The 103,420-nt window shown below is 39.1% G+C and overlaps 1 protein-coding gene across 1 annotated transcript; it reads right to left on the bottom strand.

Annotated features, from left to right (window-relative positions):
- Positions 1 to 26,757: 26,757 nt before the first annotated feature.
- LOC139732487 (sodium-dependent noradrenaline transporter-like) lies at positions 26,758 to 90,830 on the bottom strand. Its single transcript, XM_071643350.1, has 15 exons — positions 90,688 to 90,830; positions 85,497 to 85,627; positions 79,381 to 79,953; positions 58,863 to 58,994; positions 38,661 to 38,907; positions 37,406 to 37,544; positions 35,257 to 35,391; positions 34,160 to 34,263; positions 33,378 to 33,502; positions 32,195 to 32,307; positions 30,828 to 31,059; positions 29,945 to 30,045; positions 29,439 to 29,609; positions 28,156 to 28,230; positions 26,758 to 27,036 (listed from the first exon to the last, which is right to left on the bottom strand). The coding sequence occupies exons 1-15, from the start codon at positions 90,828 to 90,830 to the stop codon at positions 27,013 to 27,015; spliced, it is 2,445 nt and encodes an 814-aa protein (XP_071499451.1). The 3' UTR covers positions 26,758 to 27,012.
- Positions 90,831 to 103,420: the final 12,590 nt, after the last annotated feature.

Raw genomic sequence — 103,420 nt, 5'->3', positions numbered from 1 at the left:
GGCGTATCGGGGGGGGGGGGGGCAAGGGGGCTCGTGATAAAAAAAAAAGCGAGAAAAAAAAAAGAAGAAGAAGAAAAAAAGAAAAAAACCTCGCCCGGACGGGGGGAAGGAGAATGGGGGAGGGGCAGAAAACCAAATCAAACAAGATAAAAACAAAACATGAATTCCATGTTTTGTAACGCTGAAATATAAAAATTTTCGGCTCGCTCGCTGCGCCCGCTCGCCAAAATTTATCCAAAAAAAAAAAGATAAGAACAAAACGTAATGATGACGTGGAAATATAAAAATTTCGCCTCACTCACTCGTAGTAATTTAGAGTATTTTTCCAAGTCCTTAGTTTGTTGGCATTAATCGTTATCTATGAAGCCGTCACCATATCTTGATTAGAATTGTAAGATTTAATAACCAAAAAATGACAAGAATTCCATGTTTTGTAAGGTGAAATACAAAAATTGTCGGCTCGCTCGCTGCGCTCGCTCGCCAAAATTTATCAAAATTTATCAGATTTTATATCACCCTCAAAAAAAAACCTTTTAAGTGCTCGAAAAAGCATATCAAGTGGACTTTTTTAAAGTCCCTACCGGGATGGGATTGGGGTTGAACACTGTTGGTATAATCGTTATCTATAAGACCGTCACTATTTTTGATTAGAATTGTCATTCGAAGATTTAATAATCAAAAATGACAAGAATTCCATGTTTTGTAAGCTGAAATACAAAAATTTTCGGCTCGCTCGCTGCACTCGCTCGCCAAAATTCTTCAATATCTATTACATTTAAATCACCCTCAAAAGACCCCTTCTAAGTGCTTGAAAAAGCATATCATGTGGACTTTTTTAAAGTCCCTACCGGGATGGGGTTGGACACTGTTGGTATAAATCGTTATCTATAAGGCCGTCACTATGATTAGAATTGTAATTCGAAGATTTAATAACCAAAAATGACAAAAATTCCATATTATGTATAAAGCTGAAATATAAAAATTTTCGGCTCGCTTGCTGCGCTCGCTCGCCAAAATATATCAACATTTAGGGTTGCCTATTACATTTAAATCACCCTCAAAAAGACTCCTCTTAAGTGCTTCAAAAAGCATATCATGAGGACTTTTTTAAAGTCCCTACCGGGATGGGGTTGGGGTTGAACTCTTTTTCAGAAATTAGGGGCGCAATTTTCGCGCTTGCCACGGCGCCGTTTTCCCTAGATACGCCACTGACTACCAAGTACAATCAGTATAGTAGCCTACTGGAAGCAGCAAGCTCTGGAAGCTCTGGGAGTAGCAAGTTACTTGCTACTCAATGTAATTAGTAATAGGACATGGACTTGGTAATCTTTAGTAATAGTAGATATGCATTTTTTCAATGACTGAAAGTTAAAACTGTGTGAGTGTGAGTCTACAAATTGTGGTTGGATGACTTTATTGCGCCTAAAATTCACTAGATATCTAGGTCTAGGAACAGTGGCGTAACTACGGGGGCATGGGGGGGGGGGCACGTGCCCCACCCCCCAATCCGCTGGTAAAAAAAAAAACAAAAGAAAAAAAAACCTACGAAAATGGAAATTCAAGGGTTAGTAAACTGCTTTTGAAATCGACATGAAAGGATGATCAAGAAAAAAAGATATTTTTCTAAGATTTCTTTTAACCATAATAATTAAAGAGGTATAACATTGTTCAAAAAGCCCGGAGACGACAAAAGATTCTGATTCAGCGTGATTCCTGGTTGGCATTTTGAATACAAGCAGGATGTGCGCAGTGTACTCAGAATATCGGAATGGCAAAAAGAGTCGCTGCAATGTTGCGCAATGTTTGATAGGTTGTACACATTTGCTATCAAAGCTTGATCATTGATTTTGCAGTGTTGCTTTACATACTAGTCTATATTAAAATGCCTTGCATTGCCAATATAAGACTTGACCTTGGCTATTTCCTAACTTTTCCATCTATATGAAACACACACACACACAAACACAAACAAATTAGGGGATGCTCTATATAAAGTGCAGATTTTGGACATCCTTCTCCCGCTTGGTCACTTCGACGCCCCCTCGCTGGTCATACCTCCCCCAATCATGAACATAAACCGACACCCTTGACTACCAGTGGCGGATCCAGGGGGCGCACCGGGTGCCCCCTCCTTCCAATGCGAAAAAAAATATACATGTAGCTACAAACGACAGTTTTTGGACGGTAAAATGTCAAAATTTTCAGCAGTTGCGCCCGGTGCGCCCCCCCCCCCCCCCCCGAATTTCCAAAGCGAAAAGATATAGCTACAAACGGCAGTTTTGGGACTGTAAAATGTCAAAATTTTCAAGCTCGCTCGCTTCGCTCGCTCGCATTTAACCGTTTATGCCATTCTCCTGATGTTACTGCCAGTAATTGCCAGCAGTTGCGCCCGGTGCGCCCCCCCCCCCCCCCGAATTTCCAAAGCGAAAAAATATAGCTATAAACGGCAGATGTGGGACTGTAAAATGTCACAATTTTCAAGCTCGCTCGCTTCGCTCGCTCGCATTTAATCGTTATGCAATTCTCCTGATGTTGCTGTCAGTAATTGCCAGCAGTTGCGCCCGGTGCGCCCCCTCCCCTTAATTTCTAAAGCGAAAAAAATATAGCTACAAACGGCAGTTTTGGGACTGTAAAATGTCAAAATTTTCAAGCTCGCTCGCTTCGCTCGCTCGCATTTAACCGTTTATGCCATTCTCCTGATGTTACTGCCAGTAATTGCCAGCAGTTGCGCCCGGTGCGCCCCCCCCCCCCCCCGAATTTCCAAAGCGAAAAAATATAAACGGCAGTTTTGGGACTGTAAAATGTCACAATTTTCAGCAGTTGCGCCCGGTGCGCCCCCCCCCCCCCCCGAATTTCCAAAGCGAAAAGATATAGCTACAAACGGCAGTTTTGGGACTGTAAAATGTCAAAATTTTCAAGCTCGCTCGCTTCGCTCGCTCGCATTTAACCGTTTATGCCATTCTCCTGATGTTACTGCCAGTAATTGCCAGCAGTTGCGCCCGGTGCGCCCCCCCCCCCCCCCGAATTTCCAAAGCGAAAAAATATAGCTATAAACGGCAGATGTGGGACTGTAAAATGTCACAATTTTCAAGCTCGCTCGCTTCGCTCGCTCGCATTTAATCGTTATGCAATTCTCCTGATGTTGCTGTCAGTAATTGCCAGCAGTTGCGCCCGGTGCGCCCCCTCCCCTTAATTTCTAAAGCGAAAAAAATATAGCTACAAACGGCAGTTTTGGGACTGTAAAATGTCACAATTTTCAAGCTCGCTCGCTTCGCTCGCTCGCATTTAACCGTTTATGCCATTCTCCTGATGTTACTGCCAGTAATTGCCAGCAGTTGCGCCCGGTGCGCCCCCCCCCCCCGAATTTCCAAAGCGAAAAAATATAAACGGCAGTTTTGGGACTGTAAAATGTCACAATTTTCAAGCTCGCTCGCTTCGCTCGATCACATTTAATCGTTATGCAATTCTCCTGATGTTGCTGTCAGTAATTGCCAGCAGTTGCGCCCGGTGCGCCCCCTCCCCTTAATTTCTAAAGCGAAAAAATATAGCTACAAACGGCAGTTTGGGGACTGCAAAATGTCAAAATTTTCAAGCTCGCTCGCTTCGCTCGCTCGCATTTAATCGTTATGCAATTCTCCTGATGTTGCTGTCAGTAATTACCAGCAGTTGCGCCCGGTGCGCCCCCTCCCCTTAATTTCTAAAGCGAAAAAATATAGCTACAAACGGCAGTTTGGGGACTGCAAAATGTCAAAATTTTCAAGCTCGCTCGCTTCGCTCGCTCGCATTTAATCGTTTATGCCATTCTCCTGATGTTACTGCCAGTAATTGCCAGCAGTTGCGCCCGGTGCGCCCCCCCCCCCCCCTCGAAATCCAAAGCGAAAAAATATAGCTATAAACGGCAGTTTTGGGACTGTAAAATGTCACAATTTTCAAGCTCGCTCGCTCGCATTTACTCGTTATGCAATTCTGCTGATGTTGCTGTCAGTAATTGCCAGCAGTTGCGCCCGGTGCGCCCCCTCCCCTTAATTTCTAAAGCGAAAAAATATAGCTACAAACGGCAGTTTGGGGACTGCAAAATGTCAGAATTTTCAAGCTCGCTCGCTTCGCTCGCTCGCATTTAATCGTTATGCAATTCTCCTGATGTTGCTGTCAGTAATTACCAGCAGTTGCGCCCGTTGCGCCCCCTCCCCTTAATTTCTAAAGCGAAAAAATATAGCTACAAACGGTAGTTTTGGGACTGTAAAATGTCAAAATTTTCAAGCTCGCTCTCTTCGCTCGCTTGCATTTAATCGTTATGCAATTATCCTGATGTTGCTGTCAGTAATTACCAGCAGTTGCGCCCGGTGCGCCCCCTCCCCTTAATTTCTAAAGCGAAAAAATATAGCTGCAAACGGCAGTTTTGGGACTGTAAAATGTCAAAATTTTCAAGCTCGCTCGCTTCGCTCGCTCGCATTTAATCGTTATGCCATTCTCCTGATGTTACTGCCAGCAACTGCCAGCAGTAGCACCCGGTGCAATCCCCTTAATTTGCAAAGGAAATATATGTGTATATATATATATATATATATATATATTATCATATATAGCTTCAAACGGCAGTTTTGGGACTTATAATGTCAAAATTTTCAAGCTCGCTCGCTCCGCTCGCTCGCATGTAATTGTACAGTTATGCAATTCTGATGTTGCTTCCATGAGGTGCGCTTCCCCCCCCCTAATGTCTTGACCCACGGTACGCCACTGAACACCCCCCTCTAAAAAATCCTGGGTACGCCTATGGCTGTACATGCTACTTTTTGTGTTTTACTGAACATAACCTTGTAGTAGTTTTAATGCAACAGCAGTTTATGATGTATACCAAAGCAGGCTTTATAAACAAATCATGTTCTACTCCGGAAACAAATGATAGCTCGTTCACAATAATGATTCACATTCTAGTATTTTTTTTCTTCTTCTTTTTTTTTAATCACATAGGCATATCCAGCTTTTCTTATTTGGTACCATTAACTCGCCTGGTCTTATCTTCTATCCGTTCACCGTTTCTTTATCACAAACACTGATTTCTCGGGGCTTACAGCCAAACAAGCTTGCTTTCATGTAGGTCCCGTCATTCTTCTCTTTGTTCTACCCCATCTCGATTTCGACCAGTCATCATTACAATTGATGTGTTATTGCCATCATTGTTTGTTTTTGCACATTGTTTACAAGGTAAAAAATAACCTGTATAATTATTTCTGATGTAATATTCATATACGAGAAGTATAAAAAAATAATTGAATTGAATTGAATTGAATTGAGTTGAATTGAATTAAATTAAATTAAATTAAATTGAATTGAATTGAATTGAATTGAATTGAATTGAATTGAATTGAATTGAATTGAATTGAATTGAATTGAATTGAATTGAAATGAATTGAATTGAATTGAACTGAATTGAATTGAATTGAATATACTCTGCCAAATTTACAGTAATACTGTAACCTGCAAATTTTGGAAGTGTACGTTCAAAGCAATTTCAGCCTTGCAAGTGAATGATTTTAAGTTACGATTACTTCTTCTCATTTGCATTATGTGATTGAATAACTGTTTCTTGGAAATATGAGAGACTTTGCCAAAAAAAAAAATCATATTTTTATGCAATTTGTCTGTGAAACTTCATCTCTTCTTTTTACTCGTGTTTACTCTGTATGAAAGTAAGATTCACCCTAGAGTAGTGTTGCCCTTTAAGATTTAGATAATATCTATATCTATGGGTATAGTGTTCATTTTATGCATACTACGCATCATGCATATGACCGCCTCCATGGGCGGATGTGTCCAGCAGTTATGGCTGCTGCTCTCAATCATATCTAGTAAACTTCTTGCAGACGAGAACGAAACAAGATGAATCATGACCGAGAATGCAGTGATAGGATGTTTGGGAAACGAGCGACGAATTAACACCACTCCAGATAACTGCGTGATGACGAGATGGAGGAAACGGTTACTATGGCAACGAATTGCCTTTGACCAGGTGCACAGTGGGTGGGCCCACTCCTCTGCCTTATTCCTACAATGGTGACTGGACAAAATCTAATAATTGAGAAACAAATGTGACCTATGTATACATTAATACGATCTATAATTGCTTTATGTCATGCTGATTTCTGCATGTTTAATTTTCTTGTAATTCATTTTCTTTATTATTATTTTGCAACAGAATATACAAGTTAATGTATGAAATTAGACACGCATTTTATAGAATGATACACAGGAAGGAAAGAATAACAGCATGTTCATGTCTATATGATCAGTACAAGAAGAGGCATTAACAGGACATACCTATACAGTGTACATATTCTGCGGGGAAAAAATAGGTATTATACCCACTCAAAAGAAAAAGGACTGTCGACGAATGCTCTAAAAGCCAATGGACAAAGAAGGGATGTGAATGCCACCGTGCAGGATATAATAGGGAGCTTTAGATTTTAGACGCGCGGACGTTCAGAGGGAAAAAACATGATCTGAGCGTGCGCAGAAGCGTGCGTCAACTTGACCCGCGCGACTGCGCACACTCAGATCATGTTTCTTTCCCTTTGAACGTCCGCGCGTCTAAAATTTAAAGCTCCCTAATATGCCGAGAAAGAGACGAGACAGTGCAACACGTACATCGTATGAGGCTGTAGTAAACTGGCGCTGAAAGAGTACAAAGGCCTTAAGGCGACATGACAAACTGGCACAAATGATTTACTGGGAGCTTTGCAAAAGAAAACATGAAATATCATGTGGGAGCAAATGACATACTATGTGCACGATCTACAGAAAGTTACCGAAAATGACCCAAGTGAAAATTCATGTGGGATTTAGATGTTTAAACTCACAATATCATAATTATACATGTAGCATATGCGTCATCGTAGAAAAGTAGAAAAGGTTTGGAAGATGTGCACAATCGTCGATGTCGCTGCACTGGGAGAGACAGCCAAGTAGCCGATAAGGAGAAGCAAAAGATGGAATCAAAGTACCAGGACCTGGCCAGAGATTTTCGCCGCCTGTGGAGAAGGTGGTCCACTCGGAACAATTCCAAAGCAGCTACGACGTTACTTGGATAACGTGGCCCGTATGCTCGACCGAGTGCAGACACTCCAAAAGGCAACATTGCTTGGCACGGCGGGAATCCTCAGAAAAGTAGCAGAAGTCTAAGGTTCTAGGATAGAACTTGGCTTGAAATTGATCTTCGAGATAGATCTTGTGATGATAGAGATAACAATGATAAAAATGACAGTACTGATAATAAGAATAATAATGATGATAATAATGATAACACTAACAATAATAGCAACAGCAACAACAACAAGAACAACGATAATAACAGAGAAGAAGAATAGAAATTCGAGACCCTTTATGATCAGATGAACGCTCCGATAATTCAGAATTATAACACATTTATTCAGACGCTAATTCCAAGTCTCAGTACACGGGGAGGGGGAGGGGGTGCGAAGACATAGACATAGCTTGCTAAATGCAAGGAGCTTCAGAAGCTCCTTGCTAAGTGCGAGCATGTTGGATGATGTAACACTACGTCGATATCGACAACAATGCAATGGACTGTTGCAGACGACTGTTGCAGACGATCGAACACAGAGCTCATGCGTTATCTGGTCAACAAGCATCATTTTGTTTGCTGCCATCTTGTGGTGAATGAGTATTGAATCGAGATCATGCACCACCTACGTATAATTTATACTTCAGTATCATACCGTAAGGCTGGTATCTCACTGAGCGGCGAACGTTTGCGAACGTAGCGAATTTGAGATTCGCCAACTTTTCTGACGAATGTTTGCGAAAAAAATCAAGGTTCGCTTCTGCCATTAGCGACAGTTAGCGACTCTTAGCGACGTTTAGCGACAATTAGCAACACTTGAGCGAATGTTTGCGAAAGTGTTTGCGAAATACAGGTGGCGACTATTAGCGACTGTTAGCAAATGTTAGCGACAATTTTGCAAATGTTAGCGACAGTTTTGCAAATATTAGCAACTGTTTGCAAATCCTTTGCGAAAATTTGCGAATGTTCTGGGACCTAGAAAAGTACCACGCGATTATGTATAGTCAGACCCATAAAACGAATATACAACCTTCCACTGAATTCAGATCTCTTTTGACAACCGTTTAAGATGGATTTCCAGTATATGGAAATAAATTTCTGCAGGCTCAACGTGCTGCTATCCTTGAAGAGCTGCTTTGCCAGGCTGCTGCTACCGCTCGAGGGGGTATCCCACTGAGCGGTGAACGTTTGCGAACGTAGCGAATTTGGGATTTCGCCAGGGTTCGTAAAGGGTTGCAAAAGGTTCGTTAACAGTTGCAAGAAAGTTCGCAAACGGTTTTTATTGTCGCAAACAGTTTTTCTTGTCGTAAAGAAAATTTGAACTTGTTCAAAACTGCGAAATGTGATGCTAAGTTCAACATACATAGAACACACAAAATACAGAAACACATATAGTACAATCCATGCACAAACTCATACTCACATTCACATATACATAATTAGACACACATAGGGCCTACATACATACATACATACATTTACACATGATAATATATTTGTAGGACAATGCTATTCATTCATATTCATACTGTTTACACTCGACACCGTGGGTGCATGGTTTCAGGGGCGGATCCAGGAATTCCGTAAAGGGGTGGTGGGGGGGGGGGGGGGGGGCACAAAGCGAGGTTCCACTTCCGGATTGCTCTTGTGCATACTTTTATTTATAAAAGAATAAAAAAATAAATAAAAAAGGGGGTGGGGCACCAGAAGCGCCCCTTCAATTTTTTTAATTTTTTTTTTTTTAATAAAAAAAGAAAAGAAATTAAAGGGGCGCCTGGCGCCCCCTCCCTCCCCGGATCCGCCACTGGATTCAATATAGGTGTAATACATGATTGTACTTACCTTGGTTGACGACACCCTCCTCAAGACGCTCCATTTTGTGTCGGATGGGATATCCAACGATGTCACGTGGGTGTCACATCCAGCAGATTTGTGTGGGAGAGTAGAACAGCCTCTGTGAAGGTCCAGGACCAGAAGTGGGAGAGACTCACAATAGGAGTTCTTCCATACGGTCTGTAGAGATGGCATAGCCTCCATATCAACTGTAGGTTATCGGCTCAAGTCTGTAATATGTAATTATGATGAGAACGGAATATGCTGGTTTACTGTAACGGGTCCAAATTTGTGAATACTATTGTCTCTAAAAACCTAGGACATGATCTTTTTGAAGTCTAAACGCGCTGAATAAATTTCATTAGTAGTTGAAACCATCTGGGGACATTAGTTGTGGTATTCTGGACAAGTTTCGGTCTAGCGTTCTGATTATCAGGAACAATTAGGGGAAAGTGGGGTAAGAAGAGCACAGCGGGTAAGACGGATCACCCCCTCTAACTGCTTAATCACTTACACTTGCGGCTGATCAATGATATGCCGTGATTGCCCATGGTTAGCAAGGATGCTTGTAAAAATTTCACGAAAAAACCTTGAAGTCTAAGAAAATCACATGACACAATATGTTTCAATCACCCCCTGATGTAAGGAAAGTGCGTATACACCATAAGGGTTCATATTATAGACATTACTACAGCAAATTGTACCATTCGGTTAGGATGGATAATCTGAATATTGGTGATCGCACTGTGCGGGAAAAGAATCAGCTGTCTTGTAAACTTCAGTTGTATCGTGTCTTGATATGCGTGAAAGTCACTGTGGGGTAAGATGGCTCTCCCTTGAGTGTCCAAAAAGGACCACGAGCCTTCTTACCCCATGTAGTAATTGTACATTGATTTTGGTTACAAATTGCGTTGTTAAATAGATCATGGTATTCTTTTACCATTTCCTGACCTCTAAGGAAGTCATACGTCAAGGTGAAGTAAGAAAATCGACGAGGAATTCATGGAGATCACATGACATGATAGAGGCCATAAAGGCCACATAAGCATACATGACTATATAAATAACTATCATAGGGTTAATCATGAAGAGCCAGAATGCAGTTTGATGTTTGGTTAATTTCATAAGGCAACGAATAGAATAAAGAATAGGGGGAATGGTGAAAAGAAACAACACAACACTGACATGAAATTTAACCATGCAATTATGCATGGATGGTCTGGTCGAACAATGGGATATATTATAGCTGTACAACAAATATTGATAAAGGGATAGCAGCAAAATAAAACAGGATGTTAATTGATCTTTGACTTAGTCGGAAAAACAGGATTATTATTTTTTTAATAGTTCTACTCTGCATGGTCGTTTCAAATACAATAAGTTGTTGTGAGTTGTTTGCTGAGTTGATTTTTTGTTGTCATCAGCAGAGTGAGTATAGTATGCGCTCTTTAAGCCAGTTTTAACTAAGCATTAATTTTGTCTCCACGTTAACAGTTACTACACTGTATAGCTTGAGCATCGTTGAAAGTACGCTGTGTTAACTATAAATCACTGTGTTCAATTCGTTTCAGCCAATGTTCATTCATTTTGTGATTCAACTGATATTATTGTTTTGACACAAAAGATTTAGGGAGAAGGGAGAAAATAGCCATGAATTTGGTTATGTGGACTACTTGTGGAGTGGCAGGAATTACAAGTGTCAAATTCAGTGAATCTGTGTTTAAGATGATTTAACAGATGCGAAAATTGGTGTTCAAGATGTTTGCACATTGTCATGTTTCATGGAGTTTTGTTGTATTTATGTGTTCTCATGCTGTTAAAACTTGCTGAACAGTTGTTTGTTTGGTGATCTATTGATACCTTTGAAAGAACACAAAGAAACAAACGTTGCTTCTTTTTTCTTCTTCTTCGTAATTTGTTTTTGAACCGCTCGGGGCAAAACGGACCTAGTGATCTGTTTTGCCGCCCCCATATGGCCACTCTTACCCGAGGCCTCGGGTAAAACGGCCCATGGTGAAAAAAATATATATTGGGATTTTATTCAAATAATAAAGCATATTGCTCAGTTTCGTCGGCGTAGGTGGGTGATACGTGGCCACATCATATACACTAAAGAACAATATTCAAATCAATCTACGTTATAGAATGACAAGCCTCCAAAGTTAAGGGGTCCGTCTTACCCCACTCTCCCCTACCCTATCGATAGGTAGGTCCGATATGGACAAATGTGGTATCAAAATGTGCGCAAGACTTCAGGGGAAAAAGTCATGAAGCGAGATTCCGAAATTCCCAGCGATCGCGATGCAATGGCCAAAAGATGGAGGGGGGGGGGGGGGGGGGCCTCCCCGCCCCCCCCCCCCCCCCCAGTGCAGTTAGGGTTAAGGCAGATTAAAGTTAATTTTTTTTGATTGCTGTTTTTGTGTAAGTTTCGTTGCTGGTACAATTATAATAATACTCAATCAATATTTCTATAACACAACTAAAATTGTGTACCAATTTACTACCACACCCAGGCTCCCCAACAGATATTCGTTTAATATCCGCTCTATTTGCAACTTGATCTTAATAGAAAGGTCTACAAGTAAAATCTAGGTATACCAGATATATAACGGTGATGGTACATTATTAAGGAAGTTGTGGAACAATGACTGACACGTACACATTCCACAAAAACAGAAATATCGGTCAAAATCCATCATAAATGCAAAGTAGATTAGGTGGTGCCGTAGCCCCGTAAGTCTCTTATTCGCTTGCACATAAATCTTCACTAGGAATGTAATTTTTTACATTTGAATTCGTTGTAAAAAAAAAGCACCATAATTATTCTAAAGTTGTAATAAGTTTTAATAAGCGGCTGCTTTGTATAAGATATGGTCTTACAGGTAGCGTTTTTAATGAGAACGATTTTCTAGTACCTTTGTGCACCCCCCCCCCCCCCCCCCCCCCAAGTACAGTTTTAAGGCGATGACATTATCGCTTTGTATCATTATGCATAATGTGCCTGAGACTAAACAGCATAATTTCGCAGAAAGAGCGCAGACTTTCAAAGCTGAGGGCGCAATGGCAGCAGTAAAATAAAGTCGCGTGTAATATCTATGAACAGAATAAGAGGAGTTTGGGAGGTACTTCGAAAATGGAAGAAAAGCAAAAGGTTGATGAAATACTTGAAGATGGAGTGTATCTAGACAAAATTAAATGATTACGATCATTCCTAGCCTCTATAACTATATTTTCCATTAGTAGAGTCAATCAGAACTCTGTAGACCACCCTTGTGCCTCTACGTGTTGCATGCATGAACCTGACAACAACTTTTCTGCTATAGTGTACCCTGCGGTTCGCACGCTACAATCTGAGCAAGGGCAAACCGTGTTTTGAACTGTATATTTTGCAGTTATTTTTTTTCTACTTTCGTAAGCATGACTAAGAGAGGATTCGCTTAGAAATGGTATCATGAGGGTTGAGGACAGTGGTCGTTTTGTATTTTAGATATTTCCCTCCTCACTGATGTGTACATGTGTCTGGGTAACTGGCTAATCTTCTTTCAAGAACTTCCAATCTGTGTTCAGTTTGATAAATCAGTTAGCAATATTCTTTGAGAATCTAATATCTCACAACAACGGTTGCATATATTTACATTAATAATGTCAGCATTCTTCTTTTCTGTTCCTTGCTGTAACGTGTGCACTGTAAGAGTGTTGTCTGCACCTTTAAGTTGTTTCTATTCGTTCCGGATAAAAATGCATTATCCAGCAACGTGAAGAAGAACAGCTGAACTTGGGCTGTAAAAGATGAAATTGGGAACGGGGGCGGGGGGGGGGGGGGATGGGGGAATGATATTTTTGTACACGTTTCATCACGTTGATATGATTGACGCATCGAAGGTCTAGCCGCAGCGAACTCCGTAGGCGAGACTGCGTGACAGGGAAGGGAGTTGATGTCTCGAAATGCCTGTCACTCTAAAGCTCAATATAATGCATCATGTAACAGATTAGTAAGGTTTCTAAGGAATCGAGCTAATAAAATGACAGTGGGGGTGCGAGTAAGGAAACCACTCGCTTGCTCAGTACAATGCAGTGTCGTTCACGGTGTATGATACCTATATATAGATACATGATATACATACACCCTAAGGGTTAATGTGTCCTACATTTTGCTCTTAAGTGATTGAACACAAACTTCTTCCTTATACTGATGAAGAAACATCTCTTCCCTATTTTGATAGATATGCTATTGTTAAGACTGTTAGAGGAAATAGAGTCTATTACAAACCAGACCATTGATATGTTACATTGTGAACAATAACTTTTTTTTTTTAATTACCGAAAATGAGAATTTATAAAAGAACCGCCCAATCGACAGGTATATGCGTGAATTCATTGATAATTCCTAAACGCTGTTAAGGTTGTTTTATACGTTCCAGTCATTTTTTTTTTTATATTGTCGTTTATTCAAAGACACATTCATTAATCCAGCCATTCGCACGCATGTTTTAATTTCTACTAAATGTATACCTTCAAATCTGCTCTGTCTTCGCTACAAGCATATCTATCAAAAATTCAACGATGCCTGAAACTTCATCTGCTCCGAGATGATACAGTGCCTTGGAGGCAACAAGATTCTTTAAATTGAACTTTGACAACGTTACCCTGATGTCCCAGCCATAGTGTGAAGGTATTTTGGTGGTGATTGAGATGATTGGTTGAAGAGGACTACTAAATTCTGGACTATGTTTTCTGTTTTTAACAGGAGAAGAAGGCAGATATAATACATGTATGTTGCTTTAATCGACGAAAAACGCATCCGATACCACGACGTATTCCTCTCATTCATTTAGAAATCTATATGTAAAGACCAAACGTATTATGTTTCCTCCAGTTTTAACGTCAAACAATCAACAACAAAAAAATCACACGTCCCTGGCAAATGCAGCGATCACAGGTCTCTTGCATACCACCAGATTCATTTGATATAATTATTTCTGGTGTAATATTGACAAGCATTACATAAGATAAAAAAACTTACCAATTGGTTTCTGAAATGGTTGCCTCTGCTATTCCCAACCTTTCGCCGAAGTCGAACTCCTCCTCTAGACGCACTTCTTCAGTGCTCTCACTTTTCGTTCTCCAGTCGCTATGGAAACAATATGTATGTGGATGGAACACGGTCGCAAGTAAGGAGAATGAGAAGGGAGATGTCAATATTTGATAGCGTCCAGGGCATACGAATTACTTGCTCGGCGATTGCAGTGACATATCTTGCTATTAGCATTCGAAGAACGTCTTCTGCTGACGCTGGAAGCCAACATACGTTAGCATGATGCAAGCCCAACTTATATGTATAAAAAGAATAACAATGCCAAAACAAAGTTGAGAAGTGATAAAGAAAAGAATTAAGATCCCTCGGATATCGCCCTAGGTGCGCCAAGTTTCCATGAATTCCCCAAACTCGCCTTTTTCTTCAACGAAGATTCGTTCTTCCCATGAGGACATTTACCGAGTCAAACGATTCACAGCTGTGTTTGATCTGAGTTCTTTTCTCGACTATAAGTGGTGCATCGCAAGGTGCCAGCACGGATCCATGTCCCAGATAGCTGACATCCAAGTGCCAATATGTAGCGCTCTAAGATCACCCAAGGGCTCCTCACCCTCACTCAAACCTCTTTCGAGCTTCACACTGTCTTCGCCAACTTTCACTAGGAAGTACTACACCGTTTGATTCCACGAATATCGCGAATGCCGACCCTTTTGGACTTCACTCGATGAGTCCTTGTGAAACTCCATGGTCAGCATCAATTTTTTTCCCCGAAGATGTTTAATCGATTATTTATGATACAATCAGAAGGTGCAAAATTCGAGTGACAAGTTGGTATACAGGATTGCCACCTTTAAAACTGAAATAGGATTTGCTGAAAGGAATTGAACTTGTGAGCACTAGACTGACACAAGTCGGTGTTGTAACTGAGAACCTTCTTTGGCCTCTAAGCGCTCGGCGTGACAGCGAGTTGCAGAAAAAAAAATGTTCACAAGCAGTAATCCTCACTTAAAGGGGTCGTAATTATGATCTAATCATCTTTTATACGACGAACACAGAACGAGAGACATTAGACGTGTAGACGCACCTGCTTCAGACAAAAATAGTTCAGCGCATGGAGGACATTATAATATATCAGTGAAAAGAAGTTCATGTTGCTTCTAACTGATCAGTCAGTCAGTTTCTTCGTGATAGCTTGATCATTTGTAACTTTCACAAAAGCTTTTCAATGTGGATCGTGTTAAAATGGTGATTCCTGCGTTAGGTTATCAGGAAGTTCTCCTCTAAGAGATATCGTGAGTTGTATGTATATATCGCATACTTTTTTTATCTGCATAATGAATAGTCCCCCATGAGATGGTATTATTATGACCTGTGTTGATGACGAATGCTTGCCACCCAGATTCGACAAACGTGCGTAGACCAATCTCTGATTAAAGTGTGTATTTTCATTTCATGTGATAGAAATGAACCGTGTCAGAAAAGTGCACTCTTATCATAGGCATATATTATAGTCTCTCTCTTAAATTGGAATGCCTCGTCGGGGCCCGGACTGCTTTATAATGTAGACACATAATGTGTAAAAAAAAAGCAAAATAAAGACGATATAAAGACAAAGATTACACTCCTTATGTAACACTATAGGTGATATATCCAAAAAAAGAAAAAGAAAAGAAAAGATGAACACAACACCATTCATTAATTGGTATACAACATTTATCAAGCACTGATATGCACCGCAAGATTAAAAAAAGATTAAATGCCAGCAATTGTCATTTTCTTCGCCAAGTTCTGAGGTAGCTGGAGATGAAACTTGGCTCATTTGCATGTTCTGTTGCCCTGGGCTGTCTTGACAAAACCTTGGAGGCTTCTAGCACGGTCACTACCGTTTTGAAGCGAAGCTTACATGTTGGTTGACGTCAATGAAAGACGAACGGCAAATTAAAAAAAAAAAGAACAACCTATATGGTAATAAAAAAGCATACCCATAGAATCGGACAAAGTCCAAGAAAATTTTGGAACGGTAAAGCAGTACATATCTTTAAGAGGGAGGAATAGAAGCTCCCCATGGCAATTAAAATGCAAGGCAGATGAGGTAGTGATGCCATGGCCACAAAACTCTTGCATTTTGGCCTCATCATATCATACAAATACAATATAGATTTATTATCACTTTAGGGTCGATTTACCATTTTTTTTCAGTCACTGTTTAGTGAATACGTGAGGATTTCACTTTTTGCATATCTTTCGGATTTTTTTTATATTTTTTACTGAACTTTCCGTTATTGTATTTGCTTCACATCACTGCATTTAAGTAAACATTAATACAGAATTGAATGTTACTTTAATACAGAATTAAATGTTACTTTAAATTCCAGCTCAAAGGCCACTCATGTTTTTGTTGTTTGGGGCAGGAAATTACATTTCTCCTCATTACGTTGTGTTACTCAACTTGGTTACCGGTAAAAAACGTGGATGCATGGCGTTGAGCGCTTAAAGAAGTAGCCTTACACATGTAATACGGTTGTATTTTCACAGCTCTTCGGTGGATTAATCGCTCTACAGGCAAAATCCACCGGCAACAACAATTAACTAGAGTAGTTCTGGTCAAAGTGACAAATCAGGTGATATCAAAACAAAAAATTGTCAATTATGTAATATTAAAAAATGTCTGATACAGTCAAATATGATGACTTTGTGTGAATCTAAAAATGTATGACTGGCAACTGGCAACTGGCAACTGGCAACTGGCAACTGGCTTGACTAATATATTTTTTATCTGAATTCATTATTCTCAGTATCATTAGCACGTAAAGATATTAGCATATCCGTAATTTCAGCTTCTTCCGAAAAAGACTAAGTTCAGAACACTACTGCGGGCATCATTACCATCAGGCATGCACAATTCGTATTATCCAATGTATAATGATGAGCTTGTTAATCCCTGAAATCTGATTTTGTTCATATGTGTGTGTGTGTGTGTGTGTGTGTGTGTGTGTGTGTGTGTGTGTGTGTGTGTGTGTGTGTGTGTGTGTGTTGGCTTCATTTTTATCTTCTAACTGAAGAATTTTGACGTCATTGATGTGAAATAGTCACGAATGATAAACCAAAGATGTCCATGACAGACTATGCCAAGGTTCCATACGTAAAAATGTGCAAACACACCTTATCTAATAAAATATCAGACTTTTGTTGTTGTTGTTGTTGTTGTTTGCTATTTTCTTGATGCAAAAGCTCTTGCCTATAGGCGCTACTTTTCAAGTGTGTAATATCAGTCATTTTGATCCCCCTTGTCCTCGCTATTTACAGGCTTGCATTAAGCTTATCCCCCTCCATCTAATCTCACCCTTTCAAAGAAGTGGGATAATCTCACTGAAAGTTTCAAACATGTGATAGCGAACTAGCTTTGTGAGAGTTAACACTACGTGAAATTAAGCTGTACAAAGCTGTGCTGAGCACGCCGTTAGCAAACTAGTCCAAGAAACATACGGAGATGAGAAAGCCGTTGACGAAAAGTCCTATTATTATGCTAATGAAGTTTCTGTGTTACTGTTTGCTTGTTTTTGCTTTCATATTTTCGTTACAAAATAATGTACAAAAACTATGATATAATATCTACTTAGATTATCATTGATTGTATATTGTAATGTTGATTTATGAACTCGATTTCAGTAAAGTACGATGTGTTTGTGTTGGAAATGTAAAAAAAAAATAATGAATGAAAATTATATAAAAAATTATACTTCTCTAACAGTTGTTAAACATTATTCGCAATTTCATTATCGACCAATTGTCATAAAAACTATTGTATTACAATAAATGAATATATATATATATATATATATATATATATATATATATATATATACAATAATTTGTGCTCATATCTTTTTCAATGTAACCCGATAAGTATAAATTATTTGAATGCAATCATGAAGAGCGAAGAGGGATAGAGAGGGAGGGGATGGAATGAGAGGCTTCTCACTTACAGTTATCATGATATCTGTGTCATTTTAGATTGCGGACGACCTCGTTTTGATTCGTTGCTGTTGGTTTGGTACAACATTACATTTTTAATTTGAATTCTGCCATACCTCGGTCCTGAAGACTAGCTTAGGACCGTGAGCTGATTGATACTGTACCCAAATACAGACAGTATACTATTAGTAGCTGCAAAATTTCGCTTATATGTGTAATAACTGGCAACACGTGAGCTTGGCGTTCACCACAATATCATCTAAAAGAGCCATCTTCAGGTTCAGCTGTGAGAAACGAATATGGTGTATGCCAGCCACTGTATGTTGCCAACTCGTGTCATTATCGACATTCGTTCGATATATCAGATTGTTGCACGAAAATAACCGTAAATAGAAAGCTGACGTAAGCTTCCACGATGAGTAATCATTCATCATTGCATTGTGATTTATCAGGTACATATTATTATCACGTCATCCTGATACTCTTCTAAACAGAATGTGTGCTTTCCGAACACGAATTTACACCGACAAAGCATGCACACATAACAATATATTTTACAATGATTCACAAGTAAATAGATTTGGGACGATTGGATTTTATTATTCTTTTTTTTTCAAATATCATTGTACAACTGATTTCAATTCGTCAAAAATCTCAAGCAATTTCATACAAAATTGTACAAGTTATAATACAGCAGCTTTTCCGATAGGCACACAAGACAGTGATGTACAAAGGATTTAAGGAATGTTTATATAAATTAAGAATATAATGTATAGCTAAATATAAAAAAAGTATCTGTGATGCTGACATATAGTCATTACACAAACATAAAACATTAAACACCAAGAATCACGAAAAAATATCAATAAATTGATTTCTTTCACTCCACGTACCATGGTGCCATCGTGGGCAGAGAGTAACTTTGTTTCGAGAGAATCCACCAATGTCTGTTAATGACAATTTCCATATAATTAACGAGCATGTAGTCTTGACCACTGAAGAAGTTATGTGGCGCATGAGGCGTTTTACTTAATATCGCCCGATGTGGACTATAATCTGAAAAACCCTATAATATTCCCAAAAATTGTTATAGCTCATTGCATGATACCATCTTCATATAGTAACGAGATCATATAATTTTCTAAATTCAAGTACATATTTTAATAGCTCTATCTCAAACACAAAAACAACTACGTATGATACAAATTCTTAACGCCAGGGGCTTAAGAGATGTACATATTATCATTACATTTTGCATTCATTACATTTATCATTCATTTCATTTCATTCATTGACATCTCCACTGAGTAAAGAATAGACATGTATGCCTCTGCCATATTGGTATATTTTCTTTCAATCAGAAAACAAGATTTAGGTACGTGTACATGAATGCAAGGCACAAAGAGGAAAATCCTCATGATAATAATACATGAAATTATCAAAGAAAGTACTGTGATTTCAATTAGATAGCTGACTTGACGAATTACCAGGTAGAAAAGATGTCCACATAACAGAATATCAGCAGAGAGACAAATAGAGTATAGTTTTACAAACGCTTGTACATTGTTAGTGCAGTCTTAGGAAATTAGAGAGATAAAATTAGAATAATTTATACAACCACGATTCGAATAAAAAAATCAATACACATACAGTCAAAATGCATATTTAGCAACCATAACACATACAAACAACCTCATACATACATACATACATACATACATACATACACAAATTTGCAGATTTGAGGTGATATGGTGGAAGTGTAAATACCGTTGAAACAAATTAGTATGTTGAAGAATGGGCATAAAATTATGCGCACAAATGGGGTTGCTTTGGGTGCATTGTAATGTAGAACTCAAACGCCCCACTTAGTGGGGTGGCTTAGTGAAATTATCGTGACACGGCGGACAAAAGCATGATTTTTTCACCAAAGGTACTTCATGATGTACCTTCTCAAAAAATAGGGTGCTCCAAGAAAATTGATGCTGGGAAGGAGGTCAGAGGTCAAAGGTCAATGACCTTTATTTGTGAAATAGGTTTTTTGGCTATTTCTCAGGTCAGGAATATCCAATCTGGATAAAACTTGGCAGGAAGAATATTGAGAACAAGTAAAATATTTTGATTGAATTTGGAGTGACTTTTCCAAAGGTCAAAGGTCAAAGGTCAATGAACTTTTTCTAAAAATCATGTTTTTGTTTATTTCTCCAGGTAGGATGATTCAATTTTGACAAAATTTGATATGAACGTTGTATAGAAGGTAGCAAGAGTATAAACCAGGGGTCAAATATAATTGTTGATTTGTGCGTTGCCATGGCAACCCAAAACTAGGGTTTTTAATTGAAGATAGTAACAGGAGGCTATTTTCCAGTTTGGAAGAGATTCCATTTGAATAGGTACAACTGATCGACGGGATGTATAGAGGTTTGAAATACTTTTCATTAGTGTTAAGTGGTATGTTGCCATGGCAACTACATATATAGATTTTGGTTAAACTTAAAGGAGACTTCAGAACTTATGAATTTGAAGAGATTTCCATCAAGGTTGGTATAATTGATCAACAAAAAAGTCGGCAGACAAAGATTTGTCACCTTTATAGCATGTGGGTTGAGTGAATACAGCAACAGTAGTAGAACACATCAGTGAGAGTTTTAGGAAAATTGGACAGTCCGTTCTAAAGTTATGGATTTTTGAAGTTTCTGCTCATGCAGTCGAGGCTGGATGAGAAGACTACTATACCTTGTAATGTCACATGTGTACAACGATATAAAGAATGAATAAAGAAAATTCAACATAAATTATTTTCGCTTACAAAAGGATACTCGACTTCTCTTTCAGAAGGCAGGGGGAATAATATTACCCTTGACATACGTCAGTAGCAAGTCAAAGAAACTATGTGAACTTTATTCAAAAAGTATGGTTTTGTGAAATTCTCATTTTATTTTCCTTAGAATGTGCGCATGTGACATCATACACTGTGGTAGTCTTTTCATCCAGCCGCAACTGTGCAGATACCTTAAAAAATCATAACTTTTGAACGGATTGTACGATTTTTTCCAAGCTTTCTGTGATGTGTCCTACTAATATTGTTGTATTCACTGAATCCACGTGTGCATGAAGGTGGACTTGTCCTTTAAAGGACAAGTTCATCTTTATAAACATAAGGATTGAGAGAATGTAGCAATATTAGTAGAACACATCATTGAAAGTTTGAGGAAAATCGGACAATCCGTTCAAAAGTTATGAATTTTTGAAGTTTTTGTGCAGTAACCGCTGGATGAGAAGACTACTGCAGTGTGTGAATAACTTAGATGTCATATGCGTACAGCAATATAAGGAAAATATAAAGAGAATTTCACAAAATTTCATCCTTTGAAAAAAGTACACATTCCCCCGACTCGTTACCGACATATGTTATGGGTAATATTATTCCCCCTGCCTTTAGAAAGAGGCAAGTCAAGTGCTCTTTTATTATGCGAAAAAAGTGAAAATACGTTGAATTTTCTTTACATTTTCTTTATACTGTTGTACGCATATGACTCACAAGCTGTAGTAGTCTCCTCATCCAGCGGTTCCAACACAAAAAATTTAAAAATTCATAACTTTTGCATCGATTGTCCAATTTTCCTCAAACTTTCACTGATGTGTTCTACTAATATTGTTGCATTCTCTCAATCCTTATGTTTATGAAGGTGAACTTGTCCTTTAAGGACAGATTCTGAAAGAGCAGGCTGTAAGCTTTAAAATGATGTATCACACAATTCAAAGGGATTCCCCTAACCTATCTAAATAACAATACCGGTACTGGAAAGAAAGCACACACTCTGGATAAGCATGAACTGAGAAAAGAGGCTGCATTGTCTATTTTAGCGTTTAATCTTTACCAAGCTGTCTCATGTCATAATGTTCGTCTTTTCTTCCCCCCTCCAATTTTCATTTGAGTTTGTCATTATTAATTTTTGATGAAAAGAACGATGCCACAAGGCATTGTTTCTTAAAAATGCTTCAACTGCTCCTTCAGGTCCAAATCTACATCAATATATATAATTTTCCTGATCTCCTCAACATTTTCCAAAAATAAAGCATACACCTTTTATGCATTGAGTCCTCTTTTTGTGGATAATAAAAGGCAAAAACCCAAAATTAGTGCTTGAAAATTATTCTTAAGTGTGAGTTACGGATAGAAAGAACCTCTGTAAAAAAATGAATCTGTATAATCAATGTTAAGTATTGTTAATAACACAAAATGTGAACAATATTTCTATGATAACATGTTTCCAGACTAAACCGTCCGCATTTACGCTTTAATGAGAAAAATACTGATATCTCTTTATATGTTTGCTTTGATTGCAAAAACTGTATATGGTAGGATGTCTTGTGATACAACAGGGGGGCATTTCATGAAGCAGTTTGGTCAGATATTTTTTCTGACAAACTGTTACAAACTACAGAAATCCTTGCATCTGATTGGCAGAGAGCAAATTTGTCCGACAACTTGTCGGACAAAATGCTTCATGAAATGCCCCTAGACCTACACATATTATGCATAAAATGTGATATCCTGAACATTTTTTTCAAGTCACTCTCCCAAAAGTGTATATATAGGACCTTGGAGTTTTTCTTGTGTTTGTTCTTGGCAGATTACTAGTACACAAATGCTCCAATCCATGATGACCTAACGAAAATTAAGGAAATTAAAATGAATATACTGAAAACCAAAACTACAGATACTAATAACTTACTTCATTCTTCTCTCCCCACCCCACCCCACCCCTTCTTTTTGGTTTCTTGATATACTAGTAGATCTAGCTGACTTTGATAATTGTCATTATGTAACATCATTCTCAATTGACAAGGCGATAAAACTTAACAATCATTTCATTATGCTGCTGGACTAATGGGGTTAGTTGAACGATATTGTTTTTAATGTACTATACTTTTTCCTCCTATCAATCACATGTATTTTGGGTGGAATGTATTTTGACATAAAGCATCATAGAATCAACCGCCTTTGGGGTCGAGAATTTTGTCATATTATATTGTGATTTAGATTCTGCTCTAAGCCGATTTTGTTTTATTTCTATCAACTTTTTAAACTTCCCCATAGACTTTGTTCACCAGCCAACTACATCCCACCCTCTTTGGATAATGTGAACCAATCAAACATTGCTTTTACTTTTTAATAACATGTCTATACATAGCTATCAGACCAAAAATATTCAAACCGCTTTAAGTCTTTATGAGTGAAATTACAAATATCAATATATTTTTAAAAATATTCAAATTGTCTAAATTCAACTTCATCTATGAAAACAAACTTTTAACCTTTTTAAACATTTGAATACCCCCCATGAGAAATAAGAAACATATAGAGAGGGGAAGTGCAGACTATAAAAATTGCTTACGGGAACCAGGTAATCCCTGCGCTAAACCTATGGAATTCACACAATCTTGGAGGAAACGGGTTAAATTTGTTAGGAAATATGTAGGGCAATACCCAAAATCTTAAGTTCTCAATGGGATATGCAGCTCTTCTACTGGTAAAGTAGTAGTTCTGGGAGAAAAAAATGAGCTGTGACATAGTCCTACACCTTGCTCAGTCATTGCCCAAGATTTAAAGTATCTGAGCCAGAGTAACATGTCACTCTTTGCCATTTCTCTACAGGAGGTAGACAGTACTAAAAAAATCCTTTACCAGAAATTATATCTAATTATCTAATGAAAAGGTGCTTAAGAAAACTGGACTATTCCAACACACCTCCCTCAGGTCTGCAACACAGACTAACCACATGTTACCACAGGAAAACCAGTAAAAATGGTGTATTACTGTAAACATGCACATAATATGTCATATTATGGGTCTGAATTTTAAGACTAGCAACCGTGTACATTGCATTGCATTGTACAGAAACCTGGCGAATGCCCTGTGTATAGTCTTTGAATTCAGACATTATTGTTATGTACAAATTAAGGGCATTTTCTCATTTTTTCTGTTAGCGGATTTCTTGGAGCACCCCCTAATTTTGATCCACATATATATACAAATGTCTGAGGAAAAAATGACACTTTTGTCCGGCGTGTCACGATTATCAATATATTTGTCACTAAGCCACCCCACTAACTGTTGAAAGTCGCAGCAAAGACAAACAAAGTAACAAAAAGATCAAAAAATAAAGTAAACACGTCACAACTATCAAAGGTGATGAAAACGGCAGCATGAGAAAGGCTATTCCGTTCAGAAGTTATAACGTTTCTGATTTTGCTATAATATACCTCAGTTTGGAAGCAAGGCTACACCAGGGACGGTAGATAATGAGCATCATAATATAATGCAGTGCCCACATCACTATCATTCTCTCTCGTTACACACACACACACACACACACACACACACACGCACACACACGCACCCACGCACCCAAGCACACACAACCGCATACTCATACACGCGAAAAGAAACAAAATGATTTGGCAGTTGTTGTTGTTGTTTGTTCGCTTGTTTGTTTGTTTGTTTGTTTGTTTGTTTTTTTTTTTTTGGGGGGGGGGGATAAGTTTGGAATTGTGATATACATGAGACAATACAAAATTTACATATAATGCAAGGTGGACGACTGATATATCACAATGATATCTAAATGTCTTTGTTAATTGCATGAGACTCTTGAATTATAATTATTTGAGTAATCTTTTCTTTTTTTTCAGTAAAACCCGTTTTGATGATTATGTGCCCTACTCTAAAAAATTACGGGTCAGAACTGACCCGGAACTGGGTCCGTTGGGATCACACACCGTTCCGGGTCAAAAATGACTTGGAATTGGGTCATGAAGAATGGGGTCACCCTGACCCAATTCATGACTCTGGATGGGGTCATATCTGACCCCATTCCTTGTCATTTCTGACCCGGAACGGTGTGCGACCCCAACGGACCCAGTTCCAGGTCAGTTCTGACCCGGATTTTTTTTTTTCTGAGTGCCGTTTCTATGTGTGGAGGAGTCTTTAGTTGCAAATCGTCATTTGATCCTAACTTTATTTCTCACTCTCATGATATGCACAAGGTTACATTCAAAGGACCGTAAAAACAGTATTGAATTTCTATCAAAATGTCAAACACTGACAAAAAAATCAATTCGCACAATACTTAAACCATGTGATTAAAACGTTTTTGGAAACAAAATAAACCACACCTAAACTGATTTCCTGTAGTCTTGACTGTCGTGCCAATGAAGATATGAATTCAACATGAATGGCGGTAAGACTGAGAATAGCTACGAATAAAACCGAAATTTGAATGTTTTTCGTAGCCCCACCATCCTGCCACCTCTTGCTCATAAGAGCAAAAGAAAAAAAATAAAGAAAGAAAGAAATAAAAGGATATACTTCTGGTCATTAAAAGCCCAGGAAACTCGTTTAAAATGAAGATGTTTGAAGCACGTGGTCTGAAATTTCTGAAGCCTAAGTCTCTAAGAATTACGACGGTCGTTCATTTTTGCGGTTCCATATTTTATTGTACGCAATGAAATCATTTTGAAATTAAAACAAAACGAGGAACTTAGAATGCACATATCAGGTGGATTTATTGTTTTTGCTCACGCACCTCCCTACTAGAAAGAACACAGCGTCCAACATTGTGTTCACAGTGTGTTCACACAGTCGACTGTGTAAAAACGCTCGAATTTAACAGTGTGAAGACGATTTCACACTATGGTGTGGTTTTCACAGAGTGTTCACATAGTAATGCGTTGTTTCACACTGTGAATTAATCACTCACATTGTGTTTGCACTGTTAAAACGCTCGAATTTAACAGTGTGAAGAGATTTCACACTGTGTTCACAATGTGTTCACACTGTGTTTCTCACACTGTGGGATACTGTGTTCTTTTCAGCAGGGCTATTCAACAACTATTGAAAAACCAGCTCACGGAATCTTGGTCAGTGAGTCTTTCGTCATTACCTCCGTGAAGGAAGTTATGGTTCTATTTTTCTGGCGCTTGTTCGTTCTTTATTTGATTGCTTGCCTGCTTGACTGTTAGGAATGATGATCAATAACACTGTGGACTGATTGTGGTGGAAATTTGCTGGATATGTTCCATTGTCATGATAGGAAAAGTTAATTCGTGTTTTGATGGTGATTTAGATCATGATTCGGATCAATTATTATTATCCTGTTTTCAAAGATATATATACGAATACAGTTCTATATGGCATCAGTGACTTTTTTGGTGGAGGTTCACAGAGTATTTGTACTTTGCATATACTTTTATTTACGGCATGCGTCAACACAAGTACACACTGGTTGAGCTTTTAATGTATTCACAGAATCACAGTGACAATGATAACGATTCAACATAATTTTCTTGATTTTTTTTTTGGTAGCCTCTTCCGTATAACCACTGTTCTCCCAGAGAGTGTGCCACTTTAAGAATACTACATATGTATAGCCACCTGTACACCTTGGTCAGAGGGTGCATAAAGGGTAAGAGCATCTTGTCTAATGATGTGTGCGGCAGAAAGTATTCGAACCCATAGGATGCCCCGGTTTGTAGTCTATAGACATGTCCACTAAACCACAGTACTTTAATAGTGGTGTAGCGGATTGGAGATCTGTTCATGATATGTGTACATTGCGAACAGGGCTATATTTATATAATTGATAACTGCGCTCGAGGTATTTATTGCCATGCCATGTCCCCTACCCCTCCCCCTCTTGGATACTGAGTAGTCGTTTCTTGCTCATGAAAACGAGAAGATATGAAGGACGCCCTCGTATTCTGGAAGATATTCTTGACCTTGGCACAAAATGCAAAGTTACTATATTTACGTGTAATATAAATAGGAATATCCTTCCTTTACGCGAACATCACTTGGATCACAAATAAACTTTCGATATTCCAGATGATAATCTGTTCCCTTCTTTGACTGTTGGCATGATAATGATGCAGCTGCAGTATGTCACCCACGGACAGTCTGAAGGTCCCTCTCGATGTAGTTTGCTATCTGTGTACATAATTTGTGCTCCTCACGTGAGTTTGTACATCCAGTTTCACATCCGTATGCGCAAAGTTTGAAATCCACGCCATTCCCCATCTGTCCTTAGATTGTACGCCAGTGTTTCGCCTGGAAGGGGGGGGGGGGGAGGGAACGGAATCACATGAACAATATTAGATCTAGACTGACAAAAAATATACTTTTAACCAAAAAAAAAAAATCGTTGCTAAGAAGAACAAATCCGGTTGCGAGAGAACATTCTCTCTATTTTTGTGGTAAAACACTTCTACAATCAAATCGTGTGATTTTTTATTGAAAGTTGTAAACTAATTTTTCATCATGTTTGTGTTGATATATGAATGAATATGAGACACATGGGATCCTACTAATAGAAATCAGAATTTGCTGAATCTGTACTAATTGTAATAATGTTCCGCGTCTGTTTTAACACTTTTAATATTCAAATTGGGTGCACGTCACGAGTTCGACACCCACGAATCATACAGCCCATAAGTCATACAGCCCATGAGTTCGACACTAAGCAAATATTTCAAGACCCATGAGTCCGACACTAGGCAAAAAAGGCCCACGAGTTCGACTCATGAAACCCCGTGATGTAATGTTGAACTCGTGGGCCGTGTTTAAATTCAATTCAATTCAAAGGTTCTATTTTCACTTCTTTCAACAGAATGTACAAAAAGTATAATGTTTGCCTAATGTTGACTCATGTGCCTCGACTAATGCTCTGTATGACTCTTGGACCTTTGTTTTCTGTGTCGAACTCGTGGGCCATATGACTAGTGGGTATCTGTCTCGTGGGATGACCCCCTTAAATTGTATTTCCGCAATTCGTGTTTTTTGTGCCTATTGGAGTAAGGATATTTTACCTAATCTCGTTGTCTCCCACAGTTGATTTTTTAAAATTGTTTTCATATTTATTAACATCTTACATCACGACTGTTGGGTATCATTATTGAACGATGTGAAATCCGCTCACCACGAGACAACTAACCACTATAGCAGAATAACAATCACTTGAATCAGACTTAACATAATATGATCAAGAGTTTAAATATATTGTTTTTTATGTATGACGGAAGCTACCTTCAATACTAGTCTTGAAGAAGAAAATCATGGAGAGGTTTAAAGTTTTGCAAACAATTCGTCCTATAGTCCTTAAGAAAAAAATTGATTGGATTTATCTCTTATCGGTATGAAATGATGATAAATAATTGTCATAGACATTACCGTGTATCTAGAAATCTCTCTCTTCTCACTTATCAATTTATAGTCCGAACGGGGTGTTATTGCATAGGCGAATTTCTGCAGAGAGACAAAGCAAAGAAGAAATGACGAAAATATATTAATCGACATATTGACAGCGTGTTCGTATATTCAACGAAATTCACATGTAGTACTAGTAGGAGTGTCGATAAAAATGACGATTGTGACGATACGATCAACTTGGTGTACTTTAGATTTCTTTATGGCATTAATAAAAACAACATACACAAGACACTGAACACTTTGATAGCTAAATGTTGTTTGAAAGAGTACAGTATCATGCAAAACCATGTAAAACACAATCAATTAGCACGTTCGTCATGCAGATATACAATAATGTCGCCAACATTGAATTGAAATTGTTGAAGTTTTATAAGTGGCTGTACTTTTGTCATATGTATTCATCTTATTTAATTTGAACTGACTTAATTTCTACATCGTCTTCGAACATGTTAACAAAACAACAATTTTCTACATTTCATCTGCCATGATGAAATGATGATACAAACATTAGTAATGGTGATAACACAAATATATTTCATCACTTAGATTATTATCTAATTTCTTAACGACATTTACGTTTGTAACAACGTGATAAACAGCAATTAAACAAAATGTGAACATTGGGTCAAAGTAAGGGGAAATCGCCATCATTAGTGGAGCTTGACTCAGTAGGCAGCCGCAACAGGAAACGAAAGGAGATATTACATGATTATATGAAAATAAACGTTCTTAACACTTTTATCAAAATCACAACTCTGACATACGGTAGGCCTACGCTGTAAGAAAAATATGTATAATACAAACATAATTCTCACGTCGAGCTCTCTTGATGAGTTCTATCGTTTGTATAGTACAGGGCCGGCGGAGCCGGGGGCCTTACGGACTCGGCCCCCGTTTGTTTGTTTGTTTGTTTGTTTTTTGCACAATACATATGAATCCATAGGATGTAACCACTTTGGGGCCCCCCACTTTTTTTTTCACCCTGGAAGTGGCACCAGAAAAACAACAACAACAAAAACATAGAATGTGGTTAAGGTTTTGACGTTTGCTAGCTGATGAAACCCGGAAGTGGCAGTAGAAGTTGCGGCTGTACATGTAGGCCTTTAATTATTATTATTATTATTATTTTGCTTGTTAGCTGATGAAACCCGGAAGTGGCACCGAAAATATAAAGTGGGCCCCCACTTTTCAAAACGTGTCGTCGGCCATGCAGTATATCACTGTAGTTGCGATGTTTCACTAACCTCTTTGAATCCCGAGCCGGGGGCCTTGATCACTTGCCACACGGCCACTATGGGCACCAGCACCATGGAGGAGGCGGCCAGGAGCCATGCCAGAACATTGCCCCAATGAGGGTACACGTACTCCTCGTACACCAGCGGCTGCGTCAGGACCAGGCTCGCGAAAAACATGGCCTTTAAGAAAAAAAAAATGAAAGGAGAAATAAATTATTTAAGACAATGATGTTGAAATCACCTTAGAGGAAAAAAAAGAAGACCACACAAGCATGACTTGTACACGATTTGTATTGACAATTCAGCTCAGTTCATACAGTTCAATTTATTTTCATATTTCCATACTTTTTCTCAAGGAAATTACAAATTTATTGACATTAATACAACAGATAAGAATACAATAAGAATACAATCCAGCATAAAAAAATGAATACACTTTTCACAGTGCAGTTCTTAACGTCAATTAGAACTTCCATTCGTGCAATTTCTACATTCTGCATATTTTTCACACTCACCAGAATGAATGTTGGTGACACGAATTTCCAACATATCCGCCAAGCGTAGCTGGGCATGAAGCCAATCATCTCCTTGATTTCATGAGCAAATCGATTTACACCTGTGTATCAAATGACAAACAATAACGATGTATGGTTTAATCAGTAATGATAATGATAATAATAATGATAATAATAATAATAATAATAATAACAATAATAATAACAATAATGATAATAATAATAATGATAATACTACTACTACTACTACTACTACTACTACTAATAATAATAATAATAATGGCAATGATAATAATAGTAATAACAATAATAAAAACAATAATAACACCTAGTTTCTATAATCCTAGCGCATTACACACTGAACTTCCTTGAAAAAGTATATATCTCAATGCGCTTTACAGACTATCATTACCTCGGTCACTGGAGACATTATTTCCAACCAGAACTGACAGTGCTCACTCTTCACTCCCAGGGGAGCATTCCAGCAAATTGCCGCCACTTTACAGGCGCGCACATGTTGTGCGTTTTCGTTTCGTTCGTAGCGGCAATGACCTCATGGTTATAGTTTATTCAAGCCATGAGCAGTTCCTCTTCATCACTTCCTAATGGGCAATCAAACGCTCTATAGGATTACAACTTTATCTTTTCAATTGTGAAGTAAAATATGATGTAAAATAACAAAATACATGTGAAAATGAGTAACAGAATGAAGAAAGCACAACTGTAATCTTTTTTTGTTGAATATATACATATGCATAGTACAAATAAAATAAGGATGGAAATGGAAATGGAGGGTCCCACTAAAAAAACAAAGCTTGTACGATTCCAGATTACGCGAACAACGAAAATTTGTGATCCGCAAGCACCAAAAAAATGCGTTTACCATAGAACCAGGACACAGCTATCACTTCGATGGCGACGGCGAAGAGAATGGAGGCCGAGGCTGCGAACTCGCTCTCCAGGTGGAAGACGTAGATGCCGCCGTAGGTGACGTCGATGAGTCCGAAGAGGAAGAAACTGATGACGACGGCGAGGACGAGGAGCTCGCGCCGCTTCTTGAAGATGCGTGGGTACATGTCAACCAACCCGGTAATGATGGCTTCGGTGCCGCCGAACTACAGAGGGCGCACAATAAACAGAGGACGTAAAAGAAAGTCATAAATCGTTAAAATATCGTATCGTGCGGTATCGTGCTTTATATACCTCATATATAGATTCCTCTCATCTGATTGGTTGTAAGTGGAGTCATGAAAATAGCTGTGCCCCATTTTTGATCAAAATGACGTCATGATTTACTGTGCCCGGGGCATAGAATCAACTGTGCCCTGTAAATAGGTTTGGAGACAGTCGCAACCCCGAACACAGAGATCGCTCATATATACGCACCAATGATACGACCGCCGCGCTGTCGATCAGCGTTGATTACGAGTCCTTGTTTAATTCAGGTAACCTTTTAACCAATCAGATAAGAAGAATCGATATTTCCGGTATATAAAACAAATAATGACAGCTTGATATTCGGGGCACAGTTAAAATTACGTAGGCCCTCGGCGATGTGAAAACCATAACTATGCCCTCAGCTTCGCTTCGGGCGTAGTTATGGTTTTGACATCACCTTGGGCCCATAATTCTATCTGTGCCCCTCATAGCAGTCATTATGTGTATATTATGACCTCACGGGCCGTGAAGCGTGTCCAAGCCCAGATAAATCAAATCACATGATTTCAAGGAGCCCCATGATATACAGAGAAATAGATGTGAAAGAAAACGACAAGAAAATAATTCTCGGTAAGACAATCGTGACCCATGTGATGCGATTGTATATTATGTTACTGAAAATGTCATCTATTGTGCCTGAGGATATAGGAAATGGACTGCAGTATGACTTTTCCGTATAAATCAGTTTAGTGTCACCTTTTTTATTTGGTCGAAATAATCAAACCTATACTGCCAACCATACGAGGTCTGTTTTAAGTAAGGATTATTGTAAACACAGAACTAGGCACGATGTCTCAAAACCTTAAAAGGGATTTACAACCTTTAGACACTTCAACCAATATTTTTTTTTTCCAGATGACGTAACCTGAACTGACCACGCAAAATACAGAAATACAATTTCTATCCCTTGGTATTGAGCTTTAATACAAGGAATGAAAAGAACAATATTTCCAAGACGTAAAACCATTTTGAGTCGATGATCAATACATGAAATAAAAGAGATTCTTTACTTGCTAATGACAGGATACATACCGAGCTGTCGAGGCCGAGTGTGATGAGCATGATATAGAAAATAACGGACCAGAAGGGGGCTCCAGGGAGGGTGGCGATGGCTTCGGGATAGACCGTGAACACTAGGCCAGGACCTAATGGGACCAATATTAATTTTCAAAAGAATTATTGGCCAACTGCACTTCACAGGTCACTGAATACATCATGACTTATTGCTGTTCACCACTGGTATAATCTCCCTAATCACTTTAAAGCAATTTTATTTCACCGCTTGCATCCAGAAAATTTCAGATTTTTAAAAACTTTTATTCTGAGTGACTTTAAATCCTCAAGGATGCAAGAGTGAATTGAACCATTCAGACTAAGGAAATGAGCAAAACCCTCACTTTTCATTATTTATAGGGAAATTCACACAGTAATTTCAGATTTTGGCGGCCATTCTGGCAGCCATTATGGGGTCCGTCATGAATATCTTAAAGCCTTCAAGGGTGCAAAAGTTGCATCATCCAGGTTCGGATTCAGCACCCTCGAAATGGGGTTAAACCATGCATCAAAAACGATAAAACACAGTTAGACCAAAAATCTGACTTTGGCACCTATTGCAGACTACAGGGTAGTTTCAGGAAAAATATACAGTACGTTTCTTAGCACGGAAACAGTGACCAGCAAACTGTGTTCTCCGACAAGCTACAGTAGAATAAATGGGTGGAATATCTACATAGCCATAGGTTTCCTCTTTCGTTTCGTGCTCTTACCAGCTGATATGAATTCATATTCTGCACTCTCATTAAAAGTAAGGTGTACAATGTACGCGTCATCGTACCGGTCCTGCAGGGTCTTTTTCATGATCCATGTCTCGGATCCATTATCATAAGAGCGCACTTTAAACACAAGTTCTTAAGAAAGGCCAAGTTCTTAAGTCTTCGAAAATCTTGACAGCTTTGATACAGCCTGTTACATACATTTCAAGCTTCCGAGTCATGGAAGTCCTTTATTTTCGCGAAAGACTTCATTAAATTTTGTCAAAGTTGGTGTTATCTCATGTTTTCAACCTCACTACGACGATCGTATGAAAATTTCAGTGGAGGCAGTAAGTGTACTCGAATGAAATAAAATCTGATTGTACATATAAAAAAAAAAAAACTTGAAACATATCATAGTCAAGAAAGTGTACCGAGGTGGGATCATGTTTCAATATACTTGCCTTCCGTGGCAACTTCTGAAATGTCCTTTTGCGTCTTTTCGGCCAGGTAGCCCAAAATTGAAAATACTGCAAAGCCGGAGAAGAAACTCGTGAAGCAGTTTGTACAACTCGTAAAGATGGCGTCCCTGGACAGAGAGGAGCAACAAGAAAACGATCACTCGATTTTCAGTGAAGGGCATCACTCTTTACACTCATCATCTAGATTCTATATTCATGAACATGTCAAAGCGTACATAAGCTGCTGTTTTTGCGAGGTTTTCATGCACACTTTTACCTACTATTTAGATGAAAAATGAGGAAAACCAACTTATGAAAGAAAAATGAGTTACCAAAACGTTTCGAACACACTTCTAGTCTTAAACTTCATATCTGCGATTTAGATTTTAAAATTGTAACTTAATTGTCAGAAGCCACCATAACTTAGAGTCAGCCAAGTTGACCAAAAAGACATAGTTAACTACACGAACTTTTTTGCATCATTCTTTTCTCTTATAGTTGCCCAATTTGCTCATCCTGCAAAAGTTGTTTTGTTTTTTTCTTGTTGTTTGTTTCTTTCGATGGCGCTATTTTTCATCATGCCAATGACGTACTGGTCAAGTAGATCTGGACACCGTAAACACCATAAGTGATAATATAATCATTCGTTTGCAAATGTTGCGTCATTAATCGAGATAACGCATGACGTCATTAGAAAATGACCTCTATACAACCGCAACCGAAACCAGGATTGAAAAAAAGAAAGAGGCATTAGGTAATCTATCATGAACAAAACATGAACTTACCTATATACATTACTGTGGAATTTGTTGTAACTGGCGAACGCAATGTGTACGCCGAAACCAGCACCAATGGAATAAAATATTTGGACTGCAGCATCGATCCAGACCTGCGTTTGTGATCGGAAATACACCCAACATGTTTCGTAAATACTTTGTATTCCTTCATTCATTTCGTTATCCATTGCAATCAGAAACATGCAACTATGATTTCCGTTTTGCCAAAAAAATAAATTCATAAATTTGAATTTGATTGTACAATAAACGAAATTTTATATTACGTAACTAATAAGGAAAGAAACAACCACAACAACTAAAAAACTTAACCCTGGTGTGATTACAAACTGTTATCTGTCGAATTTCGCAAATCGGATCCACAAGTTTGTGTAATAACGGTATTATCCTGCATCTACCATGATAGCTCGCCTACTCTTTATTTGATTGAATTTTCTCACACACACAAATGTAGATATCATATTGTAGCGTTTGGAGTCTTGTGAGGCTGTTTTTGCGAGGTATACATTATACGACATTCTACGATTATTAGTATTTTTTGTCTGTTGCTCAATTGTTGACTTATAATCTCATTTATGATGATACAGTTGTTGTTCATTGATTTTGATGATTAACTTGAAATGCTTTACTTGAATCATTAAAAGCATTAGCCTGCGAAATGTCACTCTTTGTCTATAAGGCAAGATGAAGCGTTTGAGACACAGCTGAAAACAACATTCTGGTATTAAAGGTCAGTCAGAACAGAAGCAAGTACAGATGGTCCATAATCTGGATTCCTTAGTCATTGTTAGTTGAATCTCCCACATTACCTAAAGGACATCGATTTTTATAAAAGTAGGTGACAAAGTAGGCGAATTAGGAAAGTCGAAAATAAATCAATATGCGTTCCACTGACTTACACAATGTATATTTCTCACTATTACCAAGTCAAAAATGCACAAATGTGTCTGAAAAGTCTAGAGTCTCCAGTAAATTCAACCTGTCTACGTAAGAAACGAAGAAAAACGGACAGATAGCAACAAAAATGCACCTCATATTCAACAGGAATAATGCTTTAACGCTGGCATTAACCGAGGGTGCACCCTCACCTGTGCATTAGCAAGCTGGTTGAAGTCTGGCAGGAGGTAGAACTTGATGCCCGTACCGGCCCCGGGAAGGGTGGCGCCGCGAATGAGAAGGATGGTGAGAACAAAGTACGGCAGCGTGGCTGTCACCCACACCACCTGAAGACGTGAAAAATATCATGTATCCGTCAGGACAGAATCAATGAGGGCATTTAAAAGACCAGACACCTGTCCTCGGTAGTTTCAACTGTTTACCTGGTTTGTCCCATTCGGTTTCCTTACACTCAAACCCTCACTTACAACATTTGTTTAGGTGCACGTCAGGAATTCGACACCCACCGTACGAATCATACAGCCCACGAGTTATGCAGCCCATGGGTTCGATACTAAGCGAATAAGGCCCATTAGTCCGGCACCAGGCAAACAAGGCCCACGAGTTCGACACACTAAGGCCCCTGAAATATAATGTCGGTCTTGTGGGCTGTTTTCGCTTAGTGTCGAACTCGTGGGCCTATTTTGCTTTACTGGTGATCAATCTCGTGGGCCTTGTTTGCCTGGTGTCAAACTTGTGGGCCTTGTTTGCCTAGTGTCAAACTCATGGTCTGTTTGACTAGTAGGCTGTATGACTCGTTGGTGTCCTTCTCGTGGGATGACCCCGTCTATTTAGTCTTTGACGCAGACAGATGATTGGGTTTTTTTTTTTATACAAAGAACAATGACATCTAGTGCGATGTGGAAGAATGAACAATTCTTCTTCATCAATTTACGACTATTTTCCCGTCTTCTTATTATTCTCATTTTCATTATGATCATAGTGAACTTTATCATTCTAACACTGGATGAGTCATGTTGACTGCTATGCTCTTAAATTCTCTTACGGGATGACATTCCAACCTGAGATTTGTAACACTTGTATAGGACGGGTTTTTTTTAATTGCTTGAAAGCAACAACGTTTAGGCGTTTAGGTATCTTTTAAAATTAGATGAATGATTTAACTAAGGCGCAACACACATCGCCAACGTGAAAGAAGGTTGAGAGAACCGCAAAGCTGAAGATATTTAGTCGCGAAAAATGCTCAGCGAGCAAAGTGCAACTTCAAATTTGAAAGTAAACGTCGAACGGATATTTTAGGAAAATGTGCTTACACGTCATCTACACCATTGTCTCTCTTCCTCTCTCCCTCCTCCTCTCTATTCGTACATATAATATTTATATCAAATACGTAAAGTGTACAGTCATTCGTGAAGAGATGTAAACCCTACACTGTCAAGAGGTACTTAGCAAATATATATTACGGTCTCCGCGGCCTCTTTTTGTGATAACCTTACCAGCTCTCACAGACCAAGGCAAACAAACTTGTCTAGAGGAAACATTCGAATCTTAGTCAGACACCAGGCTGTACACCTTACCATTTACCATTCCCACACCCGGCAAAAGTTCCGATGTATTATTGTGAGGAACTGAATTGAAAGAGGTTTGGCCCTTGGGCACGAGTAGTGTGTGCTTGTGACTCAGCGTTCATGTGATATTCTGTATGTGTGTTTGTGTGTACTCTGAAGGGAAGGGTGACGTGTATGTATATGTTTGCACTCTGTGTGTGTGTGCGTGTGTGTGTGTGGTTGTGTTTGTTGTGATATATCTATGTTTGTGCTATGATATCATCACTGTCTATGATTTTAGCTGATCTTTCTCTGTAGCCCAGTTTTAAGAGCTTTTCAAAACCAGTTATCGCGAAAACGTCAGGGCATTTTTATAAACTTCCTGTCAAAAACGGTCCCCGAAAAAAATGTTGCTCAGACATTGTCGCGGTAACTTTTGCCAAATTCTACCCTAGCCATTTAGGGTAACTACCCCGACATTGCCCAGACGTTACCCCGAAAAACTTTTAATTTTTTTTTAAAGGCTTTCGTGGTAACATTCCTTTGATACATTCAACACGCATGCGCAACAGTCCAAACAGAATTCCATACCGCTCGGCGATCACAATATGCATGGATTGTAACCACATCAGTTAAAACAGAGCTTTAGATTTTGATATTAGTTCATCAGCAAAATTGTTTTGTTTGGGGGATCCCGTTGTCATTTCCTGATGTGCACTAAAATTACCACCATCATCATCGTCATCATCATAATCCTCATCCTTACCATCATCCTCTGTAGCGAGGTTCATACCTTTCCCGATGTCTTGACGCCTTTCCATATCGAGAAGTAGAGGATGATCATGACCAGGAGAAGACAAAGAGGCAGTTGCCATGACAACCCAGCCAAATCGAACAGACCGCTACTCTCGTGCCGCCTCAGCATCTCACGACTACAACGGAAAGGACAATTCGTTCCATACGTATTAAATGGTGGGAAAAATATTCATTATGTAACATTATGTGTTTGTGTGTATGTGTGTGTGTGTGTGTGTGTGTGTGTGTTTGTGTGTGTTGTGTGTGTTTGTGTGTGTTTGAGTGTGCGTGTGTACGTTAACACTGAGTGTGGAATATATTATTACTGTGCTTTGCACGTTTATACACGCTTTAACAAGGGCAAATGAACATTTCGGCTGTTGACTACATCTATTGTTTTCTTCTGTTTTCAGGTACATTTCATGTAATGCAGTATCCACCAACATCCATAATCTAAGAGATTATTTGGTTTGACCAGAAATACTTTACTAACACATGAGTGTCGATTGAAATCATCCTCAGAATCAGAATGTGACCGTAGCATCCATTGCTGCACGATTTTGATATAATATGATAATGATGTCAACCTGAACGATTTATATTTGTAATGATATTCTATGTTGTTATTGCTGCCCGAGAGTAGAGGAGGAAAAAAATCCCCCACCATTTTCGGTAATCTTTTTTGTTTTTTGTCTTGTCTTATTTTGCTTTCTTTGCTTTTGTTTTTGTTTTGTCATTTATCATGACCCACCAATCTGGGAATATGCTTGTCATAACAACCCGTTATGATTCCAGTCAAAGTGTGGTACGTTGGTTTGATCCGCTGCACACAAATGCTTGATTTCTTCTTTTCCCAATATCACGATCTATTCACACGCATGTAGCCCCTCAAGAATAACTTACACAGTAACTGTAGTACAAGACAACAACATTCTTTTAAAATTAGAATACTCGATGTTAGAACAAGAAGAGGTTCTACCGAGCTAATACTATTCCTTGTAAGGAAAGGAATAATTATACAACAAACAAACAACCGGTAATAGGAGTGTGATGGTGTGGCCGGTGACAATTACTCCGGTCTTATTTTCTCAAATGACTTAGGTTGGGGTTGGGGCTGTGATAGGGTTTTTGATTTACACGTAGTTCAATGTCAGGATTAAGATTAGGGTTAGAATTATATTTGTGGGTAGAATTTATGTTTGGCATATAGTGAAGAAATCGTTTGGTGTGAGGGTGTGCGAAGGAGATCTTACTCAAAGTATTCGGTGGCAGGGGTTGACCCCGTGGACGCGTTGTGCCACATCAGCTCGCCCTCGACCTCCTTCCAGGTGGCGTTCATGGTCTCGTCGAAGCACCACTCTGTATTCCACGTGTTGCCGCAGAACGTCCACGGGAGCAGCTTGGTGAAGCTGGCAAAGAGGTAGTAGAAAGACCAGGCGATGACCACGTTGTAGTAGAAGCCAACATACCACGCCATCAGTACCACGGCCCAGCCCACTCCTGATTAAATGAAGACAAAAAAATCGGAAGAAGAAAAAGACAAAGAAGTAGAAGACAAAGGAAAAAAAAAAACGTTGAAAACGTATTATGTCTTAATTGTCATCGCCAAAAGGTTGCTGTTGTAAATGACTGCAGAAATATAATTAACGTGGCAGTGAGTCATGTTGGAGTATATAGAAACTCATAAAAGTAATATCATTATCCGACTAGGCATCTTTCCGAATCCGTACGTGGCGACGTCACGGATCGAAATGAACCCAGTTGCTGTCGATGTATGGCACAATATGTGATATCGCCCCAAGTATTGAAACGAAATCATGTCGCTGCGCTCTTTTTTTTTGTTACTTCAGTCAGTGACACGGTGTGAATGACTTTATTCTCATATCCGCTTCAATAAGCTCTTCAATGATATGATATAATCACAGTTTAAACACTTATCAATGTATCCACTTCGGAGTACACACTCTTTATTTTACTACAAGCTGTTAACATTGATATTTGTATACACAACAATTTCCTTCTCGTATTCCAATTACCTTCTCATACGCAAGATATTCAAATTATAGTATTCATTCATATCCTACCCGTCACGCAACAGATTATCATTTGGAAAATCCTAAACCCATTACAAATCAAAATTCCATAAGACATCATGGTCCAGATGTATGGAACTCAATGAATGATGACCTTAAACGCAGTTCTTCTCTACAATGTTATAAATCATCTTATAAAAACGTTCTTCTCGCAATGTACCACTCGAATTAGAAATTACGCTTTTGTTTTAAAGTTCCCAACTCCCGAACACTGTATCGCATCGTTTTTCCCTCTCTTCTCCTCTCTTCTCTTTTCTCTCTACTCTTCCTATTCGGGTCCCTTATTCTCTTTTTTTTCTTCTCGTCTTCAGACATTCCACCTTATGTTGTCCTTTTTGGTCAAATGACATTTAAAATACTTTAAAGATTTACGTTAATTGTTTTACGTGTGTGTGCGTTCCGTTCCTTTAGTTTTAAAAAGAAAATGTTACAAGGCATATATGTTCAGAGGCCGTTGTCCAAGTCAAGCGATTTGCTTTTTGATATCTGTCTCCCCCACCTGTACACTTAAGATCTATAATGAATTCATGTATTATTAATTCACATGATTACATACTTGTAATGTGAAATCTTGTTTGTATTTTCATGACTTGTGAATAATATGTTTGATATTGTTATACTTATTTTCTGTTATGTACAAGTGGAGAAATAAAACTTACTGAAACTGAGACTGAAATGCTAAATCGTCTTGATTTTCAACACAAGTAAAATACAAACAACAATGTATGATTCTCCTCATTTAGTAGCCGCATGTTCTCCACTCACTTAAACTGTTTCTCTCTCCAATTTGCATGATCATCCATAGGATGGATATTACTGGCGGGTTCTTTAAAGTCGCATTAATCAACAAAGGATGGTTAGCTCTAGAGGAAGATTGTGATGACTTTAGTTAGTAGATATACTCGAGATGAAAATGTACAAAAATTCGAGAGTAAACCTATTCACTGATTCATTTAGCACCGTGACACATATAATAAAGAAGGCTTACACTATAGATTTCTTGGCACGAGTGTCAAACGAATGAAATAGATGTATCCTTTGCCAATACCAAGAACGTGGTTTCCATAGGTACACAGCTTAATTACGTCACAAGACGATTTACAACTGTTTTAGCGCTCCCGACTTCAATGCATCACCGCGAAAATTTAACGCGTTTCTCTCTCTTCCTCTCTCTCTCCCCCTTTCTCTTTATGTTATTTCATCTAGACGGGCAGTGGTATTGATCTGTTTATTTTGTCATGCCAGTTTTGAACAAGTGTTGGGGACACTCTCGACATGTAAGAAATCTATTTTTAGGGAAATAGACGGTTATATCTGCAAACCTAGTCGGAAGTGTTGTAAATCTAATCGTCATTTGGTTTACCTCGTACAAACATTGGAGGAGAAAAATGTCACAAGGGTAACTGTTCGTAGAATAAACTGCATTATTCCTACAAAGAAAGGAAAGCTATTTTCGTAGTGCGACAGTTTACGTGGGGGAGTATATAAATACAAATGTATATATAGATAGTATATATATATATATATATATATATATATATATATATATATAGGCACACAGACATATATATATGTATATATATATATATATATATATATATATATATATATATACTCATAATATGCATATACATATGTAAAGAGAATTTCACATAATAATTTTCTTTTTTTTTTCTCTTTTTTGTGCAGGATAATGAAAGACCATTTAACTAACCTCCTTCATCCAAGGCGGGGAAAAATATAAGACCTGAAGCATATTATGTTGGTGTAAAGTCGAAGTAATAGATACTTTTTATTTAAAAAAAAGGAAATTCTGTGCAATTTTCTTTACATTTTCTTAATATCGTTCAAATACTAGTACTATGACATCACCAACGCGATAACGGCTCGTGGATTTAACCAAAACAAGTTACCGTACTGAATACTGAGTATATTACATTTTTTACGGATTGTTCGATATTCTTGCCTTCAGTGATCTTATTATTTTTTTTTCTCATTAGGACCTACTAATAAATATTATACTGCATTCACTGAGTTTAAATCCATGTAAGTATATGAAGAGTTTGTTCGCAAAAACCGATAAGTCCATATTTGCCAAATGGAGATATTTGCGATTAAAGGTCAAGAAAAATAAAGAGAATGATAAGAAAATTTTTGCTTCTTTTGACCATAACTTCAAAATGTACCTGTATATGTAGTGACCAATATATCATTTAAAAGGTATTATTTTGTACTTTATGACAGAGACCGTACTTCAAAATCTTCAAAAATGGTCTTATCGGTTTTTGCAAACAAACTCTTCATATTTTGGGTGAATTTCCGAAGAACCTCTGACAGGATATTAAACGGAACATCGCCCTTAACCGTTTTAAACTTGACATATGTCACATGAAATTACAAACGTTACACTCTGAAGTTTTCGTTTAATTTCTTTTACATTTTTTTTTTCTATTCATACCCTTCACACATTTCCCTTTAGAAAATGCTTTCAGGAGTAGAAGGCTCGTTTTGCCCAGATACTAAAGAGAAGACAAAGCATGTGCAAGAAAATAAACGAAGGCTCATTAATGTGACAAACTACAAGTCTTCAATGTGTTACTTGGTAAAACCAAGCACCTCCCTGGTAAAACTATGACAGATGACCCTTCTAATGCCCTCGAGAACTGAGTTGACGTAGGCGCGTCATGTGAGGATGTTGCCTTTCCAATGATTCGGTAGTGCTTTATTCTGTCTCTCTTAGAAATATCAAATAATCTTTAAGTCAGTTGATTGAAGAAGAAAAATATTTTTCCATAGAAGCCAATTAGTATCAGCATTTCGTCGAAAACGTTGCTCTCTTCTCGTTCTTGATCAAAATGTTGCATATCTTTTACGGCATTCTGCAACTTTACGGCATCCTGCAACTTTTCGGCACTCGTGATTTTCACGCTATCCCGTGCCCCGCGCAGAGTGTTGGATATCAATCCTCATCGGCTTGACTCATCAAACAAAATTCGTCCACCACTTGCGCATGTGTGTTCAAGCCAACATTCCACGGGACAAGCTTTTAAAAAGAGAAACGTGCCTGAAAACAAAAGAAAGCGAGCTGTTCGTCTCTCGAGGTTCGCGCCCCGCTGCCGAGTTCGATTTGTCGTAGTAATTTGCTGCCATCATTCTTCTCAGCGCCCGATGCACACTTGCCATTTTGTCCCTTGCCCGTCATTAAAGCCATGTCAACAACATGGCCCCGAATTCTCAGCGGGGTCTTGGAGGAATGAGAAAGTTCCAAAGAGTTCCAGTCAGGGAAGAAGCATATTGGGATAAAGCTACCAGGTTTCTCTCCCCCCCCCCCCCCCCCCCGACAAACGCAAGACCCTAATAAGCATTGTGTTAGGTCATTACCATAACAATGGTTCTCCAGTTTGCTGGAGAACCATCAATCTGTCGCGTGTATAAACTTTGTGATACATTTCATGAGAGGAAATTGGGTGAATGACATATGGCCCTGTGAAAGGACCACCACACTCCGTAGAGTTTATTTCTCCGCCATGGTACTTTCCCGATAATTTGGAGTACCTCGATCGTCAAGCTTCTTCCCATCCAGTTTGACTTTTGTCTACCATTACAAGCAGGATCCGGGACTATTAAAAGGGAAATTCAGTCCAAATATAAGTTAATCTGATAAAAAAAAGAGTAACATCTTACGACTTAAACAGTAAAAATTTGACATGAAATTGGATGAAAGATAAGGAAATTATGACATTTTGAAAGTGTCGAACTCATGGGCTGTATGACTCGTGGGCGGTATAACTGGTAGGCTGTATGACTTGTGGTTATCGGTCTCGTGACGTGCACCCGTTTTAAACCAGTCAACCTCACTATGCCCGCGGTTATAGTTATGTTTTTGTTGTAATGTATAGTTGGATGAAAGGGACCTAATGGATATACTATAATTATTCACTTTTGTCATTAATCGTGCTTTATAATACACTTTTCCAGGTAGTAACCATTTGTCTTGGAATCGTTGAATAGAATCATGGAACAAAACGCATAAAAGTAATTGTAAAAGTGAATGTGGATTGTACATGTGTCTCGGTGTGAGGGGTGATTCTGTATCACTCCATCACTGCCAACGAGGCTGATGGTTTGCCTTCATCAAGTTAGTCAATCGAGTTCCTACGCGGGAAACGAGGTAATGTTGATAAATTGGTTCCTATGGAGAAACTGAGACGCACGTAGGCCTGCCGTTGCAAACTCTCTTGAAAAACTAACTTCAAACGAAAGAGTTTAGATTACAATGTGTATTAGTTTGTGCCTTCCATCAAAATCAAATTGCGTTTCCTACTTGATACTTAACAGCGTCCCTTTTCTCAGAAAAAAAAGCTATTATATTATTTCAATTGATACGAAACGCTGCAGATTAAGTGTAGACCCACCCCTCCTTAGGATCCCCAACCTATCATGATTGATTTTCTCTGAATTTACGGGCTTGTTAAAGGGGGTGATATCGTTCAATTTTCGGCAATACGCAAAAGAGTTCATCCAACAAACATCGACAGTAGCATGTATCATCAGCTGACTGCAGTTGTGAATGATTTCTATTTCGACCATAATTTAGCTTACATGCAATATATTTGATAGACAATTTAAACAAGATAAAGGAAAGTATATACGGGTACTGATTACATAGTGACGCCATGATCTTGAAGACTGAAAAGCTGTCAGTTGAAAATGGTGTATTTTACGAAGCACGTAGAAATGTAAGTACCGGTTACAGTTCGTTATTCCGAAGGTTCGTTATTCCGAAGATTCTTTTAGTCCCAAGGTTCGTTATTCCGAAGGTTCGTTAATCCGAAAATGTGATAAGGTTTGTTATTCTGAAGGTTTATTAATCCGAAATGAAATAAGGTTCGTTAATCCGAAAATGAAACAAAGCTCATTATTCCGAAGGTACGTTACGGACCCTATTTCATTTTCGGACTAACGAACCTTCGGAATAACGCCACAAATGTTCGGATTAACGAACCCTTTTTCATTTTCGGATTAACGAACCTCTAGGTATAGGGAATTTGTGTGTTTCAGATTAACGAACCTTCGGAAAAACGAACCTTCGGAATAACGAACCTTCGGAATAACGAACAGCACGCGTAAGTACCTACCGGCAATGATTTCATTTTGCTAGAGTCACACACGGCCGGATTTCGTAACGGGTCCATAAGGAATTAAAACCGTATCCACCCGGTTCGAGCCGTAGAGATCCGCATTGACCCGCATTGTAACCCGTGTCAATTCCTGATGGATTCCGGGGGATACGATACGGCGGTGAAAAATTTTTCGGTCATGTTAAAAATTTTCTCACGGATTTCAATTCCGTATTGATATCCGAATTGACCCGGTTCGAACCGCATTGACTCGCATCGACCCGCTGCATCAGCAGCGTAAAACCGTATGAACCCTTACCGTATACCGCATTGCCTTCAATGCAACGGATAATGACAAGTTTTACACCCGGGTCGGACTTGGTCGAAGCGGGTTGACACGGGTCGATAGGGGTCGAAAAGGATTCAGTTAAGGATTTAAAAAGCGGATTTTTAAACGGTTCGATACGGATCAATACGGGTCCCTACGGCTCGAACCGGGTCGATACGGTTATAATTCCTTATGGACCCGGTTCGAAATCTGGCTGTGTGTGACTGTAGCATAAATTACTCTCCATTCCGGGACTAATCCGGCTCATTTTCAACCGGATCAAATCCGTTTCATGACCCGGCCGTGCGTGACTCTAGCAAGTTTATTTCGTTTCCGTCTAAACTTTTTTAGATTTTTTTTTTATGAGTCCAGCCACGCCCCCTGGCTGAGGGATTTACGTCATAAAAGAAAACGAGGCAGAGTTTTTAGAAAAATTCGTCGTCACACTTTCTTGTCAAGTTGAGTTCACGCAGTTCAGCAAGTCGTTACAGCATGTTCAAGACTTCTGATATTTTCTGCGTAATGCAGGGACGGATCCAGGAATTCCGTAATTCTGACAACTGACAAGAAAAATAAAACGGCCTTTACAGGTATTTTCTCATGCCACTTCCGGGGTTAATGGGCTGACAAGGAAGAAAAAATAAAGGCTTTTACACGAAAACACAATTTTCTGGTAGCACTACAATCGGCTGGCGCAAGGATCATTGTACGATTTCATGCATACTTACAAGAAGTTAAAGGGAGCGCACTCAGTGCGCCCCTTTATTTTTTCTTTTTTATTTCTTTTATCAAAAAAAAAAAGGGGGGGGGAACGCGCCCGGTGCCCGCCCCCACCCCTACCCCCGATCTGCCACTGTTATGGTTGCACATAATTATATTCCAAGTGAACTGGGCGTTCTGTTTCATGTCAAGGGTATGCAGTCCTGAAAACGGAGCATGAGAGTCTTTATGCCTCTCATGCTATGTGTTGTCATTGTTGTGGTAATGCCAGACACGATTCATTTAATTTTGCAACGACTATTCGCTGTGCGGTTTGCGGCTGGAACAGGAAAGTTCAGCGATCTTTCATTTCGAGAGAAAATCAATGGCAAAGATGAATTATGGACCATAACGAAGTTTAGCAGTCCAATGTCGCCGTAATGAGTTCCTGCTTAACCCAAGCAGCTATCCGGCTGCTCTTGGCGCTCCCTCGTGGCGATGCTGGGCTCTCGTCGGGCCTTGCCCCGACGCTCCGGCCACTGTAGGGAAGCGTGGAGGAATGGTATTCACCGCGCCCCTGTCTAGCCAGCCAGAAAAATACAGACCATACTTCTGGGTAGTCGAGGGGCGAATTTTCGCAATTCGATTAGAGAATAATATGGACAAAATTACGCGAATGTGATTGGATTGGCATTCTGGGACTCACATTTCGGCGGGTATGGCTCCCCGTAGAAATGAGTGAGTGCACGCGTACAGCCTGGACGTGCTTTTACCAGGTAATTGTTGTGCCACATTGTGAAGAGATGAGCAGCCATCTTGCAAAATAGAAAAAAAAAATACATCGTGCACATTGATGAGAACTGACTGGAAACTAAAAGTATAAGTACGTGAGTAGAAAGATGGATTAAAAAAAATAAAGCTCTGAAAGATGTAATTAAATGATGTAAATCGGAAACACATCATGTCAATACGAGACGGTGAGGATGTCACGAACTCATATCCCAATGAACTTCCAAAAAAATCTTTAAGAATGAGATAATCTTTTTCAATCAATTATTGTAGTCTTGTTACAACCAAGCAACAATAATTGATGTTCTAGGAGAAGTAGGTTTTAGTTGCCAAAATATCGACCGACCACGTATAGGCCTACATAATATCTTATAAAATGGGTTCAAGAATGTAGCCAATAGGAAGCGCTGAAATGAGTGACGTGTGCCTTGGTTACTCAGTCCCATTGCACTGCGTGTTAAATCCTATTGCCGATCGTCTGTGCGCGCGGCGGCTCCTTTGAATTGCATGCATACGCGCTGTCAATCCTGTAAACAACTTCTAGTTCGGGCTGCCGGCCGGCCGGCCTTTCTTCCCTTGTGCATAACAATGTGTGGCACAGGTTTGGCGTACGTATACTCTACTTACAGTACAGTAGACCAAGCGTTGTGGGACCGGACGCGTACATGAAGTCACTTTGAAGGGCAAATCCAACGATTTAGCAGGTTAATTCTCACGCCGTTTTCAGAGTATGTTGTCTAGTAGACCTATATGAGGAGTCTATATCAAGTCTTTAAGGTAAAGGGTGCATATTCTATGTAAAATAAATAAGTTTTCATTCGGGAACTTAAGTGTCCGGAAACCCAACCCCCCCATCATAATGTATGTGCGGGATTTCCGAGTGCGACGTGCGTAAATGTTTGGGACGAACATCTTCGGACGTCTTGACCCACAAAGGTACGTGAAAAACGCTGAAAAATGCTGTTAGTTTTCGAATTTTCGACCCATTTTATAAAACAAATGATGCACAGGATTATTTCGTGGCGCTAGAGGAGGCGTAGCTCACTCTCGGGTATTTACAATGTAGTGCAACATGCACTCGGCTTCGCCTCGTGCATCTTTCACAATTGTAAATACCCTCGAGTGCACTACGCCTACATTAACGCACTCTATCCTGTGCATCATTTGTATAATAACGATCACGTACATCACTGTAATTGGAATTGTATGTTTTTGTGTGTAATCTTTCCATTTTCTGGGCGCATAGGGACATTATATGCACTATGTGTTATGCGCTATATAAGTACTATACAAATAAATTATTATCATTATTACTATATATTATGCAATATATGTATGTATTTATTTGTAACAATTGACATAATTCTTTATTCTCACAAACTAATGAGAGAGCTGTGAGATATGTCATCATCACCTTTTTCTTCGAATTATAATTCACTAAAAACAACATCAACTGAAACTTCAAATTTCGTCACCTTTTTTTCCTCTTCGTTTTTCTTTTTAATGAAACTTTTGCACTTGCTTCAATTTCGAAAGTCTGAAAAAAATCTATTCATCAACGTCAACGTGAACATATGGCAGAAAATTGCGATTTAACCCTTACACTACCAGGGACTTTGGACAGTGTGTACAATGCTATGGGGTTTTCTGTGCCAATCAACACTCCAAGCACACAAAGGGTTAAGGACCGTCGCGTCGCCACATTAAAATAGGGAGCTTTATAGATTTTAGACGCGCGGACGTTCAAAGGGAAAAAAAACATGGTCTGAGCGTGCGCAGAAGCGCACGTCAAGTTACTGCGCACGCTCAGACCATGTTTTTTTCTCTTTGAACGTCCGCGCGTCTAAAATCTAAAGCTTCCTAATGTTAGCAAAAATCCAGGCACGATACGAACCTTTAGGGATGGAGACATGCCTTCCGAACAAATGGGTCTGAGATGTTGTAATCTTCCGTAGGATTAACACATGCCACATCTGATCAGTGGAAGGACGGTGCGGGTTGAAGTGCAATTCTATACCTTGTTCAAGTTGGCTTGGATAAAATATCATAGAGTAACTAAACTAACAAAATGGTATAGAAGTTTCGCATATTCACAGAAGATCCACTTTCTATGCGCTATACAATAAGATTATCCACGGAGGGGACAATTACAGCTCATTGATTTGTTTATGGAAAAAAATGTGACGATCACTCTTTTTTTAACGATAATGTAGCAACTTCATCCCTTTCCTATACGTCCAAGTTATCATTCATTGCCAAGTTACTGCAAACGTCCCTCCAACCCCCCCCCCCCCCATAAAAAGAAAAAAAAAATAGCGATGATTTGTCTGTAGGCCTACGTTTGACATGAATACCTTCTTTTTAGGTTCAATTTTGAATTTTGACATTTTGCCGTTCATTTTACCTGAATTGTTTCTCTTCTTCTTAGAGTCATAAAGTAGAATGTTACCCTTAAACAGCGCGTCGACATTTTCACCTCGTAACCCTCATGGATAGTTGGATAGAAGAAAGTCATCTTCCTTCGCTTGACAGAAATATTGTTATGAACCCTGATGGCTTCATTTTAGTCTGCCACATCCCAATGATTGTTCGATAGTAAGCCTCAATCAGCGTGCTGTGAAGAAGAGTGCAATGGAATCATTTGACAGAAATAGTTGATTTTATCACTGCATGGGGAGAATAATTATGCATCAGCATTTCTTCGAATCTTGCCCCTACTTTTATCTAGTAATTCCGATCTAGACTATGGAACATCGATAGAGATAGGCTGGTGACTTTTCAAAGCAAAATCACTGACAACGACGCTATACGACCTGTGTATATGCTCCCAATTGATTTGTATGTGCATGTTCAGGCCCAATGTCACTTCTCGTTAACGGCAGAAAAGGATGGGGTTGGTGACCAGACGAGCCCGCGCAGGATCATGACTGTTCAACAGGATAGAGCGCAATCTAACATTTCTCAAATAAATCATTTCTAAAAAAAAATGGAACAGTTGATCTTGACGGAAACATAAATCCCACAATCTGCGAAGCAAGAACTCATACAGCCACACACACACACACACACACACGCGTGCGCGCACACACACAGGCACACACACACACACACACACACACACACACACACAAACATGAACAAACCCAAAACCATAAAAAAGACCATGATTATTTGAGCAGGCAATATGGGACGACGCGACGTAAAATGCGATGAATATTATCTTTGACACAGAGGAGTTGTCATGGACTTACGTCTTGAAAGGCATTTGGATACCTTCTTAACACGGTAAAAAAGATTAAAGGGAAATATGTAATTTGCAACGTTTCGCTTTTAAGGATTTGCGCCAATTCTTAAGGAGGTTTGCACATCCCCAAAATTTCAGTGACAGAAGACATCAAAAGAAAAAATTTAAATCAAGTCTTGTCTGGATGTCGCGCCGATCCAGATGGCGGCAACATTTTGTGCGTGATCGATACAAACAAGGACAACCAGTGACAGTTAGAACAGGGTGAAATCACAAAAGTGCATCTTGCTCGTGTACCCCGCAGACCCCTGGGGGATTCGGTCTGACCCAGTTGCACTACTAGTACTCCAATAATCATGGCGTTAAAAAAAAAGACAGCATTTGAACGGATGCCTACACAGAGCATGTGATGTGCAATGTTCAACCTGACGAGTACGTTAGGTTCACTTTTTGGCAAGAGAAAGACGCACAAAACATTTTACTGGTATGTTTCATTTATCTTCTCTCAAAGCATGTTGCTGTTAGAGACCTTTCTGCGTCAACACATATATTTACCTCACGTCCGACAGCAGTCGGAGACTTTACCAAAAAAAAGAAAAAGAAAAAGGAAAAGCCATATTGGGGAGCTGTGGCATAGAGAAGAAGACTCCCGACTCCCAAATGAAGGACCCGAGTTCGAATCTCGTCGAGTGTTTTTACCCGCCATGTCCCTGTCAACCCAAGAGTATGAATTAGTTCCTGGCAATGATAGGGTAATAATCGACCATGTGAGGAAGCAACCAAGAAAACATCCTATTTGTACCAGTTGAAGATTCTTTTTCTCATTATTTGCATGACGTCACGTTACCTTTTTATCAGCAGGGGTCTAAGCTCCAAAATAATTCGTACTTAGTTTGTAACCATGTCCCCGCAATCGGTATGTAATAAAAATGTCATCTTTGTCATTTCCTGAGAACAGTTTTATCAAATATCTGAATAAGTGCCATGCTGATTTTGCCACTTCCAAGCGGAATACGGTGGAAGTGAACGTGAAGACACAATCGATCAACAAGCAACATAACATAATTATACAGACATAGACCCTGCTCATCGATATGATATACATCCATTTTCCCCTGTCAACGCTCCGCTATTTCGTTGGCAATTTTCGCTGCCACCACCTCGACTCGAGTTTAGAAAAAATAGTACGCACTTGGACTCTTGCATGCCAGGTCCGCGATCGATTATCGCTGCATGCGTTGATTTGTAAACCAATGTTATAAATGTCGTAATGCTGAGATTAATTCACTTCCAGCGGAGACCAATTCCCGACGCCAGAGTCTGTCAGCATCAAATGTCTCCTAGGCAGGGAGAAGAAGCATGGATGTCAACCCAACACCCTGGCAAATCGAGGATTGGACGGTGAAAGGTCACTGTACTGAAGAGGAAGACGTCCGAAACTTGTTTCTTTGTGACATTCAATCCAAAGCACATGGAGACAATGTTCCTCGGTGTGCATGAGTGAGAGTTAATACGGTTACACATACATGGACCAAATTGAACTGTGTGTTCTATACTTTGATATTCTTTACCATAGATATGACTATTAATTTGTAGCAATTACGATTTCCCAATCACATTGTTAGTCTAAACAAATCAAAACCAGACACTTTAGGGGTCCAGGGGTGTTTTCTGTGAAGGCCCTGTGTAAGTTTCTCTGTCGTAAATTTCACGTCAGCAAAGTGATTAAGTTAACTGTTATGTCCTAAACAGCATATCCCAAGCTCGATTACTATAACCAGAGTGTGTGTGAGGACAATTTGCGATAGTTTGATGTCTTTCTCAATAAAGAAGGTGAGAAGAAAGCCTATACGGGGAAATGCTCAGAAAGGTCAGTATAATATGATTAATTGTAACATCATCATCATTGTATATCTTATTATAAAGACTTTTATCATTGCCGTTCTTATCATTCTCATGATTTGTTGAACTTTCTTCATCGTTATCATCTCATTTTACCATCATGTGGATCATAACATCTTGTAGGTATACCTGCAAAAATACCGACTACTGATTTCATACGCTAAAGGCTCTCACATTATACTCACACTCTCCTGGATATTATAGCACGTAAACTGATTCTGTATCTTAGTTTAACTCTCTTGAAAAAGTCCAAATGAAGCCAGACTCGACATGAGTCACATGCACTTCCCTGTTTCTTTGTGGCGTCATCCCTGTTGTGCTTCTCCTTTATTACATTTGCTTTCTACGTTCCATGGTATAACGTTACGCCGAAAGATAATGTTGGGTTTGGTATGTATACGTTACGGGGCAGCAGACGCCAACATCGACAAAAGGCACCCATTAATCTCTTGGCTTAACCTCTGACCACGTATGAACGGGGCTATTTTTGTCTCTAAAATTACTGTCTGAGGGATTTTCCGCAATGCAGAGAACGAACGTAGGAATATAGGAGTAAATGGACACATCAACTGTGATTTCCGTGGCACATATTGATACATTCTTGGGACTATGGTCTGGGCTAAAAATATCCCAAGACCAACGGGGCTCTCGAGAGAGACGTGAAGGTACTCTATAAAGATGCGAAATAGGACGACGCACGCAGAAATGGCCCGAATTCATGGTTTAGGATTTCATGTACATACTACATACGTTACCCAGTGTCAGAGCCAATGATATCAACATTCTTTACCAGTCCAATGAGTTTATTGACGTATATCATCACTGAGCCAAGCTTGGGAACTATTTTCTCTTGATTCAGTTGCTGTTGTTATCATAAAGTTTGGGCCAATGCCGCCGCCGCGATTTCTTCGTAATACGACAGTTTTCGATATTCGTGTTAACAGCCTGCATATCAGATGTTGTGTCATGTTTTAGTGCAGAGCGAAAGTGGAGTAGGAGAAGAAGACTACATGTATCATAATCATAGGAATATAAATTGTACCAGATATGGAAAGAATGAAAGAAGAAGAAAACAAGTAAGGAGGGCAAAGTAGGAGCATATTGTGTGCATTCACAAGGCTATGTCGATCTTCTGGACTATAGCCAGCAATGTAAGAAAAAGCTATCGTACGTGACCAGCCATGTTTTCGTGAACAGTGGCGGATCTAGAGGAGGGCGCAACCGGAGCACGACCCCTTTAAAAACAAAAGAAATGGAAATAAAAAAAGAAATGAAACCCGGAAGTGGCATATAAATATAAAGAAATATTAGTTGCGACCCCCCCCCCCCCTTTACAGAATTCCTGGATCCGCCCCTAGTGAAGCTCTTCACCAGTGCATAGCTGGTCTCGTATGATATCTTTTCTTAAAATTGGTGCCCACATTCATTTGGAAGATTCTCGTGTATTGTGACCTTCATTTATTCAAATGAAACCCATAATGAGAATGAGCTACCGTATGAAGAAACCTGGTTCCGCCAGCATAATCTGAACACTGCATGTCGAATCAGAAGAAAAGAGGAATATTGTATTCATTCATTTTCTATACGCACATTAAAGGTCAAAATACGAGATAACTCTGGTGAGAAAAAAAGAAGAAGATTTCACTTCAGAACATACAGCTTTGGTGCGAGGCCTGTCAACCATATTGCACCAAATGCCTGGCAATTTACTCTGGTTCCACGGGTGCAACTCCATAGCAGGAAACCTGCAATGGAACCATGACATTGAGCATATAAAGAACCACTAGATTTCTGATAAGAACCTACAATTTTGGAACAACAATAGGTGAGTATTGGTGGAACCAAACAATCTAAGGCGGAAGAACTGGTATAACCTCTTGTCAAAACTTGAAACTACATAATGGAATATGGAATATTTGCCGCTGAGGGAACCTTTAATGCTATAGGCACCATAATCACGACTGTAAATCTTTGGTGGAACAAATAATCTCCAGCCGCAAGGATGGTGTCATCTGAAGAACCCATGAATCATATGCACATGCAGGGATGTTCTAAATTATTACTGAATTAAGAATCTTAGGCGTTGAAGGTAATAATCTCTGATGTAACCATGAATCTCATGTTCAAGGATTTGAAGGCAGTGGTGGGCATCAAATCCTATAACTGCCCTTTTCCTGAAATCTTTGAAGGCTTCCATGTGAGAAGACAAGGGAATCGATGGTAGAAGGCTTAACGGTGCACCACGTATTCTTTCTTGGGTATGTATGTGACCCTGAAAAGGGCCTTCCCACTCCCGACGTTTCGACAAGCATGATCTAGCCGTTTTCAAGAGAATGTATGTGGCCCTTTTTCAGGGCCACATACATACCCAAGAAAGAGTACGCGGTCTACCACCCATTCCCTTTTCTTCTCACAGTTTTCGTTGCTCCTTAGAAACTAGCGTCAGATTAGTAACTTTGCCTATCGTAGTTTCATGGTTTTAAGATGGAGACGAGACAGGATGGACCGTGACGTTTCGTGAAGAATACTGCTACAACAACGACGACAACAACAACAACAACGACGACGACGAGGACAACAACAACAACAGCAACAACAACGACAAGAACAACAACAAGAAAACACTCCCGATAGAGGGAGTCGTTAGCTGGCTGGAACATGATTGCTGAACAGATGTGCCCTTTGTACGGCAAAGTACTCTCGGGCATCGAGCCAAATTACGTGGAAATGATAGCATTTGTGAAGTTGACTTTCTCTGAAGTTCAACGTTCACATTCAGGTGTTTGCGCTCGGAAACTTCGCTAGGGAGAAAGTGTCAGTCACGGGCGTGATGAAGCTTGTAGAGAATTGGTCTACATTTCGAAGGGAATAATATCACGGGGTACACTTGATGTCAATTGGGTCTAGCTCTGCCCTGTTAAAAATTAAGACCATTACGGCCCCAAACTGGTGAAAGAGAATTTGAAAAAAGAGGTTCGTTTTTACTCTATTAATAAAAAGAAGGTGTGCAGTAACGAACTTATAGAATGACGAACCATATTTCGTTTTCAGATTAACGACCCTTGGGAATAACGAAGCTTTTTTTTCATTTTCGGATTAAGGAGCATTCGGAAAAACCCGAACCTCATTTCATTTTCGAATTAATGAACCTTCGGAATAAGGAACCTTCGGCAACCTTTGGAATATCGAACTGTAACCGGATAAATGAGGAACAAACAATGCTGCGTTTCACTAGTGCTATGATCATATTAAAGATATTGTTTTAACTGGCAAATGTTTATCACACGACCTTATATCATGCTTTTTTGTATGTTATACCGTTAGCATACGACTGTGAAGACCTGAGTCAGAATGGACCTACATAATATTGGCCAGTTGCAGTCGAATATCGTTTGCGCTTTGAAAAAGTTTTGAACCAATAATTTTCCGTTCGGAGTCCAAGGGATATTCAAAAATGGTTTTAATGACACCATTTACGTGATTCAAAGAGACGAGACACAACTTATCTCTGGTTATCATGCCATAAAATGGACCACAAACCATCGCGTCAATATTCAAAATGATTGACCGAATTTCTGTTCTGCGCAGACAACAGCCTAGCCAGAGAAGTTTGTGACGCGGTGTTGTGGGATGGGAACACAACACAGGGGCGGATCCAGGAATTCCGTAAAGAGGGGGCGCCTTTACAAAATTAAATGGGGGGGGGGGGGGTGCAGAACTCTACACACATACGTACAGTTCTGTCTGTAGAGTTCTGTGGGGGGCGCACGCGCCCCCGCATTTTTCTCTTTTCCTTTCTTTTGTTTTAACAAAAAGTAACGGGGGCGCGCCCGGTGCGCCCCCGTCTCGATCCGCCACTGCAACAGGTTACTGTGCTTCTGAGATGGCTCCATGTGCATCCCCGGGGGCTCTGCGCTCGGCAAAACATACCTGCCACTCCGAGTCTGTAACGATGTACGTCATAATAATGATAGTCACGTGATCCCGGCATATCTTCGGTGGATGAACACTTGTAACCAATGGCCAATTCGCTTCGCTCTGGAAACTCGCCAACATGAAAATTTATTGTGTTGCCACTAGTGACTCTGTGTAAATGTGTCATTCATTTCCACTTGGAAGGAGGCAGACCACATGTCCGTCACTTTTTGTTTCTCGAACAGGTGTATTTACCAAGCGGGAGGATATCCTCTTCAAAAAGTGACAATATTCCTAGCGGAGGTCATTAGAAACATGATCATCGAACAATTATTATGATTGAAAATGAACAAGACACTAAAATGAAGCTTCTCAAAATTTCCGGAAGAAAGTGAAAACTATGATTATCAAAACTCATGCATACAACGGTTTGTTTGACGGTAAACCTCTGGAATCAATCGTCACTTCATTCGCTAAAAGATAACCTGTTTTTGAGAGCATATGAACAACAGACAACAACAACAACAACAACAACAACAACAACAACAACAACAACAACAACAACAACACCCACTTTTGTTTTTATCAGGAGGACCATACAGAGAAAATCCACGAGCCATTGTGAACCTCTTCAAAGAAAACATCTTCACTCAAAAAGCGCGGGGGGGGGGGGGGGAAGGGGGAGGGGTTATCCCTCACATGGAAAACCATTTTGAACACGTGCCAGTATCTAAACGGTTGCTATTTGGACCTGGAAAATCGACGCAATAAATTTTTGGTAAAGAGATGAGTTTAACATTTTCAGCTTCACAGAGAATCAGTAAATCAGAACGTTTCTATTGTGCTTTGGCAGCGTTGCCAATGGCAACATCTCATCACATGACATAAACATCTGGCGCCTCACCACCCTATATATCCCCCACACACATATACACACACAAACACAAAACATGTGTGACCAATTGTATCCTTACACTTTGCAATACTTGATGTTTAATATACCTTCACGTCATCTTACATAGTTTTCTGACCTGTCCCCCATTCAACATGTACATCAGCCTATTACCCAGCGACCGTATTTTAGACTTACAGTATATTTGTGGCCTTACGCTGCACAGAAAGAGACTTTCTCAAGTTATTGCCACTAGTGCATCCTGACTTGATGTCATTTGATGTCATCCTGTATTGAGTACCAAAGTATGATGTCATAGAGTCATCCATGCCATGTAAACTGATTCTGAACAACCTCACCTGGTCCGAGTGTTAATGCACGCACCTGGTTCCAACCCAAGCTATAACAAAAGACTGTGACATCATCACTTCGGTACCCTAGAGTTCCCTGACTTCCATTGACCCCCCCCCCCCCCCCCGTAAGTACATAATTTCATCCTTGGCGGCAGTAATGTATTCTGCCCGAAAAGTTATTTCTTTGTTGTTGTTTTCAGTTTACTTCACAGTTTCAGGTTAGTCTTTTCTTAAAACACCTAGATCAGAATTGCATCTTGAGAAAGTTTACACACAATCTCGTGCTACCCACAACGCCACGCTTCGTGCCTTCATTGATTATACAATCATGTAGTCCAATGCCAGTCTCCATATCAAATGAAGTACGGGGGTGTGAAGGGTTCTAGGTCTCATGGGTTTAGATAAACAGAGTTAACTTTCCTGAAGAAATAATAATGAAATAAATCGATTGAAAGTTTGTAGAAATCTACAGAAATTAAATCCTTCTTGTCATATCAAGAAGTTCAGCTAGACACGAAGAATGATACATATCAATCACATCCAATCTTTCAAATGTTTTAGATTTTCTTTTGTTTTGCTTTTTCAACTTTATAACACACGTCTCTGTGAAAAAGTATATGCTAGATTCGGGGCTAATATGACGAAGAAAAATGTCTTAGAAGAAACTCGCGTTACATCGCGAAGTCACATTCGGCTGATCGCTTGACGATAATTGTTTTCATGTGTCGGGGGCAACCACATGCATGACAACTATGATAAATCTGTTTTGCCATCAGACCAAGAACGTAAACAACCGAAAAGGTATGACGCAAAATATGTTCAGTGAAACTCGGTTATGACTTTGTTGGATGACAGAGTGCACTCATCATTAGCCACTTCGAGGTTGACTGCGGTGAAAATGATGACAATATTCTTTATGATATCATTTACACGATAACAGCGTCAATAAGTGCGTTAATAAGTGACCTGTCTCGTGACGACAGCCTGATAATGCCGCCAAACATCGATTCCTTTTATATTTTGGTGTTTTCACATTAAAGAGATACTATGTTTTCCAACGATAACGATTCATCTCCATTTACTTGCGAAAAACCTGTCCCAGAAAACAGACAGAAATCCCGTAACGAGATTACCACAATTGTTGTTTAGAAATATGGGCTTTGAAATAATTATGTAAGACGGTGGAGCTTCCGACAGATAAGGCATCGAAACACAGTCCGTCAATTCAAAACGACACTAGCATGTTTCGTGAAAAACCATTTGAAGATGAAAAAAAAAAGACCCAGCTTCAGTGCTTCAAAATAGTTATAAAATATTAGTTAGGGAATGAAATGTGAAAATGTTAATCAGTATAATCAATGTTAAGTACTGTCAGATATGCAAACTTGATGTGAGCAATAGTTTAAACATGTGAACAATCGTTTCTAGAATAAACCGTCTAGTATTAAACAGTTAAGGTTTATCGAGAAAATTAGTGATATCTTCTTGTATTTGTGGCTTTATTGCAAATTTTAGGAATGGTATATAGGATGTTTTGTGATACAGCTGAACTATTCAATGTACGTATGCATCAAATGTGATAACTCGAACACTTTTTTTTTAATCACTGCTCCTAATAGTATAAACAGTGGCTTTAAAGGGATCGTATAGTTTTGGTTGAGACCTAATTTCAGGTTTCTAACATTTTTTTGTGTGAGATAATGAGAAACCTCTTATGAAATATGAAAGAGCATGTAATTCTATGAGGAATTCAACGTTTATTTGATGAAAATTGGTTTTGAAATGGCTGAGATATCCAAAAAAGAGCGATTCTTATAAAGTGTGGGACCCACACTTTATTACGATCGCTTTGTTTTACTTTGTTTTTGGATGTTTCAGTCATTCTAAACCCAATTTTCATCAAATAAACTTTGAATTTATCTTAAAACGGTGTGCTCTGTACTATATCATAAGTGTTTTCTTGGTATCTCGCAAAAAGTTCAAAGCCCAATTCTCATTTCCACCAATACTGTACCATCCCTTTAAGTATGTCCAGAGACAAACACATAAATATGTATAAGTGACCTAGTGATTGGCTCATGGGATGAGTGCTGTCAAGACACGTTACCATAGTAACTTACCTTGAAAGAGCGGGCATATCTTCCAGACACTGATGGCACCAGCCCTGTGGTACTGTCCCAGCGAGAGCTCCATGTAGAGTAATGGGATACCACCGATGAACAGAAATATGACGTAGGGGATGAGAAACGCACCTTTTGAGAAGATGTCAAAGAGAGACACACTGATTAGATCATCAGACGCCTATTATATCAACATAGATAATCTCATTAAAAATTTTAATTTCTGTCATTTGGATCAACATAAAAACGAAAGTTTGTCGACACTTCCAAGTGTATGGGAGACTTCTGACTGTAAAATTTCATCATTATTGTCATATCAAGATAGATGTAGTATTCTGATAATACAATGTACTATTCACAATGTAGATACTGACTGACATCACTACTTGTATGCGAAACATTATGTTTCCATCAAGTTTTTTTTTTTCTTATAAGTTTCCATCCTTCGTAAACACGTCACTGTTTGCTGTTAGATATAAGAAATTCGCATTAAGGAGGGGATGGGATGTATTTTCTAGGTTTGTTACCCTGTTTGAAAACCTATGTATATGACATGTTATATCTCTTTTTTTTTCCGGGGGGGGGGGGGGGGTTACCATACTTCGGTTTGGACTGTGTCACAGCAATCATACACATGTTTATATTTGAGACGCAGCGCATGCTTTGGAATAGGATTTGAAATAGAAATTATGATTATTAAATTTCTACGCGCGACAGCCTACCGATCACAAGTCGTTTTGGGACACACCCAACACATACTGTAGTTGCTAGGTTATCAAACTCACTCGAAACACAGTCATCCCATGAGCGGGCGTCAAGCAGGGCTCACCCCATGAAGGTATCCCTCTAGCGATTCCCAGTTCGTGCACAGCGCAAAGTTCGGGGTAGAATTAGGTCAGTCGGGGACCCATGCTGTACTTTATCGTTTTGTAGTACTTCTGTGCGTTTATTTATTTATTTATTTATCATTCATTCATTTATTCATGTATTATGGAACATTCGTTTTTAATCAGTTCCTGGATAAAGTATGACATTTTGAGAAGGGAAAAAGAGAAGCACCCAATAACTATTTCGATTGACACGGTATGTAATTTTTACAACAGCAATCCCAGCGTGTCAAGTTGTAATCTTTAGAGTGAAATAAAATTATTTATTTTCATTCCACAGCTACAAGATTGACTTATAATCATTACTGGAAGAGATCTTTTACGGCTGGACATGGTACTAAGGCCAAGTAAAAAAAGAAACCAGTTTCTCGTCCTCGCGCGCATCGATTTTGGCCGCCGCATCGATTTTTTTACTATTTACTATTTTCAAAATGGCGCTGAAAATACCAAGAAATTCATAATTCTCTTCCCAGCCCGCTCCCCGCCCGCATCGATTTTCAGTTGCCGCATCGACTTTTTTGATATTTACTATTTTTTCGGCCGCCGAAAAGAAAAATCAGCAATTCACCTACCAATCGTGATGTCTTATTTCTAATTACGCCTTGCGTCCTATACTTAGCTGTAGTACAGCTGTAGCTTCTGTAGTGCGTATGTAATAACGCACGCATTTCACACTGCGAGCTCGGCAAGAAGGAATGACCCACAAAGCAGTTGAACTGTAGTTGGTGCATGGGCGGGCCTGGGCTGTGATGTACAGCGCACTCGGTACGTCGTGATGTAGACAGGACGTTGAGCACCTTCTGTACATTTCTCTCGTGCTGTTGCCTGCTTCATGTGCTGCTAGATTGATTGCGCAATGTAACCACAAACCCCGTTATAACGAGATCCGTGGGACCGGCGATATTACCTCGTTATAACCGGTACCTCGTTATAACCATACTCATTAAAAACAAAGAAAAACATAAGCATGACGTCATATACCCATCAATGAAACTTAAACATATCCTTTGCGTTGTTATTACACAATTATTGAGCGTTATTATTGAGAGAATAAAGGGAGATTTTGTGAATTAGACGAAGAAATAGAGGCTGAAATGATAAGTTAATTCTTTACTGTAATTCTTGTTTGTTAAGCTTTTTCTAAACACCAGCGCAAATATGGGGGCAAATATATACTGTAGAGTAACATACAGGCCTTGTTTACCGTAACTTGCTAGCAGGGGCGTCACCAGCTTTTTTTCAAGGGGGGTGCGTTTTGACACTAAATGTTTACGATATTTTTTGGACAGTCATTTGGAATATAGGAAGCTCTCAATCCCTAGACTTTTACTGTTTTTTGAGGGAAACCAAGCGGGGAAGGGGCACCGGCGTAGCTAGGATTTCATTTTTTTTTTTTTTTTTTTGGGGGGGGGGAGGGGGGGGGGGGTTAGTATGCGAGGGAGCGAGCAAGGGTGGGGGGAGCGTGTGGAAGTGCCGGAGGGGGTTGTACCCCCTATAAATGGATTATGGAATGACGGTAGTGAAACGACAAATTACTGGCAGCGATATCAGAAGAATGGCATAACGACTACATGCGAGCAAGGGGAGCGAGTGAGCTTGAAAATTTTGACATTTTACAGTCCAAAAACTGCCGTTATATAGCCATATTTTAGTGCTTTGTACATTAAGGGGGGGGGGGGGGGCGCACCGGGCGCAACTGCTGGCAGTTACTGGCAGCAACATCAGGAGAATTGCATAACAATTAAATGCGAGCGAGCGAGCGAGCGAGCTTGAAAATTTTGACATTTTACTGTCCAAAAACTGCCGTTTGTAGCCATATTTATTTGCTTTGGAAATTAAGGGGGGCACACCGGGTCCAACTGCTGGGAATTACTGGCAGCAACATCAGGTGAATGGCATAGCAATTATATATATAAATAATAATAATAATAATAATAATAATAATAATAATAATAATAATAATAATAATAATAATAATAATAATAATAATAAGTACAGCATTTGTAATGCGCCTTCGATCTAGTATCCTATTCTGAGGCGCAGAGGGACGTAATTATGAAAACAATAGCATACATCGTAGTCATAATTGTACATAAGAAGGTTGAAAAAGAAGAAAGAGATAGGTAGAGATATACACACCAATGAACAATTCGTTGAAAATTCAATCGAAACAAGATGCGAACATATGTGATTTCAAAAGCTTTTTAAATGTTTCAATGGTCTCTGCTGATCGGATCCTCAGTGGAAGAGCGTTCCAGAGAGATGGGGCTGCAGAAACAAAGGCTTTTTCTCCGAGAGTCGAGATTGTTCTTTTAACTGTTAATTGTTTACTATTACATGAACGGAGATTTCTGCCAGGGACGTATTCTGAAACAAGGTTTTGCAAATATTTTGGAGCTGAAGAATGTACTGCTTTCCATGTATGAAGAAGAATTTTAAACTCTATCCTCTTGGATACTGGTAGCCAGTGAAGATTTTTTAGAACTGGGGTAATGCTGGAGAAGCGAGATGTTCCACTGAGGACCCGAGCAGCAGAGTTCTGAGCACGCTGTAGTTTGGCCAGTTGGTAAGATGAAGCCTTGAACAATAATGCATTTCCATAATCAATAGGAGACAAAACATACGAATGAATAACAGAGGCTGCAACTTTGTTTGATAAGGATTTTCTGATACTGTGAATATTGCGTAGTTGCAAATATACAGATCGACATGTGTTTGTGACGTGTGTCGCCATTGACATTTCAGGGTCAAAATAAACTCCAAGATTCCTACAATTTGACACAGATTGTACATTGACACATCCAATTTGTAATGACTGACTACGGACCTTTGCTGCCAGATGTTTTGATGCAATTATCATAAATTCACTTTTGTCATCATTCAGTTTGAGTTTGTTCCGTATCGAGTTCCGTATATATTGTTCCGTATATATAAATGCGAGCAAGCGAAGAGAGCGAGCTTGAAAATTTTGACATTTTACAGTCCAAAAACCGCCATTTGGAGCCATATTTTTTCGCTTTGAAAATAAAGGAGGGGTGGGGGGCGCAACGGGCGCAACTGCCGGCAATTACTAGCAGCAACATCAGGAGAATTGCATAACAATTAAATGCGAGCGAGCGAGCGAGCGAGCTTGAAAATTTTGACATTTTACAGTAAAAAAACGAACAAACTGCCGTTTGTATAGCTATATTTCTTCGCTTTAGAATCTAAGGGGGCGCATCGGGCGCAACTGCTGGCAAATACTGGCAGCAATATCAGGAGAGCATAATGATTACATTCGAGCGAACGAGCGAGCGAGCTTGAAAATTTTGACATTTTACAGTCCCAAAACTGCCATTTGTAGCCATATTTTTTTGCTTTGGAAATTAAGGGGGGCGCACCGGGCGCAACTGCTGGCACTTACTGGCAGCAACATCAGGTGAATGGCATAACAATTAAATGCGAGCGAGCGAAGAGAGCGAGCTTGAAAATTTTGACATTTTACAGTCCCAAAACTGCCATTTGGAGCCATATTTTTTCGCTTTGGAAATAAAGGAGGGGGGGGGGGGGCGTACCGGGCGCAACTGCTGGCAATGACTGGCAGCAACATCAGGTGAATGGCATAACAATTAAATGAGAGCGAGCGAAGAGAGCGAGCTTGAAAATTTTTACATTTTACAGTCCCAAAACTGCCATTTGGAGCCATATTTTTCGCTTTCGAAATAAAGGGGGGGGGCGCACCGAGCTCAACTGCCGGCAATTACTGGCAGCAACATCAGGAGAATTGCGTAACAATTAAATGCGAGCGAGCGAGCGAGCGAGCTTGAAAATTTTGACATTTTACAGTAAAAAACAAACAAACTGCCGTTTGTATAGCTATATTTCTTCGCTTTAGAATCTAAGGGGGCGCATCGGGCGCAACTGCTGGCAAATACTGGCAGCAATATCAGGAGAGCATAATGATTGCATTCGAGCGAGCGGAACGAGCGAGCTTGAAAATTTTACATTTTACAGTCCAAAAACTGCCGTTCTTAGCCATATTTTTCGCTTTGGAAATTAAGGGGGAGGGGCACCGGGCGGAACTGCTGGCAATTACTGGCAGCAATATCAGGTGAATTGCATAACAACTAATGCGAGCGAGCGAAGAGAGCGAGCTTGAAAATTTTGCATTTTACAGTCCAAAAACTGCCGTTCTTAGCCATATTTTTTCGCTTTGGAAATTTGGGGCGGGGGGCGCACCGGGCGCAACTGCCGGCAATTACTGGCAGCAACTTCAGGAGAATGGCATTATGACTAAATGCGAGCGAGAGGAGCGAGCGAGCTTGAAAATTTTGACATTTTACTGTCCAAAAACTGCCGTTTGCAGCTATTTTATTATTTTTTTTTCGCTTTGGAAATTAAAGGGGGGGGGGGGGACGCCCGGTGCGCCCCTCCCCCTGGATCCGCCACTGGTAGTCCAGGGTGTGGGTTTATGTTCATGACTGGGGGAGGTATCATGACCAGCGAGGTGGCGTCGAAGTGACCAAGCGGGGAATGGTGTCCAAAGTCTGCACTTTAGAGCATCCCCTAAACTAATTGTGCGTGTTTGTTTGTGTGTGTGTATCATATACATGGAAAAATTAGCCCAGGTCAAGTCTTTTTATTGGCAATGCAAGACATCTTTACGTAGACTAGTATGTAAAGCAACACTGCAAAATGCAATGATCTAGCTTTGATATAACGAAGCGTAAGGTACAAAGGTGTACACTCTACATCACACTGCGCAACATTGTAGCGACTCTTCGTTCGGATGTACTGAGTACACTGCGCACATCCTGCTTGTATATGCAGAATGCCAACCAGGAATCACAATCTTTTGTCGGGTCCGGGCTTTTTGAACAATGTTTCACACTATATACCTATTTAATTATGGTTAAAAGAAATCATAGAAAAATATCTTATTTCTGGATCACCCTTTCATTCAAAAGCAGTTTACTAACACTTGAACTACTATTTCGGTAAATCTTTTTTTTTTTTTTTTTTTTACCAGCGGATTGGGAGTGGGGCGCACCCCCCCCCCCCCTCCGTAGTTACGCCACTGCTTTTGGGTGAAATAATTGGACAGATTCTAACAAAAAAGTAAGAAAATCTTTTCATCGCGGGAATTATGATTATGTGGGGTGGGGCAAATGGTGCGCTTGCCTTCCAATATTTTTATGGGGGCAACATTTTTGTTTTCTTTCAAAAGCAAGAAAATCTTCTCATTATAAAATCAGTGCTGCCAGAACCAGGGGTGCGAATTGTTTTTGCCGACGATTTTCTTTTGTGTGTGTGTGTGTATGTGTGTGTGTGTGTGTGTGTGTGTCCATGGTGCAAAATATAAAAAAAGATAGAAAAGAATAATTATTTAGCGTCCGGCGTTGAGGTCGCTCGCAGATTGTTTTTTTTTTTTTTTTTTTTTTTTTTTAGGATCTGAAGGGGGGTGCGTTCGCACCCAACGCACCCCCCCTGGTGACGCCCATGGCTAGGTATTTTTACGCTGTTGGTGCCCAGCGGGAATGCGATGATTTCATGAATCATTTCGTCTGTAATCTTGTACACATGTGTAATGTATGATCGTTGCGCCCAAATGGATTAAAAATGCGTTCTTTATTTTCTTCCGAAAATCTCCTCGCGTTTTGTACGACCGTTCTTGAAAATATGTGACAGGATTGAATGTGGGAGGTTGTCATCCTGTTTACGCAAATCTGTACCAGATCTATTCAAACTAATAAATGCGTTTGTTTCTTTTTCTGATTTAGGTTAACATGCGTCATTCAACTTTTTTTTTACGCTACTGTCACCTGGCGAGATCGCGATGATTTCAGAGTAACATACGTGCGTTGTTTACCGCTAACTTGCGAGGTATTTTACGCTGTTGGTGCCCAGCGGGAATTCGCTAATTTCATGAATCATTTGGGTGTAATTTTATATAATGTATGACCGTTGCGCTCGAAGGGATTAAAAATGCGTTCTTTATTTTCTTCCGAAAATCTCTTCGCGTTTTGTACATCCGTTCTTGAACTGTTGAATGTGTTTGAGTCTATTTCCGAGCACCGATTAAGTAGGTTAACATGCGTTATTCAACAATTTTTACGCTACTGTCACCCGGCGAGATCGCGATGATTTCATTCATTATTTCGGCTTTAATCATACTCACTCATATTTTAATTATCATTCGTTAAATGATAATGAACACATCCAGATCTATTCAAACTAATACATGCGTTTGTTTCTTTTTCCGAGCACCGATTAATATAGGTTAACATGCGTTATTCAACTATTTTTACTCTACTGTCACCTGGCAGGATCGCGATGATTTCACTAATTATTTCTGCTTTGATCATACACACTCATATTTTAATTATCATTTGTTAAATGATAATGAACAAATCCAGATCTGTTCAAACTAATAAATGCGTTTGCTTCTTTTTCTGAACACCGATTAAGTATATAGGTTAACATGCGTTACTCAACTATTTTAACGCTACTGTCACCCGGCGGGATCGGGGCGATGATTTTATTATTTCGCCTTTAATCATCCAAACTCATATTTGCTCAAAACCAGCAAAAGAACTGGAAGTCGGAACTAAAATTGGAAAGGATATAATGATGAGTTGCACACGCATTCCAATTGTCCGTTTTTGGTCAAATTTTATTGTCGCTACATGAAAAGTTTTTGAATGCGTTATCTATTTTTTTCTCGTTGCGCTGTGGTCTGACCTCATATCACGCACGCGTTTCTCGCGAAAAAGAAAACCGAATGATTATGTTTAATAATTAGTAGGAACATCGGAAGGTGTTACTGTGTCTTATCGCGTGATTAAGAAGAAAACATGGAAGGAACGGTTCTCTGCAAAACGGGAAAAGACGTGGATAGCGAGATTTCGGTTTCCAATGTTTCATTTGTCGCGTGTTTGAAAGCGGCAATTTGGTCAAGAAATGGAACCTCGTTGTATCCGATCAAATTGTTTATGTTTTTCTTTATCATGATTTACCGAAATTGTCCTCGTTATAACCGGAATCTCGTTATAACCGAACACGTCATAACCGATTCTTTCTGCCATTACACGCAAAGGAAAACGGGACCGACGCGATCACCTCGTTATAATTAAGCGGTTCCTCGTTTAACCGAACTCGTTATAACGGGGTTTCCCTGTAGTAGAGGAGACCAGCCAGCCAGCATAGCATGCGTTCTGGAGCTGGAAAAAAAAAATCGTGGAGTGATGGAGAGAACCGATCTCAAGCGCACGTGTGCACAGCGAACGGCTTTAAATAGTGAATAAAATACCCGGTAGTATTCAACTGGTTCGTATTCTGTCTTTCAGTAAAAAGGAAATCAGGTGGTTGTTTCACAGGGTTGACAATTGGCAGTATACTGTCTGCGGCATTTTAAATCCTTGAGCGAATAAGTTTTCATATGAGAAAAGATCTAACTCAGTAAGTTTGTGTTGTGTTGACAGGCAAAAATAATGCTATGCATTTCCAGAGATAATGGTTGGATTCATAGGTTCAACAAGTGATGCATAAATGTGTATATTTTATGTTAAAAAAACGTGTTTTTTTTCCATACCCTTGATATGACTGAATGAATACAGTCACAGTGTAGTTAAATTGGTATACTTGTCATGCATAAACAGCAATATACGCAGATTTGGTATTAATTGTGCATCACTCAAATGATAAGTGGTTTATATCACAATATTCACACATATTACTTTCATTTTGACAATCCTCGAAAAAATAGTAAGATATCAAATAGTAAGGACCTCCCTCATCGCCTTGCTCAAAAAACCCGGACGAGAAACTACTTTCTTTTTTTACTTGGCCTAAATCATCTTGAGGTCAAGACAGGCGTATTACAAATTTTTCATTTTCAACACCGGGTACTTGTAATTTCATTTTATAGCTCTCTCAGGGTGGGATATATTATGTTCACCATGAGAGTGGCGGATTCACTCTAAGAGTATAAAAAAACCCACAAAGCAGGTAAACAGAGGAATAACCACATTGGTAACATTAAGTTTTATGTCCTTTTTTACGTCGCCGTATATTATGTCACCTTAGACTTGACGAGCTATTTTGAGCTGGAAATCAAACAAGATCTGTGAACTTTCACTTACTCTCCCCCTCTCTCCATTTTTGTATGTCATCTCTATGTGTTTCTCGTCTCAGAAAAGGAAAAAAAAAATAAAAGTTCATCTACCTTAGCATGATCCCCTCACGCATCGTGTGTACCTCTTTGCAAATCATGAATCAAGCAAGACCAGGTTAAAACATATTTGGTCGTTAAAATGCAACTGAGAAATGTCATCTTTCCTCGGTTCCTTTGCTCGCTACTGTCAATCATTAAAGAGGGATGTACCATGTGTACGACGTGGAATAACAGCAGAAAAAACGGATGTGATAAAAAACAAACTAACAATAAGATAGTCTTTGGTTTGGGACGGTATTGGTAGATTTACTAAAAACACGTAAAATGTGAATCTTAATTAAAAAGAGGCTATTCCCCATTTTCAACGGGACGTAGACCACAAAAGCGAAGTCAAACAAGGAGAACTATTGGAAGTTACATTAGATTCCGACCAAAAGAAAACAATTAATGGCAAGCAATGATAATGAATTGATTGTTTTTCATTGTCTTTGAGTGTTTTCATTTCTACAATATTTTTGTCTTACTAACACATTTATCGTATTTGACTTGCGGTATGTGCCATTACAGTAATTACACAGTTTTGTTATGTTTGCATTTTTTAAGAATTCACTTCATCCACGTTGATTCCTGTATACTAGTCTCGTATCTTTTTAAAAGTGTATAATGTGTGTGGGTGAGTGTGTGTGTGGGTGTGTGTGTGTCTGGTTGTGTGTGTTTAAGGTGTGTGTGGTTGTGTGTGTGTGTGTTAAGGCGTGTGTGGGTGTGTGTGTTATATATTATATTTTTTTTATAATACAATAATTTTTATTTAGAAATATATCATTTTTAGATCTAGGTCGGAGGGAAAAATTCCTACTTTGGAGGAAATTTGTAAAAGAATAATAAGTTTTCGGGATGAAGAAAAAGAAATTGCTATAAAAAGAAATAAGTTGGGATTACATTTGCTGAAATGGGAAAATGTTTCTGAAACGAGAGCTTAAATATTGTTTTGTTTTCTTTTTCTTTTTATTAGTACAGTGTAGTTATCAATGGTGAAGGCAATATAATGTGTCATTGGCCGCGCGCGGGGAGGGATAAGTTTTTGGTGGTGTAAAAGTTATAGGATTTTGTCCGCAGCTAGGAGTTTGATGAGTTTTGTTTGGTGAATTTGAATGGGTATTTGGAGCGGTATTTGGGTGCGGGCGGACGATGCTTTTCTGCATACGGCCATTACACGCTTGTATGTTGTATGTATTAATCAACATTTGGAAGTCGTTTTCATTAGGAAGGAAGGTGGTATCGCTTCGGGTGTGTTTTGTGTGTGGGGTGTATGTGTGTATGTGCGTTGTTGGTGTTGGTGTGTATGTGTGTTGGTGTTTGGGGTGTATGTGTGTGGTGGTTGTGGATGTATGTGTTTGGGGTTGTGGTGGGGGTGTGGGATAGGTTTGAGTGCATCGGGGTTGGTGGGGGATGGGGATTTGATTTCAATGAAATGATTTCATTCTAGTTTTGTATAACGTATTTTTGTTGCTTTTTTATGTATATACCCTTGTATATATATACCCTTACATACTCGATTTATAATCGAGTTGTTATGTTGAAGAGAGATGATTGGCAGTATAAGTATACCATAGTCAAAGATATACATATATATATACATTTTTTTTTTGTACATGTCAATACTTTCTCGTGAAGAAATGGTCAGTAGGATTGATTTATAATCGAGTTGTTATGTTTGAAGGGAGATGATGGGCAGTATAAGTTGGTAATGGATTTGTCTTTTGAATGGCATTTGTACCGTTTTTATGTTCATGTTACACCCAGAATGGGTTGATTTATGATTGATTTTAATGAAATCAATAATTTTTTGAAAACAAAAAAGTTACACTTGTACGTGATTTTTATGAAGCCTATTGTTTTCCAGTGTTTATCATGTAATTATGCACAGGGTTCCCTGGAAAGCAGTTGAGAAACTGAGGAGACTACCCTGTTTGAATATGACGGAATAAATGTAAACGAATAAAATAGAATAAGTGTTGGCAATACAATGATCAAAGCAAAGAAAGAAACAAAGAAACAAACAAATAAACCAACCAAAACCTCGTAATTGCATTTTCCCTATATGAATTGAATTCAATCTAAGTTTGACAATATCAAAGCGTTCTGCCTAATACGGAGGTATAGATGGCGATGCATGTGAAAACAAAAACCCTCAACAGAAATCTTATCACAAGGGATTAAAAAAACATCAAAATCCAGCAAGTTCGACCCGTCTCCTTGTTGCTGTTCATCCAAAAGTCATGTAAGCACGGGTTATTCCAAACCCAATTTCAACTTCTAATCTAAACATCTACACGTTCATTTGCATACTACTTCACATAGTAGGGTTCGGCTGTTTCATCTTTGCTTCACTGATTCAGACAATGCCATAGTTTTTAGTTGAATTAAATCACAAATACTTCTTAACTTTGCCCCATTTCAATTCTTGAGTTTTACGATCGTAATTTCCTGTCATTTTATAACTGATCTCTTCTGTAAATACGTATCAATGCGTTAGATGACCACAGTAAAAACGTGGCAAAAAGCACCAATGAATGTCTCGATTAGCTCTGTTTGATGATAACGGACTTTGTGCCAGCCTTTAATAAGAGGAAAGAGCATCTCAATTCGATTTATATGAGCAAAACGTGATAAAATGTGCTCCGGGACTTTGACGTACGCTGCGCCGTTTTACGAAGTGATCGGATGACGGGCGGAATATAGTGACACTTGCTCTCGTATTACGCCTCACGACAGCTTCTTGACATTCTCAGTCCAAACAATTATTGTTTATCGCGACATAAAATGACGGGGGTTCCAGTCCACTTTCTGTCAAAAAACAAAGGGAAAAAAATGGCCGGGAGAATGTGACACCTTTAAATCTTTGACATTTACCGGATTCATCAATCATGCTGCTTCGTTGTTGACATAGGGGGTTGTGTTAAGGAAATACATGAACATATCGAACAAAGAAAATATACCCACGATCATGTTCTGATTTGTGAATATGTGTACTTGTGGCCTTAAGTCTCTTTACAATGTTTTGCATTAAGGAATACAACAATTTTGGAATCCCACAGCAATTAAATTTTTGTAAGGCCGCAAAGGAATAAGAACTGCTCGCTCAGGAAGAGTCAAAAAATAGATGAGAAAAGAGGAGGGGAAGAAGAAGAAGAAGATGAGGAGGAATGAGAGGAGAAGGAAGAAGAGGAGGAGGAGGAGGATGCAGAGGACGAGGAAAAAGGTAATAAGTTCGTTAAGCATGACACACAAACATATAACGCCTCTATAAAGTTGCTCATATCAATCTGGCTAATTATGATAAAAAAAGTCAGCATATTGTAATCTAAAGAATACTGTTTTCATGTACGTCAATGAATTGTTATGAGTGAATAGACATTGATAGAATTTATTCATCATGTATTTATTAGCAAATATTTATTCATTTATCTATACATCTAGAATTCTGTGTTTGCCTTTGGACATATCTTATCTCAAGTGGCTTGAATATCTGCCACGGGCATTCAGATGGGACCACGTTTCGAGAGGTGTCGCTATTCAATTCGCTATAAAGCAAAACTTCAAAGATCACGCCCGATCTGGAATCGTACCTATCAGGCCAGGTGAGAGGGAGGAGGAGGGGGGGGGGGGTGGTGGGTGTTAACACATTTATAGCAATGGCGGATAGGGGGGGGGGGTCTCGCTTATAGAATAAAAGAAATGAAAAGAAAAAAAGGCGGCGCGTGGGCAACCTTTATTTCTGCTTGCTTGTCAATCGATGAAACCCGGAAGCGGCACTAGAAATACTTTTTTGCCCCCTCCCCCTTTTACGGAATTTCTGGATCCGCCCCTGTTATAGCATCTTTAATTATGTAAAAACCAAAGAACAATCGGATCATGTATATGTGACGAAGGAAGCCTTTTCCAATTTCGAGGATTTTACTTTCCGAATGAATAAATAAAATGATGGATTAAATATATTTGCTTTTTTAATGATGTATGCTTCTTTGCTACTTTGAAAGATGAGAAACCTGAAACTTTCATTTCTTGAGTCGCACTCTAAATACTTCGCAATACTCAATAAACTTTCAATATATTCCTGGTAAATCGCACTCTCCCTGTTTTAAAGTCTCATGGCCGTAAGTGGGAACTTGTGATGCTTACTATACAAAAGTATTTATAGGAAATCTGTTGGCATTCTCTTGGGATCACAAACTTCTTAATTCTAAACAATCAATTGTACTCTGCCTGTATGCTGTTGGAAAGCTAGTCATCTGGTACAAAACAGCGTTGGGTGTAGAGTTTAAATAATATGCGACGTCTAACTTTCGTTCTTTGTGTGTTTGCCCTTATCGTGGAATGTGAAAGGAAAGCACACAAGTGTTTCCTTTGCTCAAAACTTATCCTAAGGAATAAGGCCAGTGTGGAAAACGGTGTAGGTAAATAAAACCTTAATATTTATTCCGGAGCTTATCAAATACTCGTTTGGGATTAGGCAAGAATTCAGGTTTTTGTGTGTAAGTGTTTTTTTTTCTATCTTCCTACTTTGCATTTTTTGGTCCGAGGTTTGAAGCGTATAGGAGTATACGTGAAGTATTTTGTGGGTAGAACCAAGGAGGTATGAGAGAACCACGAAAACAACTGTCGTCCGGTATCGCACATGTGCTCTCTAGCTTTGACAGCCAGTCGTATGGCAACTGTGACGCATTTGAAATGTAATGCAATCTGATATGTGTGTGTGTGTGTGTGTGTGTGTGTGTGCGCGTGTGTGTGTGTATGTGTGTGTGTGCGTGAGTGTGTGCGTATACGTGTGTGTGTGGGAGAGTTTGCTTGTGGCATGATGAATCACGAGCAAGAGTGTCTTGAAACATTCGCGCTACTGTCCAAAACAGGACAGATGACGGCACCTGTACAAGTGTACTTGCTTTCAAAGTCACATGTTGCCAGTTTGTGGCACAAGATTTCATTTGACACTGATCTTATATGAATTCCTATCACATTCCACATGTCAAAAAGTATTCTTGCCTCAGACACCTTAAAAATGTACCGAAGTGCAAAGTACACAAACCCTAAACTCGATAATAATGCAAAAAGAGAGAAAGCGAAAGCCAAAACGTATTTTAACTCATGGCATTGCATTACTTCATGCGTTTCTAGAAAGGGATTGCAAATGGACAATCATCCCAATTTCCACCTGTTTCGGTCTATGTGACGCTCGAGAATCACCGTTTACGTTACAAGGAGGGAACGTTTGTTAAGGTCTTAAAGTGTAACCCGGTCTTAAAGTGTAACTCGGTGCCTACGCTTCTGAAAATGTGTCTCGCATATAGAGCGCCACCTGTGGTTTTGGATAAGTTTGTAGGCCAGTTCTTTCTGTCGTCTGCTCACACACCATCCGTGGTTTTGAGTACGTTATCAGCCAGTTCTTTCCGTCTTCCGCTCGCTTGCTATAAGAATTGCACTTTGAAAGTTTCGAAAATGAATTGCAGAGTATTGTTATTGTGGTGTTTGTTCCTGTTTACATCGCTATTTGAGTGTCAGTGTCAACCACGTCCAGGCAGAAAATCAGATGATGATGGCGAAGAAAGGCTCGGCGAATGGCAAGAAGATGGACAGTCATTTGCGTGTCGAGGCAGTGGTGATGCTGGCATTCCAACTGCAGTATTTCAAATCCAACCTACTCGGCGTTAGCATTCCAGACTCATTTTTTTTTTTTGTACTTGTTGTAGTAGTGTGTGATGATATAAAAAGCAATGGATTGTACATAGGACTATAATCATATCGATGAATGTTCAACTTGAGTTGTTTTCAGTTGCCAAATAACCTCTGTGACTTGGAAGTCATTCTGACTGGGACTGTAGCAAGTCTCCCAATCTTGCCATTTCTGATGTATACATGCATGTATAATATGTTAATTACATTCCAGCTATTCCACTGCCAGTTGACCTATTCAGCATTCTGGTATTCCAAGCTGTAGTATTGTATTTGTTGTAGTAGTGTGTGACGGTATCTAAATAAACTAATAATCTGTTGCATTAAGTTACCAAAGCATCCTCCATGAAAAGTTTTCTATTTAAACATTTGTTAAATATCTACTTTGGAGAGTCATTGTACCTGGGAGTGTGACAAGGTTTCAATCTTGCCATTTCTATAGTCATTTATTTCACGATTTCACGGGTATTTCAGCTTTTTATCAGCAAGTATTTGTTTATTCATATAATTCCTTTTTTATTTGATGCATTAGTGTGCAAAAATATTGTATGTAAATGTTCACTGTTACCATTAGACACAAGCAAATTCGGAATTTGTAATAGGCTGGGTTTTTGCTCTTTTTGTTCTCAGTGTCTTAATAAATATTCGCTAAAGATATTTTCTCAGCTTTTGAGTAATCATAATGGAATCTTACACATTAGAGCCTTTGAGGGCAGATTTAGAAACATATAATATGCATTGCATTGTCGAAAAGGGCATTATCAGTGATGGCATATGACGCAATATACTGTCGATGTGTAATTCAAAAGAATAGTGTGGTAATCCTCCCCTCCCAAACAATGCTCAGGAGGGGACTGAAATGGGCTCCATAACATACGTGTGTGCAATGTTTCCCTTGAACTATCAAAGTAGATTATTGCACACTGTAAAACGTACATACACATGTATTGTCACTCTGAGGTGACCAACCTTATTTATGTATGATGCACGTCATGTCAAGATACATTTTTTATTGCTCGGAAAGGATTTGGTATACTGTGCAGTGTGCATAAGCGACTGTCAGCAGAATCACATTATATTTTGAAAGCTTACCAACTCATTTATATCAGAACTTTTATATTTGCCATGGTTTTAGAATAGAAAAATTACATTTATTTTGCATGCCTATATTTCAACATGTCATAAATAAAGAAATATTATAATTTTCTTCCCTACTTACGAGATTCCGTCATTATAATATGAAGTGCGCTTATTTCTTAAGAGGCGTTATATAGATGAAGAGGTGGATGACAGATGAGGAGATGACGGATTAAATAGCACTGAAAGGGGGGGGGGTGGAATGACAGGTATGTGTGCAAACCATCATACTGGCAACCTAAATTTAAGAAGTGAAAATTGCCATCTTTTCACAATTTGGTTTGGTAGCTAATCTATGTATAACCATGGAGCTACTAGTAGCTCCATGGTACAACTTGATATATGTGAGTGTCTCGTGTCAGTGTGTTGTTAACGCGTGATGTGCGAGTGTCTTGTATGACTTTAAGCAGCAATATGATACTTGTAGATGTTAAAACCTCTACAATAGTATTTGATATACCAAGCAACTTTTGCTTATCATAGTGACTTGTAAAATGTTTGTACACTTAATAATCACAATAGGGATGATCATTTCTGTATGCAGGATATTTTGTGGGGTGTTTTCGAGAACAATCATGTGCAATAAACCGCACATTACGTGGAGCAGATACCAATATGTAGGCCTACACGTCAGGTCCTATGTGAGCAGTTCTTTTCATATCATTTATTGTTGTTTCTGTTTCGTATAATGTATCAACAAACACCTTCGAAAACATACTTATTTGTTCACCATTAATCATGGCTAATTTTGCAAATGAGAAATAAGGAAATCATCAAGAAAGAAAGCAGAGATAAAATAAAAAGAAAAGTGAAAGCATGGGGAATGAAGTTTGCATTTCCAGATAAAATTGTGGATTTTACCATACAAGCAGTAGATACCTCACCGATCAGAAAAAAAAAAGAAAGACAATAAAAATGATGAAATCACTTTCCTTCGCTGCATCAGTGGCCACCATCTGGGGTTTCAAAGTGAAAAACCACAGAGGACCTTCCTCATTTTGGGATGTAAAACAGTCAGGAATGTGCTATAGGCAAAAATTGAGCAAATAAAAGTCCACAAAAAAAGAGTTACAAGCCAGCAAAACCGTTACATTGTTTATGTAACAATACAGTGTTAGGTGTTGAATTACTCTGGGGATGCTACCTGCCATGTAAAGTAAAAAATCTTTTCAAGAAGATGTCAAAAATATGAACATTACGCCGCCCTCCTCCTCCCCCGCCCCCATCCGACATAGCAAATAAAAAGAAATCAGTCATACATTCACCTTCTAATATAGCATTGCATCAGCTCTGTTACTTCTGGTTCTGGAGAAGATTTGGGTGTATTTTGTTCAAACAGTCCCGTATGTTGAGGTCTTTGGATTTGGTGCCCCTTCAAACAAAGTGGGATTCCTTTACCCAGGGATGCTATCTCCCAAATTTAAGTTTAGTTGAGATGTATATGTCATGATTATATTTTTCAAGAAGATGCTAGAAATGTGAAAATTCCACCTCCCCCTACCATGGACACACCTGGATACCGCCATAATCTAACATGAATCTTCTAACTCAACTATACTATTTGCCTAGCTCTATCATTTGGTTCTTATTACATTGTATTGAAGAAGGTATACAAAAAAAATCCATAATTTCTTATGTAATTATTTGCACATTAATTTTGGTAATGCAACATATTTTGATAATAGAATCATTGTGCACATTCATTCTTTTTTTCCCTTTAAATCATGTACATGGTAATCTGATATTTTCTGAGATTTCGCTGAACGCTGAAAATGATTTTGATTCACAATTTATAGCAAAATATGTTGAAGAAAAATTAATAAATCTTACAAACAAAATAAGAAATACATTATGAAAAAAAAAACGTAATTGTTCTACTTATCGTTGATTTTGCTCTTTTTTCTTCATTTTGTTCTTTTTCTTTTAATGTATCAAACCTATAGCTCATGTCTGCATTCCCCTTCCTATTATATTATGAAGTACAGGCATATTGTCCGTGCTCGTATGTCTCGAGATGTGGTGTGCTGCGTTGTATAGTAACTATTTTCATTCCTTAGTTCTTTGTGCAAAAAAAAAAGAAGTTTGTTTCCTTTCTTTTCCTCTCTCCAGTTGCCCTCTAATCTATTTCTTTAGAAAGGTTATACTCTGAGGAGTACATGTCAAGCTATTGCTTTCTAGTGAACTCCTACGTTCTTCATTACGTGTTATTAATCTGTAATAGTTTGACATGAATTTTATCATTTCGTTGGTGACAAGGTAAGGTCCTTTGCCTTTAAGTAGTTTGTATTCTTTAAAGATTTCATTTATATCATGTTGAAGAACAAGTTAATTCAATTGAATTGAATTGAAATGAACGTGCTTGATGATGACAAATGTATTATTTATCATGATATACCGCTAGTGTGCAGGCACACACCCTTGTTGGTCGTAAATGAGTCTGCACCACAGGACCACTGGCACTGAGCCTCTCTCCCATGGGAGATTGGCACAACGAAATATGTGCTCGACCGCTGCATACGCATCGCTCGACACATTTTCAGAAGCCTAGGCATCGAGTTACACTTTAAGACCGGGTTACACTTTAAGACCGTAACAAACGTTTACCTCTGAATACTCAAGTATCGCAGAATGTGTGTTATTTGTTGACAAAACTGCGATGGGTGAGCGTATCGTGCCTAGCACTATGTATAGGTTAAAGCATACATGATGAAACCAGTATGGGACTCCGAAGTAACTAGAGCAGATACAAGGATAACAACAGCGGCTCTAAAAGGTTGTCCTTTCTATTTCGAGACGTTGAAAAAGAGAAAATGTCTGGAAACGAGAAAGTAAACTGCGATCCTAGAGATCTTTGTTTCACAGTAAATACTCATGTTGGCCTTACGTAACATGACGCACATTGAAGTATGCGTAGGACATCTCGTCAACTATGCATCAGTGCCACTTGTTTGAAGTCCCACTTCAAACAAGCGTCTGCATGTTGTAACACAGACGTAAGGAGGTGGCAGAAAAATTCAGTCGGTGGCTGTGTGCTGATAGCCTTTTCTTTTTGTCAGACGACGTGAAGAAAGCTATAGGAGAGCTAAGAATAGTGTGTCGTCAAGATGAGTAACATATTTGGACAAATTATTACACCTGTGGTCCTGCTTTTATTAATGCAATTATAGTTTATGTATGCGCTTCACGACAAAGGTTATTTCCTCACAACCGAAAGCTTGGTTAAAGCTTGCTCGATATCACAATGAAGTTCTTGAATTGAAACTACTAATTGGTGGAACCTGGGAAAACTAGTGAGGTTGGTAAGGTGAACCTATTTCAAGTAAATACGGTCAAACCTGACTCAGAGACCACCTGCCATTAACAACAGTCCCCCGAGATAAAAGCCATTTTAAAGACCCTGTGTATGAATTCATATTTGATACCCGAACATTTATATTCATACTAGAATTGAGATATCCAACAGCGTGGGATTGACTTTAATATTTGAATTAGGACATTAATCTATTTCTTTACACTGTAATCATTCAGTTGCCATCATGATGTACATTGTCATCTAATTCTCGAATGTTTAGACCCCAGCTATTATTCAAATACACAATAGTCAGACCTGTCTATAGGCCATCCAAGGGAGACGAAAAAGTGGCCGCTAAAGACAGGGTCTTTAACATGACCTTGTTTTTAGTGGTCGTATACGGCAGGTAGCCGCTAAGACAGGTTTGACTTTATGGGTCATTTACTTGTTTTACAGACGTCCCATGCATCCCACTACGTCACTTTTTGCACTATAAGAGGTCTGCATCATTGGCCACAACAACCAATATTTCCTTCATGTCAGCTGGGAGACATTCCAACGATGAGAAAAAGCGGATTCAAGTAATATGAAGTTTCAACTTATGCTGTTCTTATGGCAAATGAGGTCAATCCGAATGATTATTTCATTCCGCTACGTTCTCAGAACTCTGGTCTTCTTGTCATATCCCCAGGTTTCACACAAAGTGTGTGTGTGTGTGTGTGTGTGTGTGTGCGCGCGCGCGCGTGTGTGTGTGTGTGTGTGTGTGTGTATGGTTTGTGGGGGTGACGAACTTTTGCTTACGCTGGGTCTTCTTTATGGAACTCATCACTCCCTCAATTCATTAAGAATAGTAATTCTGTTGAAGTATTTAAGAATAATCTCAAGAAGTATTTGTTTGATTTAGCTTATAATGATTGGTCAGCATTGTTTCATATACCGGATATGTCCTGTACTGTTTCACTTTGTCATTTTCTTTGTCTTATGTTCCTGTATGCATACCTGATTCATATCTTGCACATGGTTGTGCCTAGAGCATGTAGAGCATTTAATTATCATGACTATTAGATAGATTTGGCGCCTAGAAGTCCCATATATTAGTAATGATATTATAATCATTATTACTGTTATCATTATTTTTTTTCGTGTTTTCTTTTGTATGAGAAAAGAGAATGGACAAACACTTTATCTGCCTCAGTGAGACCATGACAACATTTGTAAATATCCATATAATTCAGTTTATGTTTACGTTTCATATGAAATTATTGATAATATTCATAGATATACGATATATATATGAAAAAGTATTTGCGTATATCTTACCTCCACCATTTCTGTAGCAAAAGTAAGGAAACCTCCAGACGTTCGCTAAGTCAACGGAAAACCCGATGACCGAGAGCAGGAAATCAATCTTCCTCCCCCAAGTCTCCCTTTCCTCCTCCTCCTCCTCCTCCGCCTTTTCAGGAAGTCCGTCGTCATCGTCCTTTTCGTTTCTGTAGATGATGCCGTCCTCCTCGGGACGATTTCGGTCCTCTAGCTCAACCTCGACCACCTTCTTGTTCTTCCTGTCGAGGAGCTTGGCTGAGGACGGATCGACGTGTATCGCATACCCGTCCTTTTTGATATTGTTATTGTGCATGACGAGGTCGTGGTTGACCACCGGAAGGGCGTCGGTGTCCTCAGGTTTGACAATGTGCACCGATATGGCTTTCTCGTCCTCCTCGAGGTCAACTGTCGGATTGTCGATGCCGACGTCGACCACCGCCGCCGGATTGTTGAGCGTAAGCGATGATTTCGGTGTCCTACTTCCATCGGCGAAGTCCTCCGTGAGAGGAACGCCGTTGGCAACCGGTGAGGCATCCATGGTTGGTGGCCGTCGGACCTGGAGAAATAGACCTTCCAAGGAGATGGATGGAACAGAGAGAAAAGGAGTAAGTGAGAGGTATCCACTGCGTGGCTAGGAGCTCTTGCAGAAATGTAATGAAAAAGACCTCCTTGCTCTTTTTATTCAAAGTGCCCCTCCCTCGGGCAACAACAGAAGTGAAAGTGGGTTCCTGATCGGGTGGACGCTGATGTAGTGTGCCGTGCGTGCGCCTGTGCTTATTTACGCTGATGTGTGGTGTGGCGTGCACGTGCGTCGCTCTGACTGAAGGTGCAAGCGAGAGTGCGTTTTCAGTCGTGCATCATGATGGTATTTCTAGTAGGCCTATACCTTACACTACCAAGGATTGAGATTTAGATTATAAATCTGAGATTTATAGATTATTACGTCTTTCTTGCAGAAGTTTCATAGCCACCTTTGAACCTTTGAGGATGTAGAATAATCTCCACCCATTTAGGTTATGTTTAATGTTTCCAAGTCGATAGGAGGACAACCAATACACTTTCTCAGAACTCGAAATCAAGAAAATACGCGATTCATTTTATTTTATTCAAATTTTCGATTCATTCGAGATCGTTCTGACAGTGTCACTCGAGGTATTCTGTCGTAAATTTGTTATTGTGTTGAGTTGTGTTTCAAGTTCTTTATCGATGAAGCAATGCCGAGTGCGAAACGAGAAGACAACGACCCCGTTGGGATCTATTCGCGAAAAATAAAATATGAGCATAATAATCGTTGTATGCAGCAGTTAGTTAATGCACTGTCGAGCAATCTTGAAAGAAGTTAATAACATAAGTTATGTTTGCTTTGGTCTTAATAGGGAGGTGTTTATCAATTTCCACCTCCCTGGTCTAAATACATGTGTTTTTATCATTTACAGACTCCTGTATGAATGATACTGATGTTATGATGAAAGTCGTGAGTAAAGGGAACATGGAAACGCCAGAGCATTTTTTTTTTCATTTTCGCTTCCCTCACTTCTTTTAAGTTGGTGTTTTCAGGAGACGACTAATAACTTTCAGAGCGTATCCTGGCATATTTCTTGAGCTGTTCGTATATATCGCCCAGTGTTTGAATACGTATGATAAATGGGTAGATACTCCTGTATGAATATTGTTTTCTGTATCAAATGTGGTAAATACCCCTTAAAGAGCAATAACTTTGATGTTAGCACTGGTTTGGGTTTAATTTGGGGGAATAACTATTAATCTAATGTCGAATGAACTTGAATGGTATAAAGGCTTTCAGATTTTGCGAGTAGTCATGCTGTGTCTCTCCTTGAGTATATCGGCGATGAGCATGGCCGGCGCAGCCGTGGGGGCCGTGGGGGCTCGGGCCCCCACACTTTTTGTGCACCATACAAAGGAATACATAAGGTGTCATCTCTTTGGGCCCCCACACTTTTTTTAACCCGGAAGTACGTAAGTGCATGCACTAAAATAGAAATAGATAGGGATCTTGAAGTATGGCGGCGGTAAGGTTATGTTTTTTCTCTGAAGACCTTTTCTTTTTGCCTGTCAGCTGAAGAAACCCGGAAGTGGACGGGTAGAGATGAGCTGAGGACCTTTTTTTTTTTGCTTGTCAGCTGAAGAAACCCGGAAGTGGACGGGGAGAAGAGATGAGCCTTTTTTTTTTTGCTTGTTAGCTCATGAAACCCGGAAGTGGGCCCCCACACTTTTGAAAACACTGCGCCGGCCCTGATGAGTTGCACACTCTCTTTAAACATTAAACGTTGAATAAACTGGATTTGTTTGTTTCTTTGTTTGTATTTAATAGGACTACACCTTCACGGGATTATGACGCATTCCCACGTAACGTTCATGATCGGGAAGACTAAACATGGATGCATTTGTTTCTGGTAGCTCGTAATTTCTTTCACAGCGATATCTACTTTAGAGGGTGTGTACAGTTCTGGTTGAGGTGAGGATCTAGCTTTTAACGTTTTGCGAGATATTCAGAAATCACTCTATGAGATGTCAAAGAGCATGCAATTCTAAGGGGTACCAAAAGTTTATTAATTGATAAAAATCGGTTTTGAAATGGCCGAGATATCCAAAAACAAGGTGAACACAGAGATCCTAATAAAAGGCGTGGCCTGTCGCCTTTTATAATTATCACTTTTTTGGATATCTCAGCCATTTGAAAACCAATTTTCATCAAATAAACGTTGAATCCTTCTTAAAATTACATGTTCTTTCATATTTCATAAGAGGTTTCTCATTATCTCACTTAGGAATGTTCAAAACGTGAATCCCCACCTCAACCAGTACTGTACAGTCCCTTTATTATTAACGTACAGACTTGTAGAACACTCTTTTGGAACCCACCAAAAGGGGAACAAATGTTTGTCGAAGTGAAACATATAGGTCCTACAGCCATCGCGCAAATTCGGCTCTGTTGGCTCTCGAACATTGACCACAGTATAATGTCAGCCGCAAAACTTCGATAGCTGGGTTTTACGCGAGGAAGATTGACGCATGGCAAATATCAGGCGGCGTGCAGAGCCGACCACGCTAGACTTTGGTCCTAGTAAAAGAAGAAACAAAAAAATGAATGACCGGGTGTGTCGCTGTTGAGTATACACCGCGTATGATATCACAAGAATATGCTAGAATGTAAATGTGAAGTTACACAGCACAGCGATGCGTAACTATAATTATGTGGAACATCCGGTATCAATGTTTGGTGGTTGTCCTGTGTTTTTATGTGATGATGATATCAGGCTCGTGAGTGCGCTAACTAATTTCATCCTCATTCTCATCCAGATTTAGATTAAGATAACACCAATTCGTTTTTGCATGGCAGGACTTTCCCTTATTCTTAATCAGTTAACAACCCCCAGCCACGCTTATATAGCTTTCCGAAAGTCCTGCATGAAAGTATATCAAAAATGAAGTAAAGTAACAGGATCCACTGCCGTATACGCCAGTGTGGTCGATCTTGAGAAAATGTGTCCGAATCAATTCCCGATAAGCACATTCCCTCGATCAAGCAAACATATATTTCAGTCTTGTTCTTTTTATCCAGGGGTAAACAGGAACAATTACTGCTCATGTAGAAATAACCATGTTTGATTGATCGTGCAGCTACAGAGCATTGAAAAGGATAGGTCTATTGTGGGGAAACTGGTAATTGGTCATGCATGTTAGATTATAGGGGAATATGATCGTTCAAGACAAACTATGTGTTATCTCAACCAGGGATCTTCATAAATACGTAATTTCGGTGAATGCCAATGCAATTCATTCAACGCCCCCATTTCAAAAGATATTGTTGATGGCTGTGTCGCTGAATTCATAAGTATAGATTGAATTGACTCTGATCACTCGGTATGTTTCTTGTCATTTTGGTGTTGTGTGGGAGGTTTGCTTGCTCAAATTGATATCTTCTACGATCATTATATTTTTGATAAACTCTCAACATTTATAGCGAAGGGTGTCGTCGACGATACAAAATTTTAAACCTTTGGTTATGTTGTATTGACAATGAAATGCAGAAAAAAAAATGAACGAGACTGAACTGAACCTACCTAATCAAAATCAGCGATTCTTAGATCATTATAATCCAATATTTTAGATTTCCGGTTACGACACTATAAGTGAAAATCTTTCACATATCATGTGATTGCAGTGAAAAAAAAAATGCCATGAAGACAAAGATTTATTACCCTTTATGATAACTGATTCATAAATACAAATCAAAGAAAAAACATCCAACAAGGAACTCACTCGTAGGGCCTACAACATGATAGCTCACTGACTTATTGGTTATGTAGCTCATTGAAATTTACGATTTCAAGTATTTGAGGTGTTTCTTTTATTTTGTATCTCTGTGAATTTCCATAATCTGCAAAATTTTCTCCTGCTTGATTTAATTATGTATACTGTAGGTTGGATCTTGCACCATGCATAAAGTGCCTATTTTGGGATTACGCCTACGTTTGCTCGTTGCAGTGGAAAACCAACCATTTCAAACATTGCCACATTGATATTCAAACATACTTGCGGTTTGCCATTATGACGTAGACGTGACGTGGGCTAGGGCTAAAGGCCAAGACTGCATGGTGTTTGCAAGTATTTAGAGATTCAATGCGAAGCAATGAAGTACACAATCAAATTAGAAAAATTGAGTGTTTTGTCGCATTTAGCGTTCAAGAAGGAACTACGCTCGAGTCTCAGTGCGGCGTAGGAAATGCACTCATCCAAAGTTTCGCTCATTATGAAAAGTTCAGTGGGTACACGTGACCATGGAAATCATTGTTAGAAACTGTCTTCACCCAGGCTACCTCCGAAAAGCTCTTATTTCTGGAGAATCTTACGTGTTTACTTGATTGGTACCAAGCTTATTGCTACCAAGCACTTCGTTTTCTGCACTAGAAATTCGGTAAATGCCATCCCCAATGAGTTTGAACCATGATAATTATGCTGATTCTCTAGCAAATCACTTGATTCATTCTCTTTTGTTCCTCTTAAAATACCAACCAAACAACAAAGCCCAACAAACTTTTGAAATAACGCGACAGAATAGTGAAGAATATTACTTCAACCATGACCATAATTCACTGTACTTCACGTATAGTGTTTACTTCTTTAGCAGCAAAGTTGCTTATTTGATATTCCAAAAACAACAAACAAACAAACAAACAAAAAAAAAACAATCAAACAACAAAATGCTATGTGCAAGAAAGTGTGCATCATATCGTAAACATACAAAATATGTATTTTTCATTCTGCATTTTGTTTTCACAAAGACAAAAACGAATTATGTACAATTCTCTTTACATTATCTTCCACCAAGGATGAAATTGTAGCCTTTTGGAATAGCCTTTACGGAACATAGATTTAACCAAAATTCCGGTAATATTTATAAATTTTGAATGGACCGTCTGAGTACCTTCAAACTTCACTAACGTGTTCTTCCATTTTTTTTTAATTTCTGTACATGTATTCACTGAATATACATGTTAACAATATGTTTTGGGGTAATCAAAACCCCCTTTAGACCCGTGGAAAAATTCATTGGTCGATAGACCCATGTCAGGCATATGATGAGAGAGCCGTTTTATTTCGTGAGTGCGAGCTGTTTATTGCCATTGACAAGTAGGTATATGCATTTATAGATAATCACTGCAGAGCGCTAATCAATAACCTCTGAAATACCACGTGCTCCACGTGACGTAATACGCGGTATCCCTTTGTTTTTGCTGAGCGGGCTTTTCGTAAACACACATGCACTAAACTCCACTATACGTCAAGAGTGGCAAAAAAAGTCTACAGACAGCAAATAAAAGGATGGCTACAGACTCATGACATAAATTTAAAATCATACATTAATCGAAGTATCATGACATTAAATTGCTTGAGTACCAATCATGACGGACGAAATAAACGCCAAATGTGTCCACACTTCCACAAGGTGTGAAGTTGGAAAAAAAACAGAAGAAGACGCAAGAACATAAGCGTAAAGCGAAGACAATGTTACAACGCTTTCAGAAGTGGTCCGAGGGACAACATTCGAAACGCCTTGTCGCAATCTAATTACCACCAAACCAACTCACTTGACAAGCGCCATGATGATCCTGTGTGACAGCACGAACTCGACAAATCCAAAATCAGGGGAGAGTATGTTTCTGATGGAACGGAAATCACTCTGCTGGAGGTGTGAGAAACACCAAGATATAGATTGAAACTTCACTCTATTTTATATATTCCGATACAACCAAATGAGGCGCTACCTCAGTCGAAGGCTACTTTGCCTATGTTTGGCCCGCTCTATGAAATATCGCTTAATTAATATCGCATACGCTAGTCTCTTTCCTAGTCCTTTTTTTCTCACCCTCTCACCTTCTTTCTCTCCATTTCCTTCTATCTCTTTCTTTCCAAATGTACCAATCGGAGGAACAGATCGCATAAATCATGTTGACTCCACTTCAAATTGTGTACAGAACTCGATAACGGCGGGACTATCGGAATGCTGTAAATCTGAACTTTGTACTTTTCTCACAACGTCTGGATAAGGAGGCTCGATAAAACTAGAAAAATTGAAATGTATGTTTAATCGAATGAGAATGGTAAGTCTACAAGCACAAGAACGGGTGCTCTCCTGCACGCATAAACAAACACACGTTTAAAGTATTTGCATACCGTTCATCCCAAACATTGGGAGATTGATTATTATGTTATTGGGGCAATGTCGGAAGAAGCAGGCGTGCATTTTCCATAATTATACGCTGTATTATATCATAAGAAAAATTTCCTTTTAGTGATGTGGTAAAGCACACTTGTGCTATTTGTCCAGTAGAGAAATAAAAAAAAAAAAAAAAAAAAACATCATGTTGATACATATCGATGTTTTATATGAATAAGTGTGACTGTGTAGTGATGATTATGTTATATCACTGTCGTTCCAACAACTACATTCGTATTTGCTTGTTAAAGCAAGGGAGCTATAGTGGGGTTAAATCATGCACAAGAAGATGATATTATGCATTTTATCACTTGGTGGGGATAAAACTAAAAAGTGATACAGGGCACGAAAGATGATTGGGCACCGAAATATTCGCAGAAGATTAACTGGTAAAATGGGGGGGGGGAGATGCAAGAAATTGGAATAAAGGAGAAGAGAATAGAAACCATTGATGAGAATGCTGGAGAAGAAGATAGAAGAGAAGAGAAAGATATAGAGGGAGAGAACGAAAGGAGAGAAAACGGGGGGGGGGGGGGGGGGAGATACATCCAGGAAGGAAGTGGCGAAGATAAAGCACCCAATATGAGGTTTGTGTTATGAGAAAATATCTTTTGGGAACAAAGGGAAGATGGCGACCTTGGAGCAAGTGAAGGCTTTCAAAATCGGTTGTTCGATTTTGTCTCGACACGCGCAATTAGAGATGTAAAAGCTGAAATGCGCCCACGGACATGATCTGGTGATTTTGTCAAAAAGTGCGTTAGTTATGTTCGAGGACGTTTTCGTCTGCCTATCCAGCTAGCATGACGTTTCCACTCGTCAAACATTCATTTTATTTCACCACCCATCACTGAGTTCACAGCTATGATTAAAGGTACTGCTTACCTTTGGGAGCAGTGATTAAAAAAAAATGATATCACATTTGATGCATGTCTGTAGGTCAGTTGTATCACAAAACATCCTACAACGCAAAGACTTTCCAATAGAGTCTAAAACATTACGAGATATCACAATTCTTCTCACTATACCATTTACTGTAGACGGTTTAGTCTAGAAAAATATTATAACCATTGTTCACATTTTGTATATTTAACAATACTTAACATTGATTATACTGATTCATGTTTTCACTTTGGCTGTTTCTATTTCTAACTCACATTTTAGAACTATTTTGAAGCATTTAAGTTGGGTTTTTTGTTTCATCTGCAAATGGTAAATAATGCCTTTAAGAAGGCAGCTTAGAGTTCACAACACTATCTTGAACGCTTACTCTGGGAGTCAAAAGTTCCAACGTTAGACGCAGCAACTGGGGACACGAAAACCCCCCACTGTTCATCGGTTTGACAAGTGTACTGATAAAAAAAGGAAATATTGCACAAACACATACCGGAGATATGGAGGGAAACATAACTGTGCCTTTTAATGATTTATGACCAAAATAAATCAATGCATAGATGACACATGACACAGTAATTATGACAAGGTATTTGACGTATATTGCCTTCTCAAGTGATTCGAGTGTGTTCTGACGTTAATACTTTTCGCCTGCTCCAGTAGTTCATTTTCTATCTTTGATTAAACTTGTTAAATGTGTTTATAGTGACTTCTCGTTCAGTCAATTAAAAGCAAAAACACAGCTGATGATATTTCTGCAGCTACAGCGATATTGTTGCCATTAAAAGGAGACATTTCGGATCGATCAAGCGATAAAAAACTATTCGCGCTTCCACTACATTTCTGGACATCAATGATTTTGAAGTTTTGAGTACAAGACCTACGCTGTGCCCAACTCAAAGAGTGAGCAACATTTTTTTATTCTACGTGTGATGGCGCTGTTCATTTATACCTTCGTATCTTTGCGCGGAAGACGAGTAACAAAAATGTGCTTCCCTCTTATCACTGTGCAAAATTTAGAATCTTTCTGTTCATTACATATAATGTGAGGATTATGTATTCACGATTTACGATTTATGTATACTACATGATGTGAAATTATGAAAATCGTCTGGAATGTCCCTGTAAATATAGATAACAAGTTTCTCATGCTTCAACTAGGTATCTTCCTGCATTTTTTAGGGCACTTCACAAAATACCCAAGACAAGACAATAAAGGGATTGTAAGGAATATCTCAGTGCCGTTTTTGTCTTAAGATATCTTCTTTTTACATACATTGAATGCAATAATATTACATGACATTAAAAAAGAAAGAAAAAGAAATTAACCAAAATGGCTTCCTTTGCTTTTGTAATGTTTCACGCACTTCACCCTTATCGACATTTTACAGGTGAAAATTTATATGTGCTTATTTCTGAAAATAACTCAACAGATATCTTTGTGACTCTCGACACTCAACGACGGAATACTTTATGACTACCGGTGACGTGTCTTTGACAAATTGGAACAATTCATTTGAGACAGTTAAAATCTTGATAACGCACGCCGTCGGGGCGCTTACAAAACTCCATGTAGATAGAAAGTTTCTCCTCAGCCCCAAAATTTACTACTAAACCAACGGAAGAATTGCCATACTATATGCGACACATTACTGTTACATTACCATAAAAAGAATGCTGTGTGATCGTGACCGGCACCTCCTCCCTCCTTCCCCCATTTGTTTCACTTGTGGCAGAGTTGTTCATACTTGTATAGCGCCCTCGTTGTCAAAGTTGTCGCTGGCATTGCTAAGCAATATCTCGCGTCTGCAGAAACGTCCAACACTATAACATTGATTTCGGTAGGGTGGTTTGCTTTGATCGATAAAACATTGTTTGATTATACTTTTGTTTCTCTTTTTTTTTTCTTCAATTTCGTGATTTGTGTCTTCAGTACTTTCTATTTTCTCGTCGGAAAACATGCATGGATTTCACAATTGCGAAGTGAAGACTTGTTGCCGCATTTTGTCAGAGGCGTAACATTATCAAACTGACTGACTGAGAAAGTTCATAGGGCCTGATTATTTGCCTGTGAAGATTGTATTGTGTTTTGATTCCTTAATAAAACAAAAAAAAAGAATAAAAGGGCCTCTTCTTGCATGAGATGCATAAAAAGTAATATAACAGCCAAATTAAGACATCTATAAACTGGGCTGTTGCTCAAACAAAAGCGAATATCATCACCCATCCATAAACATAGAAATCCCACCTAACTATTCTGGAAGCTTAATCAATGTAAAGCTTTGAGGTTGGAGTGAAAACATAGTTTTCGCGTGAATGCAGAACTGTCGATTTCTGCTTTGTGGAAGAACACAGGATTATGATGGGTAGTGACGAAAATGTATTAATTAACCCCCCAAAAAAGTTCGCTGAAAGTAGGCTACTCAGTCTCAGAGCTTACTCGATAGTGGTTACTGTGGTGATGTTTTACATTCCATTACTTCGATTATCGATTCATATCCGGACATAGCGGTATTCATAGCGCGCGAGAGTGCATCGCATGCAACTTGTTCGGCATACGATTCAACACTACAGTGGCCCGTTGCATAAAACTTACCGTTGAATTTCAATGGTAACTACCGTCAAAATTAGGCGTCACAGCCAATCAGCATCAAGGATTATAAAATTTACCGCTAATTTGAAGACTTACCGCTAGAAAGGAGCGGTAAGTCCAGCGGTAAGGGTTTTATGCAACAGGGCCCTGATCGATGCGATCATCATCGTACTAGTTGTCCTACGGTGACACAGCATTAATTTGCTCCTGCGACAGTTGCTCTGGTCTTATTTTCTCCAAGGACTTACGGTTAGGGTTAGGACTGTGATAGGGTTTTAGGTTTAGTTTCATGTGAGGATAAGGATTAGGGTTAGGGTTATGATTGTGGGTAAAATTTATGTTTGGCTTACCGTGCAGATATCACATTGGAGCAAATTGCCGTAGGAGCAAATATCATCGAACCGCGTTTTCCAACCCAACTACTAAAAAAAAAAAAGGAAAAAAAAAAGGGTGCTTTCGGAATGAAAGTCGGAATACCGACTTTTATCATTTCACTCTTTTGATCTCAAAATGCTACAACCATAATGCTCATAGAATAATAGAGCAATACAATGGAAATGAATGGCAGCCAATTAAGATGTAGCCTTTAATAAATGTTATGACTCGACACACGACTGGTATCTCTCTGTTCATTAAAAAAGAGTGGTCTAAAAGACACAGTGACGTTTCGTTGTCATGGCTTTCAATTCGGATTCACTTTCATCTCTGTGTGCGTGTGTGTGTGTGTCTGTCTGTATGTTCTGAATGTGCGTTATTTTTTGAATGCATCTTTGTTTGTTTGTGGGTTGTACATAGCTTTTATACTTGTTTATATTACATATACATCTCGTATATTTTTTTTTGACTGGGTAAACTTCCTGGTTTGTCCATGCATCCTTGACAAACTACGGATAACCATTCAGCACCTATATATTCTTTTAAATGCCATATAATTATATCAACTATAGTACCAATTAAAATAACCGCTTAATTTCGGGCTTGTTGACGGGGCAATAAGATTATCTGATGATTCTGAAGATATCCCTTTTATTTTGTTGGGGGGGGGGGGAATAAGATGAAGTATGTAGTATCAGCATACCATTTCCATGGCGCACGGCCAGAAGGTACACCCCTTGGTTCCGGTCGGCTACTTGGAGACGTTTCGGGACCAGGAATCGGAGCCCGCTGGAGGACCCGTCCTCTCCCGCTACTACCCCTGACATCCTCGCCTTCGTATCGCATCAGTTGTGGATCAAATACGATCGAGACCCGAGGACAACACGAAGATACGAAGGATCGAGGAGATCCGCGCAGCCATCAGCATCTTGTATCCTAGCGGCAACCTGCTAATCAATACATACGTGCAAATATCGCTAATCCACATGCGATAACCACGCAGACACAGCGACGACGCAGAATTTCAATATTCCAGCAGAAGAAGGCACATCTCAACGGAATGCTCCTGGAAAATAAAAACCTGCGTTGCTAAGCACCGGAGAGAGGGATATCCTAATTTCTTTGTAGACACAACTGTTTTTTGTTGTTTTTTTCTCTCTCTCCCATGTAGCTCTTATCGCTGGTAAAGGTAAACCGTTTGTCGAAGAACCACATGCCTGGAATAATATTCGACACTCCAAATCCGATCGGCGCTCGGTTTCAGCAATAATACCTTCGTGGTTGCAGCCAACCCGACAGGCACCAGAGGCTCGATTGTACCTCTCTCCTTCTCGGTCAATGATACTCGGATTTCTTTTGTGCTATTCAAGTGTTCGCTTTAGTTCCCTCATCATGAAACACCTCTGTTTACCTTAGCAGGTCCCAATATCCGATCCTTGCCTTGCATTGATTTTCCAATGAAAGGCACACGTCACATCGCATATTATACAGCACCACAACCTCCTGTGGAGGCATACCTGCAGCCTATGTCACAAAATGAGTGGAGGTATGGACAAAGGGTTCGGACCGACACATACATGGCTGACACAACAAAACTGAAAAAGAAGGGAACAAAAAGAGAAGCTGTGCCAAAGTTCAACCTGAAAACTCGGTCCACAATGGTAGAGAGTACACCGTAGGTTTGTGTGAGCCGATGGTTAGGGACTGTATAGTTTGACCACCTTTACGGAGCTACTAGCTGGCTCACCTCCCTGCATGGTTTGACCGCCTATCTCCCCGCATGTAGTGGCGGAGATCAATAATGGGCATCAAATCGTAAAAGTTATGGTGGATTAGATATTGCAGAATTCCAACTGAGAGCAGATAATGCGAACGTATTGAAGACGTATTGAAGGAGAACATTTGCATTACTTGCGATACAGTGACTGCACCGAACTCACATTGCAGGTGTATGTAACCTAGGGGTCTTTGACGCCAAAGTGTTAGGCGTATGCAGGTATGGAATAATTTACATCGAAAGACAGGAGTTCTTCTCTTTTTAATCCCTCAAAAGAAAAACAAAAAAGATTTGGTGAAATTATGAAGATACATCCCAGTGGTATACTTGTGAGATGATGTTATCACCTTACTTCATTTGCAATACGTGCTATGATTGATATCACTTTTCACCATAATGGAAACAGCCGAACATTCCTTAGAAATACCACCAAAATTCTCTCTGGTACGTTTGATTGTGTGATATTACTGGGTTCACTTCATCAAGTCCATCGATTACTTGATTGCTATGTTCAGCAGAATTTCTTCACTTCTCACATTGAAAAAAAAACCCACCCCATATACAACATAAATAAGTCCTACACGAATAAAATCCACCAAAAATGCACATCTTGCTAATCAGTATACCCTATCGTGACTAAAACCGTTCCTCATCGAAACGCTTTTTCTAGATAGGGGTCGTCGGTTCTCATGCTCGTCACTCGCGAAACTTCCTGATCGTCTTTTTATCTTCTTTCCTTCTGTTTAATTCCGAATTAAATCAAATCCGCAGACTTCTTTACACAAAGAGCAAAGTGAAAATCGGGCACTTTGATAGCCCGATTAAACAAAGTCGGACCAGTTTTAGAAGGACCGCAGAATAATCGCACTGCACACATAGTGCGTACAACAATGAGTCCATGTTGATACGCTTGTCATGAAATAATGTAGTTGTTGGTCTACATTTTTGTTGCCTCACTGAACCTTGTAACCATTTCGTCTAATGTGATTTGTCAAGTAATCCTTCCGCCATTTTACTGTTGCAACTATCATAGAGAAAATACGTACATCGTAATTGTCTTCTTTAGCCCTGTTAATACAGCGATCCGCGCCGTCGCTATCATCAGGTGCCCAATGAAAACATGAATTATTGCGACACTCCTCGTTGTTATGATAAACTCAAAAGACATGAGAAACACAAAAGCTGTAGATCACAGATGAAGGACGGCACGTTTCTCTATCTCCATCTATATACAGTACAACTGTGAAAAAGAAAATGTGCTGCATGCGGACTTATTATTGTTATTTTTTTCCTTTCTATTACAGTCACTATAGGCCTACGCTGTTCTTGTAAAGCGCATGTAATAAGATAGATGCTATCTGAATGATCCACATACATGCAAAATGGTAAATGGGTTAGTATACCTTCATACTACAGCTCGCTGTCACTAAGCAATCGGCAAATGCAGGCAGTAGGACATATACACATACATAATAGGATGACATGGGGGGGGGGGGGAGGGGGTACTGCGCTGTTAACGAGTCTCCGCGACTTTAGTTATAGTGGGAATGATGGCTAAGTTCATTTCAGCAGAAATATTCGCTTTTGTCCTCTTCATCTTTATCCCGAATCATCATCATCATCATCATCATCATCATCATCATCTATGGGCCCCACTGCTCTTCTTTTATCTCTCGTCCAACTGTTAGGCCTACTACTTGATAATGATAACTATAATTATGATGAGGGTAATGAATATGGAAATAATAATCAACATCTTCATAATGATTTAAAGGCGATGGCTAGTAACTGATCAGTGAGAATCAGTGGGAATGCTGGGGGATGATTGTTCCAATACTTGTGGGATTCATTTTAAGAGTACACTATATACCTATTGTTTTGTGAAAATTATTTGCTTCAAAATTGTCTCATATTCGAGTAATGTGCAGTTTAATGTTTCCGGGTTAGCATGCCTGTATATAACAGTGACAGGGCATTAAACTGCATATCACTTGAATATGAGACCGTTCTGAAGCAAATAATTTTCACACAACAATAGATATATGATGTACTCTTAAATGAATCCCACAAGAATTGGAACAATCATCCTCCAGCATTCCCACTGATTCCCACTGATCAGTTACTAGCCATCCCCTTTAATAACAATGGTAATAATTAAAAAATGCTGTAATAAAAGAATGACGTCAAATATGATATGGAGATGATGATACAATTTATTATTATCATCGTCAGCATCATTATCACCATCGCGTTGTCGTTATACCATTCTTATCATTATTATCATCTTCACAGATTATAACCATGATAAAATTACCAAATTAGAGACATTATTTTTAACTATTTCTGTTGAAACACAAACAATGTATCTTGGAAATATACAATAAAAAGATACAGCACGAAAACGACAAAAATGCCGTTGTTTTGGAGTTGATTGGTTAACAAGAAAATGATAACACTGATGATAACACTAATGATGAAATCAAACATGCATCCCAATTGGTACATGCAGGGCCTTCACCTTTCCACCAATCAAACTATATAGGGACATGAGATAGATATGGGCTGGATATCATTGAATTGTTTGCTTTCAAATGCTATCTGCTAGACCACAAGGCAAGATGGCAGCGATACGGGACGCCAGTTTAAGATGCATTGTGAAGAGATATATGAAGAGATGTTTTCTTAGCAAACAGTTTAACTTGTATGCAGAACTAAGCAAGAGAATGAATATAACGGCCTTGAAAGCCCATGTTAAATAAATCACGTTCAAGAAAGCATAATCGTTATGAACATTATCATTCTTTTTATTGGTTTATTAGCAGTCATCTTTACGACCAGTTTGTAACGTCTGTTAGTTGACATTGTATTATGGCAATGAACTTTGATAGAGTCGTTCATTTTTATATGTTTCTTTAGTGAAATAATAACATTTCTTTTTCTTAAGTATCATAACACGAAGTACAAAGTGGGCTAACACCTGAAACATAATAAGCGATATTGCCGTATCATCTGGTACAAACTTAGCTTGTGTGCAAAGAAAAAAAATGAGAGTTTTCTTATATTCATCGTGCAAATGTTGTTATGTGCATATTGTTATCGACAAGAACGCTTGTACTTTGGTATTCTAGGAGGTGAATATAGCAACACTGAACTGTTGTCTTAATAGATGATCCACATCGCTCGATCTGTACCAACATATCAAGTTTAGAAAACCTCCCCCCAAAAAACAACAAAATAGAATTTAATAAATTATAACAAACTAATGAACCAGAAAGGAGTCTTAAGACGTAACAATCCAACTAGATTATTAATCTATTTACATTCTTTCTTTCTTTTTTGATTGGGGGTGGGGGTGTGTGTTTCGATAAAGACTCTTTATTCAACAGATAAAGAAGAATTGAACTAAATGTTTTTGTGAAGAAAGAATGTACAATCATCTTATACATTATCTTCACTCAGGCTCAGCAAAGAAAAAAATTGCAAAAGACACGTGAGGAAAGCAATGTTATGACGTCATGTTGAACGTTCTTCCTTGTTTTCGGCAGAAACACACAGTGAGTCATCAAATGAGGCAAATGAACCACAGCTCCTAATTATCTCGATGTTTCAGACGATGACTTAATCGGTTGCCCTTTTTGAGTAAGTAACGCAGTTACATTATTGTGTTGTTTAGTACGGCCCTGCTGGTGCTGCCATGACGGTTGGTTTTGAACTATTTGCGTTGAGCTTCATTGGCATCGAAGACGTGGGACCTGAGAAGAGATTATTCGCCACCAAAGACTATGGACCAAAGCGACTTTGCATCATAAAACCAACGAAAGATAAACATTTTAGGTTAAGGCTGCAAGGATCGACTTCTGAAAGAAGAGATCTTTAACTTTATATGTTATGTGACAGCTAACTAATTTCATTTCATTTTCACTTCATGTCATTTTATTAGTTTTCTGTAAAATTAATGATACAAAATTATTACCCAATTACAATAACGATTTGTTCATGAAATAGATATCAAACTTTAGCATTATATGAATGAAATGTACGTATATCAAACATAAAAAACAACAACAATCAATAATATGTGGTGTGCAGGTATAAGCTGCTCCTCAAAATAGGGGATTTTAATCAAAGTAAATTATACATTCAACTAAAATTGACTTTGATGATAAGAGTGAAGTCAGACAAATGAGGATGGTTAAAGTTAAATTAAATTAAATTAAAACCAGAAATAATACAAGAATGTGATTGCGTTTCAAAATGCCACATACAGAGTATTTTCTTATAATAACCATACGCACATGTGCAAATTGTACGAGGTGATGATGATGTCATTATATCACAACACTCACACATTGGCGTCTACACAAAAACTCGCTGGGATCATAGTTTCTTGGGGAGGGGGGATGGAGGGGGGCTGATGATTTAGCAATTGCAACCTGTTCCTCCTAAAAGTGAAAGCTTTGTTATGACCAGACTGCAATTCTTCAAAGCAAAAGATGCACTTTATCTTTAAGGACATTTTAGTGACGCCTTGTGAACAGCTTAAAGGAAGTCTTGTGAGGTCATCCCACGAGCGACACTAGACACCCACGAGTCATACGACCCACAAACCAGACATTGCAACAACAACAAAAAAAAGGTCCATGAATCATACAGTATAGAAACTATAGACACCAAGAAAAAGGCCCAAGAGCTGGACACTAAAAGTAAAACAGGCCCATACATGAGCTAGACACTACAAGGCCCATGAACTCAACACACGGCAAAAGGGCCCACGAGTTCGACGCTATAGGTGCTTAAGACTTGAGATGTAGCCTAATGTCGAGTTCGTATGGGCCTTTTTTCGCCTAATGTCAAGTTCATGGGCCTTATTTGCTCCGTGTCTAGCCCGTGGACAGTGTAGCTCCTAGGCGTATGTTAGTTGATTTTGATCTCGTGGGCCTTGTTCACTCACTAGTGTCCAGCTCGTGGGCTGTATGGCTCGTGGGCTATTTGATTCGTGGGTGTCACGCACGTGACGTGCATCCATTCGCATAGTTACAACCAGATCATATCACTGATTTGTATCAAGACTACTTACTTGTTTTTAAAGAAACTGTTCTGTATTCACACCCCTCATTGGTGAAAAACGGAGACAGCCAATTTGAGACAAAAAAAAAAAAAAGATTCAACAAAAATTTCAATTCAGAAACTCAAAACTATACACTATTTAGTGATATGTTTCCAAACTTCGAACATAGATATGGGACCTCTGCCAGAAGTTATCTAATTCCACAAAATATTCAGCAAACAATAACGGTCCAAAAAAAGCATATTTTCATTCTCAGTGGAAAATCAACCCCGTGACTCTTTTTGCGTCACAATCGACAATGTGCAGGGCTTTTTATCATATTTACATGGAAGATGTCACGCCATGTAATTGTCCTGTCTGTTTTTCTAGGATTTTGATTATTCAAACATTGGCATCAAATACACCTACTAATACGATACTGCATTGCAATTCTGGCTCATAATTTCATGAACGTCCAGGCTGCAAGGATGCCAGCTGCATGGTTATCCTTGAATACCGGTTTTTATATGATCTTAAGACAAAATGAACGTTCTGCTTTTTGTCGCTTTAATTCTATATGATAACTGGGATGAGTTTCTTTCATTTCTTTTTTATGTATTGCGGTGGCTTGTAGATAATGATACCCTCAAGGTAAATGCATGTACATCAGTTTCCCGTAATCGAGAAGTTAGTGATATTAATCTTATTGTAGCAGCACTGTAGAGAGTCACGGGTTTTGGAGCTATATTCCCTGCAAAAAAAAAAGTGATAAGCACTTGTCACAAAAAGGCAATCCTTACTTAGAATTATATCCATATATTGATACCACGAGTCAGCCAACGACGGACAGAACAGAAAGGAAACAACAAAAACGCAATCATATTTTGATTTTAATGACATGTTTTCAAATTTCGAATACGGATATGGGATCTCTGCCAGAAGTATAATTCAGAAAAATATTTTACAAACCAAAACACAACCGAGAAGATGTAACTTCAGGCCCATTGGAAAACTAACCCCTGTGACTCTGTATGCGTGTCATGCGCAAAAAAAAAAAAAAGGCCTATGTCTTTTCATCGGAAGATGTCACGGCATTATATTTTTCTCTTTCTTTTTTTTTAAAAGGATTTTGATGATTTAGAAATTGGCAGCAAATACACCTGCTAATTCACTACTATTTCACTAATTCACAATTCTGGCTCATAATTTTATGAACGTTCGTAGGCTGCAGGGCACCAGCTGGTTATCCTTGAATACTGGTTTTTACGTGATCTTAAAACAAAATGAACGTTCTGCATGTCTTTTCATGGAGAATGTCACACCATGCTTGTCCTGTCATTGTCTTTATAAAATGATAGTGACTATTCAGATATTGATATCAAATATCCACTTATCTTCTGCTACATTTCAATGCATTCGTAGTGTATAATTTTATGAACGTTTATGCTACAAGGACGCAAGTTGATTAATATCCTTGAATAATGTACCGGTTGTTACGCGATCTTAAAATAAAAAGAACGTTTTGCATTTTATAGCTATACTCCTATCTGATACACTGGGACTTTTTTTTTCGTTTTTGTTTCTGTAGTTAACAGTTCGCTCCTAGATAAATGATTCCCTCACGGGAAAATCAGGGTACATCAGGTTCCCGTAATCGAGGGGTTAATGATATCGTATTCTGAAATACAAGCGCACTGACGTGCAGACACTAAAATATATAGAAAATGTGAAGTTTTCAATTTATATAATCTCTCTGTGTGTTTGGTCTGCTTTTCCCTCTGACGCTGTACGTGTCAGTAGATGCAAAGTTGGTAGGCTTCTTTTAGTAAAGGAGATTAATGTGCAAACCTATGGACTTACACAGAGACATGAATCCGTTTATCATTATATCGCAGACAGTAAATCACTAGAAAACTCATGCGTAACTAAACTTTTCTTTTTTGTTTTAAATGGAGGGTAACTACAACTCTAAAAGCAAAAACATCAAAAAGGAAAGTGTTTTAAAATCAGTGTAGATAATACTAATTTTCACTTACCTTATAGTTACTGTTTCCCGCTGGAGCTCAAAGTAAAATAACGCAAGCGACTTTCAAGCTTCGCATGGCTGAGGTTTGCTAGAAAGCGCTTGCAAGTTCATCAGCGTTTTCTGCTAACCATCTGAGAAAATACAATTGTAGGTCTAATATGGTTGGATGGACAACTGTAATGAAACCGAAGAAAATAACTCGACAAAGATAACTAATTCCACGCCTTACCTTCGATATGATGTTACTGTGTAGTCCTGTGACTGCAACGCCGTTTCTCTTACCAGGTCGCCACGCTGCAGCTGTAACGAAACTGATGAAACGCGCAGGCTCAAAGCGGCGTTAGCCGTCTCAGTGACGATATTCTAACTGGTGAAGATATCGACTGGTGAATACAGTATATCAACTGGTGAAGGAGGGGATAACTATGTAGTGGGGGAAGTACATAAGGGAGGGTGGGGTGCTCGAATATTATGTTGAGGACCGAGGTCGTGTAATGCTGCCAATTTCAGGGCCAGGCAAAGTCGAGTATGGCTACCCGTGGGAGTTGTTCGATCACTGATAATCAATGTATGTTATATATAAGGATGTCTGCTGACATTTCAAGTGCCACTGACACCTTGTCGGTAGCATGATATCTTTGTATTTTATTATTACCAGCAATCAAACAAACAAGCAAAAAAACAAAGAAAATATTGTGGGGGAAGGGTTTGGATGGTGTGTGTAGGTGGAATAGAAACGAAAAGATGTGAGATCTGTTTTCGTCGCCATCTCCTTACTCTTCCCTCCTATATTGACAGAATATACCAGATAATTAAGATATTGATATTCATATAGTATTATAATATTCATATTCATATGGTAAGAAAAGTGCAAAATTTATCTAGAGACGTATGACAAACTCAGCTAACCTGTTTCAACTCTTTATCCCGTGCAAGAATAGAGCAAGCTGTAGACAGTCGTGGATTCATGAAGGGAGTTGATTTATTGCTGAGTCTTTGTGAGAGCCTCAATGTGTGTAAATTACGTGGTTGTCTTTCCCAACACCCTTAGCTATGTAGATCCTATTGCAGCAAGGGGCTACATACACGTATGAACGTATAAGTGCGAAACGATTTCAAAAGAAATCTGAGACACTTAATAAACCGAGATAAACGTCTTTACGATGCTTACAAAACAAACGTTTCCAATCAGAAGAGATAAAAATGGAGTTTAACTCAATCATTCTCCCGCCGATCCGAGCTCTTAAATTGGGGATCTCAGTGCATAGCCTTCCCCTCTTATCGGTTTGAGGAGGATTTATTGGCAGAATAATAAGAGGCATAAGATAGGGCATCCCGTCCGTTTACCTTGGCTACCGAATTGTTCTAAAATATACGGACACGTTTAAGTGCCAGTTGTGTACATTTAACAATCACATAAATAGCACCAAGTTGGGAGACGTACACTTACACAGATTTAGAAGCGATTTATCACCCCATTTTTCGCTATCTTACATTTGTAGATTCTCAAGCTTTTCCCTCTCCTCGGCATAATGTAGAGAGAGAGAGAGAGAGGGGGGGGGGGGGGGGGAGATGCGTAAAACCCAAGATCAATGTTGGCTTTAATTTGCAGAAAACGTGCATACTGCCTAGTCTATGATAAAACTGTTTTTCTGTACATTCGACTGTGTTAGAATGATTTTCTCGCGATCAATATTCCCATTTTGCGAGTGTTAATTTGGTGCACTCCGATTGAAGATTACATGTGATAATAATTTCAAATGTGGTAAAAAAGTTGGATAGACAGTGTGGAAGCGAGACAAAAAGGACCCCCCCCCCCCCCCCCCCATCTACAAGCTTTCTTCAGCTGAAACTGACTAATTACTATAAAGTATCTACAATTAGGAAGGTTGGGATCTCCACCTGGAAGTCATTATGTAGCCCAAGATGACTGCAAACTAAAATGCTCAGTTCTAAGCGAATGGTAAGATGGTTCTGGCATAAGAAGCGGAAATGTCAAGCAACAAAAACATTCTTCAAGATCAACAACTTTCGGAGCACTGGGCCGACACCCGCCATGGTGCTCTAGCACAAAGGTGTACACAAAATAAATGAGTCATGGCTTCAATGGCATATATAAAAAAGAAAGATTGCTTTATTCAACATTCTCACTGTATGCCAACTATGACACTATGCCGTGTGTGGCGCAAAAAAAAAAAAAAAAGTTTAGATGATGGGATCAAAACAGAAACATACATAACAGTACCAATCACGTTCAATTCATGTACACAAAGGCCTACACTTGCATTCGTAGGCTTGCAGGGAATGATAGAACACATTCCAGACTTTAACCCATTGACAAGTCCCGAGAATACTTGGGCAGGTGTCTATGGGAAATGCATGTTATAGCAAAATCAGTATGCCCTCATTGGGTTAATAAGGGAGGAACCTACAGTAAAATCCCCATGTCATGGATAACTGATAAGGATTTTCATGACTAAAGCTAAACTCATGGCCCTATGTCTGCATGTACGTATGATGGACGACTACACTCGGTCGAATGTTATAACATGCATTTGCTCATCAATTAACTCCAAGATGTTGCAAAGAATGTGCAGATTTCTGGCCAGTACTGGAGAAGTGACGATGTGGTTACAAAGATGTTGACATCTTGTTCTACAAATCACACAAGAATGAACTCACTCAAACTGGCTATAACTTAACTGACATGAAAACAACTTTTTTTTTTTTCTTTTTTTCTGCATATTCAAAGAGTGAACCAAATGTAGCACAGGTACATAATCAATTCAGAATTTAATGGTGCTAGACAATTTACCCATAGCCAGTTATGCATAGCCAGTAATGGAACAGGTTGTACTCAACAGACTTTAATAGTGCGGGTGGTGAGCAGGTTGCAGCTGTATTAAGTGTGTGTAAATGATTTTATCACATTGCTGTCCAGCAGTACCAAAAAAAAAAAAAAAAAAAAAAAAAACGAAAGAGAAAAACAACACTTATATTTTGCTTCATATTTTCAATGTGTTCACATCCACTTGGAGATCGCATTGGCGACATTCAAAATAACGCATGTTGTGGAGGGATCAAAAGTGCTCCAAACAAAATCATGTTCTGTGAATGCGAGTTCTACTTGCAGGCTGCACAACAATTTCTCAAAGCAAGAAAAGAGCAAATAAAACCAAAGCATAATTTCACCTATTCGAACATAAACAACAACAAACCAAAAAAAAAAAAAAAAAAGAAAAAGAAAGAAAAGAAAAAAGTGTGAGCATGGTGGGAGAAAACAAACATAAAGCAACCCAACCAAACAATACATTTATCATCAGCATTTTCTGACTAAAGGTACCTTTAAGAACATGTACTTCACCTCCCAAGCATTCACTACTAGAATGCACTGACTTGTATAATCAGACTAATGCCAAGTCCCTTCCATCTGTCTTTCATCCCAATCAGTTTTAATAAAACAATTGACCCACCCATGCAAACCTAATGGGGACTTCTTGTATTGCAACTGAAATTTTGATGACATGGCAGCTTATTCAATTTGACACTCTCAGCTTGATCCATCAGTTTCAATCAACAACTTTATGATGTGTTCACATACACTGATGAGATACGCCTAACCTCTACGAGTTTTGTGAAAAAAAAAGTCTACAACACTCAACTTGTATTTTACACTTGATATTCTTATTCAGCAATCTAATCCATTTATCAATCTATTTATACATCTACTTATCTATTGCAAGGTTGGCTAAGGTTAAATACATCACGGGCCCCAAATACTGGTCAAACATTTAAGACACCTCTGCATTCCCTCCTAGACAGCACACAGCTCCAGGCTGCCAACATTCACACATCACATTGAGGGAGATTCCAAAGTAATATCATGGATATACCTTAAAGTGTCACATGCAACCCAGCAGACAAAAAAATAATCTGAGACTGTTATATTCGTTTGTCTGGACGTGATGGGGCGATCTTTCATCTTGTAAGAGAACCTCTGGCAGAATCAGGCATTCTTCTTTGGTCTTTCTGAGAAGTGCACTGAACTGGCACACACAGCAAACATGGGAAAAGTGATTGTCAGAAAAAAAGAAGAAGAGGAAGTTCATGTCCCCTCCCAATGGAAACAGACACTTCCACTGCTAACAGAACAATATAATGGTGATAAGAATAAAGAACAAAATATATGCGAGAAAGAAAGAAAAAAGGGGACAATGCAATCTCGTAAACAATTACATCCTGTACACTGGAGCTTTTGTACACAGTTAAGTATCTTGTGTAATGAGGGTTTAGTTAATTTCCTTTGTCATTGTTTCATTTTGTTTTCATTTGATATGGGGGGGGGGGAGGAGGGGGTAGAGTGGATATTCTGAGCTCCAGCACAAACATGTTTGGGTATGCTGGGTCTTTCAACTGCTGAGGGAATGCTGAAAGGATATTATAACTTATTCAGATGGTCAGGAAGGGAATACCTGGTTGCTTTATTGCTGTGAATGCACTGTGACAGACAGGGTCGTGGCACTCGGCAGTCCCATGCCGTGACCTGCACAAGAGTGGTGCTGATTGCTTCAAAAGGATGGAGCAGA

This window comes from Diadema antillarum, unplaced genomic scaffold, assembly GCF_040938485.1.
Source record: "Diadema antillarum isolate AM-2024a unplaced genomic scaffold, OU_Dant_1.0 seq00000425_RagTag, whole genome shotgun sequence".
NCBI classification, from domain to species: domain Eukaryota; kingdom Metazoa; phylum Echinodermata; class Echinoidea; order Diadematoida; family Diadematidae; genus Diadema; species Diadema antillarum.
Note: the sequence above shows the minus strand (reverse complement) of the source record. Positions and strands in the feature narration are given on the sequence as shown.

What these genes read in the sequence shown, in the direction of transcription:
- LOC139732487 (XM_071643350.1), bottom strand. Translation starts at nt 90,830, where the DNA reads ATGCGATACGAAGGCGAGGATGTCAGGGGTAGTAGCGGGAGAGGACGG. An exon ending in GGCCGTGCGCCATGGAAATG is followed by an intron (nt 85,628 to 90,687) that starts GTATGCTGATAC and finishes AATAGAGTGAAG; the next exon opens with TTTCAATCTATATCTTGGTG. An exon ending in AGCTGTGTCCTGGTTCTATG is followed by an intron (nt 30,046 to 30,827) that starts GTAAACGCATTT and finishes TTTGATACACAG; the next exon opens with GTGTAAATCGATTTGCTCAT.